The sequence below is a fragment of the Strongylocentrotus purpuratus genome, unplaced genomic scaffold (genome assembly GCF_000002235.5).
Source record: "Strongylocentrotus purpuratus isolate Spur 01 unplaced genomic scaffold, Spur_5.0 spur5_contig_869, whole genome shotgun sequence".
Taxonomy (NCBI): domain Eukaryota; kingdom Metazoa; phylum Echinodermata; class Echinoidea; order Camarodonta; family Strongylocentrotidae; genus Strongylocentrotus; species Strongylocentrotus purpuratus.
The window spans coordinates 288572-432750 of record NW_022145578.1 but is presented as its reverse complement, the minus strand read 5'-3'; the positions used below and the strand labels follow the sequence as shown (position 1 = coordinate 432750).

Genomic DNA, 144179 nt, shown 5'->3' with positions numbered 1-144179 from the left:
AACCTAAGCTCTGGTAATGGCATCGTCTGTCGAGATTGGATTGTTTATTCTGCATTAGAGTGGTTGTTTTTACCAGTGAAATAAAAACAACCCCACAAAAACTTGCTATAAATTATCTTCAATAAAAAACCACAACTCTCATTATTTTGTACGTGGATACCTGTATTAAAACATGGCGTCGCGGTCTACTTACCTTGATTTCCTCATCTTTCTATGCTAATTTACTCACCCCCTATACATCATTGTTTGACACATGTAATTTATTTGTAATCTTGAACATTCAGTGTAAGGTTTGTTGGATTCTGTGAGAAAATATTTTCTATCATTACCAGAACTCAAGCTTATCTTTAAGGTTTCGCTGTAAATGATTGAAAGAGGCATCGTAGTCGAATGGTTTAAGCACTTGACTTGAAATGCATAGGTCGTGGCAAAGGTTCGATTCCCGTCACGGCACTTATGTCCTTTGGATTAATCTACATTTGCCACTCCCTACCAAGGATAGAACTGTGGATCGACCTGGTAGGGTGACCAAAGCCTTTGTGATAGACATTGCCATAATTATTCCCTCACTGTATGGCCCTCATGGTAGAAATACTCCTCATTGGAATTCAAATTGGGGCACACTGAATTCGATGACCGGGGTAATAGTAATATCTGTAAAGCGTTTAGCGACAGTAGTTCGTATCGAAGCTATATAAATGTATAAGACAACAAAATATAAAACACGGTTACTGTTACAGTATATGGACCGGGCTCGTGTAGTGACAAAATCTTTGATAATGTTAACATACTGGAAGTATCTTCTATACGATTCCTAGGCCTTATTATTGACAATAAACTTTCTTGGACGATTTATCGAAATATTGGAACAATAAAATGAAATACTATATTCCATCGAACATTCTGAAAATGCTTTACACTTGTACTCCATTATCTAAATTATAGAATTATTTGCAGGGGAAATTCCTCAAAAACTCAGATTGACAGAATTCGTTCATTGCAATAAAAGGCACTGCGAATTTTAAACAACGCTGGATTCCTTGGTCAATTTATGTTTCAACTGGATACAAAAGATTTATTTACCAAAAATATTTAGTACTTTCTTTTCCGAAAATCAACAATATTAAATATAATTATATCCTACAAGACAGTCAAAACCTGTATTCTTTACCGCGTGTTAGAACAGTATCGGCAATCAATACCTTTATGTACAATGGACCCAAATTTTAGAATTCACTTGAACCTACTCTGAAAAATGCTTCTACATTGTATACATTTAGACTTCACTTGAAAAAGGCTTCTTTTAAAGCAATATCAAGTGACTTAATGATGGAAATGCTATTTGTTTATTGCTTTGAGTATTTTTTAATTTTTCACATAATATATTATATTAAGGTTGTACAATGTATAACCCGAAATGGTTCTCATTGATGTATTAGTTTGTGATTCTCTCTCTCTTTCCCTTCTTTACTATCCTTCTCTGTAAGTATCCTCTCCAATATGTTTCTCTGTATCTATCTTTTTTTCAACTACAATCTTAGTTGGACCCCCTTTTTCTAACGCACATCATCCTCCTCTCGCTCCCTTTCTCATTCTTTCCTTCTTTTTCTCTTTCTTTCGTCACGTTTTCTTTTATATTTTGTAAGCTATTTATTTAAGAGAACCTATTACAAGCTTCGCTTCTCGTATGGGTCCTCCACGCTCTCTCTTCAGCTTGAAACAAACAAGAATATTTTGTTTCTTCTCTTTCATCATTTGATGATACAGGCTGTATTATGTAATAGTTATTAAGATGCTATAATCTGTGACATTTATACTTGTGTTTTCAATCGTATGATGTTGTGCACTTATTGTCTTAAAATTGTTTGAGATTTTAATAATCAATAACATTGAAGAAACAATTTTGTAAGAAATAAATAAACCGAGAAGAAGAGGATTGATTTTCGAGTACATTGCTGAGAGATAGGTTGGCCCTATCTTGGCAGGTTACATAATGTATTTATGGGTAACAAATTTCTTTGACGGGAATGTTGAAGACTATTAATTTAAGAAATAATTTGCGAGCTATTTCTGTTTCAGTACCATGTAAAAGCATGTAATAGTGAATATCTCTTGCAATGTATGTTCTGATATATTTTGAATAATAATGATAACAAAAATATGTATATATCAATATTTTAGCCGTATGTGAACCTTTGCTTATAAGCCTTTTGGGGTCATATTTAAATGTAGTCTCAAATGAAATTAAATCTGTACAGTGAAATTTTAATCTGGCAATGTGACATTCATTTTATGTGTGCTATTCATGAGAAAACATTGATTTTCGTTTTTAAATTAATGGTTCTAATACTTTAATGTAACCGATTTAGTTTCCTTTTCTTCAGACTAGCACCTGAGCTTTGTATAAGAAATCTTTTACTTTTACCGTCCTACTATTAAACCATCACCTTAATTCATGAAATTAAGGCTAGTGGGAAGGAACAAATCAAACAGATAGTCCCCCTGTGTTATATTTTCCACATTCAGGCATTAATTGCAAGTTGCAATTAATTTCCAAACTACACTGTATGTTAATCAATGAAAAGACAAAAAAATAATTTCCCCAACACAAACGTTCTTTTATTTGATTGATTTATCGACCTGTAATTATTGAAAAACAAGTCAGAAAAAACGAACGTTCTTGTCATTCACGGATTTCTGAAGCTTATGTCTGTGTATGCATAGATTCAAATCACATTTATTAAGTTATTTATTTTTTGATTTATAGATTGATCTATTGATTTATTATTTATTATTCATTCATGATTTTAACCAGAGTAGCCTATTTAGTTACAGATATACATTTATTAAAGTATAAAACTCATTCCCAATTTAAAGAAATTAAAATAGAAATGCATTAATAACGGTACTGGTCTTCAACAGGGCTCTATACAAATCACAAACACATATTAACATACTCTTATACCATTAAATCGTACACTGTTGAAATGTTCCTACACCTTTTAAAAGAATAGGAGTGTACACAATTATCAAGAAAGTATAAGTAAGAGGGTGGAGAGAGATAATATGTGAAAGCACTGTAGAAGGAGGAAGATCAGATAAGCGAAAATCTAAAAGCAAAAATCAAATTGTCTGATGGTAATTTGACTCGTTGCTATTCATTCCAATACAATAGTGGACACATTTAACATCATTTCAAGTGGTACTGTTCAATCGCAAAGTTTTAAACGTTGTCATTTTATGAAGGGACTTCAGATATCTGCGGAGTTTTTACCAGGGTAACAGCTCCTGGCGCTTCTCCCGGCCCCGCTCCCGGCGCGTATCCTGCTGAATGACGGTGCTGAATGTATTTTTCCGTATAGCGTCTATTAATGCTACATGACTTTTAATTTAGAACGCTTAATTCAGGGGGTAATAGTTGCTGGTCGATGCCTACCACCGGCCTCCCCGCGACGTTCGGCTGAGAGAGTTAACAAATGCTGCTTACCCCCAAGATGAGAGTGTTATTCGGTGAATTTCTATAGACGTTTTTATGCCAATACTGATATAGGAATACTATGCCGCATATTAGTATTCCTATATAACTATTGACATAAAAACGTCCAGGTAGAATCAACAATCTTTTATTTGCAATTTCGGATTATTGGAGGGCGTTGATGGTTGGCTTCTTTGGAGGCCGTTTGGTAAATAGTAATTCATAAATCTTATTTTCACAATCTGATTCCTTAATCTAAAATGATCTAAACAGATAGGTGCTGCTGTAAAGGTGTAATCATTATAAAGTATAAAATAATGTTCTCGAAATTGTCTTTCGCTCAATTTTGAACACTTTCTCAAGATAAAGCCTACATTCCAAGTTATTTATTGTATGTAATGTTTATCTAGCCCTACTCAGTAGTTTAAAAGTAAAACTTCATCTTGCACTATTTGACATGACTGTATGAATCACTTCTCATGCATCTTTCAATTTTTAAAATGATTTGTCGACTATATTTTTCAAAGGTATAATTATTTTATTGATTCAAATTGGGATATGATTATATAATGTTTATTTACTTTTTAAAATATATATATTTACCTAGTTTGTATATTCCTTTTTATTTGCAGGAATAATAATAATAATACCAAAAGAAATCCGATCTATCTGGTTGAAAGAAAAGGTTGAGTTCTATAGTCATGTGATTACATTGCGAAAGAATTACTGTCGAGAAACGATTGGAAAGGTCGAAAAACTGGTGTATACTCTGAGGATTTGGACATATCAAAATGATGAGAAATTGGCTTAATTATTTGCTGCGAACATTTTTGTCCAAACTTGCAGCTATTTCCACATATTTCGAATAACAGGGCATTCGGAGAGAGTTCATTGTCAGGGGACATTTTCCCATGTGATATATCTTTAAAGACTGACATTAAAAGAATATAGGAAAGCTCTCAAATTATTGTTTTTACCTCTACCAGAACTAAACTTTTCTTTAACTTTGAATCGTACACCTGCATTTTCAGAACTGATGGACTACTATTTATAGATCTAAGGCCCTTTCTAGCTCGTAATGCATAATTTTCCTCTTTTTTCTAGATCTACATTAGAATAAAGAGAGTCTGTCAGGTGTGTTTTTGAGGTCGTCAAGTGAAGCGCTGTTCTCGGAAATACAGGAAGTTCTTAGGTCCATTTCAAAGGCGTTGATTGAAATTAGTATTCTGACGGGAACTTGAAATTGAATTGCACACTGTGTGTCTAAATTAGAGTCAACACATCATATTTCATCGTTCAAAGAAAAGACGAGAGGTATATAAAAAAAATTCAAAAATGTCGTTGGTATGAATGTGAAAGTGTAAACAGGTATTCTGTCGGCCTATGGTAATATTATCCTATCATTATAATGTTTGCCATACTTTATGCTTGTAATATTGATAGAGGTAACCTGTGCAATAAATGAATAGATTTAAAAAAAAATATTTCAGCATTATTATGCTATAGAAGCACATTTTGTACATAATAGGCGTACCTGTTTAAATTCTCAGCATCATTTATGTCAGCCGTGAATAATACAGGATTTGATTCAGTATTGACTAGGTTCTTGTTTTCATTGTGATAACTACTACAATCCAAAGAGAGGCATGTACCTGTCGTAGGCGAAGCGTAATGTATGTTTTATATGCGATATGTATTTCATTCTTGAAAGAAGTTCACATGCATGATTGATTATGTCCCATTCTTGTAACCTGTTTTGTCTGCATGTGGGCTCGTCTGGAAATACTATTATTTTGATCCATTCAAAACATTCATATTGGCTCAATGCCAAAAACGTCATAAGCGGACACTTTTTTTTTGGGGGGGGGGGGTCTCGAAATTTGTTCCGTTGGGGGGGGGGGGTAAGGTCACCTTTTTTAGGTCAGCCATTGGTATGATTTTTTAAAATTTTTATTATTATTAAAATAAAAAAAATTAAAAAAAATTAAGGGGGGGGGTTCACAAAAAACATACACAAAACATACACATAAAAAATACTCAAGGGGGGGGGGGGTTATCCCCAACCCCCCCCCCCCCTGCGTACGCGCCTGGGCACAACCAACTATGTTTTTTTTTTTAGAAAGGTATAACTATTTTAGATTTAAAATGACCATTGATTAAAATGATTATAATTATAATATTTTTTCCTCTTTAAAATATTAAATTATTTACCTAGTTTGTATATTACTTCAATGTATATATTATGTTGAAAAATGCAGAAAAACTTTTTTTTTTTTTAAATTTCCTATCTCTTTGGTTGAAAGAATAGGTTTAGTTCTAGTCATGTGATCACATTGCGACATAAACTGTCGGGAAGCGTTTGGAAAGGTCGATCATGTACCACGAAGAATTGGTGTATACTATGAGGGTTTGGAATTATCAAAATGATTAGAAATAGAATTGGCTTCATGCACTGCATACAGAAACAGTCTTAATATGTCGTGCGAAAGTTTTGTCTAAACTTGCAGCTATTTCTCACATATTTCGAATAACAGGGCATTCGAAGAGAGTTCCTTCTCAGGGGACATTTTCCCATTCGATATTTCTTTTAAAGACTACCATTAAAAGAATAGGAAAGCTCTCAAATTATTGTGTGTTTTTTTTTTACCTCTACCAGAACTAAACTTCTCTTTAACTTTGAATGGTACACTTGCATTTTCAGGACTGTTGGACTACTGTTTATAGATCTAAGGCCCCTTTCTGGGTCTCAATGCATAATTTTCCTCTTTTTTCTAGATCTACATTAGAATAAGGAAATATATATCTAAGGTGTCCTTTTGAGGTCGTCAAGTGAAGCGCTGTTCTCGGAAAAACAGGAAGCTATTAGGTCCATTTCAAAGGCGTTGGTTGACAAATGCATTCTGATCATGAAAACTTGAAATTGAATTGGTTCAATGGTTTAAATTTATTTTCGCTTTATCATGTTACACATACATGTATAATAAAACATGAACAAAACAAAGCAGTGTATTACCAGAATCGGTACAATAATAGTGTTGCCATTATTTAATAATGAACATACTTTAGTGAACATATACATTGCATCATCATCAAAGAATTGTAGAAAATATAATCATTCTTAATTACATCATAATTTGGGAAAAAGTGGAGGAACCTATAACAGAAAGCAGAGCTTGTGAAGCAATAGGTCCCCTGTTAGGTCAAAATCAAACTTGTTTTCAAGAATGAAACAAATGGGGGGGGGGGTGGAAGAGTTTAGTGCAAGGACAGAAAGGAAAAAAACAAGAAGGAGAAGGGAAAAGGTGAAACAAAAAAAAGAAGGAGGAGGGAGAAGAGAGAGAGAGAGAAAAGAGAGAGCGAGCTAGAGGGGTAATGGAGAGAATAGGATATACAAGGAAGAAGAAGGAGAAAAAAGTGAAGTAACAGGAAGGAGGAGGGGGTGAGAAAGAAAGAAAGAGGGAGAAAAAGAGAGAGAGAGAGAGAGAAAGAGAGAAGTGCAGCATCCTAAGTTCATAAGAGTTTAACAAAAGGGTAGTACGCAGTTATAACAATGAAGGACCCACTGTCAGGCTTATCGCAAGAACCCTAATGAAATTTTACAAAGGGAGAAACACTGTTGAAGATTTGTGCATGGTTTCTTATTGCACACTCTTTGCACACTCTTTGCCTGCCTAAAAAAGAGTATATAAATTATATATATATTTCATCGCTGAAGAAAAGACGAGGGATATAACAAGAAACGTCATTGACAGGATCCTTCAAAGGAAGTTGACAATTTAAACAGGTATCCCGTACAATGAATGGATAGATATAAAAAAAAAAAAAACTTTATTTCAGCATTATTATGCTAGAAGCACATTTTGTACAGAATAGGCATACCTGTTTAAATTCTCAGCATAACCATCAGCCGTGAATAATATAGGATTTGATTCAATATTGACAGGTTTTTGTTTTCATTGTGATGATTACCACAATCCAAAGAGAGACAAGTGTTCGAAGTGAAGCATTATTTGTATTCATGAAGAGAAAACATCTTTTTAAGAAGTTCACATGCATGGTTATGTCCCATTGTTGTGTAGACATTCATGTCTTGACCTGTCTGGAAATACTACTATTTTGATCTATTCAAAACATTCATTTTGGCTCATCGCCAACATCGTCATTCGTTCGAATTGACTCCACCGAAACAAGTTTAATCACGTGACTGGTATGGCGCGAACTTCTCAGCGCGCATATTCTCAATGGTAGGATCTCATGATACAGTTTTGGTGCAGAATGTGGCTTTCAGTTTTAGGCGTGGTCCTATGATTTCCAGAAGGCAGAGGGAGGGCGAAACATCTTTCATCAACTTGTGGTATAGGCTTAGACGGCTCTGGAGACAACGATTTTCCTACGAGAAGAAAATTAAGAGGTATTTGTTTTGTTTGCATTTTAATTGAAAGCTGTATGCTTGCATAACCGGGTAAGTTGTTTCAACTTTTTCAGTCCTTCGAATAGACTCCTTTGGATGAAACAGTAGGTCCATAATATTATTATGACAAGGTGTATGGGTTAAGGTCTCGTCATCAAATGGCTTATAGATATGCATGAAACCATATTTCTTTGATTTCGGTGATGTTTGAACTCGCTCAACATTGCATGGATGACCGTCATTGATTTCAAATAGTTCAGTAGGCAGGGTTTCTTTCAACCTCGCGCAGTGCAAGACATTGGAAAATGGAGTGTATTATTTGTCTGTAATATTTCGGAATGGGTTTCTTTCCTGCAAAAGGAACAAGATATTAAGCTGTTGATAGTTTGTTTCCTTTGTTTCCCCTCTTTTGTCCTGAAGTTGTTAAATACCAATGAAGTAAAAAGTATTCAATTAGACATCCAAGTTCAAGTTCAAGTTTTATTTCCACATCTGATTTTAAAAACACAAGTACAATTTATATGCATTTATATATACAATAACAAACGTTAAAATGAAACATCTTCAATTTAAATCATAATGTGGTGGGAAAAAACAGAGGCCAATGGCCTATCGAGGTTATTCCCAAAGATAATAAAATTTACATTAAAAGTTTCTTAAACATACTAGAAACAAGATAGAAATACCAATATTAAAATAACACAAAACATCAATATATAGAATTAAACCAGACAAATTCATTACAAAAAACAAAAACAGAAAAGGCATTTATATAAAAAAAAATATAATCCTAGTTATACATATTCATTTACAATATATTTTTTAAGCTTTCTTTTAAAAATTGACACTGTTTGGCATATTTGAAATTCTTGAGGCAATTTGTTCCATAATTTTGGTCCGGCATAAATAATTGTTGTTCTTGAGAAGTCATAAGTAAACATTGGTAGGTGGAAAAGATTTGATTGGTGAGATTCATAATTAAGTCACATTTCTATTACAAATAAAACAATCCTCTATAAACTTTGGAAGTATATTTTTAGAGTAAGAAAACATAAAGATACCAATCTCTTGCTTATGAATATCATAAATTGTTAAAATACTATGTTTTTTAAATACAGGAGCAGTGTGGGAGAAGTTAGATATAATTCGTATAGCACGTTTCTGAAGAATTAAAATTCGATTTAAATGAGTTTTAGCACAATCTCCCCGTACTATATTACAGTAAATACGATAGGGTAGAATAGGTACAATTGGTACTGTGTCATGATTTAAGACCGCTTTTTCGGTTCATTTTCTTTCCTCAACTTATCATTCATCTCTCTACACAAAGGATTTCAAAGAAACGAGGTTTTGTACACCATCTGTGTCAAAATTAGAAGAACATGTTCGCACTCATCATCAGTATTCCGATTTTCACATATGTGTTATAGAATATTTAACATGATATAGTTCAAAATAGAAACGGCAGATATCAAATGAATCTCCTTCCGTTTATATCAATTTATTTTTTATTTCTATTCTCAATATTTAAAAAAATGCCAGTGTCTATACTTGTCTAAATAATGTACACTTTTGGTCATAAAGGTGTAATAATTATTTTTAAAACCATATTTATGGAATGATTTTGACAATGATTTATTTATAATAGATCTAGATAATAGAATACATTCTCGCATTCACGCAAAACAAACACTCGCAAATTATTATTCAATGTTGCCACTGTCATGTTCATGCTTTTGAAAGATATACCTTTACCAGATTCATTTAGGGAATGTTTCACAATGAATTGTCAAATCCACGAATATGGTACTAGACACGTTCTTGATTGTCATTTAACTGTACACCGTACTTCAACCTCTAAAAATTACATATTTTTTCATGGCCCATTAATTTGGAATAGTTTGCCAGATGACATAAAACAGGGCAATACATTGAAACGCTTCAAATATATGTATAATGGTTATTTAAGCGGAACAAAATGAAATTGTCATTTATTATGTGGAATGTAAACTTCAAGCTGTAACTTCTTTTTTCTTATCTTCTATCTCTTCTTACCTTCCTATAACTGTCTTTACCTTATGTTATCTTTATATTTCCTCTGTTTGTTGTGAATGTATGTACTATCTTTTTTTCAAATATAAGTTTGTAACCTGTTTATGCTAAGTATTTATTTGTGGATCATTCTCATCAAGCCAATTTTGGTTTTCGTGATTCCCACTTCTTGTTATCTTATGCTATAGTAATGAACAAACATGACTTATATATTTTATATAAATGTAATGCTTCCTGGGAGAAATTTCAATTATTTAAACATATTTGTGGCTTACACCCTGTAAATAAGATCGATTGATCGATCTGTATTGAAAAACAAGTCAGAAAAAATCTTGGAATCAGCGGGATTTGAACCTGCATCTACTGCTTGCCGGGCAACGACTCTACCACCAGGCTATCACTGGTCCATGGCACAGTCACGATGAACTAGAAACAAATACCCAAGCTCTCCCGATTTATTCTGACTTATTAATATTCATTAGTCCGCCATAGGATAATAACTTATATAAATGTAATGCTTCCTGGGAGAAATTTCAATTTATTTAAACATATTTGTGGCTTAAACCCAGTAAATAAGATCGATTGATCGATCCGCTGGTTCCAATATTTGCTCTGACTTGTTTTTCAATACAGATCGATCAATCTATCTTATTTACTGCATGGGTGTAAGCCAGAAATATGTTTAAATAAGAACGTATATACTTTTGATGTTTTTTTAAAAGAGAGTGAAATAAATAAATGAAATGCAATCTGGGAATGTATACTATTATCTAGATCTGCGCCTAGAAACAATGTATTAGGCGCGTTATAAATGTGATTTATTATTATTATTATTATCTATTAGGAATAAATCATTGTCAAATTCATTCCATAAATTGGGGTAAATAGATTATTCCACCTTTATGACCAACAGCGTATAAAAGATGACTGCGTGAATATCTTATTCACCGTCCGTTAAACAAATGCTATACTTTTATTCAATACGATGGGCTTTCAATATGTTTATAGACGGTCCAACTTTGAATACCTCCTCCTTCATATTCGGGCTATGAACCTATTGAACACCCCCCCCCCCCTCGTAATAATAATGATAATAATAATAATAATCGTCCTTGTATATATAGCGCAGAACGTATTACATAAAGAAAAGAAAAGAAAAGCAGAAAATAGGAATTTATAATTTCGATGACATCATCTATGGGTTAAGTCCTTTTATATGATCAATGACATATGAGTATATTTACATTCCCCATGTGTATTTGATCATATCTAAGGCAAACCTTGTATCAGCTCAGCATCGACTAAAAACATTTTAAAAAAAACCAAAGATTACTCTAAGCCGGCATCATTTATTCTACAAACCATTGTGTATATCTTTTGCAATTATATCAAGCAAAATAACCTCAATTTCAAAAGTTGAATTAGGTTAAGATTGGTTATTCATAATAATTCATCTGTCTATTATGCATTTTCATTAGATGGTACTATGCTCTTTATGTTTGAATAGTGAATGACTATAAACATGCTTGTTCCTTTTATATGGGTGTGATAAGACGATGTGATTGTTTACTTTGCTGTTTATTTGATTCAATAAAATAATTCACAAAATTCAAAATGCTTGTTTGTTTACGCAGAGATTTGTATCCATATTTTTTTCCCATTACACTCTGGCATCCAAAATTGGTAAATACATTTCTCTGAGTGAGAGCACAGCATCAAGAGACAGATACAGATAAAATGATAAAATTCCAGATAAAGTAATATAATATTTATATATCAAAAGTGTGATTATCAGATTATTGAAACACAAAAAAGTCAAATAATCGGCGGACTTATCATGCTAGTAATTATTATTCCGAGTCATCACACAATTCTACTTCCCAACATATATAAAACGTTTGGGTCACTGAACAGTGCTTTTTTTATTACCAAACATCTTTTATGGAGAATGACGTGAAAAACACGTCATATTTTACGTCTATTCTCATTATTTCTACTAAAACCACATATTTTGCCTAGATTGACTATTATAATACGACAGAGGCTTTCGGGTAAAGCGAACAAATTACAATTTCATTATGATTTACAATCGCGCTTTATTTGTTAAAATTTACTGTTCATCAGCTCCGTATCTGTGTAAAATCAACGGGTCGGGAGACAGAGTTTTATTACCATGTCACAATTTGGCATACCCGGCCGCCTTCATCTAATTTTTAGTTTGATAAAGTCATTTTTCTATGTAACTTTATCTTTAAAACCATATAAGACTCGTTTAGATTAATCAATTTTAACCGGGTAACTCTGGGTATTGGTGCTAATGCATTATTTTGTATACAGATTTCCTTATTCCATTGTGTTTTAAATTCTCCCATCTAAATTACGTCTTTCTCTTCTTCTACAGTTTTTCATCTACAATACTTATTTTTCCAGGAACCTATAATATACATGCACTGCTTTGTAATATGTTCCTCACTTTCTACTTCATCTATTACATGTATATGAATTGAGAATCATTTAGACGTGCTCATTTATACTACACGTATTGTATATGTTTTACAAATTTTATATGTATGTAAATATTTTTGGTAAAATGTGGAACAATAACAACTTGAGAAAAAAAAAGAAGAACAAAATGTTATCCCCCGCGTATCCAGGATGTAAGACCACCACATCTTTGCCGAGCGAAAGTTTTTGGTGAAATGATGCAGTTTTTATAATTATACTCTGTCATGGTCCGCTTACAGTGGTGGAGCGTTACTGGCTGCACAGAGATCATCAAGTGATCTGTCAGTTCATACGTGTTCATATGTAATTTGTTGTGTGCTCAGAGCATGACTGATGCATTGTCTTCAATTCCCCTAGGGTCCATTTAGCTCCAAACTTTTAGATATTGTATTCAGCAAAAGTAAGAGCAACGTGGTTGGCCTCTGCCAGCCAGCGCCAGCTAGGTCCCTCCCAGTGCATGTGTCAGCCAGCCAACATGCCACTGCTCAGGGTAGTAGATGGTCCATGGTCTGGGGGGCCCTACCCGCACACCCTCTCTCTCTCAGTCTGCTGAACATATTGTCAGTGTCTCACCACCTGTGCATGTTTGCATTCCAACTTAATATAACATCATCATGCTAGTGATGTTTAAAAACAATTTATTGTGTGTGTATATAATTATGCTTGTATCAAATAGACTTTTCCATTTCCCCTTTTGGAAACCTCTCCCTTGCCCACTCTATAAACTAAATCATTAAACCATTTATATGATCTCAGACGTGACCTCTTTACAAAATGGAAGATCACTTTCAAAATACTGGATCCAATAAAGTAAGTTATTCAGTTTTAAAAATGAGAAAATAATGCTTCAGGTAATTTTATGTACAAAACGAAAATAAACTATTTCTTCCGTATCATATCCCTTTTTTGTCTCATTCCAAATTCTAATCAATATGTTACTCTCTCAATGTCGGCATGTTCAAAGCGATAGGACGGTCATAAACACACACAAACAAATTCGTACTGCATACAGACACAGATACCTTTTATAAATCAGTCGGCTTTATTGAATCGCCGGGCCATGAAATTGAAATATTTCTCTGCGAGTGATAATGATTACATATCCATTTTCCTTCTATTCAGGCCCTGCTCTTTGATTATAAGCCCCGATGAATGAAAAGCCGACCAATATTCTTATTTGATGCCAATTACATTTAAGGCCACATACGTTTACAAGTCAGTCAGAAAGAACTTTGCAGATAATAGCGTTTCTTGCATTGCTTTGGATTATGAAAAGCCACTTTATCTAATTTTGTATACAAATGTGAATAAAAAGTTTTATGTCTGAAGATTTAAATGGAAGAAACCTAAACTCTTATTTATACGGAATTATATTGCGTTCTTTCATTAACATGGCATGACATATGACCACCGACATGACTGCTTTACAAAGAGAAAGGGGGATACTGAATGATTCTTTGGAGTTTTAAAAACTATTTATTATTGTGAAATAGGCCTATTACTCATACATCGTGTGGCATATACCTACGAATGATTACATATTCTGAAATTAACTCACGGCAGTTCGGTAACGATGAATCTTGTAGTATCCTGACTAAAATATACCTTGTCTTTGGGGCGCTTGGTTTAAGTATAGTGGGCAATTTTCAGATTATTCACGACACTGATTAGAATAAAATAAATAAACGTTAGAAATAGAGTTACGATAAATTTGAATTTGAGTTTATCGGTTCGTCGGTATGCTTAATGAAATTCTTCCTCTATTGGGTTACTAAATGTATCATTGAAATGCCATTATTGAAGGGTTTTTTAATATCATGATATTTGGTGATGATAATTCGTGCTAATTTCTTTGGACATTTTTTTAAATCATCGTGTGTCGGAGTTCCCAGTGACGTTAATCAACAGTTTTCGATCATCGAGGGAACTATACGGTCCATCCAAGTGACAGACAACTCGACAGCGTGGAAATGCGCAAAGTAATACAAATTTATGCTCTGTCGGATTTTATGATCGAGGAAGCAGATGTGACATTATTATAAGAAACACCTGCACTCTATCATAGATGCCTGAAAGAGTTTTAAATCTTCAGACGTGAACTTCAAAGCTAAAGCCACGACTACCTGCCCCAGACGAGAATGTCATCACCGCGTTACAATATCAAAGGTCACAGTGTTGCTTGTCATAATCGGAAGTAATGAAGCCATGAATAAATGTATGAATAAAGAGTGGCCTACTTGGGATACTGACTAAACACTGTTTTGTATACAAACATTTCAAGGCTCCGACTCGCAGACCCAGGTTTAAAACCAGCTCGCTGATCTTACATTCACATTCGTATTGTCCGAACCTCACGAGTCTTCTCATTCTATTATATCCCAAGTTGGCCACTCAATTTTATTCAAATTTGCATCTTTTTTTTCTTGATATAACAAATTGAATTCCAACTACCACGTACATCTGTGAATCTTGATGTGCATTCCCTCTTTCTTTCTTTTTCTTCTTTTTTTCTGTCGTTTCCCCCTTTTACCAATATTTTTTTCCCCTCCATATTTGTATTATTATGTATCCTTTGAGGGTAGTCATACTATCAAGCTTTGCTTACTTTTTCAACCCTCCTGTTTGATGTTTTCGATTAGTTACAGCCAGCCTTACTTTCTTCTTCATATATGCTTTTGTCATGTGTAAATTTGCAATGTTTGTTTGTTGTATATTTTTAAAAATGCAAAAGAAAAAGAAAATCAAAAAGAAAGAAATAAATCAAATCAAATAAAATCAAGTATTGCAACAGGTATGACTTATAGATGCCTGAAAGAGTTTTAAATCTTCGGACGTGAACTTCAAAGCTAAAGCCGAGACTATACCTGCCCCAGACGATAATGTCATCACCGCGTTACAATGTCAAAGGTCAATGTTGCTTTTCGACATAATGTCATATTAACGGAAGTAATGCAGCCTTGAAGTATTGAAACAGGTATGACTTATAGAGTTTTAAATCTTCGGACGTGAACTTCAAAGCTAAAGCCGAGACTATACCTGCCCCAGACGATAATGTCATCACCGCGTTACAATGTCAAAGGTCAATGTTGCTTTCCGACATAATGTCATATTAACGGAAGTAATGCAATCTTGAAGTATTGAAACAGGTATGACTTATTTCGTTAGTTGTCACTTTTGGTTGATGGTGTTGTTACTTGATTCATATTTGGATTGAACTATTAATCTGTCATGTTAACCAACCAAATGAAGTAATAGCTTGTGCTTAATAATTTATACTCCACGAGTTGACGTATTCATATTTACACGTTGTTTTATTGCGGTATGACATACAAATTCTGATGATGATCATTGAATTGAATTGTCTTCAGAAAAATGTATTGTTTGTATATTTTCTTTTGTCCTTTTGGCCGTTAGTTTGTAAATCATAACGCATGAAAAAGGCAAAAGATAGGTAGATTATCAAAATAATTACGATAGAACAAACCAGATTGGAAACAAAATATAAAGTGTTGATGACCGATCATTTATTCCTGTTGGTTTATCAATCATTGCGCTAAAGGCATTGTAATCAAGAATGAATTCACTGATGTAATTATAATAGTTTTAATGTAAAAATAAGTTGATATTGAATTAAATTGAATAATAATGATAACAATGATGATGATGAAGATGATGATGATAATGATGATAACGATAATAATAATAGTAATAGTACTAACAATAATATAATGATAATAATAATAATAAACAGTTATTATATATAATGACAATTAACGTGGTCATGGGGTCAGTTCCCCCGACCCATCCATACTCCACATTCTGTCTATGCACTGAGGAAATGAATTCGTAATAATTGTATTTTTTTTTCTCTCAATGCGACAACAAAATCTGCTTGATCAAGAAAGCTGGCTCCGCTGATAGTAAGGTAAGAGTCATTTTTTTCTTTTTTAAAGTCTTCAGCTGGTTTCGAAAGTTCCACGAAGAAAAGGCACACTCGGGGAACGAAAACCCTCATCTTTACTCATATTAACCAGCGGGATTAACTTTAACGTCCTTTCACGGGCAACTACCATTCAATTCAATACAAATTATTTTATTTCCCAAACTCAATCAAAATATGAAAAAAATGCTAACACAAAATTAGTAACAAATGACATTCGCAATATAACGTAGAAAATTAAACTTATTTGTAACTATTCAATATTCAATGTTGATAACTTAGAAACGCATTTTACAAGATACATGTATTTAAGCATAGGCCTACTATTTTCAACGGAATTGAAAAATCCACAAAAAAGCAGTGCTTGTATTTTTGTGGATTACTCAAGAAAGTAAAAAGAAATGAAGAACGAAAGATAAAGAAAAATAAAGAAAAAGATATCATTGTCGAAATAGTACGTTGGGGGCATTTCAAAAATGCCCCCAACGTCATTTAAATACTTTTGTTTTAAAGGCCAACATAAAGGGAAATATCAAAAGGGCTAATGTGTGGGGGCATGTAGATGGAAAGGGTTCTGCATTTTATTGTCTCGGGGGATTCTCACGAACTTTTGTGAAGATTTTGAAATATCTCCCAAGGCCAGACGGCCTATACATCATCAATTAGGTATTGTGGGCGGCTGGGGAACTGTGGTCCTTATTTACGATAAATGTTTTTTTTGTTTTTTTAATTTTGTTTGTTTGTTTTTGTTTTTTTTTGCATTAGAGATCATTTTATATTAAGACTATTTTTCTTTACCGAAAACTACAATAAAGTCGCAAACTGAAATATAAAATCCCTCAAATTGTGCAATACGAGATGTTACATTTATAATAAAGTAAAAAAAAATTTACTGAATGAAAACGGGGTGAAGGATGTGTCCAGCCATAGAGGGGCCCTAATGTCTATACACAGAGTTCGGCCAACTTGGTTTCACTGGGTTACAACATGGCGTATGTTCTTTCGTTTTGTGCTTGCCCAACAAAGCAGTAGTCGCTATACTAGTGTCCAACTTGAACCGGGTTGGCCAAACTCTCCTAATCGATGGCACTGATGGGGATCAGAGCCATCTTTATACAAAGTTTGGCCAACCCGGTTCAAGTTGGACACAATATAGCGACTACTGCTGTGTTGGGCAAGCACAAAACAAAAGAATACACACACACACACACACACACACACACAATTATAGATAGGCCTACTTATTTTTTTATTTTTTAATCATTTATTGATTAATCTTGCTAATTTTCTCATTTATTAATTTATTTGTTAATTTGTTTATTAATTTGTTATTGTTAACTTATTTATTAGTTAATTACTTCATTCGATCACTCATTCATTCATGCATTCATTCAATCATTCATTAATTTTATGTGTTTATCTATTGTTGGTCAACTTCCATACAAGCATGTAGTAAGCGCGTTAACGTTCACACGCCCATCTACTTTAGCTAACTCCTGCCACCTTCTATCTTGGAAGGCAGTTCCTCTATTTCGAATCCCTTTATCCTCGATTGGGAATCTTATTAACAATTCTAAAATAATCACTGTTATCAAAGGATAAGAGATTGCAATGCCTTTAAAGCATCGTGGGATCATACCTACATCTGTATACATAATACTAAATCATGTTCAACGAAGCTGAAATTATTCCTTTATTCTTATCATGTCAGATTTGAAGAGTTACGGTGATTAATCAAATGATCATTGTGTACGAAATGAAAGATAAACTGTCACAATAAATTATCATAAGCCCCCTACTGAGCTTGAGAAGTCTAACTATTAATATTTTATTAAAGGGTCACTCTTACCCAACTAACATAGCCTTTTAAAACATTAATACACCTCTACTTATTAAAATCCCAGCCTCTGATTTTTCAGAAAATCTCTAAATTGACCAAAAAATGATAATAACCATCCATTTTCACAGATCTCACGCTTGCTGGGCTACGCCCCATACGGTCACGTGGCCTGATGACGCATTTGACGTCATTGTGGGAATGTCCTTGCATTTGTCCTACAACATTGCAATTCATTATTAGGAATGACGAAATTGCCATAAACGTACTGGGATTATAATTATCAAGTGCATATTATTTTTTCAAATAAATGTCGATTTTTCCTCCAATTAATATCATAGTTTGCCTTTTAAAAGACCTAAATCACCCTCCGTTTCACCGGAGAGGCTCCTGCAGTGACGTCGTATGCTATTGCGCAATACAGCACCGAAACTGAGCGTTCTGAGTCGTCATTTTTAAAGCTAGATTCCAGAGTTATTGATGATTTCTAAAAAAAATCATTGTCATTTTCGGAATATCCGTCAAAAATTGTTCTACTTATCTTTTTTTCATTTTTATTTAAAGCCCGTTTTGGTTAGAGTGGCCCTTTAAAGTCGCCATGGTTGGAGTATATTCGAAACAAAAATGAAAACAGAAAAGGGAAAGAAACAATATTGTTATATGAAAAGAAAAGTTTAGTGAGTAGAATGGGGCCATGCAAGGGAAATGATATTTGTCAACAATTGACAGAATATGACAGTGCATCGTTCTAAAATGACCACTAGCTGTGTTGTTGGTGTGCTTGGGCTCATGGATTTATTACGGATGGACATTCATCGTTTTCTTAACGAATTCATTGTAATTGTCTCCGTCAATGTCGTCTCAATAACATTCCGTACATGTTTCTTCCCTTTGGTCTCATCATGGTCGCCTGCAAAAAGCCGGGACAGAATCAAGATAGTGATTTTACACATGTTAATCTACATGCGCAGAAGATTATTACTCGCCTAAATCATGGAAAATAGATGTGCAGTTCTGGCTTATAATCGGAAATTGTTGTTCCGTGTACTGTACATGTATTTTTTTTTTTGAAAAACATGTTGATATTACCAGATAGAGGTTATTTTTGGATGTTTTGATTGTGATTTAAAATCCCGTTTCCCCCTATTTCCTCATAATATTCCAGAGTTACAACGCACAGGGCTGATACAGACCATGGCCTTCTAATTGTTTTATAAGGTCATAGGTGTGTGCGAAAATTTGCGAATCAGTAATAATACATTTCATATCACCAAAATCGTCTGCTTTTCAACTTTGCTGCTCCCCATTGAGGATGCTTTTATTTGAGACACACTCTTACAGAGCACACCATCCAAACAAAACCCAAGAGAGGGAAACTGCTCCTTTGTCAATGACCGAAAATGCTTACGCAGTTGTTATTGTTAAAACAGCTGAATGTTCTCATTAAAGATAAACTTTAGTACTGGTAATGCGATTGCATTGTGAAAGAAAAGGTGTGGAAAGGATCAGAAACAGTTGATCATGTAGCATGTAAGTATTGGTGTGCACTGCAAGGTTCTGGAGTCATCAAAATCATAATAAATTTGACCGAGTCTTGGTAAAGTAACAATCACTGTACACAGAAAGCTATATATGGGATAACACACATGGTGTCGGGGCTAGTACTACCTTGATTTCCTTGTCTTTCTATGCTCATTACTCAGCAAGTATACATTTTCTTCCAAAATTGTTTGGCACATGTCATTTATTTTTAATCTTGAACATTCAGTGTAAGTTTCGTTTGATTCTGTGAGAATTAATTTTCTTTTTTTTTTTACCAGAACTGGAGTTTATCTTTAAGATGCACATAATCAGAAGGCGGCGACTATGATTGAATCAAAGGAAGAATCACGTTGAATGTCCATCCGTATTAAGTCCATGGTGAGCTAGACACTCACTACTAGAGTAGTGCTTTATACCACTCCAGCAAAGCATAGAGAGTCAATGCTAATGCGTATTGACCTTTAGCACTGCAATACGTGTTAATAGGCAGCATTTGAATACACGAATAGTCAATACACTTAAAACACACAGATGCACACAATCATACCGATGCAGCTGATCTTTTTAACATCGGAAAATTTAAAAAAAAATTGTATTTTATTGCTAATTAGGTGTCATCAATCGTCACTAAAGTACTGATTTCGAGTGAAATTAGTTGAGTTTGTACAGTAGTGTTTGAAATGTTGAGAATCAATAGCACAACTTTCAATACACAGCCAGGATAGTAATGAGCCTATGTGTAGTTTATACCACAGTGACAGTTCATATTTGTAACCTAATAAAGGAGAAACACTAGGTAGCCTATATTCCATGAAATGTTGCAACATTTCCTCAACCGTTTGATAGAGATTACAAAAATATGACATATGAAGCAAACTTGGCAGAGGTTTATGATTCAAATTTCTAGCTCGGAAAAAATTTAGCTAATACTGCTTTGTTGGGCAAGCACAAAACAAACGAATAAACGCAAGTGAAACCAAGTTGGCCAAACTGTGCCTCGATGGCTCTACTAATGTTTCGACAACACTGCCCTCAACTGTTAGAGATTAGCCATCTCTTGCGAAGATTCATCCATGGTATCTCTATAAATGTAAGAATCTTTCTCAAAACCTTTATTGTTAGAGGGCAGTACACCTAAGATTTGTTGTCTTCATGAAAAGACATCATATCAAATCACTTTGTTATAACAAAGTAACTATGTACAGATGAATTAGATGCTCCAAAACTCCTGATTTTGTTAGGACAGATAAAGTATTTTGAATATATATATATATATTTTTAATTCATGACTTTAAGCAGAAAATGATCCCCCTCCTTCCCCGACAAGTCTAATTTTACTCCCTAAGAAGAACTTGAATGTGCTTTTAATTTACTCCCATCACTTTACCTGAAGAGAATAAATTGAAAGGGCCTGTTAACATTTAAAACTTGGTTTTTGTGTATTCCATGTAGCGTCGTGAATTTAAATTAGATTATATTAACTGTACATCTCGTTCTACCTGATCCTCAGATCATATACAAGATAGTTATATAAATGTAAGATAATAAAGCCTACATAAAAGCTTTGGCAACTCTCGTGGAAATAAATAGGCCTATATAGCAAACCTCAGTTCCTGTCGGTCTTTTTGAATCAATTCCTAAACGCACAAGGGCGTTATGAAAGTGATACTAAAACAGCTCTGTGGTGTTATCATTAATATCAAATGTCATTGTATGATTCGCCTATGAACTTGTCCATTCAAAGAAAGGAAGCAAGTTATGAACACGAGAAGAAATAAATAGCGCCATCTATCTACTACCAGTGTATATGCCACAAACTTCTCCTCTCAGAGCGATTGAGGCGTTCTGTAATTAGGGACTTGTAGATTTGCACGTCGACATAATTATAGTGGACTGCTACGTGTGACGTCCTTATAAGGCACTGGCAGTGTATCAAAAGGACGTCACAGTGCCTTAAAAGGACATCACATGTAGCAGTCGCAGTGCCTTAAAAGGACATCACACGTAGCCAGACGCGTACACAGGGGGGGGGGGGGTTGGGGGGTTAAACCCCCCCCCCCCCCCCCCCCCCCCCTAAATTCCCCCCCCCCCCCCTTTTGGATTTTTTTTTTTTTTTTTTTTTTTTTTTTTTTTTAAAAAAAAAAAAAAAATTCCCGTGGCCGACCTCAAAAAGATGACCTTACCCCCCCCCCCAACGGAGCAAAATGTCAAATTTTCAAATTTCGATACCAAAAAAAAAAAAAAAGTGTCCTCTTACCCCCCCCCCCCCCCCCCCCCCCCCCCCCCCCCCCCCCCCCCACTTAGCGACTTTTCGGCCGGCGCGATTTTCAAATTTTCGGGAGCAAAATATTTTGGGCCAGATTTTAAACCCCCCCCCCCCCTTGAAAAAATCCTGCGTACGCCCCTGCACGTAGCAGTCGCAGTGCCTTAAAAGGACATCACACGTAGCAGTCCACTATGTCGACTCGCAAATCTAAAAATCCCTATGACCACATTGTAACATTGCCAATTCAAGATTGAGAATCGATTCGGTAATATTTTGCGTACCTAGCACGAAGGAGAACAATGTTGCTTGTAAGATATGTAAACAGCAAATTTGCATGTCTGACGGTGATGTCATCACTCGAGCCTCCACCTTCACGATATTTGCATGTTTTTCAGACAATCTCTTTCAATGTCGCCACATATCTCCTAACAATAACATTCCTTCACGCCAGGTTAGCCCGTTTTTATAGAAAGTTTCTTTCAACATGCAGGTTCATGACTAATTTATTTTTTGTCTGCAACCCAATATATGCAATAGGTGAGCGAACATACATGTAGTTCTTATTGTAAGTGATTTATGTACGGAAACTACAGAGGAGCAATGGGCGTTTTAGCATTTGAAGAAGAAAAAAAAATTAAGTGTATTGTGTTAATGTTTTCAAAGCTCTCAAAGAAATAGATTACTCCCATGACTGAGGATAACTTTGTTTGATAAGATTTTTAAAAACCCTGAGAGTTAATCGAAAAGAAGGAAAATTTTAAAGGAGATCCGACCTTTCATCCAGTGGTGATTGCTCATGGCTTTATATCGTTAAATATATATATGGTTATAGTTAGCGATGCGATTGGGTTTTAGAGAATGGTTTAAAGATTGGGGTTAGGTGTAATTATTGCAAGAACTGACTGCACTCACTCACTGCAGAACAATAATATTGTCGCAGGAGCATGGGTCGTATAACAAGTTTTAAGCTGAAATGATATAAAACTGTTTATATCAAGAAGATAATAATCACTCATCTTATCTAAAATGAATTATTGATAAGAAATCATTCGCATTAGATCATTAGATACACAAATTAATGATAACAACACATCAGTAGCAGTGAAAATGCAACATTTTTGACAAATGACATAATTCAGGCATTAATGAAGGTTTATTATGATAAATTTCAGGACATCAGGCATATAGCAATGGGTTGTCATCATATCCCTTCAGTGTAATTTAATTTTTTTTCTCAGGTGTAGTATATCAACACCGGTATTTGACACTTGTTTGACCCCCGAGATTCATTTGAAACGTCACAAACGATTTTTACTCAAACGAATGCCTCAAAAGAAAACGAATCGACTTTTTGAAATGCTCATTGTTACTTTGTGAAGTGACCCGGTGCTTCCTTTTGATCAGGAGTAATAATACAAGTATGAAAGACCAAGCGAATATCTGATCTTCATTCTAAATTCCCGCTCTACATTCTAAATTCCCGATGATTTAAAGGTACTTTGTCCCATTTGTCCCATTTGCAGGCCAAAAAAATGAAAAGGTTAAATTCCAACGGCATTTGAATGATAATACTAATTGAGAACTTTCCTTTAAAAAAAAGGAGGGGGGGGCTGAAAATATATTCAAGTGGGAAAATAAAGACTATTAGTTGTCGAATCGACTTAAGAGCTATAGAGCCAGTACTGTAATAGTCAGATTTTCATTGTACCGAATGGTCGTACGTTTTATGCTGCAGAAAGATTCAATCAGTTTAATTTTGGCCATTACAAGAAGTGGGTTATTGATGTAGACAAATGCTCATGTACCCTTTACAGCTCATTTTATGTATGTTATTACCAAAGAAGAAAAAACAGACAGTCACTCAATAGTGTCTGACAGTGAAGTTTAGCAAGTAAACGGGTTTCCTTGCATAATTTGACTATTAAGGACACTGCTAACGTTTAAATTTCACAGGTAGGACATACATGACATATTCATAATTCCTGCAAAGTTCTACAGAATTTGATGTTGGCTGCAAAAGAGACATAGTATCTTTAAGAAAGCGTTCACTTTCTGACAGTTTTACATAACATTGATCATCATGACTTTAAGGTATTTCACCCCTAACTCCAACCTGACATTTACCTACAAATTATTTCAGATGAACTCATGATGAGACTCATTAATCAATATGCAATACAAATGCAAGAAAGAAACTCCAGCGACTTCCTGCTCCACATTCGAAACGTCTGACAGTTTCAAATTACAATGACCGTGATATCTTTAACGATTATTTATGTATTACATCACCTTTAAAACCTTATGATTGAACACAATCACTCTTTAAAAATCCCTCAAATGCCTTGTGGAAATGACAGCAAATTCACTGTAAATTCAACTTTCTATTTTTTAATTACCATACCCCCGAGCTCGATGTGCCCCAAAACAAGACTAAAGCAAATATGACGCACGCAGATTCTATTTTCTGACTTGGGATGATTACAAAAGACCTTTTGTATAAATTCTGAAGGGTCTACAAAGCATGCAAAGTAAAGACCCAACGTAAACAGATATGACAAAAGACCTGATTATCAAAAGCCCATGTCATCGAAATGGGGGGGGGGGGGTAGAATCGCCCCCAGATTAATGGAGTACGTGCATGCAAGTGAAAGCATTTTCATCTGCTACACGCAAGAAAGTCCGCTCGCTGATTACACCGTTACCAATGAAGTTAGAAAAATATTACCTCTTTTCTTGAAATGATTGTGACAATATGATTTATTCTTGATAGATAATGTTTATATCCATCAAAGAGGACTTAGTTAATAAGGGCCCTGTTGCCTTTTAAAAGTTTTTTTTCCTCTCATTTTCATATTAACTAACATATTTATATAAATGCACTCTGTCATGGGTGTCGATCTGTAATTGATACCTATTGTTCAGGGGGGAATGATCTATTCATTCATCCCCCCTGAACAATAGGTATTACGTAAGGATTGACACCCATGCACTCTGTCACAGTTATTTAGATATCAAATGTACAATTATTCATGATATAATGTCTCTATTTTATGTATTACACTGTATATCTTTTTCTTCTTCTGAAATGGAAATGAGCGGATAAATGAATATATTCTCAGAACTCTGTTGAGCAATCTTGTGGATCAATTTTAATTGATCGGTAAAGTTCTGAGAAGATATAACATTCAACTATCAAGATTACCATTGTCACAATCATTTTCATGACATGAGGTGAGAAACTGGGGGCGTTTCACAAAACTTGTCATCAGTGACAAATGACAGTTTTTGTTATAAGCTACTGAAATCCTTGCTTCTGATTGGTCATCAACAGATTTGTCACTGATTTTTGTCATTTGTCATTGAAAAAGGGCTTTGTGAAATGGGTGAAATGTAATCCAACTTAATAATATCATGGAAAACAGTGCAGTTTGTACCATCACCTAATACACGACTTATCAACTCATCATCATGACGTAACAGTAGCAAATATTTTAAGAACTTGACCTTGTCATTTTGGAGAATATATTCCTAATGACTGTCAAGGAAACGGAATAATTGATATTATAATTCATTAAAGTTAAATTCAGATTATGCATACATTTCGTTTGGTAGCTGCTTACATGCGCGCGCTCTAAAATGATTGCTGACTGACACTTCATCTTTTGCCATTTTTAATTTTAAAAAAGAAGATAATAGAAGTCATCATTTATAATGCGCCATGTCTGTCAAAATCGATACCCCGGTGCATATTTTGTTGGTAGGAGGGGGGGGGGGGGGGGGTGGAGAATTATTGTATGTTCGTGGGAATACATCTATAAAGTAAATTTAGCCATTAAACATAATTAATTGTACAGCCTTCAGAACATAAATTCGCATGATAGATTAGGACATCACTTTCAACATCTAGCAAGGCTACATAAGCTTATCATACAGGTATGAATAGAAACGATTAGTACCACAATAAAAATTGTAATATATAAAAAATGGGGAAGTGCTAGCCATTTAATGATGATGATGATTTAAAGGACCCCTGTCATCCAAATGAAGGTTTATTCCTGTTGGTGTGTATTCCTGCAAACATCTCATATTTTGATATGTAAACTTCTGAATGTGTGTCATCTATTTTTTTTTTCTTCTTCTTCAAACTTGCTAAGCTCCACCCTAAAAATCCTCCAGATCTCATTCTACCTGTGACATCATCTGTCCCTATTTTAACGAATTGGCGGTAGTGAATGAAAATCGCGTACAATTTGCGTGCGGCTTTTCCTCACTACCGTGACTTCGTGAAAATAGGAAGCTAACTTGAGAAAGTGGTATGTAACTTTGCGCATAACTTTTCGGCGGCTTGGACTTGGAGCATGGGGTCAAAGGAGAGCGACTTGATTCAACTCCTTCTCTATCACATCCCTGGTCTACGTATCTTCAAGGAAGGTCCAGTTTGCCTGACTTTAATTATTTTCTCCTGGTGGCATCGAAGATAGTACAATGGGAATGAGCTAGATATGACTGCAGCTCTTTAAACTCCTAGATAGAACAAATATTAAGGCTTGTCCTACCTAAAACCATGAAATGCAATTTGTATGTTGAGTATTGAGATCAATTATTCGTAACAGGTGAATGAAATATTTCAAAACAAGGCAATTGACAAAGACATGTGCATTCAATTTTGTTACATTACGAAAATGGTCTATACAATAGACCGTTTTACAAACATATACAATTGTTATGCATACTTTTTAAACAAAGTCTGTTCTTGACAACCTGAAAGTTTGCCCAAGGCTTGCCCCGCATAGCAACAATTAATGTTAGCAGACTGGATTCCAAGTATTGTACTTCATTAATTGGTAAGAGGTTTATTGAATAACTTGTCACTATACGTCCCAAGGAAAGAAACATCCATATAGGCCTATTGTGATAAGTTAGTAAATCGGTATATTACAGGGTGGAAATTGAAAAGTGTTAATACACAACCGAGGTTAAACAATTATAATCTAGATGAAAACAATTGCAGGACCATCTAACACAATTACATTCAGTCGAGGAGAGTAAAATATGTCTACATAATTACTGTGCCTATACAAGCATGAGAAGAATTATTTGATTTTTGGAACAGCATCATTAAAATAAACTTTTTGATAGAAACAGACAGGTAACATAATACTGATTACACCATTACTCATCTATTACTCTATTATCCATTACTCATCTAAATCAGCATCATATTGATGAATAAGACCTTTTTGTTAACCTGCCAATTCGCAAACAACGAATATTCCTCCCCCTAAAGTCTTTCGCGAATAACAGACAATTTTGCCCGACGTTCAAGTTGAGTAGTCATAATGGGAGAAAATTTGCATATTTTCTGACACGCCGATGCAATTCTTAAAAATACACCTGCTTGTTAAAGCATGGTACATCAATCGTCGAAGAATATCTTGGCGTTAACGACCATGAAAGCTCGGGGACAATGCAAATACCAAACGCATTAATAGTCCGCCATATATCGCTGTGTGTGGCGTAAGGGTGTGTTGCGCTGTATGACCGTATGTGAGTGTGTGTGTGTGTAGACGGCCGCGCCCAATCCCAAAAGAAAGAAGAAAAAACAAAACTTCCACGAACTTATTCGTCAAAGTGTGTATGTGTGTGTGCGGATAGTGATAGAGCGCACAGTTGCAGTTGGTATTTTAAGTCGACTGCTCGTATTGTTTTTGAAGAAACTTCTCCCATCTTTTATCTGCAAATCTGCTGGTGGAACATTGACTGAATATGGGGAAAGCAATCGAAGATGTAAGTTGATATTTCTTTTTTCAAATATTGAAGTGATATTTTGTTGTGTTGTGGAATTCGGATGGAATTCGGATACACCAAAAATGGTCAGGTCGCATCGACCATCGTTGTACGTTTACTTTAAACCGTCCGTCTATACTTCAGGGGAAGTTAGGCACATGAAATTAATCGCTTACAACCCTACAAATAGGATTTCGGACAAGTCGTCTCATGTGCCAAAAATGCAATTCTTGCGAAAGCAACGGGTGAACTTTACGATAAAAGGGCAACATTTTACTTGTGTCTGTCGCAAAGGGTTTGTTACTTTCAATTTCGAGAACGGTTTAAAGCATTTGTGAAATGAATGAAATGTTAGCCATCTAAATGTTTGGCTTCTGAAGTTTCAGTTCCATATTTGGAAAGTAAATGTGTAGAAATTAGGGGTCCTGTATTCATGTTACTTGCACTTTTTGTATAATTTTACAACACGGCGTTCACCGAGTATCAACAATTAATGCGAAAAAGAGACTGGGAGGTGTGTTTCGTTGGTAATTACAATGTTGTACCATGATGATTATTTTCAATAAACCGTTTTGTTCACTTGTATTTGTAATGTATTATTGAACATGATTTAAAGTTTTTTGTTTTATGAAATCATTTTGGATGGCAAACAATCCACCTTTAAGTCGTAAAGGTAGACTCTAGTGAAAAAAGGGGGATCCGTGTAAAGAATATAGCAGTCGGCAATGTATGTGACCAGCCTTTCATAAATCAAATTCGTGTATGTTTTGTCATTTAAAACTTGTTAATACTTTGAAAAAGTAGGAGATTAACGGAGTAATTATATTCAACTTTATCGTGCTCTCCATTACAAAATGTCCACAACAAATTATATCTCTAGTTGGCCTCATTCATAGGAACTCTTTTTTGTGCTTTAAATCGAAGAAACATTGTGCCCCTGAGTGTTTGTGCCCTCTTCGAATTTGCGACCCTCATTACACCTTTCACTGTCAAATATTTCTTCTCAGAGTTGTTCTTTTTGTGTTGCGCCCCTCCCCTTTCACAAAATTTTGGGTCCGGCCCTACTTAACAATGATTTTAGTGAATCACAAGGATGGGTATTGTTGAATTCCGATATAAATCGCAGACTAGCAGGTACCGGTTTCTTTTCTTTAAATATTCTTTTCAAAGAATGAAAAGAAGCGGAATGGGTCAATTTAAAAGCACAATAACCAAAGAACAAGCTGCACTTCTCCACTTACAGGTCGTGGAAGCTTATTTGAAATAATCATTCGCCACGCTGCTGTAACTTCATATTTCTACACCAGACTAAACGATATGTTTCGACGTTTCACAGGGGTTTTATGATATTCAGATATTGCGCTTTATAGGTTTATGTCTATATTCTTGACACGGTCACGTGACTCCTAAACGAAATTGACGAATAGTTCATGGATGAGGACAATAGTGTTGACGAATACATTCTGGCAGCTTTCCAATGAAGACATTCGGTTCTTTTTTCTCGTTTTCTGTTTTTTCTGTTTTTGTCTATAAAATGTTTTTAGCAGACCGTAGGCGAGAACAAAAGACAGCTATATTCAATTGCTTTTCATGTTACTTGGACCATGAAACGGATATCGAATGAGCAATATGATTGATCAGTATGATTGATCTTTCGTGATCTGAATTTTTTTCAACTATCAAGATGTGCATCAATGCACTGCATTTAGTGAACATATAAATTACAATGTACAGTTTTAGGGATAATGTTTATCAACAATAATGCATAGCTTATGAAGAAAGAATTCGAAGTAAATATTGCTGAAGTTCAAACTTCAAGGACCTAAACGTCAAGGAACTGCAAACCATATTTGTCTTAGAATGGAGTCATCGAAATCCGGCAAAGTATGTATTTTAGAGAAGAACAAGAAGAAAACCCATACCCAATTCAGTAACCCCTTGTCTTGTTTAAGATATCCATTTCCGTTTCATGAAGTATTCGAAGAACCTCATAATTTATTCAGTTTATTATCGCCCTGACTGCGGGTATCTACCGCACTCATTTATCCCAATGTGTTAAGATCCAATATCTTTTATGTTTTGGTTCTTTATCTTTGTGTATATATTTGCAGTGCAAATAATACTTCCGTGTTGGCCAATATTTGCACCTTACACAGTCCGGGGGTGGCGAAATAAAATCTCTTTTCAATAAACTTTCTTGGTATTTTTCCATACAGTGTAAATCCATAGATCGCGTTTCGTGGTAACCGCATCAACATTACTACTCTGAAAATGTCGGAAGCCATCAACCAACAACAAGGCGACACTTGTGTTGTATAATCTTTCTTATCTGTCTAGCAAAATCGAATACTTGACATAAGTATCGCAAAACAATGACCCTAAATTACATAGACATAGCGGTTTGTATCTAGTATGTACAGAGCTACGACACCTTAATCATTGCTTTCGGAGAAACGTTAGAATAACCTTAACACAAGTTTAATCCACACCTCTTGAATCCATGTGACAACGTACTTCAATCATCGTAATTCAATCATCACTTCTAACGCCGTTCCAACGTTTAGTTTGGATCTTCCCTCTTGTAAAAGATAGTTTTAACACTTCCATTTATATTCACTTTCGTTGAAAACAAATTCTACTGAATACTATTAATGAATAAGATAACATTTTATATTAGTTTCATTGAAAATCTCCTTTAAAAATTTCGCGCCAGATTAGAGGAATTCTATTTAATTGGTAGACGGTAAGTGTCAAAAGTATAAGTCCTTTAATGATCACAGTCATCACACGCACAAAAAAGATCAACTTTTAGAAAACTGCTTTATAGAGCAAAGTATTGTGTTCGATTTTCCTTAACCTGGGGGGTTGAGTGAGACATTCAACGGAAATTCTTTATACTAGTTCATCATCCTACCAATACTATTATAAAAGCGCTACCATTAAACAAGAAGCAAACAAGATGGATTTTATGAGAGGTAATAAAAGAGGGTAATGTCTATAAACCAAATAAAGATCAGGACTTGGAAAGAAGAAAACGACAAAAACAGGTTGTTATATATTTCAAAGGCATTCATCGCCCTCTCTACCAGAATAAACAATTATTTTTTTGCGATCTCACGACATTATTTACCGAGCTCCTTTTAACTTAAATGAGTTAGATTTCTTAGAGTATAGTAAGGTAAAGAGATCTGTTGTGGAATTTATCAACTTTTTGGTCTGAATTCCGATAATTCAGTTAAACCCGACACTGGTTCTAAAACCATTTTAACCTCCAGACTTACTTTACCATTTTTGGACAATAATCATATTAAACCAAGTGTTGAAATTGTAGTAGAATACGGCCATTGGGGTTAACATTTTAGAAGAATTCCTGCTCGATTGGATCTGGGTCTCCTAACTCAGCATGAGAAGCAAGTTTTCAAGACTTTCGCCAAAGAGACGTCCCCTTTATGTCATTATGGAGATTGTATTTGCCCAAGGCTATGCCATTATGTACTCTATCCTAGCCGTTACGCAATCGTCTTTGTGTCTCCCCCTTTGTTCTGTCGAAATCCAGTGGATGTTAATAAGAGCATGACAGAGGGGTAATATAAGGGGAACTAGGGCGAATCATAAAGACGTAGCATCTGAAAGGATTCTCGTAGAATAGCCTGACCTAGCAAACAATTCCCAAGTCTTGTTTTGTTTTCCACGATGGAACAAATGGGCACCTATTAAATGGCAAATAATAGTGTGCATAATAATCAGACTTCCCGGTCGTTTCCCCTAGTTTATCCCAATCCCACTTGGGTATCTCGAGTGGAATTCGGACCATTGGTCCCGGGGGTGTGGGGAAGCGATGACTGTCCCTCTTTCTTCGACCTCGCCTAGTTTCTTTTGTCATGCAAGCTGGATAATCCATTTGCACTCCGTGGTCATATTGTATTGTATTATTGTATACAACCTTCGTAAAGTTCTTTGAAATTATAATAACCTAACATGGGGATCGCTTGAAGGCGAGAGGGGAAGGGGTCATCCGTGTGGGGGTAACAACATCCGTAGAGATTATTGCATAATAATCATAGGCGGGAAATAGTCACTGTGTTTAAATTAAGTCGCGGCAATCCCCCTCCCCATACTGCATCTCTTCTGTCGGCTAATATAATCTTATGCAGGCAAATGAAATAAAGACGGAACACGTTATAAGAACATTTCTTCTCGCTTATTGGTTAAAATTGACCACGCCACGCCAGTCCACAAATTGGGTCGGACAGCCCCCGTCCCTTGACATGGATCACATTTAGGGTTAATGTCCTAAGCAAGCACGTTTAAATCAACTAAAGATATGAAATTGAACAGAAACCGCACAACAACAACAAAAATCTAACAAAATGTAATCCTTTTCTAAACTCGGATGCACTATATCAATTAATTTCTCACATTGGTTGGATAAAAAGCCAAGCCAATTACCAAGTCACTTTCAGGAGGTATTTAAAGCGTATATGATCGCAAAGTGATCACGTAAACATGTAGTCGACACATATCCTGTGACTGTTATTTTAAAAAATGACACCTTTCTTATTCGATATCATTTATTCATGACAAATGCATTCACCATTAACCAACATACTTATAGCAAAAAATGTGCAATTTTATTTTGGGCAAAGTGTAATCTTGTACAAATTTACATTAAATTTATATACATATGGAACCACGTAGGAATGGCTTATAGCATGTTTGCACCCACATAACATTTAAGAATATTTTTGATTGCATATAATCTGTAATACCAGAATGAATGTAGAGCCTCTGTACTGTCTTTTTTAAATCTAATTTAATTTTTTGAAGAAGAAAAAAATCCACCAAAAATGAGGAATATCTTAATCGCCACGTGAGATTCACAATCGACCTACCATAGTTGAAGCTAGATGTATACAACCAGAGAGGTGAGAAATCCCTGATACAACAATGCTAGTTCTTGCTGTATAATTTCAAAGCCTTTTTTCTATCATAAACGAGAATAGATGATGCTCATAGGAGAAAATAACAATACTCCCTAGTAACCATCCTATATGTGTTACTCATCCCGTCTTAGGGTCTTTAAAAGCCGCTTAAGTTTCCCATTTGTAGGTTATTGTTCGGAACAGTGGGTAGTATTGTCGGGAGAAAAGGAAACTTTAGAACTCCCCCAATCCTCACCATCCTATAAGCTACAATGCAAGTTTAGAAGCCTTATGAAACCCAGGTCATCACAATAATGCATGTTCATGATTCTAACTTGCTGTCCTTACAAGCTAAGATATTTCGGCGCGCCAACATGGGATCTCTCGCCGTGTAGTTGACATACAAGAAATAGGTATAACATAATCGCAAGGAATTTCGAAAAAATAAACTTAAGGCAATTTCAGTAGCCTTATGAGCCCATTGAAATGTGCGAACATCATAAGACGTGTTAGGTAATCTGAGCACAATTTAAACTGTTCTAACGTATAGGCGCAAATTAGAACCCAAACTTTAAGTCAACAGTGAACAAAAAAGACAAAAATTAAATGATTACGGCTGGCACAAGGTATTTTTGTCACATGCTCGAATGTTCATTAAGCTCAATTTTGGTTTTATTCACGATAGAAAACATGGCAAATATCCAAATACTTTTGTCACATTTAAACAAAAAAGCGATATAGGCCTATGTAATAATGAGTAAACGAGCATTTATTTATAAGCATACAGTAATAATTCAATAATAAATACATTTTAAAAATACGGATCGTTGATCAAATTGGTTGGTATAGCAACGTATTCGATTAAGCATGGAATTGCATAATCTAAAGATTTATTGAATTTGATGAAGTACTGTGGATTTTTTTAAATCTGATACAATGAAACCTGTCTATAAAGACCACTCAATGGAGAAAAGAAAAGTGGTCTTTATAGGCAGGTGGTGTTTAAGTACAGGTGCATTTAGGACTTGTTTCAATGTGAAACCATTTTCAAGGGAAACAACAAATTTGGTCTTTGTAGACAGGTGGTCACTAAAGCAGGTTTGACTGTACATGCAAATGCAAACGTGACGCTCGGGCAATCGAGGAATGAATCCTGCCAGGTTTACCGAAAATGTTTTTTTAATATTTTTAATTAACCATATCTCTCATTTTGTAATGTCTTAGGGAGCTGTTGAGGTGCTGGAGGAGAATGAAGGAGATGAGAATGTCGAGAGGGGTAACTGGGGTAGCAAGTTGGACTTCATCCTCTCCTGCGTGGGGTACGCTGTGGGTCTCGGGAATGTCTGGAGGTTCCCCTACCTGGCCTACGAGAACGGAGGAGGTGAGTTTATATCCGGGTTTCTTCCTCCCCCTCTCTCTGTCTCTCTGTCTGGGTCTGTCTCTCTCCGTCTGTATCTGTTTTACTATCTCCCTCTGTCTCCCTCTCTTCCCCTCTCCCTTCCCCTTTATTTCTCTCCGTTTCATTGTCCCTGTCTCCCTCTGCCCCTCTCTATCTCTCTCTCTCTCTATTTATGTCTTTATTTATATTTGTCTATATCTTTGTGTCTATCTCGCTAACTGTATCTGTACCTGTCTCTGTCTGCCCGACTCTCTCTCTCTCTCTCTCTCTCTCTCTTTCTTTCTTTCTTTCTCTCTCTCTCTCTCTCTCTCTCTCTCTCTCTCTCTCTCTCTCTCTCTCTCTCTCTCTCTGTCCGTCTATCTATGTCCCTTTCACCATTTCAGATCGTGATGTTTAAATTATATACATTTATATCAATATTCTGTTATATATTGACAAAGGAATCAACCTTTAAATTGCAATACTTGCACATTTTCTATCGTTAAAGATACACAGAAACTTTTCCAAACCACTTATCCTGACACAAGTTCATGCTTATATATATATATATATATATATATATATATATATATATATATCATATCATATATTTAAATTTGTCGATCAAGGTTGAGGTTCTATTTGTGTCGACCTTAATATAATTATGTAGACTAAATACACTACAGAACTCTGTTAACCAACGGCCTTTGAACAGATTTCATATATATAAAATGCCCATATCACTCAATCGTAAAGCTCGTAAACGTTTTGTATTTAGGAATATGAAGGAAAGAATTAGAAGATGTAAAACACGAAATAATACAAACGTTTAATCTCTGCTAGATAGCACAAAAGCAAAGTCATAAAAATGTTCTGTTATCTTTGTAAATAAATTTTTGGAATGACATACATGCCTAATCATGTTTTTATGATTATTAGTTTGATAGACCATTTCGTTTGGAGGACGACTCTGAATAAGAAAACAATTTGCGTAATATATGTCGTAGTCTATTTGTTAACATGAGACATTAAAAGGATTTTGACCTAATTTTATGTATGATATTTATCTAAGGTGGGCAAACTGTGTTTGTATTGTCAACTTTCTACTTCACTGTATTCATTTTCATACAGACATTGTAAGGTGGGTGTAATATGCCTGCCTCCCAAAACCTATTAGTTATCAGACTATGACAGAAATATATCTAGAGTGCAACCATAAAGCTGGTATTTGAAACAGTATGGATTTAAGTGCCTAGAAAATGAGAGAGACAGGGAGAGATAGAAACAGATAATGAGAGACAGAGACAGAAAAAGAAAAAGGGGAAAGGGGGGGTTGGCAATTATAAATACACATGTTTTTAAAGTTTAAAGTTGGTTCATCATCATAAAACACTCAAGTAACCTCTCGATAACTCGTTTGTAAAACTTAATTGCTTTTATTCACTTTTTTGTATTCACTTTTGTTTAAATTCAATATGAATAACATCAGGGAAATTACAGAAAATGTCTTAATACAGTAAAGAGGATACATGCACTAACCCGTCAAATAATTACGTAAGCATCAGATATACAATAGTGCAAGGTACAATACTGTAGGGAATCGAAATTAAAGACGATATATCATTTCTCAACACAGTGTGAATAGAACAAACGGGGATTCGTCACATCTAAGAATAGACCTACTACGAATACATGATCTAAGAAAGGGAAATGACGTTATCTTTCTTTTCATTAAAAACAAATTCTAGAAGAAATATGGATATGGATAAAATGAGCAAAAGAAAAACTGCTTTTGCACCCCTGTTGATTCTCATCATCTCGTACCTGTTCATTTCGATATAATTATGATTGTTCTTTTTCATGTTTGTATTTTTTTTATTACTTATGTTTTGTTTATAAGGTAGCTGGATTTAATTTGTGCAGAAGTGGGCATTTGATTCCAGGTGGATTTGGCGCCTTACAAATCACATATATTATTTTTATTAATATTATTATTATCGTTATTATTACTGTTATCATTATCATTACTATCATCATTATCATTACTATTATCATTAATATTATCATTACTATTATTGTTATCATTATCATTATCCAATCCTGGAATTTATAAAGCGCCAATATCTAGTTGCCTAATCAAAGGCGCTGATGAGACTGATAAAAGCTAACATTATAATTATTGTTATTATTATCATTTTTATTATTGTTCTGTGTCATATTATTATTTGTAATATAATTATCGCCATTTTTTTATGTTCAAGGTGCTTTCCTGGTCCCGTACATCGTGATGTTGGTGTTTGCTGGATTACCCCTCTTCTTCATGGAGGTGTCGTTCGGACAGTACTGCAGTCAGGGACCCATCACATGCTGGAGGGCCATCCCCATGTTCAGAGGTAAGATATGCTAATAAGAAGAAGGTATTGGGCCGAGGAGGGGAAGGGCCGAGTTCTGGAAAAGATGAAAAATAGTTCGTGGACTTTCCCATTCTTGGTATATGCCAGTTTGAAAGTTTCCGTACAATGCCTTACTGAACTAGGGCAGTTTAAACGCACCAACTTTTAATCGATCCTATATTCATTTTCTATGTCATTACAAAAATACAACATCGCTCTATCACCCGAGTCATGTAACGCCATTTCAGAGACATTCTTGCAGCACAATCTACAGATGTAATACATAACCACATTCTCAATAAAACCATTATCAATTCAATTAGATTCAATTCAATTCAGCAAACGAACGCTGTGGTTAAGGACAAAAATAGTTTAATGATAGATATAAACTCGAAAGTAAAAGTAAACTGAGCACGGTAACAATAAAAATAGATATGATGGTCTCATTTCAAATTAATACCAGCACCATCTTTCATAAAAGCTAGACATTGGTTTAATTGCTTCGTGAGGTCTATATGCAGTTAAACACACTAACAGATAGTCATACAGATGGGCTGGCAAAATTAATAAACATTTCGTGCAGTACCTTTTTATTTAATTACTTGACCCTCCGCCCTAAAAAACAACAACTTTGGGGTAGGTAAAAGACAAGGAGGGTAAACGGTTCACAGCACATTTTGTAAGGCGCCAAAGATGCTGTACAATAAGACAAAAATGCCGTAACCACATCTCTTTTTGCAAATCCATAGATCATATTGAAAAAGAGCCACAAACTTAATCAAAAGAGCGACAAACGTGATAAAAAAGAATCCTATTGTGTGGTAGAAGATCGGTCTGCAAATGGTGTTTACTCGTTTCTTTTCTATTGTGACGCGCTCGGTTGGAGGTCACAGCGCTTTGTTCAGCCATGGACCTATAGCTAGTAGGTCCGTGGTTCAGCTATATAGACGTACTTTGCATCTGTAGAACTCTCTGTATTGTCTCCAAACAATGCGTGGATTGCATCGCATGACTGGCTTTCACTGCTTCTGTACCTTCCCGTACCTCCAAACGAAAAAAACAAAAACGGAAGGACGAATACATGGAGGACAAGCAAATCCGAAACCATCCTGCTGCAAAAAGCAACGATAAGGAAAAACCAAAGAGATATCCTTGGAGAAAACACACCCAACGCCAACGTATGACTTATCAAGTTATCATTACGTACAGTCACCATTGCCCTTTGAGATGTAAATGTAAAACTATTGAAGAAAAGAATGAGAGGGAGGGGGCAAACGAGAATGAAGTTGAGCATTTGTAACAAGGGGAAAATAGGGTTTGGCTTTTACAAAGCACAAATGGGCTTTAATAATCATAAAGTTCTTTTTATAACTGTCATTATTGCCCTCATATTCCTCTTGAGTTTAATAAGGAGCGAGTGGGAGGGGCAAAGCGTGACTTAAAAGTCAAAGCCGTGTATTGGTAGAATGGAGGGGGAAAAAGGTAACGTACAATACACTAATCAAAGTATTGTTACAATACATTCACAATAAGTACAAAAGTTCAAACATCAATCAAAATATTTGACAAAAGTTCACATTTCGCACACTGTCGTTTTCATAATTTCTTGACATCAGCTGATGTTGGAATACTGTGCATACCTAAACTCACAAAAGAAACATGTCCCCCGTGAAGTTATCGGTCCCAGGATTGATGGACCTTCATGATTAATGAAGGAACGCATTTGCATATTAACAGTACGATTATTCAAGGAGTTGGTGACCTGACCGCGTTTTGTGTGAACTACTTGGCGGGCTATTACGTGATCAAAATTGGTTTCTAAAGATATTGATCCCACAAAGGCCACAACACAAATCGTCCATTGTACACATTCGCATATTGGCAGACAGTGCGACGCCTGTCAAAACATAGGATAGTTTCTTCAAGATTGTTGTATATATACTGCAGTGCGCTATCACTTAACATGGGCTTTCAAATAGTTTGCGGTATAGTTTTCAAACCATGTTTGTTGATGACATCTCACGCATTAGTGAGTCGTTTAGGACTACGCCTACTTAATAATATCCCGAGAGTACAATACACTTCATACATGTGTTATCGCATATTTTGTATCATTTAATCGGGAATTTATTTTGGAATGTATAGCGTCGGAGTACTGCATGATAAACAGAGAGAGGGGAAGAGGGGTTGGTTCCTTAGCTAATTGTTTGGTACCAGACAAGTAAATCAATGTAGAATAAGCTCAACAAACAATTTGCATTCGTACTGTAAAGACAGAATGACATCTTTTTAACCGTCAAATTTAATTGAATTATGATATAATTATGAGTTAATGAATAGTTCATGAGCCCTTTGTGGAAAGATATTTAGTGCAGCGTATGGATGGAATCAATCTTGTATGCTAGTTTATCAGACTTGCCTCTAGCAAACTTCCGGTTGCCATCACAACGTTTTTTGCAGGGATGATGCATAAACTTTGATTTATTAGTAAACTCTTATTAGAAAAAAAAACATCGTTCAACCGCGTTCGTTAGATGGTGCTTTGTCGGGTTCGCCTCTGGAAACTTTCAATTTGCAACAACAAATTTTGTCCCTAGAGTTATGTACAACATTTGAATAGATCAGTAAATTACATACGATTCAACCATGATCGAGGACCCCCCCCCCCCCCCCCCCCCCCCGTGTTTGTTACGCAGGGTCACATTCTGTTCGACTTTTATTTCATTTTTCTGAGAGCTATTGTGCGGTTTGGGCGTGTATTCATACCCTTTCCGTTCTCTGGAGTGAGTTACCCTTTGTCATACATAGCTGCTAACAAGTAATGCGACCAATGCAGTATTCGTTGTTTCGATACCGAGTGGGTGGATGTAGATGCAACAGTCATGGGTTCGAGCCCTGACACCGAACTTTTGCAACAAGGCACGACAATAACAATTAATTTGACATGTTCTCTTGACCCTCGTGTATGAAAATGGATATAAACCGTAGAACCTGATTGAACATTATAAACTATCTAACTGACTCCTAGATCCTCATCATTTAGGAACAGAGTTGAAAATACGTATTGTTAACATTAATTTCGATGAATGACAGAGTCTTTTCATATTTTCACATTGGTTTAAAGGAGAGCACGATCTGTATTCATGCTGAAAAAGTTTTTTTTGTTAAAAACGTTTTTCAACTTGGTTCCTATCCTTCCCAATCATACGATGTTGGTATCACTATAATGCGATATTTATCTACTTCGCACATCATTATAAACAAGACATTTTATAAACTGAATTATACCAACTTGTTGGAACAGTACTAAATAGTCTATCCATATCCCTGTGAATTTTGGTGATGCTAACATACAAGAAAGTTATCATTTCGTAATTTAGATATGACCTTATCTTCATCTTTTGCAAATATCTTATAATAACACTACCAGTGATTGCAAGCACTTTGATTCACCTCTATTTTCATATTCAACTAGATTTCAACACCCTATGTGTCATCTCGCGTCATCAATGAAATATTATTCTGTATGTACAGTGTTTTTCCAGTGTCTTAATGAACGTACAGAAGACAACTTTTAACTACATTCGCTTTACGTTGGTTTTATATTCATTGTATGTTCTTGTACATGGGTTATGATGTTCCAAAGTCCAAATCAATCCAAGAATTTACAACCAGAGGTCATAATAGTAGACCCTATATTTTTTACGGAAGAATAGCAGAAATTTGAATAACCTAATATAGTAGGCGTCCTCTCTTCTCGCATTTGGTATTCATGACTTACCATGATACTTTAACAAAATATAGATCAAGTTAATCTCATACAACAAACAAAACAAGGCCTATGTGTTAATCAGTTTTGTAGTTAAAAAACTGAATAACAAGCGTAGTCATAATGTTTAGCAAAATATTTGACAATTCGTTACATCAATAGCTTTTGGCTAGTTTGTTAATGTACATGCAGTGTGGATTGGTGGTAGTACTCGCATTAAACATATTTATACGTGTTATACGTGCAATAGTCCATGTGACCCATTTTAATGTTCTTCTATACGGTTGAATCAGATCGAGCTATACGTATACAAGACTAAATGAAGAGGATTTCTGATTTTGAAAAAAATGCTAAATGGAAGCTGCATTTTTATATGTGCCTGGATAAATATTTCCGTTTTGTTTTCTACCCCATAAGATTTAAGCCCCGATCCCAATTACCAGTTAGCTTCAACTATACGTGTAATTAAACTCACTGCTCGTGTTTTTGGCTGTTTAAGACTTATCCATCCAAAATGTTTTCGAAAGAGGTTGACCAATGAAAACGAAAATGTCAAGTCGTATTTTTAATCAAGATGTCACTTGTGGGTAATTTTCCAATTTTCTGCAGGTGTGTTACAAAACGCACTACTTGTGCTCAGAAAAAAAAGAAGAAGGAAGTTTTCCATTTTAAGGCAGTAAGCAACAATCATTTGTGATAAATCCTTCCAGGATGTTCATTTAAAGCCTGTCTGCACTAGTTTAGCCTGGAGGGACTATACCACCCTGCAAGGCCACTGACAAGTGGTTATCTCATCAAATCAGCTCTCAATTAACATAAGAAAAAGGGGATCATGGGGGACCAATGGGCACCGCATAGGCATTTGCGCAAGTAGCTACAAATGTGCAGTCCCGCTTTAAGATGTTTAAAAACACCTAATGCTGATTATACCGCAGAAAAATACAGTTTAGTAGGGCATATCCTTCATTAAGAAAATAGTCAAAATTTTCTTTTTGGACTTTGGAGAACCATGGGACCGGCTTTTTTCGTTATAGCCATCCCGATATTAACCGATTGCCTCCTACGCATGAAGAGGCATATTCATTTGATTTCATATTCACTTGATATCATATTCGCTTGATTTCATATTTTGTTTGCAATAAAACAAACATAGTCAGTCAAAGGAACGCCAATTCTATGGATGATAATATAATAGGTATTTATTTGCAGAGGAACGGCCCACTTTTAGGAACGGGGGCAATGGGAATAGAATTGGCACAAAGTTAAGCGCATTTCGTAAACATTCATCTACTCCTCTCAACATCTTCTGTCAGATAAGACAACTGCAGATATATACATTCTCTTTGCTACGAGCGCCGTTTCCCAGCTTTTATGAGAGCAATTACGACAAGGCTTCTATTCCCCAAGTAAAACAAAGTACAAAATAATTACCAGTATAAGTCATGAAATGATCATGGGTTCGAACCATTCACTCCACATTGGCGTTCAACCTAATTCGTTCTAATTTACTTGTCTTTAACCAAAAACTTTGTTGAGAAATACACACTGCATCATATAAAAGCAATTTGGCTTTTATAGCATTCTGCCAGTTAGTAATCGATGATTGGAGCTTGTACATTGCTTGTGTACATCGCCAGTTTAATACAGGATTATGCATCCATTTCTTTTTACATACACATTCCACGCCAGTAATCTTTTGTCAAAGGTTTGGTGTGTTTGTGAAAAATGCACCGGAACGGTATTGTAAACTTATTTTTTTCGGGTGATTGGTAGGCTGTGACTTGGAAAGGAAGGGAGACATGACGGGAAAAGAGTAAAAGAGAGCTAAGAGAGACAGAAGAAAGAGAGAAAGCCGGAGAGAGAGAGAGAGAGAGAGAGAAAGATGGTAAATTTGAGAAAAAAAGCGAGAGAGAAAAAAAAGGAAAGAATGAGGATGGGAAAGAAAGAGAGAGAGAGAGAGAGAGAGTGTGTGTGTAAAAGAGAGATAAGAGAGACAGAAGAAAGAGAAGAAGTCGGAGAGTGAGAGAGAGAGATGGTAAATTTTGAGAAAAAGAGCGAGAGAGAAAAGAAGGAAAGAATGAGGATGGGAAAGAAAGAGAGAGAGAGAGAGAGAGAGAGTGTGTGTGTAAAAGAGAGATAAGAGAGACAGAAGAAAGAGAAGAAGTCGGAGAGTGAGAGAGAGAGAGAGAGATGGTAAATTTTAAGAAAAAGAGCGAGAGCGAGAGAGAGAGAGAGAGAGAGAGAGAGAGAGTGAGAGAGAGTGTGTGTGTGTAAAAGAGAGATAAGAGAGACAGAAGAAAGAGAAAAAGTCGGAGAGTGAGAGAGAGAGAGAGATGGTAAATTTTGAGAAAAAGAGCGAGAGAGAAAAGAAGGAAAGAATGAGGATGGGAAAGAAGAGAGAGAGAGAGAGTGTAAAAGAGAGATAAGAGAGACAGAAGAAAGAGAAGAAGTCGAAGAGTGAGAGAGAGAGAGAGATGGTAAATTTTGAGAAAAAGAGCGAGAGCGAGAGGGAGAGAGAGAGAGAGTAAAAGATTGATAAGAGAGACAAAAGAAAGAGGGGAAGTCGGAGAGAGAGAGAGAGACGGAGAGAGATGGTAAATTTTGAGAAAAAGAGCGAGAGAGGAAGGAAGGACAGAACGATGAAGGGAAAGAAGAGATAGAGAAAGAGAGATATATACTGGCTAAACCATACAGTTCTAACGCGTCTCTACATGTATAGTACATGACTAGTGTGAACTTTAGTGGCGATAACTCTCTGACAAGTTATGAATATAATTTTCCATACAAAATCGAGACACTGAACCTATCCAGAAGTTTGTTACAAGGAAAGTATTTTTAACACATACATGCACCTCCCAATAATTTTACCTCCAATCTATGCATCCATTTTAACCTGTATCTACGTATACGCTGCACAGAAAACAATTTTACACGGTTTTCTCACAAAGCTGCGTTTTTATACAAAATGCTTTCATGGCTATCTTGACAATCAATTTCGTTGCGAAGCGGTCAGCTGCAACGACTTATACAGAAATTGAATAAAAATCTAATCTGGTAAACCACCATCTGATGAATAGTTCAGAACCAGAGTACATTTCTTTCAAAATCGACCAACCAAATCTTTGTACCCGTGCAGGTTATGCACAAATATTGTACCTGTGAATAGGCAAAGTTCAGAACATGGAATAATATCTTCGCCCTGTCACGCCCACTTATTCAATAATGATACATTCCAAAGTATTGTGATGACATAATGGGATAATGCAACGTTTTTGTATTCGGCGCTATCAATGAGAAAGACATATTTTACATAACATTTTTGCTTGTGGGAATTAAATTCTATTATCAACTTCAGATGTAAAAGAATCGTGGATATTAGTGCAAAATAGCTTGCCTTTTCTAGAACAAAATTGGTAATGCTCAACTTTTTCTAATTATAACCTCTCTCTCTCTCTCTCTCTCTCTCTTTCTCTCTTTCACTCTCCCCCCTCTCTCTCTCTCTCTATCTCTCTCTCTCTCTATATATATATATATATATATATCTCTCTCCCTCTCTCTCTCTCTCTCTTCCTCGCTTTGGTCTTTACTACAGGTGTTGGATATGGCATGGTGATCGCCTCCGCCTACGTGGGTATCTACTACAATGTTATCATCATGTACACTATCTACTACTTGTTCGCCTCCTTCACGAGTGATCTCCCGTGGACCCACTGTGACAGGTCGTGGAATACGATCTACTGTAGTAGCCTTTACGAGGCCTGTGTCGGAGAAAATACTACATTATCTGACATGGTTAGTTATATGGTCAATTCTATGCGTTACGAAATGAAATTTCATAGGATTAATTTTCAAAAAGGGCATATTGATGAAAGTGTACCCATTTTGGTAGCTCCTAATTAAGAATTCATAATGAGTATGACTTTAAAATCTATTTCATAATGAAGAGTAACTTATTTCCTGTCCAATGATATCATATTCAATATTTTTCTCACAGGTGACCGAGCACCAGGGTCCTTGAAAAGTGTTGTCGAAATAGCTTTGTACCAAGTTTGGGCTGATTATCGAATGTGGGTCAGGCCATAATTTTATGCATGCATGTGCTTCTTTGGTCTAAAATGCTTTTAAAAGTTAATTTTCGCTTCGTGCTTCAATGCTTTATTGTTTAAAATGATGCAATGTATCTAGGGTTTCACAGAACCGTGTTTCAATCAGAAGGATAACTTTTAATTATTTCGAAAAGCCTCCGTTCTTCTTGACTCATGATATCTCTCCGCTCATTGTCCACTGCACCAGTTAACTCGTGTATTGAGCATAATTTAATCATCTCGGATAGTAAGTTTATCTCGTAAATGCAAGAAAGAACACATATGGGTTATTTTTAAAGTGACAGTAGACTTTCATTATAAAAACATAACATCCCAAATAACGAAGGGTTACCCTAAACAAGGGATTCGAATAAAGTCAAGATTGTAATCATAACAGAGAGAGAAAGAAAAGGAAAAATTGCTTGCGATAAAAATTTCCTTGAGTTTGAGTGATATTAACACCTTTTCTTTTCGACTGCCTAATATTAAACGTGAACAATCATTTTTGGAATGAGATACCACAAATATAATGGCGTGTAACCCACATTCATTGCTCAAGCCCAAACTTGGTATACAAGAGGATTTTGTCAATACTTTTGAAAAGCATGCTGCTCAGTCATCCATGGCAGCACAATGATGGATACGATATTATTAGACAGGCTATTAGATACCATTTACCATGATATATAATTCAAGGTCACATAGGTTATAATATTTTAATTAGAAGCTACCAAAGCTGGGTACACTTTCTTTCAATACGCACTGTATAAACTGATAAGTTATGAGGTATTTTCTTGACAGTTGTAAAAGTTTAACAAGTCAAGTCAACCATTCATCAAATTTATGAAATATTTAGCTTTGCTCCAAATTGACCAAAAAATTACCTTTCCGTAACATACCTACAGCTGTCCCAGAGAATAATTACCTGTAAAATACTCACCCAACCCTCTCCCAGAGGGGTTAGTATTAACTTTAATTTCTAATTTTGCTGAAGAGTGATTGTCTGGGTCAATCTTGGGAAACTTGGAGTGACTGTGCAGTATATATTTTTTGTTTCAGGAGGTCAAATTTATGTTGGGGTATATAGAGTTAGGCTGGGTCGTCTTGGAGATACGGTATTTTAACATTTTTCTACCATGAAGTTCCATGGAAACATAAAATGATTAAACACATGTAAATATATTTCTCTTCTCACCTTTACCTTCAGATCATCATCAGCAACGGCTCATGCACCAATATCAGCGATCTGTCTGCTAGTGAGAAAACGGATTACGGTATCTCAGGATCTGGTCCCATGTATGATATCTCTGGATACACCGATCCTCTCTTGGCAGATCGAACCCGACCCAGTGAAGAGTATTGGGAGTAAGTAGCACAATCTGTGATGCCCGGCCGTTGCACAGGAGGCGTCATTCGCCTGACGTAAGATTGCGTCAATAGCTTGATGTAATACTGCGTCATTCGCCTGACGTAACACTGCGTCATTCGTCTGACGTAAGACTACGTCAAAGACTGACGCCGCTTTTCACCTCACTGCGTGGTCAGAGTGAAAGGACAATGAACAGTGCAACCAATGTTTTGAAACAACGGAATATGTACTAAGTACTGCTTTCACAGGCTTGTTAAATGTATGTAATGACGCAATCGGAATGACGTATCATGTATGCATCGGGCCGACAATCATTAGTTAATTGGTTGGAGGAGAGACAAATAATTGGGCATTAATCAAATATATAGTTGTAATCAAATGTAACATTCGGAGGTAGCGTCGACCTTTGCAAAGGGCTTCTCGTTTCAAATACCCCCTTCAAAATAATGGTTTGTTATCTCGATTAATCAGTAATCTTTTCTGTATTTCCAGGAACCCGTCTTACAAAGAGTTGATATCAATCGTAACTTATTTGCGACGCAATTAATCGCAACTATATGCATACGTGATAGGAGACTGCAAACTTGCAATTGATTGGAGGATTTGCGATTGATTTAGATCAATCATAACTCTTTGTAAGACAGGGCCATGTCCTAAATAACCAATTTGCATGTATGTATTGTACTTGGATCATGCATGATCCCAGACAGGCAAGTTACCTTACTTTGCAAGGGGGGGGGATCACCTTGTAACCACTCATTGGTCCAAACCTATGGTGGACTGCATGTGTCGGAACACTTACTGCTCAACTAGTGTAAAAGAAACACCAATCAACGTAATCAGGATTTAATTTACATCTGCTAGATAACCTGATCCAGGCACTCTTTCTACTACACTCTGCAATAAATTTTTAGTTTCCAAGATGAAAATTAAGAATTTAAGCTACGGTCACAAAGGTTCGTACGAACGATGTGTTCTGGTTCGTACGAATCTCCCAGTTTTTCCATGGTCTTCCGGAATTTCCATGGTCTGAAAATCGTTCGTACTGCGTTCGTAGCAGTTCGTAATGGCATTTGTGACCGAGGGTTTAGATAACTGTACCCCTACCCACGTTTATTGTTACCCTTACCCACGTTTATTGTTTGTTCATTGTACACAATAATAATGATTTCTCTTCTTTTGATGTGACTTTTAGGGAGAATGTGCTTCGTCAATCTCAGTCCATGAATGACACTGGAACAGTGAGCTGGCAGCTTGCTCTCTGTCTCCTCCTCGCCTGGATCATCGTCTATTTCTGCCTCGTCAAGGGAATTAAGTCATCTGGAAAGGTATGATCAATGTTCGAACCACCTCCTCTGGAGAGTGAACATGTAGTAAAAATAGAGTGAACATTCACTCTTTCCTTCTTAGAGAGCACTCGAAAATCAATCGATATTCACTCCTAACAAGTGATCCCTGACGTCACTCCCAAGATAGTGAAAATAGAGTGAAAATTCCCTTTTTTTTTTTAGAGAGAGAGAGATCCTAAAGAGTTGATCAGGCTTGGAGAAGAGACAATAGAGAAACGAAACGTCCAAGTTTACAGCGTAGGAAAAACGGACCGAAACGATGCTTGATGATAAGACGACGATGATGATGTATTCCATTAACGAATTATCAACAGAAGTTTATTCGCTCCTTTTTTTTCAGGTGGTGTACTTCACAGCTACCTTCCCTTACGTTGTCCTGGTCATCCTGTTGGTTCGTGGAGTTACTTTACCGGGGTCCTATGATGGTATTTTGTTCTTCATCGTTCCTGACTTTACTACACTCAGCAACCCTCAGGTATGCCCCATCCCCCTTTATCTTAAAAATAGTATCAATTAATCTTTGTTTCCTATGCTGATTATAACTCATAAGCATACGAATGGCATTACGGTAATATTTTAAAAGTTCATAGAAGACACAGATCACGGTCTACATTATTTTGTACTTAATTCGTCTTCCTGTCGGCAAGCCAGGTCGCGTGTTTAAGAAATGCATCTTGACTTCTACGAAATTAGAATATAAATCAAATCAGAAGCTTAGTGGTACAGCAGTGGTCTCTAACCCGGAAGGTTCCGGGTTCGAAACAAGTCATCCTGCTTGTGCCCTTATGTAAGGCATTAATACTCGTTCCCAAGTCTCTTGGGGAGTACCTAAAACCGTGGGTCCCCTGGTCGCTTACTTACAAACATACACATGCTTTCTCTGTAGTCGGGTAAAAAAAAAAATCAAAAAAAAAATCATCAAACCGTATTAAATTCGTGACTCAGCTCACGTTGCTCACACAAAATGGCATTCGATCACACCCTCCTTTGCCAGAAGACGCTATATATATTGACACATGGGTTCACATTATACTTATTCAGTTGCAACACGCCCTGGGCGTAAGATCACGTTTAAGAAAGTAAAGCTTAGACGACGGACTTATATGTACTTCCTTTGTTAAACCCACATTTGAAAAGAAGCAAGTTCAAGTTCAAGTTTTATTTATCTTTCTTTCATAACACACATTACAAATATGACATAAATATAATAAGGCTTGTGGAATTAAAGTTCATCATGAGTAGCTTACGAGTATGTCCTAAATGAACAAACTCGTCAGATAAGAACACTGCATACATTAAACTGAAGTTTAGGTCTGCTTAGAAGAATACGAGCCATAATTGTGATCATTATCTAATAATGCTTTGTCTATTGGCATTTGTTCCTGTAGGTATGGCTTGATGCCGCTGTGCAGATCTTCTTCTCCCTCAGTGCCGCCTGGGGAGGTCTCATCACCCTCTCATCCTACAACAAGTTCCACAACAACTGCTACTTGTAAGTACCCCCTCAAAGGTACCCCAACATTTGTTCCGTCATATTATGACGCGTTTCGATGCGTTTCAGACCAAGGTTCAGACAAACCTTGGTCTGAAACGCGTCAAAACGCGTCATGTGACGCACATACACCTATGTTTGTCGACAAACCTCCTTTGTGAATTCGGGCCATAATGTCAGGTTTAGAGTTACCGTTTGGTCTTAGTTTAGGATAATAGTTAGGTTATTGCTTGATGGAGGGTTGAAGTAGAAGTAGAATCCGGCTAGTGTACAAAATTGTCTACGGAGTAATCGTCACCGGAACATGTATCCTACGAACCCCTCAAAACCTTTCTCCGTTCCCCTTAAAAATGATGTATTTCTCTTTGGACGATACATGAATTCACATCGAGCTTAATACTTTTTCCAACTTTAAAGATTTCACCCCAGAACCTCTGATGACAAAAAAAAAATTCACATAGAGAACATTATTGAAGCTGATGAGGCTTCCCTGGACCGTAATCAACATTATCATCATTAAAATCATCATCATTAAATGAAATGTGTTTGTATGTATCTATCTTTCAGTGATGCTGTGCTTGTAGCAACCCTGAACTGCTTGACTAGTGTCTTCGCTGGTTTTGTGATCTTCTCTATCGTGGGTTTTATGGCCCAAGCTCAGGGCAAAGAAGTCGCTGACGTCATCGACTCAGGTAATTAATAACCCCGGGGCATGTTTCACGAGACCGTCAGAAGTACACGTTCGCCAACAACCCATAAATGAGTGCATAAAACCGTATACATGTTTCAATGGGATGTCGGGTAACTTGTATTTATGACCGTTTTGTGAAACCATGCCCTGAGATCCTGAGATGAATTTCGGTAGGAAATATGGATTTGCATGTTCATTTAGTGGCTCTACTGAACTTTCATAAGTGATCTTTTAGTATCCCAGATTCTTGTTCAACATATTGTGAAGTGCTTTGCAACTTTAAGGAATAGGTGCCATTCAAATTGAAAGCTCGCTATATGGTCATCATAAAACCATTGTTTTTACTCGCCACATTAAAGCCCCTCTGTACTACTTATAGCTACTTGCGCCCTCTATATAGCAATTAATGCCTAATCGGTGACCATTGGTCCCCCATGGTCCTCTTTTTCTTATGTTAATTGAGAACTGATTTGATGAGATAAGTCAGATAACCACCTGTCAGTGACCAGTGCAGGGAGGTTTAATCCCTCATGGCCAAACTAGTGCAGAGGGGCTTTAAAAGATGGGAGGAAAATCCAAAATCTGATCATCACACCATAAATATTGAAATTAAAATTCTCAGATACAGTCAAATATAACTTTGAAATTGATTTGAGAACTTGGCCAATTCATTGCACCCTTCGCAGCTCTTTTTAAGGCGGGGCTCATCTTTATACACTTTAGCATTATTGAATCTGATTTTGATAATTGCTTCTCGGCACTTTTTAATGGTAGAGGAACTCGAGGAAGGAAAAAAGACCCCGTTTTTCAAAATATTACTATGTCCATTATGCCTACCCATCTTGGACCTCAACTACCGCGTAAAAGTCACTCCATTGTGACAAGGGTAGCACAACTCTGCTCAAGAATTGACTATTTCGTGTATCCACTGACCTTAGAAACAGAGTACCCTGCCTCCAAAACTAAATGCTCTGTGAGGCATTTATCATAAACAAATCCCTCCAATATATGGGACTTAAAGGCCATCTGTACTAGTGTATAGGAGGGATTAGACCACCCTACAAGATCACTGGACACTCATCAACTCAGCTCTCAATTAACATAAGAAAAAGAGGATCATGGGGGACCAATGGTCACCGATTAGGCATTGTTTTCTATATAGAGGGAGGAAGTAGCTACAAGTAGTACAATGGGCCTTTAAGAGGAGCAGTTTTTTTTTAATTTTTTGCCTACATAAAGACATTCATGTATTGTTTTATAACAAATCGATAATACTACCATTAGTTTGGTTAGTTCCGAAACGATTAAGTATTCTGTAGGCCAGATTAATTTGTAGAAGCATTGAATCATTTTAAGTATAGAAATGCATGCGGATTAAAGGGGGATAGAGGGTCGCACAACCGGTCTGTGTCCTTATTTCAAATCCAATCTGGTCTACAAAAAATAGGCTCTTTTCCCAAGTTGTTATCGTTGGTTGTTGTATTTTTGGCGTTGAGTCAAATTTGACTATTTGCGCCTACTCTAGTTCTTGCGTCGACGTAGTCGAGTCGTAATGATTCCTAGCTTGGAAACTGTGTTCGCCTGTGCGTCACTAGTCCACTGCTGGGTATGTATTTTTAGTTGTGCTCTCATGCCCCTATTTTAAATTGTACATCCCCAAAACCATCTGAAAAATGTGGAAAAAGGGGGGTTATTGCACGCAGTACATCGTTACTACTTGCAAGATAGTAAGACTAAGAGTAGGTCCTGTACTGTAGAAGCTGTCAACTTATTTTGTCAAAATATCGGAGCTCACTTTGTCGAGGTTCCTAGGAATGGTATACACCTTATGGAATCCTAGGCCGGCCCGCCCCTGCATTTTAGATTTCCATATCTTAATGTGTTCTCCTTATTTGACTCTCCTCAGGATTTGGTCTTGCTTTCATCGCTTACCCCGAGGCCGTCTCCCTCATGCCCGTATCACCGCTCTGGGCCATCCTCTTCTTCTTCATGTTGCTCACCCTCGGTCTCGACTCCCAGTTCACCATCATGGAGACGGTGGTCACAGCCCTCGTCGACGAGTTCCCCGACACCCTCCGCAAGAAGAAGACCTTCGTCATGTTGGTCGGCTGCTGCATCATGTACCTTCTCGGTATCACGTGCATCACAGAGGTAACTAGATCTTAGAAAAAAATCATTCGGTCTATATTCTATTAATGCAGATAAACCAGGCCCTGTATATTTTGTAAGAATGCTTTAAACAAAGGAATTTTTTTTACCCGGTCAACAAAAGCATAATTAGTAGAATACGGCCATCATTTTCAGAATAAATCAGTTCACAAATTTAAGTCTTATTAATTACATTTAATTCATTTTGGTTTTATTCTTGACATTATCCGATTGTGCCGTCGCAACGGCTTGAAATGGAAGGGCACTCAGATCTACAAGATTCCTTATCAAAATACAAGAGAGATGTATAAAGTAACATAATGTACAGTTTCTCAGCACGACATGTGCATTGCCATTTTCTTGATATCGTAAGGTGTACTAAGCGAAGTCCTTTATCAAGTAAACTTATTCAAATTTATGGATTTTCCCACGTGTGTGTGTTGATGAAATATATTATATTGATTGAAGTATAATAAGAACGCACATTGCTTTAACAAGTTGGTGCTCTCCTTGGGTGAACGTTTACAATTTACGTTTAGAATACAACAAACCTCTCAGAATAACTAGTTCTTTTCTTGGGGTTAGGTTTCCTTTGATGAAGAGAAAACTCTACCCGTCTTACTGAGTGATTATTGATGCATAATACTTATTCTCATTTACTCCCTTCACTTATCATTAGGCTGGACCATACTGGGTCAGTTTGATGGACTCTTATGGAGCTGGTTTCTCCCTCATTATGTTCGGCCTTTGCGAGACCATTGGCCTCTCCTGGTTCTATGGAACCAGGCGTTTCACCAATGACATCCGTACTATGATCGGCAACGGCACCGTCGACTTTTTCATGTTCTACTGGTGGCCTCTTATGTGGAGCGCTGTTACCCCTGGACTGTTGCTGGTAAGTTCATCATCATCTAGAGGTTTGATACCCGGAATTGGGATTTGAGGGTCGTGGGTTCGAACCGTGGACGGTATTAATTGCCGCCTCCATGGTGCTTTCACGTTGACATTTACAGCATTGTAGCGAGTGGAGTGCACATTTTTTGTGTGAATGAACATTATGACGGGGAAAATTAATAATAAAAACGGTACTTTTTAAGCGCTTTCCACCGAAGTCTCTTTTAGCGTTTACTGTTTTCTTTCTGAAAATTTACCATGTAAAGCTTTTTCCTTAGATTAATAATATTCTGTATACATATCTTTCTCTTAGTCAGTAAGACTTTTCTTGATCTAAATGTTTACCCCCCCCCCAAAAAAAAAAAAAAAAAAAAAAAAAAAAATGGGTTTGTCCTCCGAAATGATTACTAAAATACATTTGCTCGCTTTCTTTTCTCCATAAATTATGAGTGACATGTTTTTGTTTAGATTAAGACCTGTCGCCTTATTTCAATGAAAATTCCCCTTTGTTTTTAGTATAATACCGTTTCCTGTTTTGTGTTCTCTTCCAGTTTGTGTTGATCTTCAACTGGATGAACTGGTCTGAGCCTGAGTACAATGGTCCTTACCCAACCTGGGGTCGTATCATCGGATGGTTAATGATCACATCCTCCATCATCTGGATCCCCTTCGTTATGATCTTTGAGTTCCTCCGTGCTGAAGGAAACCTTGCTGACGTAAGTAATACAGGGGCGTCGAAAGAAAACTTAATGTGGGGGGGGGGGCTTGATTGTTTGTCTAGAAGGGCTTGAGGGGTCTTGGAAGTTCTTCAGAAGTCCACATGGTCTTCCAAAATTAATTTAACATGCTCTTCGAGTTCCTCCGTGCTGAAGGAAACCTGGCTGACGTAAGTATTGCAGGGGCGTCAAAAGAAAACTTCAATGGGGGGGGGGGGGGGGCTTATTTTTCTGTCCTGGGGAGTGTTTCACAAAGCCTGAGATCGACTGTAAGTTGGACTTAACTATGGCAGGGCCATTCATACCACTGTTTGCTCTCACCATTGGCTGACAATGGTCCCTCAAGGGACGTACAAATCACGGTGACACATCTACAGAATTCAGCTGTATTGATAGTTCATTATTGAAGGAACAAATATCTAAATATCATAATTGAACGACCAATGGTGAGAGCAACCAGTGGCATGAATGGCCTGCCATATTTAAATCCAACCTAAAGTCGATCTTAGTCTTTGTGAAACACTCCCAGAAGGGCTTGAAGGTTCTTACAAGTGTTGACAAGGTTTTCAGAAGTCCACAAGGTCTTCCTAAAATTAATTAAACGTTATCTATGAGTACTTCTGTGCTTTAGGAAACCTTGCTGGCTTAAATCTATAAATCAGTACTGTGTGGGCGTCACTGAAACATTTTTCAATTGGGGGCAACACATGTATCTTAAAAACTGTTTCTGGTCTTTTAATTTGTTGGTAAGCAACAACAAAAGTCTTTATGATTTTCAGTTATATCTTCCTCCTTGTTAAAAGGGGCATCGGTGGCAGATTTTAACAGGGGGCTTATGTATTGGTCCACATTGTTTACAAGGACTTTCAAAAAAGTGAATTTATCATGATCTTTGAGTACTTCTGTGCTGAGGGAAACTTTGTTGACGAAAATCTCTTACTCAGTTTATGGGATTGGGCATCACTAAAATATTTAGGAATAACTTTAGACAATGATAATAATAATATCTTTGAAGCAAGACAGTATTTTGTATCCGCATTGACCTTTCCAGAGTTATTGTATTTTCAATCATTCTGAAATAAGAATTCAAGTACATGTATAATGCATTGTATGGTCAGATGAGCCAGACTATTTGTCTGACCTAGCAAAAAAACTAGTAATGCATTCAATGTGCATTCATAATATATTGAAATACAATTTCTCTGTATTATCTCTGTATGGGTGATTTTGTCTTCCTTCCCATGGTACCTAGTTAAACCCTTTTATATATCTTTTATTTATCTTTTATTTGACAGCGTTGGAGGGCCATGTCTAACCCGCGTGAGACCTGGGGACCCGCTCTCAAGAAACACCGAATCGAGGCCGCTGCAGCCCATCAGAGTCACGGAACCAGTTTCGGAGGAATTCTCAATTTTGGCACGGGACCCGAACCCTCCGTGGCCTACACAGCTCCCGATAACAACGGCTACGACCACCCTTTGTAAGGTCCCAAAGCAATGTTACCTCGGCTGTTTATGAGTACCCTCACATACAATAATATAAATCTTTGCCCTACCGTAGTTTCGCATTTTGTGGCTTAGACGTTGATTTCATCAGTAAAGAGTTGTATCTGTGTATTCAATTAATTCAATGCCTCTAATGTCAAACAAGCGTACTTATTGCTGAAATTTATTAGTCTTTATTGAGGGCTGTATGCGAGGATGCTTGTGTGATATCATGGGGTTTAATACCACATTATGAAGTGTAAAGCAATAGGATCTTTGCTTTGAATCTATATATTTGAGGTAATTTCAAAACTTGGGTCTCTTTGCAGAGTCCAAGCCCGATTAAAAAATGTATTCTAAAATACACTAACACATATCCGATGCTTTCCTTTATCGTGAAATCATTTTTTAAAGCATATATGCGATGCATTTTTAATGAACTTTTTAAATTGTTGTACATTTAATTACATTTTGATACTTTTGATCATAGAATTAAGATGGCAATGTATATAAGCACATTTGCATACAAGATTCGATAAAACATAAGAGAATCGCTATTTTAGCACCAATTAATGTTTCTTAAGACTGACACTTTTATATACATTATTACCCTCTTTCCCTTCAACTCTTTCCAATAATTCTCTTATCAGATGCTGTGTATTCTTTATTCTTAAATATAAATCATTTTCAACTCTGATATCTGTAATGTATTGACAGAGCCAATAAAGTGTGTATGAATTTATAGAAGTTGTAGAAGTTACTTATGTTTATTTTTTTTATTTTGTCCCAACAAAGTTTTTAATCCTTTTTTAGCAAGTAAGATTGAAGTAGGTACAGACAGCATGCTAAGTGCCAAGTCACCAAGATATTCTCACATCACTTATTCTTAATTTTGTGGGACGATTAGTGGAATCTGTCAAATTTCAAATGTTTCTTCGATTTCTCGTAAGGGGAGGATTACTGCGTGCAGTACATCGTAACTGCTTACAAGATAGTAAGACTAATTAAGAGTAGGTCCTGTAGAGGCTGTCAACTTATTTTATCAAAATATCGGAGCTCACTTTGTCGAGATTTGCTACTTTGCTTTTGTTTCTGTATATATTATAAATATCATAGACATGCTTTATCACATGTTCACGTTTGTCAGATGACTCTAAAGGTGTTTATTTGAGTTCTATATAAGTAATTTTCACTACATTCAAGACATTTTGATTTTAAAATACCTTTAAGCTGTCTCATTGTTTATTTTTGCTCATCTTGTTGATCTTGCAACCGCAGATGTATTGTGGCATTGTCTTTTAGATAGCAAGTGAAAACCTATTAACATACACTGTACCCCTGAAAATGAATGATCTTGTATATTTTGATGTTTTGCAGTAATTAGTGATGTCTTCCAGGTGATGTATTCCATCGATTTATCTGTTTTTGTTCTTCTGCTAATGATTCCTGCAATTCACTGGATGGTTTATTGTATGTAATGATAAGCACAATGAATGAATGAAGCGAGAAAAGACCAATAATTAACTGATCATATATATTCATGTTTGCAAGAGTTCTTAAAAGCTGCAATTAAAACAATATATATATATTTTGTCAAAAATTGTCTTTCAAACAAAATGTATGCAGAGAATTATCAGATTTTTTAAAAACCAAATTATATGAACCGAAGAATCAAACTATCTTTTATAAATGAATCTAAAAGAATAAAATAAGAGCAAAATTGTTAAGGTATGCAGGAATTGTATTGTGTATATATAGCAACGTGAATTTTATCTTTTTTACCGATTTGTTTACACTGTATAAAAATCTATTGCAATTTCTACTTACACAATCATGAGCCTAATCCCCCAAACAAAAAAATATACAGTCCTTTGAAAAAATTTCACTTGTGAATCGCTTTATGTAATTTCACTAAAAAACATACAAATTGGCAATTTCTTACTGTAACAATAGATGCAAGATCGTCATGTCAAATATCAGTACTTGGGAAGTTATTGTGTGTGAATATTTTGTGAGAAAAGCAAACAAATATTTGGATGGGTCACTCGAAAATTTCAAAACTATTGTACGTTTTCACAGTAAATCTTCAAAATCTATATATATATACCTAATTCTCACTAAGCAAGAAACAATGTCATCTAGAATAAGTTTAGTTAAATGTTTAAGTGTTGTATTTTTTTTTATGATTGAAGGTGTGTAGAAGTGATTTTTAAATCTTAATGTAATGTCAATTTTTTTTGTTTTTACTATTTTACAATAAATGAGGTTGATTGGGTATAAAAATGTGTATTTTGTTTATTTTATTGTCTTTGACCCTCTAAAACATGGATGGCATCTCAAAGCTCTTTGTTTCCAGTTGAGAAGGCGCTATATAAATTTCCTGTAGATCGTATCTGCACGTGTTGTGGCATGGTTGTCATTGGGTGTATCCTCGGCCTTTCCAAATGGCAATCATAGTGAAAATATTATAGGAGTTTGCCGGGAGGTATTGAAAGAACGAAAGTGAATAGTTATCTACTGGAAGCAAACTAGATAATAATAATACTCGCATTTGTATAATAATGATATTCGTTTCTTGTACAGCGCAAATCAAAATAAATCATCTCGTATCTCTCTACCCATCGCTCTTTCTCTCTCTTCTCTCCCCTTCCCTCGATCTCTGTCCCCCTTCCCCTCTATCTCTCTCTTCTCTCTCTCTCATTCCCTCCCCTTTCCCTTTCCCTCTATCTCTCTACCCCCTCCCCTTCTCTCCCTGCCTCTGCCCCCTCTCTCCCTTTCCCTCTCCCCCTCCCTCTGCCCCCTCTCTCATCCTCCCTCTGCCCCCTCTCTCATCCAGTTTCCTTTTCTTTCCTACCTCTCCCTTTCTGTTTATCTCTCCTTGTCTCCCTGCCCTTCCTTCACATTGCACTCTATGAAAACTGATCATAACTGAAACAAACTTAAAAGAGGTCATCACACAAATGCAGCTTATAAACTTTTATTATGCATTCTTACTTGCCTGCCACTCAAAACTGACAAGTGATAAGGCCATATTATCACTGACAAGTTCATACAATCTTATATAAATTAGAACATCTCTTATCTTAGATGCTTGTCGTTTCATATCATTATTGATCTTATTTTAAATGGTAATAAATAAACACGGTATATATCATGAAAACATGATAGCAGCCTCAATCATTCACAATATATGTTGAACAATCAATAATCTTAAAACTGTCCATAACACTGAAAAGTTTCCCTAGCACTAAAAAATCAGCAAATATTGGAGTCTTTACCCTGCAGTTGTAATGTTTATACATTTATTATATAATGTATGTTTCGTTTTACTTGTTTTGTAAATAGTCTATATGTATTTTGTAATGGAATAATAAAGTCCCTCTGAAGAGGTAAACAGAAGAAAAACATAATGTAGGAAACTAGACTGGGCAACTGAAAAACAAAATGACTTGCATCGGATGTGTTGGGGCGAAAGCTCTCAACACAGCAAAATAAATTTGTCAGGTTCATATTCAATCAAAAGCAATGCCTGGCCATGAAGGACAGAATTGAAGGTCAAGAACCAAAGGACAGTCTATCATCAACCTGTAGGTAGACTCTCCCAATTATGAATTCATGATTAAAGAGCTATTTTTGCATACATGGTGAGCCCTGTGACCTTTGACCTCGTGACCCCAGAACCTAATCAATTCATCGGCTCTGCAAAATACATACATGAACAAAGTTTGGCAGGAATCCATCAATTGGTTCTTCAGATAACGCGATCACGAGAACGGGACGTATGGACGTACAGACAGACAACCCAAAAACTTAATGCCTCCGGCTACTTTGTAGCCGAGGCATAAAAACAGAGAATACACATCCTACCAAACTAGTTATCTCACAAGGCACCTGCCCCTGGTGTGTTCGGCTTCACAGTCCTTGCGGAAGATAAAGAGACATTCAGTGATGCCTGCCCTGTTGAGTTCAAGAGATGGAGAGCCTCCGGAGACAAGAGCGTCTCTACGGAAACCCCTCCGACCAGAGGGATAGCGGATGGGATGCTCTCCTCGCCGCTACCTTGCATCATCCGGGTGCCATCGTCCACCTCTGTCACAACGATATCCCCCATGTTGGCTGGCGATGTTTGCTGGTTGCCACACAGGCTCTCGATGCTGATGGTGGTGGTTGGCCGGGTTGTACCCGAATCTGAAGAATGGCTGGCCAGATGGCCAAGACTCGATAGGTGTTGCTGGATAGTGCCTTGCAGGATGGTGGGAAGCTGTTGCTGCCGTGGTAGGACCAGGTTGCAAGCTTCGCTATCCTGGGTGGACAGAGGCATGACCACTTCTTGGAGTTGAACATTGACCTCCTCCACATTGACTGCATCTCCTCCTGCGATGGGGCCACCAGGGTGATGGAGAGTGATAGGAACCATGACATGAGAACTATCAGCTGCTTTAAGACGAGCCATGGACCCGCTTGCTGAGGTATTGACATAATGTGGCATATTACTGCTACCAGGTATACCGTGCCCATTGCTACTCAGCAACAAATTGGGTTGCAGGCTTGGAATAGTCTGTATGATGATCTGTGTCTGTTGTGAACCATCTTTCTGTGTCTTCTGCTGTTGCTGTGGTTGTTGTGGTGGTGGTTGTTGCGGTGGTGATGTCTGCAGCACCTGGGAGTTATTTGTTGCTGCAACTGCCGTGCTGTAGCTCGGGGGTTGACTGCTTCCACCACTCGGGCCCGGCTGCATCCCAAAGTTTATCAGCTGCTGCTGAATCTGCTGCGTCACCATCTGATTCTGCAGTTCTACAAGGATCTGCTGCAAGTTCTGCTGCAACAGCTTGGCATCGATGCCCTCTAGCCCTGCCACTGTAGCTGTCAGGGGATGTTGCTGTTGAAGTTGCTGCTGTTGTTGCTCTATAGTCATGCCTACAATAGTAGGCACATGCTGATTGGATGGCTGAGACTGTGTTGCCGTAGATTGGGCTTGCTGATTGGTAGATACAGGGGACTGTACATAGATACGGCCTTGCTGATCGGCTGTTAGAGGCTGCATCGTTAGAGTAGACGGATTCGTCCCTCTGTTTGTTGACATGTTCTGTAAATCAAACAAAAAGATTTAAAACCCATTACATACTGTGAATGATTGCAATATGTGTAATATCTTGTAGATTTAATCATACAAAATGCTAAATAGTAATAAAATAATAATAGTGTAAACTTATAGAGTGCACACACCGTCCAGGGACGCTCATAGCGCTAGCTCAGCAACAGTTCTCTTTGATACAAGTACAAGTAAAAAAAAAAATGTTTATTTGATAATAGAGTTAAATGATCCTTCTTATTTTTTTCTTCTGTCCCAACCTCCATATGTGCAAAATCGTGTATATTTTTCATACAATTATAATTTAAATCTAAAAAAATTACTAACATTTCTGAAAAGGATTCAAAGTTACAAAAAATATGAGGGTCGTTTCTCACCTGTGCTGTAGGATGGGCGGTAGCAGTATTGCTTGTACTTGACTTTGAGCTACCAGGCAAGTTTCCAGCTCGTATCTGACGTGTGACCTTCCTCTGCGCTTCAGCCAAGGCAGCCTAGGGAGACAAAAACAAGGCATTAATCTTCATTTGCCACACTCGACCCAGGTGAGGTAAATGGGTACCTGGTAGGAATTAATTCCTTGAAATGCTAGAGCGCTGTAATGGCAGCTAGGTTAAAGCCGGCCTGCCGGGGTAATAATAAACGCGCCTCGGAATAGAATTTTCTAGATAGACGGTGCTATAGAAATGCCTATTATTATTTTTATTACTAACTCAAGGAAATCCAACAAACACAAACAAATAAACAAGTGAAACAGCCTTCAGGTGCATATGGTCATAAAATCATAAAAAAATTCCCTTCAATACAGACTTCATGAACCATTTATATGTAGACTAGGTTTCACGGCATAATTATTGTGTCATGAATACTATACTATGCTTTTCTGTGGAAACAAGGTAAATAGTTATCTTTATCATCATAAATCTTAATTTACATGCTTCATTGCTTCCGCATCATAAATTTCTGTGTAGGCAAGTTGGATTACTTTGACGGTGTCTTAAAATTCTTGAGTTTACAGAATTTTTCAAATGTTCCCTTTTACATGCTTTCTCTTGATATTCTCAATAAATAAAGTATGTGATTTTTGTTTAAAGGCCGTCTGTACTAGTTTGGCCAGAAGGGATTAGACCACACAGAGTGGTCACTGACAGGTGGTTTCTCATCAACTCAGCTCTCAGTTAACATAAGAAAAGGAGGTTCATGAGGGACCAACAGGCACCGATTGGGGAAGTTTTCTATATAGAGGGAGCTAGTAGCTACAAGTAGTACAGTGGGGCTTTATGTCATTGCAACCAACCTGTTGTTTCAGTTGCCTGTTTTGCCTCAGCTGATGTTGTATTAATTGTTGCTCTACAAGTCTCTGCTGTTGTCTGACTTGTTGCTGCTGTTCCTCCAGTTGTTGCTGCAGTCTTTTCAACTGATCCTGTTGCTCTATCAGTTGTGCCTGCAAATTGAGGTATAATCATCGCAATGTATTGAAGGATTAAATACTACAAAGTTATAATGAAATAAATAAGATTGTGAATCATATTCCTGTTATATGTCTGGAAAAAAAAATCTTAAGTAGTCATTCATTCAGTATATAATAGCCATTATCACAACAGATACTTGTGTATGTTTAACTAAATCCACATTCATCTTTTAACTTACCGATGAAATTAGTAAATGTCATCCATTTCAATACACTTTCAATTTCTTAATCTAATAAGTACAGACCAATAGACAGCGCAACATTCAGAGTCACTTCCTTGAACTTATCCTAACTACTCTTGCAAGGACTAACTGAAATATACAAAACTAGACGTTGTGGCGTGCGCCTGTAATCCAGCTAAAAGTGGAAGTTACAAACTGATTCAGCCGAGGACGCAGGTTCGAAACTAAGTCACGTCTTTCGGATGGTGACGTTTAAAGGTTGGTCCCCAGACGTAAATAATCATATCTGATTGATACACGTCTGTAAAAACCCAATACACACACACACACAACGTGCATTGTCCCTCTTCATATCTTCCCTACAATATCTATGTGATACTACTACCAAAGTCATGAGAGAGACCTAAAATTATAGACAAACAAAAAGTTTGTTCTCATTTTTTTCTTTTCTATTCCTACAAGATACCTTTTCACCATCACAAGGGAGACATATATATTTTGTACAAAGTAGAAGATTATTTATAGAATTCACTTTATTTTCCTACAAAATACGAATCCTCAGTCATGAGAGGCCTAAAATGAAATTAATGACTTTACGTACAAACTGACAACATAGATTCTCTGTATTCCTGTTACAGTCAAACCTGTCTATAGCGACAGCCCAAGGAAAACACAAAGAGTGGTCTTTGTTGACAGGTGGTCACTAAAGCAGGTTTGACTGTATTTCCTTTTCTTCTGCTCCTGAGAGATAACTTACCACGGTCATTAGAGATCCCTGTGCTCCTGTCTGCCCAGCTCCAGCTTCCGCCGACCCCGCCCTGGAGCCCTGGAGCACCTCTCCATCCTCCCCGAGCAGACCCAAGGTCTTACTCCTGGGGTGGTTCTTCCAGTACTTCTTGAGGCCGTGCTGGGGCGGCTCCCGGTCCCCGCCCGTCTTGCACATCTGGTCCTTGACCCTGGCGATGGTCGTGATGCTGCTGCCTGTTACCATGGCGATGAAACGGGCGCAGTTGGATCCCTGACCTACAGTATAGAGTATAGAAGTCAGCTCTCATGGGGAATTGGACACCGTTCAGGTGTTTACCCAATAACAGGTGTCAATTACCAGGGTTAGCCTTCAGATTTATGACCATATGTAATGTTTCGCTTTTCCCTCACCCAAAGACTCTCCGAGAGACTAGGGGGTAGTTCTTGATGGGCCTACGGGATTGCTGTGTGTAGATTTGTACTCCAATTAATGGCATTTCCACCAAGTCTGGTGTCAACGAATTATGGCCTTCGGCATATGGAAACTTACGACTCACTCCCTTTAAGGTGAACTAAATTAACAAGTGCTTTGTCCACACACCATTCCAACACTCCTGGTAATTACTCGCCTCACCTACCATCCCAGTATAGCTTCCTGAGTGAGCTGCCAAAGGGATTACCCAACCAGGTACCAAGACTACATGACAAGATATTACAAGCATTTTCTATAAAATGGCTCTCACCACATCACTTAATAGTCACTATTTATAGTAACGATATCAGGCACCAACTACGACGCATTGACGTACTCACGGTGCAATGGAGGAGAAAAATAAAATCATAAAAATGCCCAGAACAACTTATAACATGCAAAGAGATTTGTGGAAAGAAATTTTAGCATATGATTGTTACAGAGTGCATTCAAGAGAGATAATTCCCCATTTATCATGAAATGCATTTTTATACAGGACACACAAAGTCTAAATCATTCTACAAGTGAATAATTTTAACAAGTCTTTCAAGCATTCTTGAAAACAAGAGATACATCAACAATCTGTAATTTCTGTATCAATTTGGCAAAATGCAAGAATTTGGTACAAAATGATCTGTTTCTGATCACAAGGCCTGTTAGAATTGATCAGAGGGCCTGAAAATCACCTAGAATGAGCTATTTTGTACACAAAAAAGGCCTAAACTATGGTCTGAAAATAAGTTGCCAGGGCCTGAAATCTGGCATCCCTGTGATCATGTACAGATATATGCTAAGATTTACTGCCATACCTGAAGGTGTGAGCATCTCAGCAAGAACTTTCCTAGCCTCCGTCTGCCCGGAGATTGCTCTGTCCCTCCACTGGTTCAGAAGCAGACTGTGTGTACGTGCCAACTAGAAAGAGAGAATTATGGAAATTCAAGAGCGGATACAACGGCAGTGTTATAATTGCAGTAGATCAAGCAACATGATTTCATGACATGTCTGACTTTAATACACCAGGTGAGTGTTTCACAAAGACTAAGATCGACTTTAAGTCGGACTTAACTATGGCAGGCCATTCATGCCACTGTTTGCTCTCACCATTTACAGGTATTGGTCTCTCAAGGGACGTACAAATCATGGTCATAAATCTACAAAATTTACATTTTTGATAATTCATTATTGAATGAAAAAAAAGTATCTAAAGATCATAATGGCGAAAGCAAACAGTGGCATAAACGGCCTGCCATAGTTAATTCCAACTTAAAGTTGATCTTAGTCTTTGTGAAACACTCCCCATGGTATCTGAACTTGACAAGGTTTTACCAATTAACCAAGTTTTCAGAGACTGGGGGTTCACCAAAAAGGGCACCAACATCACAGTATCTAAACTTAACATGGTACAAACAGGGGACGCGAAGGTTGTGGATCCTAGCCATATCATGCCACTTATGTCCTTTTAGGAAGACCTCTTTCCAGACGTTAGTAATACAGTGATTACAGTCAATCCTGTCTATATGCTAGGCCACCAAAGGGAACCAGAGAAAGTGGCCACTGTAGACAGATGGCCTTTCAAGACAGGTTCTACAACACTCATTTCCTTCTAGAGGGAGACAAAATGGTGCTCACTATAGAGAGGTGGCCACTAAGACACATTTTACTGCAGTTGGAAAACACATATTTTACTTCTGCTTCTATCCAAAGGGATATAAAACAAAATAGATGTTTGTTTGTATGTCCATACTATGCTTCTTTGAGCTTTAAAGCCCCATTGTACTACTTATAGCTCTTGCGCCCTCTATAGAGCAAACAGTGCCTAATCGGTGACCATTGGTTCCCCATGATCCTCTTTTTCTTATGTTAAATGAGAGCTGATTTGATGAGATAACTAGAGATAACCACCTGTCAGTGACCTTGTAGGGTGGTCTAATCCTTCCTGTAAACTAGTACAGATGGGCTTTAAAGATGCAAGTCTATGATTTGCTTTTTAAAGAAATGAGATCACCTACCAGCACACACTTCTCCAAGCAGCACGTTTGCTCAGATAGCTTCTCCACGTCCACAAGTTTGCCCAGTGCAGCCTGCCCCTTGGTTCGCTGCAGCCTCTGGGTGCGATTCTGGGGGTCCGTTTTCAAGCGCTTGTGCAGGAAGTTGTTGGAGTAGAGAAGGATACGCTGCGTTGCACGCTCGCACATCCGTAAGTCACCGCGAAGGATCTTCCTGTTTGCGAGCACAAAGTCCTCGTACTCCTTGGCTTTGCGATGACCGTTACCTAGACCAACCTTCCTTTGCCTGATTTTTTAAAAAGTCAATGATTTAAAAAAAAAAAATGATTTGGAAATTTAATGTAAGAAAGGAATTGGAATGTTTTCTCTTGGTAGTAGTAGTACGTAAATCCAAACAAAGCAAATGAGAAAAAGAAAAGATTGTTAGTTTGTTTTACCCGACTGCTACGAAAGCATTGCATACTTGTAAGTAACCAACCAGGGGACAGAGGGACTTAGTAACGAGGATTAATGCTATACCAAAGGGCACTAGCACATCCACTTGGTTTTAAACCCTGGACATCCTGGTTACAAGATTACTGCACTACCACTGAGCCATCACAGTTTTCTTTAAGAATTCTTTAACAAGGAGGAATGTACATGCAAACCATCATTGTGGATGTTTCATGGTATAGTGGTTTAGTCACTCGACTCTCAAACCAAGGGTTAAGGATTCAAATCCGAGCTCAGCACTACCATCCTTCGGCAAGATGTAAATCCACATTTGCCAATCTCCACACAGGTGTTACTGGGTACCTGGCAAAAAGATGGGGTAATAATAATTGCAGGGTCCATAGGTAAAACAGCATTGATGCTGATGAGGCTTCCCTGGCTACAAAAAAAATCATAATCATCATTATAGGAATGAACATACCCTTTGCCTTTGCTCAGAACCTCTTCTCGATTGTAGAACTTCTTCTCCCTGAGACGTTTGGCATCTTTAAGAATGCTCAGCAGCTGAATGGCTCGCTTCTTGGATTCTTCTCTGTCACCTGATTAATGAGAGTGTCGAGTTCTGGTTACAGGTGAAAAATCATTTTAGAGCGTCCCCATTTTTGTATACCTATGAGATCTATGGGGAAGAAAATCTCACCATGCTATAGATAGGATATTGTTATTGATCCTCAGAAAGGTGGTGGTTGTTATTTTTATTTTACCTGGCTGCTAAGAAAGCACAAATGCTTGTAAGTAAGCAACCAGACGGCCGACAGCTTTAGGTCCTCTCTGAGGAACCTGGTAATGAGGATTAATGCCTTACCAAAGGGCACTACCGCATTCCCTTGGTTTCGAATCCGGGTCACCGGATTACGTGACCACTGCTCTACCGACAGCTATCGTGCCTCCTCAGTTAGGTATAAAGATCTACTAAGTCATATATTTGAGAAAAAATATATTTTAGTCAATTTGTGTTTAGGAACATCCAAACAAATGGATGAGTTGTCCGACACTACATCAGGGTGACATCAACGATTTGCAAATTTGAAAACTCTCACATGATCACTTATTGCACCTTTTTACAATTCACAACTTTATTATACACTTTTGTTAGTTATTACATACAGTAAATATTGTTGCTTTGAAAGAAATCAACTGCATGATGAATAGTTTTAAATCACAGCGAGCCAGTTTATCTCAAAATGCAATTCAAGGATTCAAGTTCTATTGCCCATACAACATACAAAAATCCAACTCCCATTGGTATTCAAAACAACAGTGAATCACTGCCATAGCTAGCATTCGAAAGATTAATGGAGCTAGATATAATTCCCCCTCCCATTCCCCCAATAGGCATTGTATGAGGAAGGGGACAATTTTGAGCTCCACAAACTAACTTTGAGCACACTAACACATGTGCGGATCACAACTATCTTTACTCTACGAGCTATGATCGCTATCATAGCATATTGATAGAGATAGTTGCGACACACGGTCAAAGGTGAATTCATGGAGCTCAAAGTACTTCCTTCTCACATACAACCTCTAAGGGAGGGAACTATTTTGAATGCCCCATGACTTTGACCTGTGGAAGAGCGGGACTTGATATTGATATATTAAAATCTTTCTCTACTCTACGAGGTACAATCTCTACTGTGCAGCACCCTCATTGTTATCAGAATTCAAGATTGGCGTTAAAGTGACTCGGTAACATTGCCTCAGATTCTGAAACAAAATCCTGGATTTAGCTCATGCTGCAATGATAATTATAAACCTTTAGGTCAAGTCAGGGACCCATGACTTTTACAAACCGATTGCCTGTCTGATTATCAAGATACATGTATTTATGATTTGAAATTGAAACCAAATTTTGCATTTTCTTTTCTTTTTATAACACTACAGTCTATTGGGGAAAACGAGTATGGTAAAACCGGTCACTCAAAGATTTTTACTTTTTTTTTAGGGCTTCAATATTACACCATATCACAGACACTGATAATACGTAGGGCCATGCATCTCAGATCAGATTTAACATTGTTAAATGATGCCTTTAATGTTCATCCTGCAAGTGGATTCTTTCCAGGGCTCAAATTAATTTTTTGTCCACGGGGGCTCTTCCCCCCAAAAAAGAGCCCCCCGTGAGCCTTCTCACGGGGGCTCTTTTAGTACTGACGGGGGCTCTTTTTTATACAAATATCCATTGAATTGGTACCTACGATACTCCTCAATTAATTGCTATTTCATCATCATCAATCAGCATTTTCCCTCTTACAAATTTACAAGCTACATAGCTGTTACTGGCCTGTGTATATAATATATACGCATACAACACTGATCTTTATGATGTCTTTAACGTGACATATCTTCTTCTCCCCTTGTAAACGAGAAAGAAAACAAGGTCATTAAAAGGGATTAAGCGACAAATAATGATTGTGATTCAAATTGATGCGAATATTTGTTTGAATAAGCACTGCTATTCACCCGAATCTTCTTTGCAAAAACAACTTTTACAAATCTCAGCCATGCTTACTGAGTTGAGACGTTCCATTCAATGTAAAATACTCATTAAAGAATACACTTCTCCTAATCTGAAAGAGATCTTACAACACAGTGGCAGATTTGCATGGCTGAGATTTGTAAAAGTCGTTTTTACAAAGAAGATTCTGGCTTATTCAAAAAAATCCTTGCATCAATTTGAATCACAATGAATATTTGTCGCATGATCCTTTTATTAAATAACCTTGTTTTCTTTTTTGTTTGCAGGGGGAAAGGAAGCTATGTCACGTTAAGAAATCCTAAAGATCAGTTGTATTATGCGTATATACATTATGATACCAGAACAAATGTTGATTATCAGAATGTCATTTTGGAATACCTCTATACAAATACCACATTGTCTTTAGCCCGTATCAGTATTAGTATGATCCAATATAAAGCTATTATTCTTTATTAATTAATTCAGTATAATGCTTTTCCTCAAAAATAGTTTTGCTATTTTGTTAGGGTTGAGACGCTAAGAAATGGTTTCAAATGTACATTACACGAACCCTCATCCATGCTTTCTGAGTTGTGACGTTCCATTCAATGTAAAATACTCATTATAGAAGACACTTCTCCTAATCTGAAAGTGATCTTACAACACAGTGGCAGATTTGCATGGCTGAGATTTGTAAAAGTCGTTTTTACAAAGAAGATTCTGGCTTATTCAAAAAAATCCTTGCATCAATTTGAATCACAATGAATATTTGTCGCATGATCCTTTTATTAAATAACCTTGTTTTCTTTTTTGTTTGCAGGGGGAAAAGAAGCTATGTCACGTTAAGGATCGTAAAGATCAGTTGTATGTTGCGTATATACATTATGATACCAGAACAAATGTTGATTATCAGAATGTCATTTTGGAATACCTCTATACAAATACCACATTGTCTTTAGCCCGTATCAGTATTAGTATGATCCAATATAAAGCTATTATTCTTTATTAATTAATTCAGTATAATGCTTTTCCTCAAAAATAGTTTTGCTATTTTGTTAGGGTTGAGACGCTAAGAAATGGTTTCAAATGTACATTACACGAACCCTCATCCATGCTTTCTGAGTTGTGACGTTCCATTCAATGTAAAATACTCATTATAGAAGACACTTCTCCTAATCTGAAAGTGATCTTACAACACAGTGGCAGATTTGCATGGCTGAGATTTGTAAAAGTCGTTTTTACAAAGAAGATTCTGGTGAAAAGCATTGCTTATTCAAAAAAAAATTCCTTGCATCAATTTGAATCACAATGATTATTTGTCACATGATCCTTTTATTAAATAACCTTTTTTCTTTTTTGTTTGCAGGGGGAGAAGAAGCTATGTCACGTTAAGAAATCATAAAGATCAGTTGTATTATGCGTATATACATATGATACCAGAAAAAATGTTGATTATCAGAATGTCATTTTGAAATACCTCTATACAAATACCACATTGTCTTTAGCCCGTATCAGTATTAGTATGATCCAATATAAAGCTATTAATCTTTATTTAATTCAGTATAATGCTTTTCCTTAAAAATAGTTTTGCTATTTTGTTAGGGTTGAGACGCTAAGAAATGGTTTCAAATGTACATTACACGAACCCTGAACCATTGCAAAATGATGGTGGTTCTCTCTCTCTCTCTCACTCTCTCTCTCTCTCTCTCTTTATTTTAAACATGCATTATCAACTACATATAAAGCAGCAACCAAAAACTTAGGGTTATCTGAGATAGGTGAAAGTAAGAGTTAAAAAGAAAGTCATGCTAAAACGGCGCTTCACTTCCCCCCCCAAAAAAATAAAATAGATTAGTAGTCCTCCTCTCCAGCATCTCTCTCCCACCCCCCCCCCCCCCCCGCTTTAATGTCACATTTTCACTTGGCAGTCCAAGGGGGCCGGGAGGAGGGGGTTAAACCCCCTAACCCCCCCCCCCCCTAGATCTGCCCATGTTACCATATCATTCCACGACATCTTGGTCTTCCGCTTCTTCTCAATACGGACTTTTAGATTTGCGTGGACGTGGACGTGTTACGTCCTTTTAAGGCACTGGCAGCCACACGTCACGTCCTTTTAAGCACTGGCACTGCCTTAAAAGGAGGTCACACGTTGCAGTCCACGTTCTCATCGTGCAAATCTAAAAGTCCCTAATATTGATTTACTGGTCGAGTTTCATTATTTGCTGGTCATTTGAAATCACCAGATTTCAGTGGGTTAACGCTTTCACAAGAAAAACTTCTCCATGACCATGTTTCTGCCCTTGCGCGATCGCCTCCAGCTCCAGCAGACATGGCGCGGCAGCGTGCACACGTACCGCTACTAATGGCGCAGTAGGCCTATAACCACTGATGACGGCAGCACTGCACTGCGAGCTGAATCGGAAATAACTAGGCCTACTCATAAAACAAGAAATCTTGCACGCTAATCTAAGTTCCATTTCATTGGTTTAAGGTTTGAAAATTGAAACTCAATATTGTGTTAAAGTTATAACAGAAAAGATAATCTTTATATTATAATTCCACGGGGGCAATTTTTAATTTTGCAATCGCCCCCGTGAGCAACCTGACGGGGGCGATTATGTAGCTCACGGGGGCGAATCGCCCACCGCCCCCATGTATTTTGAGCGCTGATTCTTTCTGCTAGGTACGTACCTTCTCCAATGATGAACTTTTGAATGCAACCACAGGGTTTGGTGTTGTAAACTGGACACGTCAATTTTTCAGCTGCAATCAAATGAAAAGAATCATAATAACAACGACAATAATAAATGGTATCTATAAGACAAACAAGGAGAAAAAATAGAGGTGAAAATAAGAGCGTCATATTCTCAAGTTAAGAATTGCTAAAAAAGATTACATGTATAATGTAGTTCAAGAAGGGCAACATGAATAGGGGTAAATGAATAACATGTAATGGCATTCTAATGACGGAACTACTTTTCTTCAAGAAAAGCAAGTATACATGTATATTCCTAAATGTATGCAGTGTATATCATTTCATAGCAAAAAAACAGACTGAATATATTCTTTTACTTTCACAATGTGCCGCACAGATAAAGCAAAGCAAGGCTAAAGTCAGGAATGCCTTTTTCTTGAAATACAATGTACATGTCATTTTAACATTTTTTTCTCTTCTCACCTATTCATGCCCTTCTCACAGGCATGCAACAATTTTATGTACTGCAAATGCACTGAAAAGTGTGAGACAAGAAAATGTATCGCACTGAATGGGTTAAAGTGACTCGGTAACATCGCCTCAGATTCGGAAACAAAATCCTGGATTTAGCTTATGCTGCAATCAAAATTATAAACCTTTAGATCATCAGGAACCCCATGACTTTTACAATCTGATCGCCTCTCTGATTATCAAGATATTTATGATTGGAAATCGAAATTTCATTTTTTTGTTTTTTATTACACTAGTCTATTGGGGAAAACGAGCATGGTAAAACCGGTCACTCAAAGATGCTTAATTTTTAAGGCACTTCATGATCATGTTGAAGCGCAATTTTTTTAGGGCTTCGATATTACACCATATCACAGACACTGATAAAACGTAGGGGCGTGAATCTCAGATTTAACATTGTTAAACGATGCCTTTAAAGAACATACCGTCTGGCTCCCCAAGCCCTTCGACCAACGAAGCTGCAAAGTGTTGTGCGCTCTCATAGTAACGCTGCTTGTCCTCCACCGACGGGGGCGGGTCACGAGGGGGCGCCCTACTCTTTCTCTCCATTTTAATGCCTAGACAGACAAAAGGGAAAATGTGAGAAGAAAAATAGAGAATAGTTATAAAAAATTATAAGATGAAGACGTGGATCCTAATAAAATGATTGGTTGAAAGCTTACACGTAACCAGGCATTTATTTTTCCCAGCACCTAATTTGGATAATGACCTGTCATTATCAAAAGCATGTTATTAAACATCATTTTATAAAACAAATAAAACATAATCTTATATACCAAATAATACACATAATTTTGTTCGGGCATTAGTAAAATTACTTATGCCCTCACTGATGTGTATTATTTGTATACTGCAAATGGTTCCACAAATTCTAAACGTACTGCATGACTTGTTTATATTTACATGTATTGAACTAGGAATGTTGTACCACTGCTGCTGCTGCTACTACCACTGCCACCAATACTACTACCATCACCAGTACTACTACTACTACTACTACAGTACATGTAATAATAATAATTTTCTATTCATGTATATTACATTATCATATCACATTATGATGCACTTTTATTACCCCAGCTTGAGCTCCAGCAAAACAAGTGCTCATGTTTTATTTTTTTCTTCAGAACATACACGTACTTGAACAAGGTGGTGTACTCTAAATTTCATCATTTACCCTCAAGGTACATTTAGTATTAAAGTTAAAAAACCGACATTACTGTAAATGAAGAAGATGAGGAAGAGAAGGCTGACAAGCAAACAAACTTGAGAGTAATTGATTTTCTTACCACATGCATTGCAGAGAGTCAGGAGTTTCTGGCTCTCCTGATCTACCACATAACGAGGCGTTGCCTTGCCCTTGGAACTCTGACCGGGTTTACGTCGAAGTGGATTCACAACAAATCGAGAACCGCAGCTGTCACAACAAAAGGGTTTACCTAGATGGTATGAAGAACAAAAAACTTTACTTTACAAAGATTTTTAGTCTCACACTAGAATTGCAGCTAAATCAATTCATACTGCAACAATCATTTTGAAGACAAAAAAAGAAGATTCTTCACTAGACGATTGAACCTACTGCAATACGATGTTCAACAATAGACGGCAACCTTCCTCCCGCACTGCGCAAGTCAGCACATGTGCAGATACTGGGCAAGAAGATAAGACAAGCTTTCTTCCGGCTTCCAATCCCTTCCATAGAGAATGCACAGCAGTGTCATTTTCAACTAATTCCTTTTTTTACTAAATTATTATTGGAACTCCCCCAATGATTTGATGAGATCTATGTAGGCACCATCATAATCTTTTACTTATAGTTTGTCGGTTCTGAAACTATTTGTAATTTCTATCGGACTTTCCAGTTCTTGACCCATTGTATTTGTATGGAAACCAAAAGTGCCTTTGCCAAATATACACATGGCCAATGTTGCCCTCAATGGCTAAATACCATAGTTGCGGTACATGAAGCAAGAACTATTACCTTGGTCATGAAACTTCTAAAGTAAGTGCTTGTAATCTCTCTGTGTAAGTCTGCTTCATTTTCTAAAGCCTGAATTATTTTCCTTTAAATCCAAAACTCTGGATTATAACTCAAGTCTTATTCTTAATGTCTCTCTTCCCAATGTTTTTTAAAGCAGGATGAAGGGGGAGAAGACTCTGTGTAATATTACATTTTCAAGCTTCAGATCTCTACATGTGTGTGTAGTCTTATGTATCCTTTTCTATATGCAGTTCTTCAGGGGAGTGTTTCACAAAGACTAAGATCGACTTTAAGATGGACTTAAATATGACAGGCCATTCATGTCACTTGTTGCTCTCATCATTGGTCTCTCAATTATGATCTTTAGATGAAATTTTTTCCTTCAATAAGGAACTATCAAAAAAGCTAAATTCTGTAGATGTGTGACCATGATTTGTACGTCCCTTGAGAGACCATTGCCAGTAAATGGTGAGAGCAAACAGTGACATGAACGTCCTGCTATAGTTAAACCCAACTTAAAGTCAATCTTAGTCTTTTTTTTTTTTTAGTTTCGATTTATGGCGCTATGCCTGGCAATGTCGCATATGTTTTCTATGTTTTCTATAACAAATGGTGTACCACAAGGTTCTATCCTAGGTACTCCATTATTAGAAAGATAGAGGATGCTATTCATATCATGCATGACTATTGATGTTTGGCATAGAACACAGAGCTTCTGCTAGGTGATGTGAAGAGGCTGGTGTGGGACACTTGGTATCATGAAGCCTTAGACTGTTGTTACTATTATTTGTGACAAGTTCACAACTTCTACTGCACCTCGATGTAAAATGAAGGTCCTTCCCCGCGTGGGTTTTCGGCAACAAAACAACAACAACAACAACAAAACAAAAACGAAAAATAGGGGTGCGCCTTATACACAGGTGCGCCTTATACACGGAGATTTACGGTATCTCTCACTCTCTCTCTTTTTCTCCTCTTTACTGAATTTACCTGTTGCGTTTTTCACCTTCTTTGGTTTTGGCTGTGGAGAGGTGTCTGTTTCTCTATCTGCACGAGTGATTTTCTTTCTCTTCCTGGTACCCTTTCTCCCAACCTACGATAAAATTAAAAACGAGAAATTATGAAACATAACCTAGTACATGTGTGAGTGCTTTTACACATTCATACACAGCTAGACCGAAAGCTTCAGCCTCTGATATTGACGGTTGTTCCACTGAGACTACTGTACGTCTGGCTCCACTGAACGCCTCTACATATATATACAGAGACTGAGGTACAGTACATCGTATGGGGTAGTGAGAGGAGGGAATGGGTCGGTTCGGCTGAACAGAGATGAATGAGATGCTACAAGGTTTTTTACCCTTTACGTCTTCATCATATCTACTTTAGCTTATACATGAATATATATTACATTAATTGAAAAAATTAATGATATAAAATTATGTGTATGGGGAAGGTTGACAAAGTTCAGTTTTATTTAAGAATCCCCCCATACCAGACGGTTACAAACATGTACATGTATATCCTCCTACTCCTTAAGCCTATTCCACTTTCTGTTCAGACTGGCTTTTACCAAAGTGGGCTAAAGTTGGCTAACCCTGCAATTGCAGTGCCAAGCAAATGAATGAGAACTGAAACAACAAATAGTCCGGTACTACGCAATGGAGCATATCGCAGCTGGCCAGATGCGAAGTATGTCCAATCATAACAGCGCTCAAAATACACGGGGGCGGTGGGCGATTCGCCCCCGTGAGCTACAAAATCGCCCCCGTCAGGTTGCTCACGTTGGCGATTGCAAAATTAAAAATCGCCCCGGTGGAATTATAAAATAAAGATAATCTTTTCTGTTATAACTTTAACACAATATTGAGTTTCAATTTTCAAACCTTAAACCAATGAAATGGAACTAAGATTAGCGTGCAAGATTTCTCGTTTTATGAGTAGGCCTATTATTACCGATTCAGCTCGCAGTGCAGTGCCGCCGTCAGCAGTGGTTATAGGCCTACTGCGCCGTTAGTAGCGGTGCGTGTGCACGCTGCTGCGCCATGTCTGCTGGAGCTGGAGGCGATCGGGCAAGGGCAGAAACATGGTCATGGCCTGGAGAAGTTTTTCGTTGGCAGCAAATAATGAACCTCGACCAGTAAATCAATATTAGGGACTTTTAGATTTGCACGATGAGAACGTGGACTGCAACGTGTGACCTCCTTTTAAGGCACTGCCAGTGCTTAAAAGGACGTCACATGTGATTGCCAGTGCCTTAAAAGGACGTAACACGTCCACGTCCACGTCCACGCAAATCTAAAAGTCCCTTTTGAGGAGAAGAGGAAGACCAAAATGTCGTGGAATCAGGGGCGGCGGTTTCTGTTAATGACCGGGGGGGACGGAATGCGAGGATTGTTATGCCCCCAAAATCCCCCAAAATGTCATTTTACCTCGTGTATATCCAATTTTAAATTAGGCCTAGGCTATAATACATTGGTTCCACTTACTTACTTGATTGAAATAATCCGTTTAATGGTCCCTTTTAAGGAAATTATGGGTCAAAATCGACATCCATGTTGAAAATCTTGCAAGCCGTGTTAAACTCTCGCTGCCGTCAATCTCATCCCTTCTAGTCTACGCCGAAGGCAAAATGATTATGAAGGAAAAACTGTGCGCCATCTACACGTTCGTAATGGCGTTATCACAGTTTTTCCTTCATAATCATTTTGCCTTCGGTATTATGTATTATAGCCTAGGCCTAATTTAAAATTGGATATAGAGGTAAAACGACATTTTGGTGGATTTTGGGGGCATAACAATACGGCCGTGGCAAGTTTGTCATGTTTGTGGGAGGGGCCTAACGGCTAAAATCTAGCCGTGATATCTTCAACATACGATGGTATAGGCGATCGTTCAGTCTCTATAACCGGAGGTCTAGTGGAGCCAGACGTAGTCTCAGTGGAACAACCGACGATTTATAGAGACTGAAGCTTTCGGTCTAGCCTACTGTCTACTTTCGGGCGATATAATGTCGTATTGCCCTGAAGGCAGTCAATATCACTTAATTATTACCTAGCCCTTAATTTTTTCTTAACGCTAGAAATATTACATGTAAGATCTACTGACAACAGTGAGTGACTTAGACCGAATTTTCCGTCTCTTTCGTTCGTTAGCCTCTTATTGGGGTAGGGTCGGCCGGCTCTCTCTCCGAAGGCAAAATGATTATGAAGGAAAAACTGTGATAACGCCATTACGAACGTGTAGATGGCGCACAGTTTTTCCTTCATAATCATTTTGCCTTCGGCGTAGACTAGAAGGGGTGAGATTGATTTAGATGACTCCGGCAGCGAGAGTTTAACACGGCTTGCAAGATTTTCAACATGGATGTCGATTTTGACCCATAATTTCCTTAAAAGGGACAATTAAACGGATTATTTCAATCAAGTTAGTAAGTGGAACCGATGTATTATAGCCTAGGCCTAATTTACATTTTTTTTTATTATACACGAGGTAAAATGACATTTTGGGGGATTTAGGGGGCAATTGCAAAACGCTACGACCTGAAATGGCCGTGGCGTTATTCAAGTAGGGAGGCCAATGCCCAAATCTAACTTTTTAATTACTAATTTGTTTATACTAAAACTAAGATTAAAAGAAAGCATTTACTTTCACTAAGAAAATCCACCCATCTGCCGACTCCAGAAGTTCCATCAAATAGGAGATATCCAGCTAGTTCCTATGAGGTTCCTTCTACGCCTTTCCGTACGTAAGAGCCTTGAAACAATTATATTTCATGTCGCAAAGTTACGTTCATAATTAGACAGGCCCGAGGGACAAAGTTCACGATGAAGTTTAAAACTTCGCGCGAAAGTGCAATCACTCAACAGCGGCTAGCCTTGAATCGGTCGCACACGTACACACCTTCTTCTTCTTTAGTTGATCCCACCACCGACACAGGCAAGCCCCGATGCAGGCTGAAGTCCAGCCATCAATGTGCGAACGATTACATCTTCTACTACTACGAGCCGAAGACGATGGTTCAAAAATGAAGAATAGAAATATATATAATTCATTGATATTTACCTTAGATGTGCATTCCAATAATTTGATTTCCTCATGAGTATTCCTTATTATCAACGATCGAGAAGTTACGAGGTCCAATTAACATCCATCTTGCAGCAAACACAATCATAGCGCACATCCATGCATGCAACGTACGTGTACTAATATTTCTCTCACTCTCTCTCTCTCTCTCTCTCCCTTTCGCTATACGTAACATACACACTCACTAACCATGTATCATACAACACACACCTTCAAATCATGGCTTTCATTTCAATTCTCAATTGGAGTATAGACTGCTCACGTAGACTTTTTTTTTTTTACTGAAATATCTTTTTTAACACTTCTCATACATTACTGCACGACACTCGTATCTAGTGCTGTGAGAATAAGGTACTAGGGTCTATAAATAAGACTACGCTTTGCGCACGATCTGACCGGAGCTCAGATTATGTCGCAATACCCTTTATTTTTGGCGCGAACAATGACGTCACTGTTCACTGTTTTCCTTCTCATTTTGAGATGGATGTAGCTATAGGGCTCAAACCAACGCACGATTGACAGAAACATCGTACTCTATCTACTTTCGAATGTTCAGTTTGTAAAAATCTGTATTTAAAAAGATATAATCTTTTTTCTTTATATTTTCTAGTTGTAAGAAGTGGCAATTGTGAACATCTGAAATGTTGATCTCTATCAAAAGTTCTTTACTCAAAACGGATCCCATATTTTTAGGGTCTACCTTCTGCCAATGAGAAGGTTTTTAGTGAGCAAACCTCTACGCCCTCTAGGATTTTCTTAGTCGGTGGTGCGAGTGCGTCAAGGTCGTCTGCAACCACAATTATTGGATTAAAAAACGTCAAAATCTGCAAGATTGTCAACAAATGGTGAAAGACTGTTACAGATCCGTGATTATAGGTATGTTGTGAAATGTATAATTGTATTTTCTTTTCTTATTTTCTTCAATTTTTATTTTTACATCATTTTTTTCCCTTAGCTAATTTTTTGAAGTGGGCGACGAGCGCACAAATCGTAAGTGTAGAACTGTCTGATCGCGCACCCAATGTTGTGTGCTAAAACCCTTCCCATAGAGATTGTACGCTTCCCTATGTGGTCTACGTGCATTGCGCGACCATCCAAAATTGGTCAATGATTTTATGAAAAAATTTGAAATTCAAACCTTTATAACAAATGATCCTGAAGGTGAAACTCAATAAATGAGGTGTCATATGAAAGAGCAGGTTTTTCTCCATATTACCCATCGGGGGCCACCCCCAGAATTCTAAAAATATCTTGGTCAAAACAGCGATTGAAATGTTGTTTGCATCCTAGCTCCAAAATTTGCCACTTTCCTGAGCTGCCGCCCCGCGGCTTAAGCAGGGCTAGACGTAAGGATAATATCCAGATGCTTTTTTTTTCGCTAGCCCCAAGGGATCATTTGTTATAACAGTTTGATAATACCCTTCCCACATTTTTGGAATCAGCTAATTAGGGAGGCGTGAGCTCCGCTCAGTCCAAACCATGGTTACATCGCGTAACATGTGCGCTTATAGTGAATGAAAGTAGGGGTGGCCGTTCCCGCCATAGAACCCGGAAGTGAATACACGTTGTAGTCAATGGCAATATCGCGGAGACAGTCTCCGCGATATTGCCATTGACTACAACGTGTATTCACTTCCGGGTTCTATAGCGGGAACGGCCACCCATACTAGTCAATGGCACATATCGCGGAGACAGCGTGGCTCAAGCTTGCAAGTCGCGCATTGGCTGAGCAACTTGCGTACGATATGCATACGCTTGCATATCGCGCGATACAGCTGTTTGGCTAAATTTAGCAAAACAACATAACTCTGCGTGTACGTCTTTTTCGTCGATTCTGAGCAAAATGCTATGAATATTTCAGCATTTTGAAGGGGCTGTATCTTTTGATAGAAACATCGGCGAGACTTGAAATTTGAAATGTATTATTCTGATTACATTTTAATTCAAATATCAAACAAAAATGGTGAAAAACGATCCCAAATTGAAAATTGAAAAATCGTTCAGACACCCTAGACTAGAAGCCTTACGCCAGGGCATTGGCCTCCCTAATTCAAGGGAATGTGTATAGACGGTTTCCGTCTCCAAAGAGAGAGCCGGCCGACCCTACCCCAATAAGAGGCTAACGAACGAAAGAGACGGAAAATTCGGTCTATGAGTGACTAAGCTACATGTAAGTTAGCTGGTTCCCATACTACCATCCCATATCCATCACGACCGTGCCGCACCAAACACGTACCGCCACAACTCAGGCGTTGTGGAGGAGCGACGCGCGGTGGACCAGGCCCTAAACAATATCGAGTGGAAGTAGACGAAATGCAATGACAAATAATAAACATAACGCACGTTAAGAATTGTTAAGTATTTACCATAGATTCTATAGAAGTTGATGAACATCCTCCTGCTTCTTGTAGGGTTTCCATTCCAATAGTTTCCAATAGTTTCTCCATGATCCGAGACTCCGAACGATGGCGATGCACCGACAGTAGTCGGAGAATTAGTATTCTGTCGACAATATAATATCCGAAGTAAACAATTTGTATGTACGGTATCTGATCCAGCCCGGATATATCGGATCTAATATCTCCCCTGAAAATCTCTTTTTTTTCTCTCTTTTGTTGCTGATGACTGATGACAACATAGCCTATTTTTGTAGGGCAAGTGCTCAATGCGTTACATCATTCGTCATTTCGTGCACATTGGCGGATGAAAGGGGAGGCTTAGGGATTGCGGGGCGGTACCCCCTCGCCCCCCCCCACCATACATAAAATAGGCCTAAATTCTTTTTGGCATACGTATGTGCTATGCACATGGCAGAACTTTTTAATACTAGAAGCCCGGCTAGAAGCACTTCTCAGTTGAAGAATTTAGCGAGATTTTCCCGCCTTATTATGTTGAAATTTAATCAAAAAACAGAGAAAGAAGATAGTTCAAGCAGTTCAAGAAGTACAATTAGAGCTGAACCTACACGTACTCGTAGCGGTAGGATAGTGAAACAGCCTACTTTGTTCACTATTTAGCTTGTAAATAGACTGCATTATACTTATCCTTTTATTATTGTCAGTTTGTCACTATCTACATTCATTGTACATGTACCTGTACATATATAATTTGTGTTTACTAGTTGGTTCATTGTTCATGTTTGTACTTTCATACACTATATACCTAATATCGTTTTTATCTTTGTGTCATTATCTATGTATAATATATATGTGAATTGTATTCATAACTCATGCATTGTTATTTATACTTTTATGTTTGTTTGTACTCTCATACCCCGAGAGGGGGTCAAAGAGTCAATAAAATTCTACAAATTCTACAAATTCTACGGTGTGAAGTATGACACGAATCATATGATCACGATACGTTTTTACTTTGTAAACGTAGTAAGCCTCTCCATTTGTACTAAAAGTAGTACTAAGATACATAATAATATATTTCCCTTCCTACTTTTTAAGTTGTATGTAAATAAATCATTACAAACGATGAAGTCTTGACTACGGGGGAAAATGGGTCACCCGCGGGATGAAACGATGAGTGCTATAATAGGGGTGAAGCGCATAAGGGAGAAGCGGGACAAACAGTGCATGCTATACATTAATTATTATGCTCTTGTAATATGTTCAGGTCTTCCCTGATCATCACGATGTCGATGCATGTGCTTATCACGTCAGCTACCCCGTTTTTTCAACACGGTCCAGTGACACCATTACTGCCTTCCCCGATCCCCCCCCCCCCCCCACAGACGCCATTATTATGACCCAATTTTTTTTCTCCATTCTGTTTGAATTTCCCCAAACTGATTCCCACAAATTCACCGACAGTGGTAGCAATATAATGCAACGCCCCAACACCACCACGTCCCCTCCCTGCACACTCCCCTCAACTTCATGTTCTCAAGTAGGAGCTTAATTTGCTTGAGACTATATACATAGAAAGAAAAAAGAGAGAAAGAGGTGGTGGAGAGAGACAGAGAGAGAGAGAGAGAGAGAGAGAGAGGAGAGAGAGACAGAGAGAGAGGGGAGAGAGAGAGACAAATATATATAAGAGAGAGGGGGAGAGAGAGAGAGAAACAAAAGTGGTCTAACAGCAGCCAATCATTTTGTATAAAATGTGTTATTATTTTAATTAACAAATTGAACTCGGACGAAGAAACTCCACCCACATTGTCTAACGTTTTGCTCGACATTATATTTTCGTTCTTCATTTACCATTTATAATATCCGACGTAGCAAGTTGATATAGATCAAACAGCGCCCCCTATATAATAACTATAACAACCAAATAAATAAATGAATGAGTGAATAGAGAACTACCATAGAGATTAGTAGTATATTATCTCTATGAGAACTACAGAGAGAAAAAAGTATTTGATGCGACCGCCGAATTTCTTGGTTCATCATTCCTGTGCTATTTCTGTTTTATGATTTCGAGCTCCCAGCATGATTGTATCACCAACCAGAACGTGAGCAATATTAAAGTGATAATGCGGTCATGGACGTTTCGTCAATTTGTAATTGCATACAAATTATAGGCCTATCTCGCAAAATATTTCGAATTAGAGGTAATATTTTTGTAATCCTCTAGCAAATAAAAAAATCATTTGAGTTCTAAGTTCACCATGCAACCAAATCCGCGACGTGACTGAGCAATATTTGACAAGTGATAATGGCGCGTTCATGGATGTTTAGTCAATTAGTAATTGCATATAGGCCTATCTCGCAAAATATTTCGAGTTAGGGGTATATTTTCGAAGCGCCGAGTAAATAAGACAATCGTTTGAGTTCTAAGTTCACCATGCAAATGCAACCATGCAACCAGGACCGCGATGTGAACAATTTAGAGCTTTTAATACAGCTGTGTTGAGCGATAGAAACACACACTATGCAGGCGCGGATCCAGGGGGGGGGGGGCCAAGCGGGCCTTGGCGCCCCCTTCCCCCCCCCCCCCCCCCGCAAAAAAAAAAGGAGAGAGAGAGAAGGAAAGAAGGGAAAGGGAAAGAGGAGAGAAAGGGAAAACAAGAAGAGGAAGAAGAAAAGAAATGAGGGAAGAAGTAGATCGGGAGGAGGGCAAAAGGACTTGCCTCCCAGACTGTTGCCCCCCCCCCCCCCCCAATCAAAAAATAAAAGAGAAGGAAGGAGGGGGGGCCAAAGGAAGGAAGAGAACGTAGGAAAAAAACTGAATTTAGACAAAGATTAAGAGTCGATAACGACACAACAAATCGTCTTCTTTCTCTAATGATTTAATGAAACGTAAGCTTCCGCTTAGCGCGGGAGGGGGAAAACTAAATTCAGACGAGGATTATTTTTGGGGAACGACACAACAAATCGTCTTCTTTCTCTAATGATTTAATGAAACGTAAGCTTCCGCTTAGCGCGGGAGGGGGAAAACTAAATTCAGACGAGGAATATTTTTTTGGAACGGTAGCCTACAACAAATCGTCTTCTTTCTCTAATAATTTATTGAAATGTCAAAGCTTCCGCGTTTCGCGGAGGAGGGAGGGGAAACTCGCCCCTCCCTGCACCCATCCACCCACAATTACGTCACTGCTGGTCACCATTACGAACCAATATTTGGCTCGCATAATTTCAAATTTTGCCCCCCCCCCCCCCCCCCCCCCTAAGAAATCCTGGATCCGCGCCTGACGTATATACAACGGCAACAGTTTCAATATAAAATGTAAGTTCTTCTTACTTAAATCATTGGTCTGGAAACAATTATTTGCCCATTGTTGTGTATTGTATTACATTTTCACTGACAATGAATTCACATTGTAATGCAATTTTCAAGTTTCCAAGGCTTATTTAGGAGAACAGAAGATTAATATTGTTAAGTTGTACGATAACATCACTCAGTTTGATTTGATTGGAGATATATTAAAAACAGAGTAAAGGCTATACAGTATCAAACAAACATACACCATTAAACTTCAAGCTCACTCACACATGATTTATTGCGACACTTTCAAGGCTACTTATTATTTCAAGTTCATGTACATACAAAGGGCAACAGCTTCAATATTAAACATAATTTAATCATTGGTCTGGAAAATGTTAATGCCCATTGTATTATTATACAACATTTTCCATAACGATGAATATACATTGTATAATGCAATTTTCTGGGAAAACCATACTTGTCATTACTGTTATATTTGTTATGATACTAAAGCAAATCGTTTCGCTTATCGATAAGATAAATCAATGTGAAGTACGTGTCAATAATGAAATCATTACGTGCTATTTTTAACCGGACTAGACATTTGAAATGTATAAAAAAAATGTATACACTATTGACAGCAAACAAGTTTTTTAAACAAAGAATTCAGAAATTGAACAACATTGCACATTTTAGTCTACACGGCATGCTCTACACCCTTAGTTGGACTGTAAACAGTTGTCTTCTTAAGTCTTCCATATAAATATAAATTTAAAGGAGGTCAATAATCATGAAAACACCACTCTCGTTAGGTTGACACATCAATATATATTGTGCACACATGTAACAATGTGATAATATTTTTTCTTTGGGGGGGGGGGCGGGAGGAGGGCAATTCAAAAAGGGACTGATATGTGAACATTAATATTGATAGGTCGCTTCACAAAAGGGGCATACATAGTCCTTTTTTGTGGATAGTTTTTTGAGCAAAACACAAAATAGGTGGAGCCAACGTCCACACAGGTCACATCGCACCCATGGAGGTTTTGGCCCGAATTTACAAAGGAGGTTTGTCGACAAATCTAGGTTTATGTGCTTCATAATGACGCGTTTCGATGCGTTTGTCTGAAACGCTTCATATAATTATAACGCACATAAACATAGGTTTGTCTACAAACCTCCTTTGTGAATTCGGGCCTTTGGGAATTCGGGCCTTTGTGTCTGTGTCCTTCCCTGGCTTTTCACACGACACATTTCCCCCCATGTCTTTTGCGAGATGCCCCACATTCCGAGAATTTATTCTCTTGGACACAACTAGAGCGTTCTGCAATTGAAAGCGAAATGTGCGAGTCAGGGGCGGCGATCCCGGGGGAAGGACGGGGTACACGTCTTCCCTCAATTTTCTGAGGGGGATCGTCCCCCATGGATAATTTGAAAAAAGTGCACACCAACAAAATGTATAGCAAATACTGACTAAAGACTGTAACACGCTTTAAAGGTACTATGTCCCTTTTGCATCCAACCTCAACTTTGCAGGAATTATGAATATGTCATGTACTATGTCCTATTTGTGAAATTTAAACGTTAGCAGTGTCCTCATATTCAAATTATGCAAGGAAAACCGTTTATTTGCTATATAGACTTCACTGTCAGACACTATTAAGTGACTGACTGGCTTTTTTTCTTCTTTGGTAATAACATACATAAAATGAGCTGTAGAGGGCACCTGAGCATTTGTCTAAATCAATAACCTGTAGAGGTGTAGTGGACGAGTGGATATGTCACCGGACTGTGGATCACAAGGTTCGCGGTTCATGTCCCACCGCGGCACTATAATGTCCTTTGGCAAGACATTGATCTACATTTGCCACTCTCCACCCAGGTGTTAAATGGGTACCCGGTAGGATGCGAAAGCTAATGTGGTTAGATTAGCAAGTGTGCGCTTGTAAAAAAAGACGCCTGGCTGGAATGCTCCCCAGGGAGTGGAGAATGTGCATACATTGTGTGCGGGTAAGCCTGAATCCTATGACCGGGGTAATAATATATACATCTGTAAAGCGCTTTGAGAGGGCCTCCGGTCCTGAAAAGCGCTATATAAGAACTAGCTATTATTATTATTATTATAACCTACTTCTTGTAATGGCCAAAATTAAACTGATTGAATCTTTACGCAGCAAAAAACGTTCGACCATTCGGTACAATGGTCTGAAAATCAGACTATTATTTATACTGGCTCTATAGCTCTTAAGTCGATTCGATAACTAATTGTCGTTATTTTCCCACTTAAAGACATTTTCAAGCCCCCCCCCCCCTTTTTTTTTAGGGAAGTTCTAAATTAGTGTTATATTTCAAATGCCGTTGGAATTTAACCTTTTCATTTTTTGGCCTCCAAAGGGGACATATTATAGTACCTTTAAGATTTTCCGAATGATTCCGTATTTTCCTTAGAGGTAATACAAAGTTTTGGTATTGGGTCATGAATTTGGTTCAAATGAACATATTGGAAGCATTATGCGATCCTATATGTTCAATGATCGTTGTCACGGTTGAAATCGAGTCTGTGATGAAATTGTTGAATAATAAACTCTTTATGTTGTAAATTAGCTACCTCTCAAGATTGATATCACTTTAGCTTTAAAATAATGTCTCTTGACTACAATCGACGATTTTCTATTCCCATTTGGAAATTATATATCAGAACTGCATATTCCGAGATTTTCATCGTCGCAGCTACCATTGTATGGCTGTATAGGCGCTATTTGAAATTTACCGGGGGCACTATTAATTTGACATTTTAATTTCTCGAAATCCTTAGCGTTTGAGAGCCCAATTTTGTCAAAGTTGCTTATTCTAACACTAGGTTTCACAATGGTAATGCAATTAAATATCATAATCCAATCCTTTTGAGATATCACCAGAACTTTATATTACATTGGCTTTACAATAATGAAACTGGGAGAATTCTCTCTCGGGCCATCCGGATTGGCATGCCCTGCGGTCTGGACTGGCTTATAGAAAGATATACAAATAAATATTGATGATCATTGCATTTCCAGGAATAACGGATTCGATGCGTTTCGTTTCAAGTATGCTAGTCTACATTTTTTTGTGTGTGTGTGTGGATATTTAAACAGGGTGACTCATTGATACCATAATGGTAGTCTTCCATGAGGCCCTGTTAAACATAATAAGAAACAATAGTTTTAAAAACAATTCATGAACATAAATGAGTAAGAACATTAGGACGTTAGGGATACCAACATTGTTATAAACATATTCACAACAAAAAATATTACAGGATAGTAAATTACTGAAATTTCCCTCCCTTTACATCATCGAGTTACTATGCTTTACAAGTCTAGACTCCTTACATAAAGGAGTATTCGTGCAATATGAGCCACGCCCCCTGTCACTCGTCTTGTTGACTTGTATCATTACGCAACATATAGATACTAAATAAGAAGCTCGTTGAACTGATTCACACGCGGCTGTTTGTTTGGTAATTTTGGGGAATTCGATTACTTGGGATTAATTGCACTGAGTCTCGTCTCGTCGGAGAACGTTTTCACAGCAACGGCAACTTTAGTACCAACTGTTTTCTTGTGAATCACGAACCGCAGATCAAATAAGAGATTTGTTCGACAAAATACAACTTGTTTAGTCTAATTTGTTGATCAATTTAGAAGTCGGTTGCAACACTCCATGCATGGCTGGCATGAGCACAATCATCGCCTAGGCTAGCCGCTGAGCCGAGGAGTTGAGCGCATCGTGCATGTCGGGTGAGGAGGAGGAGGAGCTAGGATCTGCTAGCACAGTGCACAGCTCAGTAGCAGTCCTGAGAGTGAGTTCAGTATACATGTAAGGGCTAGGGGGCCGGCCGGGGCCATGGTCGTTCGTATTTGTAACTGCACTTTTACAGTTTTAATAATGTCTCAAACTGGATGCAAAGTTATTCTTATAGTCTTACATAGATCTAGTGTTAGTAATCAGTAATTCAGCCTGAGCTGTATCAAGCCAGGTGTCTTGACTCTTGTGTTACCGAGGATCGGATTCTAAATTCTTTTAAGTTCTAGATCGATCTAGTTCCATTCGTGATTCAGCAAGCTGGTATGACAAATGCAAAATTAATCATGATGTAATAATATTAAGTAATAATTAAGACGGAAGAAGAATGATGTGAGACCGAGAAAAATCAGTCTACATGTGTATGTCATTCAGGGATATGTTTCGCTCATACTACGTCTGGCTTCACAGATCTCTCTGCATGAGCTGAGAGCGTCGTAAGACAAAAATATGTTTAATAAATCTTCCAGTTACTTGAATTAGTGAACAGATTTTTCTGTCAAGTACTAATGAGTAAGAATGGTGTGAGTGTGCTAGAAAAAAGGAATTGTTTAACAAAGGTAAGGTCATTAGGTCAATCCACTTAGGCCAAGGTTGCTTTGGTGTATCCCAGACTATACCAAAACCCTTTGATACCGGCCTGTAACTTTAAAGGCAGACATTCTAGACTTGAATACCAAAACTTCTGGAAGGAAGCCGACCTTCCAGATCTAACTTCAAGGGGGGGGGGGGCGGGGATGTCTTAGCTTCCGGGTATTGCACCATGGTCATTTTACATACTGTACACTGTAGGTCTGTATCTTGCTTGCTGGGTCATATGAGAATTGTCATACAGACTGTAGTTGGTTTCATTTTGTTTTCTGGGATTTTCATCTCAGTGATCTCACTTATATCATAAACGACTCTTGGATAACCCCGTATGGCACTTAACCTGGTACATGTACTACACAAAGGTACACATGGGTGACTTCTTGTAAAAGGCTTTCTTTTCTTCCTCTTTTTTGGTCGACTTTTGCGAGGTCATCTGGCCATTGTAAATAAATGTTTACTATCCCATTTTCCTAACCCTTGACTTGAGTGTATAGGATTATTAAATGAACAATTCACTCATTTATTTTCATTCTGTCCAATTTTGTTTGTGTTGCTGCTGTAAGTGGGGGAGGGGGAGGGGGGGGTAGGGGTAGGGGGGGGGGGGTCTGTGTCTGTAAAGGGTATTTAGTGTTTATAATTGTTTTGTATCTCCATTGTTATACCTTGAATACCTTGAATACCAAAGCTTCTGGAAGAAAGCCATCTCCAGCTGCCAAGCTTCCAGGTCTAAGTTCAAAGGGGGGGGGGGGGGGTTGTCCCAGCTTCCGGGTCTTGCACCATAGTCCTTTTACATCTGTATCTTGCTTGCTGGGTCATATCAGGATTGTCATAACTGGAGAGTCAACTGGGAGAAGGGTGAATGATATTGCTCCTTCTTCCAGTGTTCGTCAAGTCTGGCTTTAAAGCTTTTTACTGAGGTTGCAGATACCACCAACTCAGGCAGGGAGTTCCAGTCGTTTCAGTGTTGCCTGAGTTTGGTGTTGAACCTATGATATGTTCAGGTGCCTCCTGTTTTACAAGCCTTGTGCTTTTTTTTTCAAGGTATCCTTTTATCTACTTTTGACCTTTTGGTGTATTTATGACTGTTATGTTTTTACATTGTTGGATGATAACTAAATTGACCTAAATTGAAAATTGAATTCAGTCTGGTAGGCCTGCCCTTAAAAATACAGACCAGTTCTGGTCATGCGATTGCATTGTGAAAGAAACGTTGTGGAATCGATTAGAAAAAAGTTCTGATCATGTAGCATGTAAGTATTGGTGTGTACTGCAAGGTTCTGGAGTTATCTAAATCATAAGAAATCTGGCCCAGTCTTGGTAAAGTAACAACTAACAAGTGCTGTACACAGAGAGATGCACATAGGACTACACAAATGGTGTGGGGCTACTAACCTTGATTTCCTTATCGTTCTATGCTCATTACTCAGCCAGTGTACATTTCCTACCAAAATTGTTTGGCAAATTACACTTTTTTGTAATCTTGATTATTCAGTTTAAGTTTCGTTTGATTCTGTGAGAAATCACTTTTTTTTTAAAACCAGAAATCAAGTTTATCTTTAATCTGAATCTGCAAAGCGATATTGCTTCCTGGGTTCGTATCCTACATCCTGTTTGTGGTTTGTGCAAAGTTACGAACATTGTTATTAGCTGAACATGTGATGTGAACTGCATGCACTTCCTGGGCGACTCCGTACCAGGGCACTGAGGGAAATTCCCTAGTGGGCAGTTCCACCATTTAACTTTTAGTTTTTAGGTTCACGTCCATTAACACTTTGATTTAACTTGACTAGAAGTCACCCTGCTTTTCAAAGTATTCTAACTAGTACATTGCATATAATTGTAAATTGGTCAGTGGAAATTGTGAGAGATATAAACATGAAGGTAATGACAACAAAAAAGATGTTAAGATGACAAAATGTTTGTAAATTGTAACCTATACAAAAAGACCCAAATGCAGAGAAAGTATTTTGAGTGACATATTGGTATCTTTTTCTTTAAAAAAAAATGTAACTGGTGTGGAAAAGAACCATTCATATCAACATAATTACTTCTTGACAAAATAAAGAAAATCACGGATAGCCAGATTGTCAAACATTAGACATTTCACTCTGATACTCGCTGATACTTTACACTGGGATGCCCCGCTCTAATGGGCAAAAGAAAATATTTACAAATATACAAGGAATATGATTTTTTTAAAGTTGGAAAAATCCCTGCAAGTTGCCCCACTTTTAGATAGTGGCCTTAAACTTTGGTTACTATTATCTTCAGAATAATACCTCACTAATTTTGTCACCTTATAAAAGGGAAAATCCCAGATGTAAAATCATAGAAATAATTTGTGTTTTTCATCTGAGGTCCTCGCCAAAATGACCCTTAAAGATGGTTAACTGATAACCCCCCCCCAACCTTAGTTCCCCCAACCCTAGTCAGATCAAGTATCTTTTAGATATGATTAGATGATTCAATATATCACAATAAGAAAGAGGCAAATGAAATGTGTTGTTCATTTACAACAGTATATGAATATTAAAGGTAATACAAAGTTTTGGGAAATTTTGAAAATTGGGTGGATAGTGAATCTTACCATTTTGATATATTTAGATATCCCTGTGGATGTATTATAAGCACTAAAAAAATTAGCCCTTAAAACACTTCTGTTTTAGAGAAAAATTGAATATAAAAATTTACCGGTGCTCCCGGTAAATTTGGATAAATTTCAAATAGCGCCTATGGCCGTACAATGGTAGCTGCGACCATGAAAATCTCAGAATATGTAGTTGTGATATATAATTTACAAACGGGAATAGCTAATCGGTCGATTTTAGGGCGCGTTCATCCTTGGGTGGCCTTCAGCTGGATTCGCAAACCTGTGTGCGCATGCTACGTAGACCCACTAGAGGTCAGTGCGTTGACCCCATTTAAACGCGTTTACAAATTGTAAACGCATCTTTTTGTGAGTTTACGATCGACGATCGTGATCGCCGTTTTTCGGTGATTCTACAAAAGTGAGCATGAACGCAATCGTGTTTTAAACTAAACGCGTAACAGATGCCTGATTCTGGCCGTCAAAATCAAGCATGAACGCGCCCTATGTCAAGAAACATTGTTTCAAAGCTAAATTAATAGCTTGACCTTGAGAGGGAGCTATACAACATAAAGAGTTTATTATTTATAATTTCGTAACTTCAGACTCGATTTCAACCGCCACAACGATCAATGAATATTGTAGGAACGTATATGCTCCCAATATTTTAATTTGAACCAAATTCATAACCCCATACCAAAACTTTGTAATACCTTTAAAATGGATAATCTAGAAAAAAACGATATTAATGAAAGAATGCTGGAAAGAGAAGCAGGGAATGGGCAACGCTACACGTATTTGCAAAGCCTGAACAAAGGAGCTACCACAAATGAATCCTCAATACTAACTTTCTAAGAGTAGCGGATAATAGACAGAAATGGATTGGAGGGCTATGACTGTGGATGTCTGTATTAACGTGGCTCTAGATTATGATAAAGGTATGTTTGCATTCAACAATTAAAGTCAAAGTCTAAAAGACATGATTCCCTGCATGAGTGATTCCAAAGAAATGAACAGATAGTCCCGACCAACCCCTTTTTCTCTGGGGCTAACTGTGTATAATGAATGGATTGCGGATTTACACCGATTATGGTTTCTTCTTGTTTTGTTAACATTGTTTCTTCTTAACATGCTACTTCTGCAGGAGAAGTGAGTGACTGTGACATTTTTATCAGGCTGTTCCTTTGTGTTTATGGCTGCAGTTTGATCACCTTTTCCCAGACAATTGTTGAGTGTTGACTGAACAAGATAATGCATTGTCTCATGTAGCATAGCATTTAACTGTACGGCTGTGGAAAAAATGTACAGTAGTAGAGATTAGAGAGCAAAAAAGATCATTTGAATGTATGATACTGTACATACATGTACATTAATAAATCACTCCATAAAAATGACACAGAAGCTCCTCCTTCAAAAAGAACTCCTGTAAAACTAACATTTTAATTCCATGGTCATTTAGGGATGTAGGGCAAACATATAAATTCTTTTCTGTAAAAACATGGTCAGATTACGGAAATGTTGTTTTCAGACATTATCGCTGTTTCCAAAAGTAATGATAAATCCTCAGATGAACTTATTCTCATTGATTGTATAACTTGTTCTCCTACTTCTTTTGTAACGCGAACATACATGTACATAACTTCACTGAAAAGCTTGACACGTTTGTTGTTCTAATAATAATAATAATAGTGGGTTCTTGTATAGCGCTCATGTCAGTCAGATTTGACCCTCCTGGCGCTCCCGATTATTACCCTGGCTTTAGCACGGCTGCCATACGGCGCTCTAGCATTTCAAGGAATAAATTCCTACCAGGTACACCCATTTACTTCACCTGGGTGGAGTGTGGCAAATGTAGATCAATGTCTTGCCAAAGGACATTAGTGCGGCGGCGGGACTCGAACCGCGAACCTTGTGATCGACAGTCCGGCGACGTATCCACTCGACCACAACACCAATACCATAGCCCTTACATATAGATGCATTGGGATTGAAAAAGGACCATTTACCGGTAATAGGCCTACCGTATATAAAATGACCTTGTCCAACACCCTTTTGAGCATAATGGTGTAGCAGATCATGGATTGTGAATGATCACAACTTCAAAAATTCATTTTGGTACTTTATTATTTTTCATTGGATTTTGGTCAAAATTTCACTTATCTGTTTCTCTTGTTTTGTCTGCTTCTAATTAAATCAGGGTGGACTTTCTCTTTAATAGATATATACAAACATCCTTTTGATCATAATGGTTTTGCAGATCATGGATTGTGAATGATCACAACTTTAAAAATTCATTACCTCATTATTTTTTTATTGGATTTTGGTCAAATTTTACTTGTCTGTTTCTCTTGTTTTATCTGCTTCTAATTAAATCAGGGTGGACTTCCCCTTTTATAAATAAATACAGTGTGTACAGTAAAAATGATAAAGTATCTAATAAGTCATATGCAAAATTTATTTCAGAAATCATGTTATTTAGCAGGAGAATATTCAACTGAAGCGAAGGCAAAGGGTATTTGGGGAGAAAATGGCTCAACCAGGCAACCCCCCCCCCCAAAAAAAAAGAAAATGGCAGAGAAACATAAACAAGAGATCTGGAGTTTCTATTCCATAGTAAAGAGGACAAATCACCTCCAAAATAAATCGTTTGTATTGTTTTAAAACAATTATTCATTCTTATTATGCAAGTGTGGAAGAACATCAGTTAAGACATGTTCCCTGAAAAGCATGGCTCTTCAAATGCCTTCATATTCTAAATATGCATGTAACATCGTAAAAATCGAGGGGGGGGGGGCGGCTTTTTACGCCACGTGTTGGTGTAGTCCCATATACATCTTTCTGTGCAAGTGTTTGTAACTTTACCAAGACTTGGCCAAATTTCTTATCATTTTGATGATTCCAGAACCTTGCAATACACACACATTCTTATATGCTAGATGATCAACCTTTTCTGGTTGGTTCCACACCGTTTTTTTCACGATGCAATCGCATGTCCTGAACTCAACTTCATCTTTAAAGAGCTTACAGGGAATATAATTTTGTTATAAAAACCTTCACCATTCACATGTGGTTTTAAATTAGATATCAGGTTTAACTGAATTAGTAGAATACAAACCATGAATTTTGGATCAATAATTTTGTGGTCTTGTGCAACAAGCGAACAAATCCTTTCATAACTTTCATCAGCTGTTATCCTAAGGTTGGGGAATCCCCTTGTGAAAGGCCACATGACTCTTGTTTCACCATTGTTTCACTTTTCTAATGACTAACGACTTGGCAAGATTTTCGATGGAACTTTCCCATTTCCTGGCCAATAATCGAACAACACATCAAACTACTGTACCACGTCACTTCAGTGCATGAAAAACACTTGTATTGTATAGAACTAGCTCAAATCTTGGAAGCGTCACTACCTTTCTTTTTGTCTATTGTTCTGGCGAGTCTGATCACTATTCTGCATGAAGACAACCCTTGAATTGTACATGTACATGCTTACAATGTATATCCAGTTCTCTCTTATTATAATAACATGTAGGGGTTGAATTTGTCACTCTTCTTCCAGTGTACAGGTAAGTGCTGCTTCAAGGTGATGAAGATAAACACACTCTTTAAGGGCTTAATTCTAGAATTGGGAGTATTAAACATCCATTTAAAGAAGATATCGAGATGCATTCATGCGCTAAGAAGTGTATCTAAGTATATTCTTTGTTTCTCTCTTTGCTTTTCAGATTCTTCATGCTCTGCCATGCAGTGACTACATGTATATACAAAATGAACTGAATTAGGTTCCTTTGCACTTAAATCTATTACCCAGATTCATCACAGAGGTTGGATACTCTGAAGGTGGCCATCTTGATTCTTGACCAGCAGAGAGTGGCTGTTCTGCAGTGACTACAGTATATATTCAAACAACGTGAACTGAAGGATTTTTGGCACTTTGATCTGTGATCCCGATTCATCAAGGAGTTTGGATACTCCAAAGGCAGCCATCTTGATTCTCGACCAGCGGTCAGAGGGTATCCAAGATGGAGGACGAGGCCGTCCAACGACCCCGGGCAAAACCCAATCGCCTTGCAAAAGCCAACCCTATCTCAAAACTCTTCTTCCAGTAAGTATGCACTTTCATTCTACAGGAATTTCAGGAAATAATAAAATAGTGTACCATAAAATGGTGACTCGATCCATGCAATTTGTCCTTTCAACATGTAATATCTTTGTGTTTCATTCCTAAATGAAAAATCTCTTGACATGACTGAATTATACCCACCATTATTCAATGGTCACATCAAAAGACTCTTAATGTTTGGATAAAGTATGAGGAAAGGATACATGTCTTGTAGGGCACGTACATGTATTGGCATTGCCCCAAACCAAAAAGTAAATGCATATCCAAAAAGCATTGATCACGATCCTAACGATCAAGATTCATGCTGATATGACACTAAAACCTTTACAATTTGAGAAGACATTGTTAACCATTTGTGAAAGTTTTTGCGTTTTTTTAGGAAAGCCTTTATTTTTAAAACCATCGGGGCATTCGATCAAGTCAAACAAATTGAACCCGTTTCCCGCTGATCTATAGCACTAGCGGGTGGAGGAGGTGTCCCATGCCGGAGCTATCAGATTTTCCAATTCAAAAGAAGTGAATTGTTTCTTCAATAACATTCTTGCTACTGTGATGATCTCAGGACTCCTTGTAGCCGTTCTTTGAACCACTGAATGGCTTGCAAGTGGGCGGGTCCTTTTGTAATGCTCTGGTAGTGGGAGTCATAAAGGCTTAGCTTGTGTAAGTTTTGATTTACCACAACCACTAATTTTTTTGCCCTAGTTTCCCTTTGCTTTATGTGTGAGCTTCCTCTATGATAAAGTCCCATCTGGTCAGAGGTCCATTGAAAGGACTACATGTATTTATCAGTATCAATTGAATGAGATTAAAGGGATCCGGTAACTTTGTCTCACATTCTAAAACTCAATCCTGGATTTGGCTCATGGTGCAATGATAATTATAAACCTTTAGATCAGTCAGGAACCCCATGAATTTTACAAGCCGAGCGCCTGTCTGATTATCAAGATATTTATGATTGGAAATCGAAACCAAATTTTTTGTTTGCCTAACGGTTTACATAACATTACAGTCTATTGGGGGAAACGAGTATGGTAAAACCGGTCACTCAAAGATTTTTACTTTTTTGAGGCACTTCTTGATCATTTTGAAGCTCAATTTTTTTAGGGCTTCAATATTACACCATATTACAGACAATGACAACACATAGGCCGTGTATCTCAGATAACATTTTTAAACAATCCCTTTAAAGGCTTTTGACTTGTTGTGAGGGTAAAAATATACGTCATATTGGCGACTTGGCCTACTTCGAAGTTCGAGCCAGTGAACCGTTTCTCAGAGTCTAACTTTTCAGACCTCCCATTATTATTATAATAATATTACATTCATAAAGTGCCTTTTTTAGAGTTTGATTTGATTTAATTTATTTTCAACTCAAATCAAGAAATACTTGCAAACATACAAAGAGAGATAACATTATCATACAAAGCTTACATTAATTACAGAGAGGAGTATTACAACAAATAAGAAAAGATGTGTTTTCTGATATCTCTTGAAAAATGTGTCCTAGAAATAATATACTCTTTGTATTTTGCAAGATTATGACGTTGTCGAGTTGTCTTTTTTGTTGTTGTTGTGGGGGGGGGGGGGGGGGGGGGGGTTGGTGAGGGAGATGCAATATTTTCTCTGGGCTTCATGTACACAAACAATCATACTATACCAGCAAAATGTAATGCTCATATAAAATTGTAATAGAAGTAACAGTGATTTTTACCATAAGCACACTTTGAAAAGATGCTGGTAATTAGATTGTATCACTATACATGTATATTGTACAGGAGGTTTCCATACACACGCGTGACAGCATGTGTGTGTGTTCTGTTGATTCACATGTTGTCCAGATTGATTTAAAGGGGAAGTCCAAACAAATAAGTAAAAGTTTGAGCAATATCTGATTAAAAGTAGGAAATGTTTATAGTTTGTCATCAGTGTAACACAAATTGGCAACACTGTGACGTACCTTGCAAGGTCCTCTCCAATTTGCTGTACAGAGAATTTTGTAAAGTTGCATTTTCTTAGGTTTTGATGACGGAATACAATGTAGATTGTTTTTATATATAAGGGTTGTAAAAAAATATTTGCAATTATTATATTAAGGGTGCATGAGCGGTAGATAATTAAATTTAATAGGGAAAATTAGAAATTTCTGGTTTTTTTTTTTTTAGTATCTAGAGCAAACGGATGGGAACCTCACAAATACATTTATACCTTGGAAATACCTTGGAAGTAGGCATTTAAAGTTAAAAACTTATTTGCCTCTCGTTGACATTCGGATGAAGAATCCATATTTTGACACATGTTAAGTGGCGCTATACAGCAATTGACGAACATGGACAAGCGAAGGACTCCTCTGGGTCAAATTGATCTTTTCTTGACGACCAAAATTTCAACAAATTGGATTTAAAGCTGTTTAGTGACTTGCTCTCCACAACTACAGAGGAGAGGTTGTTCCATTCATTGATACATCTCTGTGAAAAATGATCCATGTCTAAGCTTCGAGTAGACTTTCTTCCTAACGATCTTGTATCGATGGCCACGGGTTCTATTATCAGTTGGATGGTCAAAGAAGTGTGCTAGATCCAGTTCATCTAGGCCATGCATTATTTTGTATATCTGTATCATTTGTACATCAATGAGTTGCCAATTTGTGTTTTATTGATAGGAACTTCAACCATTCATAACTTTCTTATTGTTAATCAGAGTTTGCTCAAACTTTCATCACTGACCAGTTCCTCTCATTTTTCTGCTTCTATTAAAAACAACTTAATATCTTTTATTAGGGTGGACTTCCCCTTCCATAGAATCATACAGATTGAGTGTTTTCCTAAATGTGGAGAATATTTGCAGATTGAGCAAAAATATTCCACTTCCTTTACATGTAGATATTCTAAGAGGCCATCTTTATATAGTGTAACATACAGTGTTGTATGCCAGATAAAATGGTGGAAATTAAACCTTTACTATTTTATAATGTCATGCCATAAAGCTGGGTTTATACAAGTATATGGCAGTATAACATGAATTAAAAATACCTACTCTTTCACGAGATCTCATGCTTTGACAGTTTTTGTTCCATTTTTACCTACAATGTACAAACATGCAAATGGAAAGTGGAACCATATATCTGTATCCTGTCCGTGAAAGGAAGGATATTGTATTATTATGAAAGTTTTTCAAAGTTCAAGTATTTTTGTTTAGGTTACCGACTGTATTATAACCCTTTGAGGATGTGATTTAACTTTATGGGCTAATAAAAATTGATCACATGCTCTTCTTCAAATTAGCAACAATAACATTTTTCTTTATTGCTACATAAATCAAATAAAATGTATTGTCCCAAGGCGTAAAATCTAGGTGTAGAAACTTAGTTAAAAAGTTTTTAATCAGTTGCCAATTCTGATTGTTGCCGATTTAAGGAACTTAAAGCTTATTTTCCTTTTTAAAATTCCTGGCATCAAACATAACATGGTCATGCTAGAAAAAGGGATGCGGTGTGTTCAGATTTTTCAATCTTTTTACTGATGCATCAGGGGGGTGTTTCACAAAGATCCTAAGTTGAACTTATGGACTTAACAATTATGGAAAGCAGTTAAGGCCCTTTTACACTTTCACGGATCGCATCACGGATCATCCCGGATCGTCGCTCCGGGATCATCCGTGTTATCTCCGGCATTACCGTGTATACACCGGGGAGGCATCCGGTGTGATCCTTGGCGTACCGGCATATCCGGGGAAAAAATTAAGCTTGCTTAATTTTTCATCCTGGAGTTCACGGATGAAACAATCCGTCCTCTTCCCTTTAGGCACCGTGTACCTCCGTTTAGCCGCCGAATACATTCGGGACAGTCCATGTAGACACCGGGAGGTCCGTATTAACACCGGTTTTATCTGGGTTTGAAATTCCGTATATCAAATGAGCGCCTACAAGCTCAAGTCACCCGTCAACATTCCGGAGATATCCCAATAGACAACGTACACCTCCGTGTAAGGCCCGTAAAAGTACCCAGTAGCCTCCGTGCTCTTCCTTGAAATCCACGTTAGCTCCGTATGCGTTTCCGGCGTGGTACGCGTTGCTACCTTGTCTGTCCGTGTAGACACAGTTCGGAACGTATCCACACCGGCATCGAGAAGAAATCGTGGTGTCGCACGCCGGAACACCCCGGATTAAGATCCAGGATGATCCGTGATGCGATCCGTGAAAGTGTAAAAGGGTCTTTAGCATCTTTGAAAATATTCTGTAAAAGTTATTTTAAAAGGCATAAAATATTGATTCTAATCAAGTAATCATTCATATTTTCTTCTTATTCATACAGCTGGGTCAGTCCTGTGTTCTACTCTGCCTTCAAGGACAAGACGGTACAGACCAACGACCTGTATGAGATCATGGAAGAGGATTCCTCCGACTTCCTTGGCAAGAACTTAGAAAAGTATGTGTATCTTCAAATCAGGGCACATCCAAGCTCTTTATGACTCGGTCACACCTTTGCGTTTTTGGCTTGCGTATTGCTGCGTATTTATGGCAAGCGGTTTTAACATTTATTCCTATTTCTTGATATCAAGAAATGATTTTCTGTTGTAAGCAATGGTAATTCTTGATATCAAGAAATAGGAATAAATGTTAAAACGGCTTGCCAATTTGCCATAAATACGCATCAATACGCAAGCCAAATACGCAAAGGTGTGACTGAGGTGTTAGTCCCAGACGATACCAATGACATCCAGGATATTTAAATAATATGGACTGGCCTTGAGGGAGATACCACATAATATTTCCCAAACTAGACTCATATAGCCCCGAGTCAAAGACGAGGGCAATATGGTTCTTGTGAGGGAAATATATGCGGTATCTCCCGAAAGTTAAGCCATTCAATATCGTTATTATTATCTAAATCAGACATCTAGAGCAAATACATACATGACAATCTCATAGAACTGGAAAAACTTTGTCAAACCAGCACTGTGCATCCCAGCTGCTTGACAAAATTGTTGATTCACTGCAAACAGTGTACCCAATTTGGTGTGATTATTATGTCACAATAGAGTACGCGCAAAGTGCGCAGGTTCTCGTATGCATAATAGATGCGCAATGAAAATGACAAAATACGGCGCGGTGAATATGGTCTTATATTTCCCGATTAGCTCTTTTAGGATTACAAACAAGTGTAATAATATGATTTTGTAAAACCACTGCTCAGATGTCTGATACGGGTAATAATATCTTATATATCTCATCATTCAGTAGTCTGCGGTCACAGACTCTGATTTGACAAGTTTACCACAGCTCCCAAAGCCTTGATCAGATCGAGCCTAGAGCTCTGTCAGTCTGTTGCTAGCTGTGTCCAGAGCACCTATAGTAGGCTACAGAGCCTGTTATACTGCCAGTCTAGTACAGGGCCTGTTGCACAAAACTTACCATTGATGGTAACTTTGCCATCAATGGTGATTACCATGGAAACCTTGATTCTGATTGACTGTTGAGCCCTGTTACCATGGTAGTTGCCATTGATGGCAAAGTTACCATCGATGGTAAGTTTTATGCAACTGGCCCTGGTCCTGATTTAGATTTTAGGCGACCATGTGTCCCAGGCACCTGTTAGTGCCAAGCCCTGCATATTTCTTAAAGCCCCACTGTACTACTTGTAGCTAATTGTTCCCTCTATATAGAAAACTACCCTAATCAATGCCTGTTGGTCCCCCATGATCCTTCTTGATTGAGAGCTGATTTGATGAGATAATCACTTGTCAGTGACCTTGCAGGGAGGTCTAATCCCCCTGGTGAAACTAGTGCAGATTGGCTTTAAAGGGTTATTTTGTACCAGTGGATTCTAGTTTATTTCTCAGTTCTTCTTCCTCTAGACTGTCACACCTCTGGGTCTATATATATTTTTTTCTTTCTCCCCTTTCTGTTTCGCCTCTCTCCTTTCTGTTTTGCCTCTCCCTTTCTCAGTCTGTTTCGGTCCTTCATATCATTGTATGACTATGAAATATGTATAGATTTGGAAGATATTTTTTTTTGTGATTTTACTTTGTAAACTCCATACATCTGATCTGTGATTAGAATGAGAAGAGACGTAACTCCCCGACTCGTTCTCAACTGATGTATTTGTCAGAAATCGTGAACTACTGGAGTGATTTCGAATAATCCCAAGCACTGGCCCCATCTAAATTATCCTGCTGCCAGTAACCATGCATTCAAAATCATTTTTAAACATGTATTTTAAAAAGGCTTGACACACCATGAATTCTTGTTTTGATATCCTTGACAGGAACTGGGACAAAGAGGTCACAAATTTGAAAGAAAAGGGGAAAAGGCCAAGTCTTGTCCGGGCAGTTATAAAGACCTATGGATGGATCTATGCCCTTTATGGTATTCTCTTTATTTGTGAGGTAAGACAGGTTTTGCTATGGTTTGAAGTTTATTAACAACAACAAAAAGTATGTACATCATAAAACAAAGTATGCAAGTCAAAACAATGAAATACGAACTGTACATAATGTACAAAACAATGAATTACTGCAAAAGTTTAATTAATGCTTACATAAAACACATATATACAAAAGTTTAAGTTGTTGCTAAAAGAAAACAAAAAGTTAGCGCAAGTGCTAGTCGAGATCGGTTTTCTCTGTTCACTATATATATCGACAGTGTATCTTTTCATTACTATTTTATAGCATTATACTAGTTCTTACAATTATATTGTATACATTCAAAATACAAAACATTACTAACTGCTAACATAACAGATAATTTATTTGTTCATCAAATAAATTGTGAGGGTATTACAAAATGAATATCTTGTTTGTAGATGATACTTTTGCAGCTAATACAACGCAAAGATGTCCAAACCATTGCTTTGTCTAGCCAGATGTGTTGTATAGCGACCGCCCAAGGGAAACACAAAAAGTGGCCTTTGTAGACAGGTGGTCTTTGTAGACAGGTTCCTTTAGTACATGATTCAATGAGAAACTATTTTCAAGGGAAACAACAAATGTGGCCTTTGTAGACAGGTGGTCTTTGTAGACAGGTTCCTTTAGTACATGATTCAATGAGAAACTATTTTCAAGGGAAACAACAAATGTGGCCTTTGTAGACAGGTGGTCTTTGTAGACAGGTGGTCACTAAAGCAGGTTTGACTGTACTTGTATAATACAGTCAAACTTGTAATAGTGGCCATCTCTCTGTAAAGGTTACCTGTCCTTAGTGGTCACTGGTCATGACATCCATATTCTCTCCGTCTAGAAGGAAATGTGTGTTGAAAACCTGTCTCGAAAGGACACCTTTTTACACTGGCCACTTTTTATGTTTCCCGTTGGTTGCCCCACTAGCCTGGGCCCTGTCTGACATAGAGTTCAGATTGATCCAAATCAATCCCAAGTCCTCGAATCAATCGCAAGATTGCAGTCTCCTATCTCTTATGTATACACTGTAGTTGCGATTGATATCAACTCTTTGTAAGACAGGGCCCAGGATTGACTGTATGACTTGTACTCTCACTCCTCCTTGGCCTATCTTTAATAATAATAATAATAAAAATGTTGCTTATAAAGCGCTTACCACCGAAGTCTCTAAGCGCTATGCTTTCCATCTCTCCATGCTTGTTGTAGGAAGCCCTGCGTCTTGTGCAACCCATCTTCCTTATGAATCTCACCTCCTACTTCTCGCCAAAGAATGACAATGGCGGTCTCATGTCAAAAGAGGAGGCCTACTACTGGGCCATGGCTCTGGCCCTGTCCCAGTTTCTTCTGGCCCTGGTCCACGGACCAAACTTCTTTGGGATCCAGCGGCTCGGGATGCAGGTCCGAGTTGCACTCTGTACCATGGTCTACAAGAAGGTAGGGAACATGATGTATCGTAAGAATCTACATTTACTTGAAGTAGTATTTTCCCTTTACATAATCTATATATGTATACATGTATATGTGTGTATGTTTGTACGTACATGTATTTACATAGAGTAGTGAAGTGTGACGTCATCAAAAATCTATTTTTAGAATTTCTCAATTTTTTCTTCATATTCCGAAAGAACATCAAAAATAATGTCCAAATGTCGAAAAACCAATTGAATATGCTAAGTATTGGCTGAGATATGACCATCTGAATGAATATATGTCCTATGGGAACTCAGTGTTATATGCTCTGGATTCTAACCACTAGGAGCCAGAGCATATAACACTGAGTTCCTATGGGGAGTCTATTTATTCAGATGGTCATATCTCAGCCAATACTTAACATATTCAATTGGTTTTCGACATTTGGACATTATTTTTGATGTTCTTTCAGAATATGAAGGAAAAATTGAGAAATTCTAAAAATAGATTTTTATGACGTCACAGCTTAGGTACTCTATACAGAGTAGTTGTAGTAGATGTGGTAGTTGTAGTGGTAGACTGGTAGTGGTATGGTAGTGGTAATACTAGAAGTAGCAATAGTTGTAGTGGTAGGGAAAGTGGTAGTGGTAGTATTACTTAGTACTCCCTAAATTTGAATTGACAACTAATGGTCATTAATTTCCCACAAAAAGGCATTTACAAGCCCTGTTGTTTTTTAGGGAAATTCCAAATTAGTATTATCTTTCAAATGCCGTAGGAATTTAACGTGTTCATTTTTTCTGGCTGCAAATGGGACATTGAACCTTTGAGTAATTCAATGTCTCAGTGTGGGTCAATTTTACTGACAATCTGATCCTGAAACTAGTCTGTACTTCCTAGCCTTTTCCTGTTCATACATGTATCACCTCCTTCTAATCACCTGCTAATCACCAGCTATTTTTATCTTTCCATGGCAGACGTTAAAGCTGAATAACAATTCCCTTCGAGTGACCACTGCTGGACAGGTCAATAATCTGATGACCAACGATGTGAACAGATTTGATCAGGTAAAATCTTCAACCCTTGGATCTATTCTGTCCTTGATATCTCTCTCAGTTTTTACTTTGCCTTTCTATATATATCTCTCTAAAGTTTCATCTCTCTTCTATTCTTATCCCTTTTTTGCTTTTCATGTTCACTTTTTGGAGCCAGAATGGCATTAAGTCAATGCAAAAAATGATTTTAGTTAAAGATAAACTCCAGTACTGGTAAAAAAAAAAAAAATAATTCTCACAGAATCAAACGAAACTTACACTGAATGTTCAACATTACAAATAAATGACATGTGCCAAACAATTTTGGAAGAAAATGTATACTGGCTGAGATATGAGCATAGAAAGACAAGGAAATCAAGGTAGTACTAGCCCCGACACCATGTGTGTTGTCCCATATATAGCTTTCTATGTGAATGCTTGTTACTTTACCAAGACTCGGTCAAATTTATTATGATTTTGACGACTCCAGAACCTTGCAGCGCACACCAATACTTACATGCTACATGATCAACTGTTTCTGATCCTTTCCACACCTTTTCTTTCACAATGCAATCGCATTACCAGTACTAAAGTTTATCTTTAATTCCCTTATGGCCTCGTTTCATAAAACTTGCTATCAATATAAACATTTCTATGACCTAATTTGCGCTCAAGCAATCAATTGATACGATTTCAGCAGCTTATAGCAGTTACTGTAACTTGTTATTGATAACAAGCTTTATGAAACAGGGCCAAACAGTTGATAACCTCGTTAAAAATGTACCTCTTTTCACTGTACACATGCATGCATTACAGCTTACAAATCATGTACAAAATTAAAGTAAAGCAAAATTCTCACATTTAAGTATACATACATTTGCCAAATAGGATGTATAGGTTGTCTGAAATGAACAACCATTTCTCATTCTTTATGAATAATTGGTTGCCTGACGATGTAGTTTAGTGACCCTGGGCCACTCATAGTATTAAGTCCTGGTTTCAGGTTGCTAGGCTCTGAACCAGGATGGTGATCTTTCACAAATCCAAATCAATTGTAAAGATCGTGAACATTTTGAGTTGTTGTTCCATTCATGAAATTCATCAATGCTTGATGCATGCAATAGTTTCTTGGTTTGAACAGCATTTAAAGGTATAGACCAGTTTTGGAAATGCCCCCCTCTCAAAAAATGAAATGGAAGCTCTTATTACCAAACATGTGAAAGAATATGTTTTGACTAATATGTGATGATACAAATTTTGCCAGGAAACCGCCTACTAATTGATATATTTGGTAAATTATCATATCTATACAATAGATATCGTGTAGTCTCATGTACATCTTTCTGTGTACAGTGAAATCAAGGTAGTACTAGCCCCCGACACCATTTGTGTTGTCCCATATACATCTTTCTTTGATTGTTAGTTTGACAGTGATTGTTACTTTACCAAGACTGGGCCAAATTTCTTATTATTTTGATAATACCAGAACCTTGTAGTACACACCAATACTTATATGCTAGATGATGAACCTTTTCTGAACAATTCCACAACGTTTCTTTCACAATGCAAATGCATGACCAGAACTGGTCTATACCTTTAACCTTTCCTTGTTTCTGTCCATACAATGCACAGCTGTTTGTCTTCCTGCATTACATCTGGCTCGGTCCTCTTCAAGGAATCGCCGTCTTCCTGCTCTTGGTCTTCTACCTTGACCTTGGCTATGCGGCCGCTCCTGGATTCGGCATCATGATCTTTCTCATCCCAATCAATATGTGTTTGGGAAGACTGTTCTCCGTTCTGAGGTATGTCGGTGGCCACCCCTTCTTTCCTAAACCCTTAAAGATAAACTTGAGTACTGGTAATGCGATTGCATTGTGAAAGAAAAGGTGTGGAATGGATCAGAAAAGTTGATCATATAGCATGAAAGTAATGGTGTGTAATGCAAGGTTCTGGAGTCATCAAAATCATCATAAATTTGGCAGAGTCTTGGTAAAGTAACAATCACTTACACAGAAAGATGTATATGGGACAACACACATGGTGTCGGGGCTAGTACTACCCTGATTTCCTTATCTTTCTATGCTCATTACTCAGCCAGTATACATTTTCTTCCAAAATTGTTTGGCACATGACATTTATATGTAATCTTGAACATTCAGTGTAAGTTTCGTTAGATTCTGTGAGAATTCATTTTCTTTTTTTACCAGAACTCAAGTTTATCTTTAACCCATAGTCTACTAAACTCTTGAATTCTCACCCTGATATAAAGTTCAGTGAAACCTTCTACAAGTAAATAAATTGCAATGGGAGGGGGTGAAAAGAAGTAGCTGCGTGCATCGATGGCCCCAAAGCGTACTTATATAATATTGGATGGCTTTGAGTGTGATACAAGAATATATTGCTCGAGCTATGACAATATATTCTTATTTTTGTATGACACAAAAACAGAGCAATACAATATGATTATTATAATCTACATCAGGCTGACTAGCGAAATAACAAAATTCGATAATCAAGCAATATTGTATCGACAGTTGAAGTTCATGAATGACAGAGCAATACAAAAATAGAAATGATCTGTCATCCGGGTACTGCGCTAAAGATAATAAATACATTGATTTATTGTCCCATTTGGAAGCTGTATATAGATAATAATCACTTATATTCATGTTTTAAGATGCAGGAATGTGAAGTGCAGTAGACGTAAATAATTTTAATTTGCCCCAGTGGTTATTTGAGATGGTTCCCCACGTCCATGAACAAAGTTTTAGTTCTAAGGGATTGTGTATGCATAGTTTTTTGACACTCCTCTCTTTCCTCGGCAGGAGAAAGACGGCACAGTTCACCGACCAGCGGGTCGCCGTCATGACGGAGGTCATCACTGCTATGAGGGTCATTAAGATGTACGCCTGGGAGAACCCGTTCGCTATGGTGGTCAAGAAACTCAGATCGTAAGTTAATGTCAGAAATCACAAAAACACAATCTGGGCTGTGTCTCACGAAGCCGTCATAAGTAAAAGTTTGGCGACATCCCATTGAAACCTGTGTTAAACTTAATACACGCATTTCAATGGGATGTCGGTGAACTTGTACTATTGACGGTTTCGTGAGACGCAGCCCAGATAAACAAAGAAATCATTATATGAAGTATTCTTTACAGGGTAGCATAGGTGTAGAAGTAACCTGATATTAAAAGATTTCATATGTTTTAAAGGATATCCCAGTATCCTTGTTTCTCTACATTTCTTACATAATGAACATTGATTTAAATATACTCATGAACCCATAGCAAATTCTTTGCCAACTTGTTTTCAACATATTATTTCAAATGTTTGTTTTAACATTATGTTCTTGCAAAAACTTGGTTTTCCAATTTCATTTAGCAACATGGGCAGCCTCTCACAAGACTGTCATAAGTACAATGGGATATCAGTGAACTTGTACTTATGACGGTTTCATGAAAGGCTGCCCAGGGGTTTATATACTGTATGTTGATCTCCGTCATTTTCATTCTCTCTGTGCCCCAAAATCAGACTCGAAATAAGGAAGATTGTGACGGCTTCGTATCCTCTGGCCGTCAATGTGACCCTGGCGCTGTTTGGTAATCGTCTTCTGGATGTCGGGATGATCATCGTCTACACCCTGACGACGGACACTATAGAGACAGCCACCATCTTTGCCATAATCGCCTTTTGTAACGCACTACGCACATCGTTTCTCCGTATGTTCCCACGTGCTATACAGTTTCGCTCCGAGTGCACTGTTTCTCTCAATCGTATCGAGGTATGGATGCATATTAGAAGCTTTAATCTACCGGTATAAGTTTTTTCCCCCATGTTTTGTTTCTAAACAGAATTCAATGAGAAGGGTTCTTCAACATTTTTATTAGTCTTTTGGACAATCACTGTAACTAGTTCAATGATTCAATTGATCAATTTTCTTTATCATCAAATAACACAATGACAATGATATATATATATATATATATATATATATATATATAAAGTGTAAGATATACAGAGTCTGTACAAATATGTGATTAAGAAAAATGGAAACTAAAAAGTTTGCTAAAATCTTGTAAGGCATAGTTCCCAAAGTATACTCAATACAAATTATTAATTTATTTTTATTGCAATTGTATGTTTTGTTCATACAGGTTTCTATTGCATAATATTTGTTTTATAGGACTTAGATATTTGTTCAAAATTTCTCATGTCTGCACCATGGATCAGAAATGGCCTTCTGGGCCCCATTTCACAAAACCTGTCATCAGTGACAAATGACATTTTTTGTTATAAGCTAGTGAAATCCTTGCTTCTGATTGGTTATCAGCCGATCTGTTACTGATTTTTTTTCTTCATTTGTCATTGAAAACAGGCTTTGTGAAACGGGTCCCTATTCTAATCATTACCCAGATAGCAGTAGATGTTTCACGAACATACTTCTCCTCGTTGGAATAATTTTTCCTGACTATTCTGTTATGCAGATCTTGCAGTGAACACTTGGAGTTCCAGAATAGTTCTTTTCTTTAAAAAAAGAAGCAATTCATGCTAATTTTCTGATGCAGACTTATAGGGATATTTGGAAGATTATGGTTTGCTATGGGTCAACATCAATTCGAGGGGTCAGTGACACAAAGACGTAACTCCATTTTGGCCATTTTGAGAAAAAGTGGTTTATGTGTCATTGACTTCGATGGGATGTTGGGTGGAGTTAAGTCTTTGTGTTTCCTGGAAAGCCCACATTTTTCTGAACATTTTGATATTAAATACTCATTTTGGCAAGATATGGAGTTACGTCTTTGTGTCACTGAACCCTCGATTTGGAAAGTTATGGTTTGCTATGGCATAACATTATGGTTCTTATTTGTATCAACAGAAATACCTACTGCTTGAGGAGAAGGAGAGAGTCGAGGGAGGAAACGATACTCAAGGGATGGAGAGAGATGATGGGATAGTTGCAGATAATCTTACTTGTTCGTGGGAAGAGGTAAGTGTAATTTAGCAAGTTAAATAATAATAATAATAATAGCCTAATAGTCCACTCCAAATTTTATTAAACCGAAACGGAAATTTTTTTGCCCAATTGATCGTGAGCCCGGCAGCCACTGAGCAGCGCCAGATCGAAGTTGCTCTATCCCTTATTGTTGAACGCCAAACAAGGTAGCAACAACTCCCATCTTTTAACGTCTTTTGGTATGACGCGGCCGGGGTTCGAACCCATGACCTCCCGGTCGTGAGGCAGATGCTCTACTGACTGAGCCAACACTCCGGTATATGTCCTAATGGCTCTAATGGATACAGTTTAAGTGATGAACTATTCTATCAAAGAGTCAATACAACATCACTTGTTCTTTTTAAGCCCCACTGCACTACTTATAGCTACTTGCTCCCTCGATATAACAAACTATGCATAATCGGTGACCTTTGGTCCCCCATGAACCTCTTTTTCTCATGTTAATTGAGAGCTGATTTGATGAGATAACCACCTGTCCAGTGACCTTGCAGGGTGGTCTAATCTCTCCTGTACAGTAGTACAGATGGGCTTTAAAAGAAGATGTCATTCTTTTGCTTGTAGAGAGCCAGAGGGACATTATCTCTGTATTTATAAAGTATGTGAGTTAAAGACCGTCAATATTACTGGGCCAGAAGGGATAAGACCACCCAGCCAGGTCACTGATAGGTGGCTATCTCATCAACTCAGTTCTCAACTAACATAAGAAAAATAGGATCATGGGGGACCAACAGGCACCGATTGGGGAAGTTTTCTATATAGAGGGAACAGGTAGCTACAAGAAGGACAGTGGGGCTTTAAGGGATGGAGAGAGATGATGGGATCTTTGCAGATAATCTCCCTTGTTCATGGGAATAGGTAATCCTAAGAGAGTTAATGCCTTTATAGCTTTCAGAGGGCAATTTCATAATGGATACATTTTGAGTGATGAACTAAACTATCAAAGAGTCAATACAACATCTCCCTTGTTCTTTAGAAGAAGTAGAGCTACTTTCTTGACCAGAATTGTGTTTCAAAGTTTGAAACCCACTTTTGGTCAAGAAAGGTGAAATAATCCATCTGGATAAAAAGGATTAATCTCTTGCTGAATAGACACTCTGGCTATTCATTGTCACCTATCTTTGCTCCAGTGATCTTGAGGCAGCAGACAGCAATAAACTGTGAATAATCACTATGCTGGAGAAAGACCAATGCGCCCTAAAAACGATTTTCAACGTTAATTTAAACGCTGCTATTTTTGTGTGTTTAATTTTTCGCGCTGAGCGACCCCAAAACATATTGGCTGGTTCTTAAATACGCGTCACACCAAATTCAGCTCATTCAGAACACGCATAAGAAGTCATGTTTATATTTTTGCAGGTTCTAAAATTTGCGGACACCGACTTTAGTGCGAAATCAGTGAAAATTAATGTACCACAAATATTTCTGAGTTTACAGTAACTGATGACTTAAGGAAGTATGCTGAGCATATCTCACTCTTCTTATTATTCTTCTACTTTTTCTTTCCTTCTCTCCATCACAGTGCATAGGGACGTGTTTGTAATGTGCTATTATAACTATGGTAAATTATTGTTATTATTACTATATTTACATTTTCTTGTGTTTGTGTTTTTGTTTTTGTGTAGGAAGAGGACACAAGTCAGCTGAAAGACATCACTTTCAGAGTCAAGAAAGGAAAGTTATTGGCCGTCATCGGTCCAGTTGGAGCTGGGAAGGTAGGAAAACGAAATACTGCAAATACAAAGCTTTTTTCTTGGGGGGGGGGGGGGCGGGGGTTTAATCATAAAGTCAGTAGGATCGACTTGTAAATGTATTATGAATGACAGGTACATCTAATTGCAGATCTGTTTGTAATGATTATTTGAATAATTATTATCAAACTGCCTTAGATTGTTTATTAGTAACCTAGTAGTGGGATTCTCTGACGTGTTTGATTCGTCACAGCACAAAGCACACACACTGTCCACTTTACTGGGGAGCATTCTCGCCAGTCACTGTTTTACTGGCACACAGATGCTTATCAAACCACAATGATGTTTGCAGACTCCCAGGTTGCAATCTAGGTATTGAGTTGCAATGTAAATAAAATGCCTTCCTCAAGGACAATGTAAATGCCATGCCTGGGCTTGAACCCAGGACCGCCTTTACATGTCGCCATCATCATCATCTTCTTCGTCATCATCATCACCATCATCATCTTTTCATTATCCTCATCATTCTCATCATCATCGTCAACATTACCATCATCTTCTTCTTCATTATCCTCATTATCGCTCTCATCATCATCATTATAATAATCCTTTTCATCATCATTGTCATCATCATCATCCACATCATCATCATCATCATCATCAGCATCATCATTATCCTTATTGTTAGTATTAACTATTTTACTTCATAATTCTCGTTCGAGAATATACGACAATTATTAAAAAAATAACGATCAAAGTTCGAACTTAAGTTCTTGTTTAATCTTTCTATTATACCAATGACCTCCATTTCACAATTCCCTCTCTCTCTCTCTCTCTCTTTGATCCTGTAGTCGTCTCTACTGATGGCTGTCTTGAAGGAGCTTCCCGCCCTCAGAGGATCGATACAGACCAAGGGGCGCATCGCCTATGCTTCTCAGCAGCCTTGGGTGTTCGGTGGGACGATACGAGAGAACATCACGTTTGGAAAACGCTTCTCCGATACCAAGTATCGTAGCATCGTTAGAGTCTGCGCACTCACCAAGGTATGCGTATATAATTTTGAATGCATGTGTGTGTGTGTGTTCGGTTTTTACAGATGTGTATTAATTAGATATGATTATTTACGCCTGGGGACCGACGTTTAAACGTCACTATCCGAAAGGCGTGACTGAGTTTCGAACCTGCGTCCTCGGCTGAATCAGTTTGTAACTTCCATTGTTAGCTGGATTACAGGCGCGTGCCACAACGCTTAGTTATTTAACTGTTAGCATTTAAATGTTAGCTATTTATACTATTCATGACTCGACAGTTCAAAACCACCTATATATTGCAAACCTGACAACCAGAGTAAATGGGGATAAAAATGTGATTCCTTAATTTGAATAAATGTTGTTGATTATTCTTAGTACAATATGTTAAGTTGTTTTGAATGGTCTTGACAAGTATTATACTTGAACATCATCAAAATATGTGACATCTCTAATCTTGGAAAATATACAAAACAAGATATTGATTCTACCATTTTCTTGTGGATTTGGAGCTGGTGTGATTGTAAAAGTGGGAAGCTCTGCACACTGAAAAAGTGAAATCAAGTAGGCTTGTGATTTCTTTTTTCAAGATTGTTAAATCCTCTGTGTGTTATGGTAATCAGGATCTATATATGGAATTACCCATATAGAGCCTAGGCTGACATGATACTCAACCCCCTCTCCCTCACCTAAAAAAAGAAAAAGCGATAATAAAAGGATGATATGAAATATGCAAAGAGAGCAAATTGATAATCCAAACTCTTTAATGTTTCATGAAGAAAGAAATAAGATAGCTAGGAAGGTACCTCTTTTGAATGCTCCATCAATATTCACATAATGTGTATGTATGCATACGTATGGGTGTGTTATTTTTTTAGTTAATGGTAATGGATAGTATTCTCGAAAGCAGACTAACTTAAGTCCAAGGTTTTATCCACCGACTAAGTATGGAATGCCAAGTGTCCATATGAATATATTTTTGAATAATTTAATTTGTCACTAAATTAAAATAAAATGTAATAAAATAATTATTAAACAACAATATAAATATGATATAATTATGTTATCTTTTTAATTTGGGGACATATCAAATTATTCAAAAATATATCCTTATGGACACTTGGCATTTCATACTTAGTGGATTAAAACATGGACTAAAGTTAGTATGCTTTCGAGAATACCACCCAATGATAATTTTCTAAGGATGTTTGTGGATGATAAAACATATCAATATTATATATGCCTCCCTCTTCAGGACATAGAGCAGCTTCCTGACGGAGACATGACGATGGTAGGAGAGAGGGGCGTGACCCTGAGCGGAGGGCAGAAGGCAAGGATCAACCTGGCGAGGGCGCTATATGATGACGCAGACATTTATCTTCTGGATGACCCTCTCAGTGCCGTGGACAGCGAGGTCAGCAGACACATCTTCAACAAGTGAGTGGTCAAGTGGAAATTTCTATTAAAAGATTTTTTTTTTTAAAGATGTTTATACATGTAATTTTATAAATGGGTTATCTTGTCTGTCTGTCCCCCTCTGTAGCTGTCGTTATATTGAAAAAAACATTATTACTTTTATAATATACTTAATGTAATTTATGTAAATTATAGCGTTGATTTTTCCCCCTTTTTCATTAGTCCACCTCTCCCTCTCCTTTCTCTTCTCTGCTCTCTGTCTGTCTCTGTATGTCTGTCTCTCTCTCTGTATCTCTCTCCCTTCTCTCCCTTCTCTCCCTTCTCTCTCTCTTCCTTTTCTCTCTCTCTCTCTCTCTCCCTGCTTTCTCTCTTTAGCCCCCCTTCTTCCTCCCTCCCCCTCTCTCTCTCCCTCTCTCTCTCTCCCTCTCTTCAATTTCTCTTTGCTTTGTTCTCATCTTGTTAATTGCTCCTTTTTTCACCCTTCCTTTCTGCATTATTTTCTGTATTTTTCTATCCATGCTCTCTCTGCATGTACTTCAATTTATGGATATGTCCTGAAAATTCTGGAATTCGTCAGAGCATTGGCAATATTTTAAGTCTTTGTAGTCTGCTATTTCTATGATACCACTTATTCTTTGATGCTAATATAGAGTACCGAAGCTGTGACATCATCAACATCTATTTTTTAGAATTTCTCAATTTTTTCTTCATTTTCCAAAACATAACATTAGGAACCAGAGCACTATAACACTCAATCCCATAGGACATATATTTATTCAGATGGTCATATCTCAGCCAATACTTAATATATTCAATTGGTTTTCGACATTCTGACATTATTTTTGATGCTCTTTCGGAAAATGAAGAAATTTTTTGAGAAATTCTAAAAATAGATTTTTGATAACGTCACACGTCACACCACCTTATAAATGTTCATGATAAAGATTAAATCGTTGATCAACGTTTTGATACAGTGTATGAATTTTTTTTCCCTTCTCAATCAGGTGTGTTATGGAATACTTGGCTGATAAACCACGCATCCTGGTAACCCACCAACTTCAGTTCCTGGGCCAAGCTGATCAGATCTTGGTCCTTAAGAAAGGGGTAGGTTTTAGCGAACCTCATTTTACATACCGTAATTAACGTTGTATTAACCGCACCCCTCTTTTTCGCTTTAAAAAAAAAAAAAAAAAAAAACACTTTCATTTAACTGCGAAGTGCAGTTGAATGTGTAAGATCATTAATGTAAATTAAAAAACAGGACCTAGGATAGAACCTTGTGGTACGCCGTGTGTAGGAATTATTATTATAGACTACATATTGAGATCTATCAGAAAGATTACTTTCAAACCAAGATGACAGACAAATTTGAGTGTTGTTCTAGTTTCTGAATGGTGAGTCAACACACTGATTACTTTTTTTTTTTTTTTTTTGTTGTTGTACCTGTTTATAAATTGAATTTGAATTTTTTTGGCGGCAAAAAAGTGTGGTTAATACACCATTAATTATGGTAATAATAATAATAATACATTGAAACCTGTATATAAAGACCGCTCAAGGGAAACATGAAATGGGTATAGGCAGGTGGTCTTTATGAAGGAACTTCAGTACAGATTTCAATGAAAAACCATGTTCAAAGGAAATCACACAAAAAAGTTCTCTTAATAGACAGGTGGTCTTTCTATACAGGTGGTCGCCAAAACATATATTTGGAGTGTAAGAAGAACACAAGCTATATTTACGATCTTGTTTTAAAGCCTGTCCGCACTAGTTTGGCCAGGGGGATTTATAGACCTCCCTGCAAGGTCACTGACAAGTAGTTATCTCATCAAATCAGCTCTCAATTAACATGAGAAAAAGAGGATCATGAGGGATCAACAGGCACCGATTAGGCATTATTTGCTATTTAGAGGGCGCATATAGCTAAAGTAGTGCAGTTGGGCTTTAAAAGTAGATATGACCATTACTCTTTTGTTCTTTGGATCAGGGTCAAATGGAGGCTGTGGGAACCTTGTCTGAGCTTCACGAGAAAGGCATCGAGTTCTCCAAGTTGATGGAGAAACCTGAGGAGGAGGAGGAGGAGGAGGAGAGCATCGATGATGTCGATACAGATGCAGTTTCTCTTGTCAGACTGGCGTCAGGGTCATTCAAGAGGAGTGGATCAGGACGAAAGAGTTCTACCAAAGTAACGGTGGGTATTGCACCTTTTTTTTCCCTCACGAGGATGAGTTTAAATTAGATAAATCATTAATATAGTTTTTAAAAATATGAGATTTGAATATTACAGGCCTGATAATTACCTGATATAAATCGTTTTCCTGATTTATTTATTTTCCCGATTCCTGATTTTTTTTTTCTTCCCAATTTTACCCCTTTTTTCGCTATTTTTCCCTATTTTTCCCTATTTTGTCCCAATTTGTCCCAATTTTCTACTCGAAAGGGGGGGGGGGGGGGGGAGGGAATGTTGTACAGTGCCATTTTTCTTCCCTGAATCCTTTTTTTTTTTTTTTTTTTTTTTTACTCAAGGGGGGGGGGGGGAGAGGGAGTGGGGTGGTTAAGGTGCTCACTATCACTCCTGATATGATATAAGTAGAAGATTAGAACACCCAGAAAATAATATGAGTGTTATTAAACTGAAAATATGACAAGAGAAAGAGAAGGAGAAAAACATGTAAGCTAGAATATTTCTTGTCCTAGACTATGTCAAGCTACATGTACATGAATTTGTGATTGATTGATGTTTTTTTTAAAGATGTGTAGAAATCGATTTGTGGAGGCAAGATAGCTCAGTCGGTTGAGCAGTGGTCTCATAATCCGGTGACCCGGGTTCAAAACCAAGTCGATGCGCTAGTGCCCTTTGGTACGGCATTAATCCTCATTACCAGGTCTCTCGGAGAGGACCTAAAGTCGTCAGCCGTCTGGTTGCTTACTATCAAGCATTTATTCTTTCTTAACAGTCGGGTAAAATAACCACCACAACTAAAACTGGTAAGCTTTTCAAGAAGGAGACCACTCAAACAGGAAGCATCACCTATAATACATACATCAGGTATTTCCGAGCCGGTGGAAATCCTTTCGTTCTATTCTGGATGATCCTGTTTCTTCTAGGAGCACAGGTATGTGGAAATATTAACAAATTACCAGTTTAACGTTGTATTAACTTATTGACTACTGAATTATCGTATTTTGATGGCAAAACTTCAACATAAATTCGCAAAAAAGCAGAAATATTTGCCAAAATGTTCAATGTTGAAGTGCATTCCCGGTATCTATCCAGGCCGGATCGATATGATCATTTACCAAATATATCAATTAGTAGGTGGTTTCCCAGCAAATTTGTTATCATCACATATTAGTCAAAACATATTCTTTCACATAATTGGTAATCAGAGCTTCCATTTAATTTTTTGAGGGGCGTTTCCAAGTCTATACCAGAGCATGCTGAATTAATTGTTTTAATATGTAAGTCAATTTTATTCAATATATCTTATCCACAAATGAATAAAAATGATGATAAGAACATAACAACTATAACGTAGCAATGCAGTAAATTTAAAAAAAATGGAACATCAATAAAAGGTGTAGAACAAAACTACAATAGATATTGTTAATCACGATACCCTTTTGTTTATTTTCCTTTGAAGGTTATGTATCTGTTGGCAGACTTCTGGGTCGGTTATTGGGCAGACTTCGAAGAAGCTAATCATGAGCCGGTGAGTTGAGATCTTTCATTCATTCCAACACTTCTGTTTCAAGCGATAAAATGGTATTTATTTAAAATCAAATCTTCAGTCCACGGCACCTGTATGACTGTTTCAAAGCTTATTACTATTTTACTCATTTCATTTTTATTTATTATCCTTTTTTTTCTTTTTCTTTTTCTTTTGCTTTGTATAAATCACATAGCTTTGGTTTGTCTTTTCGTTTCATTGTAAAGTTTTCATTATCTTTACCTTGTATTTTTTTCTGTTTTCTAATTAATTTTGTAATATTTTTTTCATAGCAGGGAGCCCTTTTGAATCAGGCCCTCTGTGGCATTGAATGGTTCTACCCTGCTTTTGAAAGAAAACATAAATAAATAAATAAACAACATACGATGTTTATGAAAAAGCAATAGAATCGTAGAATATAAATTAAAGTTATTTCTGCAATCTGTCATTTCTGTATTTCTTTTTAGAGCTAAAAACAACTCCTAATAGTACATAATATATAATTACTATGTATGAGATATATGTACTTCTCCAAAAAGTACTCTCATTGCAGAAACATTTGAAGTTAATTCTATGCCCTGTTTTTCCTTTTTTGTTTTGAAGCTGGACAACTTCTACTACGCCATCTTCTCCAATTTGAACCTGACTGTAGAGCAATCTGCCGGTGTCTACGGTGGTTTGGTGGGCGGCACCATGCTGTTTGGAATCATTCGAGCTTTCGTCACATTCCAGGTCATGATCAACGCGGCAAGGACCCTCCACAATCGCATGTTCGGTTGTGTGACAAGAGCCCCCATTCTCTTCTTCGACACCACCCCTACAGGTATGTTAATCAGACTATTACTTAAGTGATTACAATCACTTAAGGTCGATTCAACAACTAATGGTCGTTATTTTCCCTCTTGAAGCCATTTTCAAGCCCTTTCGTTCTGAGGGAAGTTCTAAATTAGTATTGTCTTTCAAATGCTGTTGGAATTTAACCTTAAAAAAAATTTTGGCCTGCAAAAGTTTATCTTTACGTATCCCTCATTTTCTTTGTGTTCTATAGGAAGAATCCAGAATCGCTTCACCAAAGACATAGGGATCATGGATGACCAGCTGCCGCTTACATTCTTTGACTTCATACAGGTAAAATAGTCGTTAATGGAATGAAACTAATTTCCTCTTCATGGCTTCAGGCTTTTGATATATCCTCGTGTCAACAGAATTTTCTTCCATAAGCAGGTATCATTGGCGAAAGAATATGTCAACAGCCTTTTCAGTAAGGCTACTACATGGTTTTACCAAAAGCCTTCAATCATGAATAGTCGCTCACCGTGGGAAAATACCCAGAGAATATCTTCTTTCCAGTTGTTCTTTTATTTCTTCCATTATTCTTTCAGATTCTTTCCTAGAATTCTGTCAAAGTTATAGGTTTATTCAATTAAATTAAATTCAAGGTTTATCAAAAACATGTGTCGCAGCCCAATGGCTGGATTGGTCATGTGTACAATTAAAAGGCTCATTGCATATTTCATACATAAAACACAGTTAAAATTGATTTATCAATATTGGAATATATATAGTTAATATGGTATGGTTTAGGGTTAGAGTAAGGGTTGTACGTTGACTTCATTTTAGATTCAGGGTTAGGTATAGTGTCTATTCCAGGGTTGAAGTTAGGACTTTGGTTTGATAGTGCAGGATATTGAACTCGGAGCAATTGTCCCTTGAGCACATGTACATGCAGTACAACTGTACATGGAGTACCTGCATGAATGTGGAATATTTGTGAATGTTTATGAAATATAGCCAGTAGGTATGTATTCACAATGTGTTGAAATAAAATCAATATGTAGGCCTATGCCATGTACGAGTGTCTTGACCAAGTGGTATGAAGTGCTTGACTGGAGATACAAAGGTCGAGGGTTCGAATCCTGACACGGCACTAATATCCTTTGGTAAGATATTAACCTGCGTTTGCTACTCTCCACTCAGGTGTTAAATGGGTACCCGGAAGGATGCGACCGTCATTGTTGGTCAAACAGTTTTTGAGCATCAAGTAACGCCTGGCTGTAGGATTGTGCACACAGTGTGTGTGGGCAAGTATTGAATCCAATGACCAGGGTAATGATCTATTTGTAAAGCACTCGGAGACATCATAGAAGTATTAAGCGCTATATAAAAGCAGAAAATTATTATTATGCACGATGAAAATCATATTATTATCTGTGGCATCCTCTTTTTTCCCCTTGCAGATATCTCTTCAGATTCTGGGTACTGTGCTGATCACCCTAGTGATGGCCTGGTTCACCGTCTTTGCAGCGCTGCCTCTCTTCATCATCCTCATGCTACTCACCAAATATTCCCTACGAGCTACGACTGCTGTCAAGAGACTCGATGGAACAAGTGAGAATTCTTTCTCTCTGTCTTTTGATCTATCTATCAATCTGCCTGTGCCAATAGCCATTCTATTTGCAAGGGGGGGGGGGGGGGCTTGGTGGTCACCCCACCCCCTATTATTCTTGATTATAAGTGAATTTAAGCAAGGCACATTTAAAGCTTATCTGCCGTAGTTTACAGGAGGGATTAGACTGCTCTGCAAGGTCGCTGGACAGGTGGTTATCTCATCAACTCAGCTCTCAGTTAACATAAGAAAAAGAGGATCATGGGGGACCAATGGTCACCGATTAGGCATTGTTTGTTATATAGAGGGTGCAAGTAGCTACCAGTAGTGCAGTGGGCCTTTAAAAAAAAAGTTTTTCTTGTTGAGCTGAGCCTGATATGTTGATTGATCCATTTATCTTTTTTTTCCTTGATCAAAATGTGTGGATATGTTTGTGTTTTAAATCATATATTACTACAAGTAATATCTTTATTACTTGATCAATCTATTGATTTATATATTGATATATCTATCTATATATCTATCTATATATCTATCTCTCCATTCGCAGATCTATTTGACTATCTATCAACTTTCTGTATATTTAGCTGTCAATTAATCTATTTATTGATCTATCTATCGATCTTTTTTTGTGAGTGATCTATTTATCTATCCATTATCTACTTGGTTTCGTCACCTCTTCTTTATATACCTCTATCTGTATATCTAGCTTTCAATTGATCTATTTATTGCTCCATCTATTGATCTATCTTATCTATCTATTTATTTATTTGGTTTGGTCTCCTCTTCTTTTCAGCTCGGAGTCCAGTCTTCTCCCACACGACTGGCTCCCTCCAGGGTCTCTGGACCATCAGGGCCTACAAGAAAGAGGGGGAGTTTGTGCATCAGTTCCACACATATCAGGACCATCATTCCGAGGCCTGGTTCATGTACATCGCCACCAATAGATGGTTCGGCCTTCGTTTGGATCTCCTCGTTGCGGTCTTTATTTCATCCGTCGCTTTCATCTGCGTTGGTTTGCAGGAATGTAAGTTACTGCCCAGAAATCATTTGCAGACATAAAATTACCAGCCCCCCTTGGCTCAGTCGATAAAGCGTCTGCCTGTCGAACCAAAGATCTTGGGTTCGAATCCCAACCAGTCAGATGACTGAAGCCTGCGTTGTGTGTAAACGTGCCCCTCCCCTTGTTTCATAGTTGCAGGCTATGTTAAGTGGAAAACACTCTGTCCCTCAGATAGGACGTTAAATGGAGGCCCCTTGTAGAGAAGAGTCACTACCTTTGCACGTTAAGAACCCACTGCACTATTTGTATATGAGTAGGGGAAACCCCAGTGTAGTGGTCCACCTGCACACCCCAGTTATAGTACGACAATACTCTGTAAAGAGGGATGTACTCAAATGGACGAAGAAGACTCAAATGGAAGAAGAACGGGTTTAACAACGTTCACACACACACTTTTGATATGCTCTTTTCAGATCTGAATTTGGACGGTGGTCAAGTGGGTCTCATCCTGACCAACTGTGTTGCCCTAGGAGGTGTCTTCCAGTTCTGTGTTAGACAGAGTGCTCTTGTAGAGAATCAGGTAATTCAACAAGAATAATCCAGAGAGAGAGTCGGTGCAAGACTACTAAGAGGCTATATTTGAGACTTTTGTTACAAAATAAGTGAAATTTCTTTCGTGCAGTTCTTATGTCTTTTCATATCTTTATCCATGCTCCTTAGTATTTAGGATGAATGAACAGAAGAGGCTGTGCAAAAAAGGGAATTTTCTTGTTGTTCACAGAAGCTTTTTTTAAAGGCTTGTGTAAACAAGAAGGGGGGGGGGGATTAATTCTTCACTTAATTTTTCTTTTAAAGAGAGATAGAGAGCTCCTTTGCAACTTTCCAAAGTCTTTGCTATGTTTATAGTTGAATAACCTGTCGTATATCTTCAGCAATATAATGGTTAAATAAGAAATAAATACACTTTTTAAGGTAGCTCACCGATTGAAATGGCACGAAAAGACATATTGGTAGACAAATACATGTAATGCATAATCATAGAATCAAATTCAAATTTCATGGCATAGAGATAAAAACATATCACTGTGATATAGACCGAACGAAATCCATCTGCAACCTTGATTATCGTAATACTATCAAAGCTGTCATTCTGATGTGTCATGTTAATACAACTTATTATAATTCACTGCTATCGCCAGCAATTACCGGTATGCCTTTCGCTGACCAGATGCATCTTTTGTGCCACTATATTTTGTAATTACCTGGGACCCGTTTCGCAATGCCTTTTTTCAATGACAAATAACAAAAATCAGTGACAAATCTGCTGATAACCAATCAGAAGCAAGCATTTCAGTAGCTTATAACACAAATTGTCATTTGTCACCGATGACAAGTTTTGTGAAATGCACCCCTGATGATTGAATGTGTATTATTATCATTCAGATGACGTCTGTGGAGCGCGTGGTCGAGTACACCCAGCTGGATCCTGAGGGACCGCTGGAGAAGCCTGACGCTAAGCCTCCTCTCGGCTGGCCATCCAAGGGAGCGATCTCGTTCGATGATATGTCTCTGGCCTACTCCAAAGAAACCCCCAAGGTGCTCAAGGGGTTCTCGTGTGAAGTCCATCCGAAAGAGAAGGTTAGTAGACATTTCGATTCGTATGATGGTTACAATGATGATGATGATAATGATACAGTCAAACCTGTGTATAGCGACCGCCCAAGGGAAACACAAAAAGTGGTCTTTGTAGACAGTTGGTCTTTGTAAACAGGTTCCTTTAGTACATGTTTCAATGAGAAACCACTTTCAATGGAAACAGAAAATGTGGTTTTTGTAGACTGGTGGTCACTAAAGCAGGATTGACTCTACTACTACTACTAATAATAATAATTAATAATATTAATGATGATAATGATAATACAACAACAACAATATTAATAATAATAATGAAGAAGAAAGAAAAGAAGGAGAAGAAGGAGATGAAGAAGAATTTGGTTTACCCATGGAAGCCTCTTAGCATATATTCGAACTACAGTTGGAGCCTTGGTCAATAAAATAACTACAAATGATATTTGCTCGCCGCTACTGAAATTGATTAATTTCCAAAGCTTAAATCATTTTTGATTGATTGATATTTGTAAATACAACAACAAATTGTATTTTAAAGGCCCTCTTTCTCGCATACAGTTTTCTATTTATCCATTAAGTGATCCAGAATTTTGTAGCGTGCGAGTTACAGCTGTTATGTACCATTTTACATAAAATTCACATAAAGTACCTTCGCTCTCTAAGTTTGGATATAAATTTGTTTCTTACGATACTGATGCTACACTGTATTTAAAGCTAGTTTGACCAGGGGGATTAGACCTCCCTGCATGGTCACTGACAGGTGGTTATCTCATCAAATTAGCTCAATTAAGATAATAAAAAGGGGATTATGGGAGACCAATTACACACACCGATTAGGCATTGTTTGCTATAAAGAGGGTGGAAGTAGCTATAAGTAGTGCAGTGGGGCTTTAAACCATCAACATGTCTTAATGAGTTTACTTTCTTTTGTTTTCTCCTCTTTTATTTTAATCTTTAGATTGGAATAGTAGGCAGGACTGGTGCAGGTAAAAGTTCTCTGATCACAGCGCTGTTTAGGCTCGCAGAGCCCATGGGTAGTCTCCGAATCGACGACATAAGAGTCACTGATCTAGGCCTGCATGAGGTCAGGAAGAACATCTCAATTATTCCTCAGGTATCTATAAACTTTGACCTTCCTTTACTCTGCCAATGTTTAATTCTCTCCTTCTATGACTTTTCTTCTCCTTCTTAAAAGCCCTTTACTATAAAGAGTTGTGATTGATTATAAACCAACTGCAACTTTAAATCAATCACAACTGTGTACTTAAGGAATAGAAGTTGCAATTTATTTCAAGTCCTGATTGATTTGAATCAATCGCAACTCTTTATAAGAAGGGGCCCAGTTTTTAAAACAAAAATTACATCAACTTTTTTTTCTAGGAAATCCCACACTTACTACCGTGAATCCAAAAAGAGTTTGTCTATATCCTGTGAAGATTATTACAACGAGAAGTCTCTACATTATTTAATATTCAACCTCCGGCACCTCACAACACACAACCATCAAACAGCAAAAGTCTTTGATATTAAAAAACACACAAAGCTTTACCCATGACTGTGTTGGTTTATTGAACCTCCCATTCACCAACTGATGGATACGCATACATTTACATAATCATGAATATGTATGTAATTAACAATAGCTAAGGGTTGTAAAACAAGATATAAAGGAGTGTGTCCTTTCTTCATTTCTTGACACAACTACCTGGATCACATATTTATTTATTCATTCTTCACCAGGATCCTATCATCTTCACTGGATCTCTCAGAAGAAACCTGGATCCTTTTGGAGACCAGTCAGATGCCATGCTATGGAGTGTCCTGGAAGAGGTAAGCCTTAAAGGTACTATGTCCCTTTTGCAGCCAACCTCAAATTCTGTAGAACTTTGCAGGAATTATGAAAATGTCATGTATGTCCTATCTGTGAAATTTAAACGTTAGCAGTGTCCTCATATTCAAATTATGCAAGGAAACCCGTTTACTTATTAGACTTCACTGTCAGACACTATTGAGTGACTGACTGGCTTTTTTTCTTCTTTGGTAATAACATACATGAAAAGAGTTGTAAAGGGTACATGAGCATTTGTCTACATCAATAACCCACTTCTTGTGATGGCCAAGATTAAACCGACTGAATCTTTGCGCAGCATAAAACGTATGACCATTCAGTACAATTGTCTGAAAATCAAGACTATTACTTTTGGGCTCTATAGCCCTAAAGTCGATTTGACAACTAATAGTCGTTATTTTACCACTTAAAGACATTTTCAAGCCCCACCTTTTTTAGGGAAGTTCTAAATTAGTATTATCTTTCAAATGCAGTTGGAATTTAACTTTTTCATTTTTTTGGCCTGCAAATGGGACATAGTCCCTTTAACACCTTCACGGCAATCATTCTACATTTTGTGATTTGGTTCAATAACTTTTGATTCAGACCCCTAGAAAATATATCACATGGGGGGTGTTTCACAAAAATCCTAAGTAGAACTTAACACTAAATTTGACTTAAAAATTATGGACAGCCATTGGAGCCTTAAAATGAAATATACTCAAAAGCAGAAATTCAAGTATTTTAGACATTTTATAAATTCCACAACAAGAATATGAAATCTCCTTAATGATAGAAAATATGAATGATTTGAATAAACATTTTATGCCTTTCAAAAATATTTTTACCAAATATTTTCAAAGATGCTAATGGCTTTCCATAATTTTTAAGTCCAACTTAGAGTTAAGTTCTACTTAGGATCTTTGTGAAACACCCCCTGGTAAAGTAGACAGGAAATAAAGGTTCTGCACACACAGCGTCTATCTTTGTTGAATGGACATATTGCTTTTGATGCTCGGAATTTTGTTAATGAAAATAAGCATTAAAATCCTTACATTGGCAACATGTTAAGAGGTTCAAAACAATCATCAAAATTTGCCATTTTCAACTTTTCAAATAATTTCCTTCTCATGCATTTGTTTTTAAGTGAAGAACAACATGTGATCAATTTAGCTCTTAAGCAGGACTGCACTACTTGCGCCCTCTATATAGTAAACAATGCCTAAGTGTTACCCGTTGGTCCTCCTTGTTCCCCCTTTTCTTTAATATGTTGATTTAGAGCTGATTTGATGAAATAACCATCTGTCAATTACTACGCAGGGAGGTCTAATCCCTCCTGGCCAAACTAGTGCAGATAGGCTTTAAAATGAACCCTGTTTTGAAAGGGTTAAACATCAAGCTCATAATGTCCATCATTATGTAACATAGTTTCGCTGGTACCAAGATATTGATTCTTTATGCAACTCCTCTGCAATCAAGGTTCAGTTAGAGCGTGCGGTGAAGGAGAACCCCGCCAAGCTAGAGATGGAAGTAGGAGAGGGTGGGTCAAACTTCAGCGTGGGGCAACGTCAGCTGATCTGTCTGGCCAGAGCCATTCTCAAGAAGAACCGTATTCTCATACTGGATGAAGCCACTGCCAATGTAGACCCAAGGTCAGTTTTCAAGTTTACCACAGCACTGTTTGTTTGTTGCTGTTTTTTTTTTTTGGGGGGGGGGGCGGGGGGGAGTGGGATTTACATCGTCACCGTGACAGCTAGTATTCTGAATATAAAGGGATTATGTAACTTTGTCTCAGATTCTGAAACAAAATCCTGGATTTAGCCCATGTTGCAATCATAATTATAAACCTTTAGATCAGTCAGGAACCCCACGACTTTTACAAGCCTGTCGCCTGTCTGATTATCAAGATATTTATGATTGGAAATCGAAATCAAATTTTGCGTTTTCCTAACCGTTTTCATAACACTACAGTCTTTTGCGGAAAACGGGTATGGTAAAATTGGTCACTCAAAGAATTTTACTTTTTTGAAGCACTTCTTGATCATTTTAAAGCGCAATTTTTTTAGGGCTTCAATATTACACCATATCACAGGCACTGATAACACGTAGGACCGTGCATCTCAGATTTAACAAGTTGTTAAACGATGCCTTTAAGTTTACCACAGCATTTTATTTGGTGGGGTGGGGGGGGGGGGGGGGGTTACCTTATCACAGCTAGTATTCTGAATATCACTTCAGCATTAAATGTTAAAGTATTTGTTCCTTTATTTCGTCTTTATCATTGTAAACTAGAACTGATGCTTTGATTCAAGAGACCATTAGGACAAAGTTCAAGAACTGCACCGTCCTAACCATCGCTCATCGTCTCCATACCATCATGGATTCAGATAAAATCATGGTAAGTCTTCACCCTAATACCTTTGCCTTGAGCACCAAAGAAATTAAATAATGGGCTGTTAATTCTTTGAGTGATTAATAGGCCTATATCTGGAATTGGGAAATACGATAGGCGGTGTCACACAGAGGCCAAAAATCCGGATTTTAGTTATCCTCTTAATTGCTGTCTGTCATCAGTTATCTCTTCAAAAATCCTCTAACGAAGCAAGAAAATTCTCCCTTGAAAGGATTTTTCAAGGGATTTTTCAAGGGATTTTTCAAGGGATGTTTTTGTGTTACACTGCCTGTTGAATGAAATTTATTCGTTCAAAATACATTGAATGCCGATTGTAGTGATGAAAGAATTGGCTGAGACTAAGAAGAATATGACATTCCAAATCATTATCAATGTTTGTAAATTGAGTTGGAGAGAAGGGAGAAAGATAGAGGGGTGGATCAAAATAAGTTTAACAGAGGGCTTGAGAGATAGAGAGAATACAAAAGAGGGAGACAGAAGTTAAGAGAGATGGGGGAGAAACAAAGAGAGAGGGAGAGAGAGAGAAATAAAGATTAATAACGTAATGTACAAAATGTGTAATGGAGGGACCTGTCTGGAAGATGGCAGTGAAAAAAGTCTACATATTTAAAGCGTTTTGTTTTCCAGGCCTATGTAATGTGCTTTTGTCAGTTTCAGCTATAAGAAATGAACTTTGATTTAACAGATTCAAATTTGTGTAAGATAACTCAAAAGCTCAAAATTCTTGTGAAGAAATACTCAACTTTTGAATACATGAGGAGAGAGTATGTTGGCAAACATTTGTGTTCAGTTTTGTCTAAAATTAAAGGTAAAGACCAGTTCTGGTCATGCGATTGCATTGTGAAAGAAATGTTGTGGAATCAATCAGAAAAGGTTGATCATCTAGCTTATAAGTATTGGTGTGTACTGCAAGGTTCCGGCATCATAAAAATGATAACAAATTTGGCACAGTCTTGGTAAAGTTACAAGCACTGTACACGGCAAGATGTATATGGGACTACACGATATCTATCCAGTCCGCATAGATATGATAATTTAATACCAAATATATCAATTAGTATGTGGTTTCCCGGCAAAATTTGTATCATCACATATTAGTCAAAACATATTCTATCACATGATTGGTAATAAGAGTTTCCATTTCATTTTTTGAGAGGGGGGCGTTTCCAAAACTGGTCTTTACCTTTAATGATGATTTTTCTTTTTTCTTCTTCGAGCACAGGTCCTTGATGCTGGTGAACTGGTAGAGTTTGATCAACCGTATGTGCTACTTCAGAATCCCAACAGTACTTTCAGTAAGCTTGTAGATCAGACAGGGAAGGCGGAAGCTGCAAAGTTAGCCAGGATCGCTCTGGAGCACTACAACGCAATGTAAGACCATGCAGCTGTGACCCTTGATACCCAATTCAGTTGAGCTTCAGGGGGGCATGATTTCTTGGTGTTGGGTGGGGTTGGGTGGGATGGGGGTTGGGTGGGGAAGGGTGGGGTGTGGTGAGGGTGGGTGGGGTGGGGAGAGGAGACAGTATGTTTCTGTAAGTTTTTGGATCAGACAGGGAAGACCAAAGCTGCAAAGCTAGCCAGGATTGCTCTTGAGGAGTACAACACAGTGAAAGCCTATACACATGTTCCCTTTAAATCTGATCAGAATGGTCCATTTGAGAGCAAGCTTTCTTCAGAATTCCAGCTATCCTGGAAATCTGGGAAAACAATGAATGAATCTCTTTTTCCAATCATGGAAAAGTCAGGGAATTCAAGAAATATCACCTAAATGAGGAAAATATACAGGAATTTCATTGGCTCAAAGAAATAAATCGGTCTTAAAAAAGGTGATCGTGTCCAAACAGCGTATCCAATGGGTCTATACACATGTAGCTATGATGGCTTATTACAAGTCATTGAGGACATTCAAACTAGAAATAACAAGAGAAAAAAAAGGAGGAGAGGGGGGAAAAGGAAGCATGAAACCTGGTAATATGGTCCTCTTCCACACCCTTCCTGGCAGGAATTAATTCCTTGAAATGCTAGAGCACCGTAATGGCAGCACAGCTCAAGCCAAGTAATAATCTCCAAGTTTGGAAGTGCTTAGTGATTAATAAGGGCTATATAAAAACTGATTATTATTATTATTATTATTATTCCTTGAATTAGTCAGCTTAAATATTGGTATTTCATCCAGCAAGTAAGTCCACTGTCCCCTCATTTTCTGGACCCAATTTTGGTGCCATGTGAATCGTGTAATCCTTGATTGTTGCCTGGTATAATGTGTATGTTTTGAGATGTAATTCTAGTTTTTGTTCTACTATTTTCCTCTTCACAGTGTAGCTGAGAACACCTCAAAAGTTGAACCCAAGGTAAGATATATTGTCTGGTGATATGCTTCTTATCTTTTTCATAATTTGCACTTCAGGTGCAAACAGGACAATTTTGGTTGAAAGAAGCAGCTTCAGTACAAGAGTTGTAAATAGGCTGTTTAGGCTTAAGTTCCTAACTCTGTACATGTAGACTGTCAGTGTGAAAAAAGTCCAGTGTGGCAAACCACAGCTTTGTTCCATGAGTTAACCAAAGCAGAGAAAGAGTTCAATTTAAAACCAGAAAAATTATTGGGATATGTTGTCAAAGCAAATGTCTGGAAGAACCAGGCAAATCTTCAGAGATGCCAACCAGTACGATTAAATTGTATTTAGTACGATAATAATTTTTAAAACCCATAAAAACAGCGGAATCGCCTAGAAACATGTACAAGTAAACCACTGCAACCCCAACAACAACTTTGCTTTATAATTTTCTCATTAAATTTTAGTAAAAGAGCAAACATTTTTTTGTAATTTTACTGGCCCGGGGCCGACGGGCTAGTGGTAAGTGTCGAGTTTTCGTGAAAATCTGATTTTTTTTAGGATACTCAGTCTGTTTTTTTGTGTCGAGAGGTTGGAATATCTGAATCTTAAGTACTAGTGAGGCCCCACCAAAAAGATCATTAACGTCATGTACCATTATATCATGTGGGAAATTTGTATTGGTTTCAGAAAGGATATTTTATTTTATAGGATCTGATAACTATCCAGACATATTATCAAAAGCTTCCAGAATGCTGAAAACATATATTGATAATAAATTTACTATCATTATCGTAATTATTATTGTTTTGATGTTTTGGTTTTTTTTGGTGTTTTTTGTTGTTGTTGTTATTGTCATTTTCTTGTTATTAATAGTAGAATTAGTAGTTGCTGTTGTAGAGGTAGATATAAAATTGTTACATAATGACTTGCTGTTTAAAATAGCAGACGCAAAAACTGCCAGCTGTAAATAGTTGAGTTTCCTTAATATGTTCTTGTTTTTGTTTGTTTTCAGGATGCTGTATGTGACTATCTGGTTATCGTGCTGAAGAAATCAGAGGAGGGTTTTGGTTTCTCACTGAAGGGAGAGTACGGCCCTGTCCAAACACCTATCACCGTGTCAGAGGTCATGGAAGGGGCACCTGCTGGGCAAGATGGAGGACTTAAGGTAAGAGAGAGGGTGTGGGGAGGGAGGGAAGAGGGAGGGAGGGGGAAGGGTTATCAATGAAAGTGGAGTATGGTCAAGACACTTATCACTGTGTCGGAGGTCATGGAAGGAGCACCTGCTGGGCAAGATGGAGGACTCAAGGTGAGAGAGAGGATGGGAGGGGAAAGGAGAAGGAGGGAGGGGGAAGGGCTCTCAATAAAAGTGGAGTATGGTCCAGGCACCTATCACTGTGTCAGAGGTCATGAAAGGGGCACCTGCTGGGCAAGATGGAGGACTTAAGGTAAGAGAGAGGGTGGGAGGGAAGGGGGAGAGAGGGAGGTGGGAGGGCTCTCAATAAAAGTGGAATATGGTCAAGACACTTATCACTGTGTCAGAGTTCATGGAAGGGGCACCTGCTGGGCAAGATGGAGGACTCAAGGTGAGAGAGAGGATGGGAGGGGGAAGGAGAAGGAGGGAGGGGGAAGGGCTCTCAATAAAAGTGGAGTATGGTCCAAACACCTATCACCGTGTCAGAGGTCATGGAAGGGGCACCTGCTGGGCAAGATGGAGGACTTAAGGTAAGAGAGAGGGTGTGGGGAGGGAGGGAGAGAGGGAGGGAGGGGGAAGGGTTCTCAATGAAAGTGGAGTATGGTCAAGACACTTATCACTGTGTCAGAGTTCATGGAAGGGGCACCTGCTGGGCAAGATGGAGGACTCAAGGTGAGAGAGAGGATGGGAGGGGGAGGGCTCTCAATAAAAGTGGAATATGGTCAAGACATCACTGTGTCAGAGTTCATGGAAGGGGCACCTGCTGGGCAAGATGGAGGACTGAAGGTGAGAGAGAGGATGGGAGAGGGAGTGAGGGAGAGAGGGGGAGGGGGGAGGGAGGGGGGAGGGTTCTCAATGAAAGTGGAGTATGGTCCAAACACCTATCACCGTGTCAGAGGTCATGGAAGGGGCACCTGCTGGGCAAGATGGAGGACTTAAGGTAAGAGAGAGGGTGTGGGGAGGGAGGGAAGAGGGAGGGAGGGGAAGGGATGGAGGGAGGGGGAAGGTTTCTCAATGAAAGTGGTGTATGGTCCAGACACTTATCACTGTGTCAGAGTTCATGGAAGGGGCACCTGCTGGGTAAGATGGAGGACTCAAGGTGAGAGAGAGGATGGGAGGGGGAAGGAGAAGGAGGGAGGGGGAAGGGCTCTCAATAAAAGGGGAGTATGGTCAAGACACTTATTACAGTGTCAGAGTTCATAGAATGGGCACCTGCTGGGCAAGATGGAGGACTCAAGGTGAGAGAGAGGGTGGGAAGGGAAGGGAGGGAGGATGGGTGGGGGGATGAGATAGAGGGAGGGAGGGAGGGAGTGAGGGAGGATGAGACGGAGAGAGAGAGGGAGGGTGAGACACAGAGTGGGAGAGAGGGAGGGAGGGTGAGACAACAGAGAGGGAGAGAGGGAGGGAGGGTGAGACACAGAGAGGGAGAGAGAGAGGGAGGGTGAGACACAGAGAGGGAGAGAGGGAGGGAGGGTGAGACGGAGAAAGGGAGGGAGGGAGAAAAGAGAAGAAGGGAGATAGAGGGGGTTCTCATTGTAAGTGGAGTATGGTCCAGACACCTACCACTATCAGAGTTCATGGAAGGTGCACCTGCTTCACAAGTTGGAGGACTAAAGGTGAGAGACAGAGAGAGAAAGGGGAGAGAAGAAGAAGAATATATTCACGTTGAATGCCGTGGGAAAGCAATACCCCCAAAATAAGCTGTCATCACGAGTCCAATGATGACTCTGGCCTCGGAAAATAATCTTCCACTCCTTCCTTCTTCATACGTTCCAGATTGGTGACGAGGTGCTCTCTCTGAACGGGACGAGCAGACGAGACTTGACACCAGAAAACATCACGGATGCCTTCGGAGCAGACACCGCCCAAATGGTGCTCATTGTTAGAAGGATGCCCTTGCAGCCTCCAGTCTCTCCCAATGCTATAACGTTGAGCGACGATGATGGTGACTCCAAAAGGCCCTCCAATGGTGCACCTGGGGTGAGTTTCTCTTTTTACCTTCCTCTCTCTTTACTTGTTTATCCTCATTCACACTAAACAGCCCCTTTTCAGGGGGGTGTTTCACAAAGATCCTAAGTTGAACTTATCTCTAAGTTGGACTTAAAAATTATGGAGAGCCATTTGTAGCCTTATAATGAAATACATTCAAATGCAAAAATTCAAGTATTTTAGACTTTTCATAAATTCCACATCAAGAACATGAAATCTCCTCTGATAATAGAAAATATGATTGATTTGAATCAACATTTTATGCCTTCTAAAATAACTTTTACAAAATATTTCAAAGATGTTAACAGCTTTCCATAATTGTTAAGTCCAACTTAGAGATAAAATCTTTGTGAAACTCCCCCCAGGGCTCCCCTCCTTCCACCCATAAACCTCATGAATTTTTAATACATCACAATTGAGACCTTGACTTTCAAGGATCACCCCTGTTTCAAATCACTTGTGATGGCTGTTCGTATGCTAATTGCCACAGTGAGAATTATCCTTCAGGCCTGAAAATTACCTGATTTAAATCTGATTTAAATTTTTTTGGATTTTTTTTTTTTGTGGATTTTTTTGGAATTTTTTTAATAAATATTTTTTCTTCCCGATTTTTCCATATTTTTCCCTAGGGGGAGGTGGTTGAGGAAACATTTTTTTTTTTTTTTAGTACTCACTATCACCCTTGATCCTTGTCTTTGCAATGTATTTGATTCTACCTCATGAGCAGCCTTTCCTTCCCTTCAAAGGAAAAACTGTGGGCCAGATTACATGTTAATACCTTGCCATTTGATCCAAGGCTCTGACGATTAAAGATGTAACTACTCACTGAATATTTCACCGTATTATGAATTCATGTTCACCTCATTGTGCAAAGAACATGAAAACAAACCATAAGTCTCTATATCTGTTCCTCTCTTTGTATTTATGTTTATATCTAATTCATATCTGCTGTTCCAACTTATAGATTACCTTTAATGTCGGGTTTGCTGGGTACAGACACGTTTCTTCTGCCGAGAGTTTGCCAAAATGTCGAAATAAACTCGAGACATAGCACGTTTCTAGAAGGGGAATGCATATCATTTGTAATCACATTCTTCCCACGTTTCAAATTTTTACATTTATTGTGTGATCATTTCCTTGTCTATTCCCATCCCCCTTGTTTTGTAGTAGAAGTCGAATGGAGCCTACATATAAAGAGCCATGAGAAATAGCGCTCTAATTTGGTTTAAAATTACATGTAGAACTCTTACATCCTTTATCCTTTAACTGTCATTTCATGTTCCAAAGTTCATGCCAAGAATGATCCTAAGACCACTCTCAAGAAACACAAGAAAAGTAGCCTTTCAAGACAGGTGATCAAAAGTCCCTCAGTGAGGACTTAAGCCATCAGTCCCCTGTTTGCTAACTTACAAGCACATATAGTACATGCTTTCTTAGCAACTAGGTAAAGCAATCCTCATTATACTTGTTTATAAGGCTCCCTGTATTTAATAAAACATGTTTTCAAAAATGAAACAGTACTCAATGGAACGATGTAGTCTATAATCCAGTGGCTGTTAAATTCCTGGATTTAGCTCTTGCTGCAATCATAATTATAAACCTTTAGGTCAGTCAGGTATCCCATGACTTTTACAAGCCAATCGTATTTGATTATCAAGATATTTATGATTGGAATTTGAATTTCAAAAAACGTTTTTCCCAACATTTGCTGGGATAAATGAGTATGGTAAAATTCGTCCCTCAAAGATGTTTACTTTTTTGAAGCACTTCATGATCATTTTGAAGCGCAATTTGTTTAGGGCTTCAATATTACACCATATCACAAACACCGATAACACATAGGGCCATGCATCTCAGATTTGTAAAACTGGAAACATCTTTAAACGATGCCTTTAAAGTAGGTTTGACAACACATGTTTTATCGTTATATACATGTATGTTGAGTGTTTTGTTCTTGTGATCTTTCTATTTTCCTAGACATCATATGACATGAGATCAGACTTCTTTCATGATGATGAAGATTATAATGATTATGATGATGATGATGATCCAGGTAAAAGATTCTTCAAAAAATCTGCTGACAAGTCCACCGCTACGTTCTCCTTAAAAATAATGCATGCCTTTTTCATGATGATGATGATTATTCACAGTATTTGTGTTGAACCACAAGTCTGTTTAACACATTTAAAGGAATAAAGCATGGCACGGCATAGTATTCTGACACATTTATCGAGGGTGACGATAATGTCACGGTTCGTTACAACTCAACAAAAATATGAGACTGTAGTCTGCTCAAAGGTTGAATGGCATTAACTCATTATCATATATTAGGTTAACCCTTTCTAGCTCTCAAACAAAATGATTAATTCGTCGGCTGTCCGTAAGAAGGCTCTTACTGCCATTGGCAATGGGCAATTCCACGGTAACGGAAGGACACTCAGACAAGATTTTTGAACTTCAGGTTCATACTAAAAGAACTGTTTTATTAGTATAAGATGTGAAACAGTACAGATATAATACCTATATAAGTGCCTTTAATTCTCCCCCAAAAAATTGTCATTATAGTTAAGTAGTTAAAGAATGTGCATATTAATTATCTCGGTAACGGAAGGACATAAAAATGGACATGGTTTTTCCAGTTAATTAGTGTTTATCCAAACTTTGTGAAGTTGATGAAGCTTTCCACTTGACTGAAACACATTTTGTTCCCCATAGTTTAATACATACTAATAAAACATTTCTTTTAGTATGAACCTGAAGTTCAAAAATCTTGTCTGAGTGTCCTTCCGTTACCGTGGAATTGCCCCAATACATAGCTCTTATGGGTACCTGGTAGGATGCGACCGTCATTGTTAGGCAAACAGTTTTTGAGCATCAAGTAACGCCTGGCTGGAATGCTCCCCAGGGAGTGGAGACAAGTATGGAATCCAATGACCGGGGTAATAGTATATCTCTAAAGCGCTTAGAGACATCATAGATGTATTAAGCACTTTATAAAAGTGAAATATTATTATTATTATGGGCCTTCATGCGGACAGCTGACGATTTATCCTTCTACTCCTACCTTGGTTCTTGGTAGATCTTGCCAAGTATTTGAACATCACATTCGATGTATCAATTTTTCATATTAAATAAGAACTTTGAAACTTGAAAAACTATAAAAAAATGAAATAATAGTATGGATGTGTCAGTGATATTATGCTTGTTGCCTTCGCTAAAAGAATGCTGAGAAGAACAAAAAATTTATGGCATGGAGGTAGCAGGTTGGACTTGTCGGTCGATTCTTGACAGGCACTTGCATGTTTGCTGGCAAAGCACTTCATTACGCAGACGTTACGCAATACGTGCACTATGGATCCAAGGCTCTCAAACAGAAACATGTATTAATCCATTGACTCTTGGATCCTCTCAATCCCATAGTCTTATTACAGGGACCGCCCAGTGTCAGTAGGCAAGGGGTTAAGAGCATGATGCCTAAAGAGTACCGAAGCTGTGACGTCATAAAAATCTATTTTTAGAATTTCTCAATTTTTTTCTTCATTTTCAACTTCCAAAAGAGCATCAAAAATAATGTCCGAATGTCGAAAACCAATTGAATAAGTTAAGTATTGGCTGCGATATGACCATCTGAATAAACAGATGTCCTATAGGAACTCAGTGTTATATTCCTCTGGCTCGTAATGTTATGAACCAAAGCAATATAACACTGAGTTCCTATAGGACATTTTTTTTTATTCAATTGGTCATATCTCAGCCAATACTTCATATTCAATTGGTTTTCGACATTTGGACATTATTTTTGATGCGCTTTCGGAAAAATGGAGAAAAAATGGAGAAATTCCTGAAATACATTTTTGATGACGTCGCACTTCACCACTCTATTATGCTATATCCATGATATCATCTGCTGAGAGCCAGAAGGGCATTAGTAAACTCTGTGTTAAAGAATATGAACTAATGCCCTTCAGGCTCCAACCGGTCGATATCATACGTTGAAATGTTTCATTGTTCCATTTTGCTGTCACACGAGCTTGCTTTGACCATCCTTTTATTTCGCTTCCAGATTTAAAAGATTTAAACATACAATATTATTCCAAATGATGTTGAGCTTGGATTCGTATTGGTAACTTTGTTATTTTACATGTAAGTCATTATTTCAGGGTTAGCTAATGCCCATCAAGCTCCAAATGGATGATGTCATACGTTGAAATGTTTCCTTTTTTATTTTGCTGTCACACGAACTTGCTTTGATCATCCTTTTATTTCGCTTCCAGATTTAAACATACAATACAATACTTTTGTTTAATGCTGTTGATCTTGGCCTCGTATTTGTAACTTTGTTATTTTACATGTAAGTCTTTCTTTCAGGGTATCATATAGTTATAAACAGACCTATATTATTAAAAACATGTTGATTGATATCCTGCTGATGAATGTGTTGACTAGAATGTGATTGAAAAATGAGAGTCAAGTCAATTTCATAAATATTCAAGTTTCAACAAAACACCCATGTTTCAAGTTTTGCCTTCATTGAGGGTGCAACTAGATTTAGGTTTGCCAGATTGGCAGCTGCAGTTTGTATATAACTTGTCCTTTGAATGCCATTTTTATTTGCTTTTTTACTTGCCTTACGAAACACATGCAATTTTTAATATTTCATTCATTATTAAGATTTTAGGTTGCTCTTGATTGCTTACATTACACCCAGCCTATTTTGTTATTATACATGTACATGTGGTATTTTCTGATTATATTTGCATAAAATATTAAGTGTATAGAATTGTATTCATATGTTTTTTAAATTGTCTTTTTTAATTGAGTGAAGCTATGGTCACAAATCAGAGCAGCGACCGACCGATCAGTAGCCTGCTCGGTCACTGCTGGAATTAGGCATCGCCCAGCGATTAGGTCGGTGCCCGGGCGGCGACCGCCCAGGCACCGAGCGTATTTTGGGCGGCGAGTGAAAAGTGAGCAGGCGCCACCCAAATTTTAACTCTGCGCTAAAACTTCAGCGGCGACCGAGCGATGCCCTAAAAACGAGCGGTGCCTGGGCGGCCGCCGCTCGGTGCCCGGGCAGCCCTCGAGCAGAATTGGTTAAAAACTCGCCGCTCGGTCGCCGAGCAGGCTACTTTTGGGTATGTGACCATAGCATAAATGTAGTTTCTGCTTATCTGAAAAAATAATAGTCGTCACACTGTTATGATTTAATGCAATTTCACAAGTTTTGTTTTTTTATTTATATTTGATTTCATTAGTTTTGTTTGCAAATCTGACTCTCGTATTATCAACAGGTTGAAAGTTAACGTTAAATTTCAGTCCATGACACAAGATCCGCTCTAGATTTAGCATGCAACAAAATAAAGAAAAGGAATACTTGAGTGATATTATAGCATTCAAGCACCTTGTAACAGATTCGGGCGCCATTTAGACTTTTTATTATTTTCACTTGAAAATGTTGAATACAGTTAACAGTGCCTCATTCTATGCATGTACACTATTAATGTCAACTTTGCTTTCATCATTTGAGTTCATGAGTTATTTTGTTTTGCTTTGATTTGATTTTTGTTCATATATGATGTGCAATCTTACCTGTTACGAACACCATCGCTTCAGCACTCGAGAGTCAACTAATTTTGGCAATTTATTCCGTCAGATCTTGCTGACTTGCTGTTGTATATTATTAATTTATCATTCATCTGCCCTTTTCATGTAATATGTATTTTACTTAAAGAAGCAGCAGCAGCAGTCCTCCCATGGATGAGATATGATTTTGGAATACTCTTATTTTAAATGTAGCATCATAATCATATTGATTAAGATTTTGCTATATTTTATTGAAAAGTAGAGGTGGTATGTATCATTCATTTTAGAACATGGTATTGTTAAAGGAATAAAAAAAAATTAAAAAACTGTTTACTGTTTGCTTTTTTACAACCTCTTTTTTTCTCAGATTTCCATTATTTGTTTTACCGGTATCTCACATCTATTTCATTTTTATCTTTATTCCTCCCTATTTTCTCTTTATTCTGTTCTTTTTCTCTTTCTCTCTCGATTCTCACTTTTCTCTCTTATATTCACATAGAGCAATTTATATATTATACATTGCCTTTCTCTCTCCCCCTATCTCTCCCCATCCATCTCTCTCTCTCTCTCTCTCCCTCCCTCTCTCCATCTCTCTCTCTCTCTCTCTCTTTCTTTTTATTTAAGACACTTTATGCTAGTATGCTTGGAAATGCTTATTTATTCTCAATACATGCATTATGCAATTTATTAAAAAGAATATTGTGTATGTTTCTGTAATATAATTTACGTTACTTCATGTGTTGTACGAGGACAGATCTTAAGCTCACACTGTACATATTACTTTGCAATTTTAAAAACTATATATCAGAATGCTAGCCAGCCCAGCTACAGAACACTGTTAAATGCCTTTGATTTGGAAACCCATTAGCTTGATCAGAACGTGCTTGAATTATATAAATTACAAGGCTTCAAAAATTGCAAATAGCTAGATATTTTTTTTCATTCATTTTCTTGATATTTGTCAAAACATTTGTATATATGTTATGAATATTGATTTGTAAAGGTTTCGTTCCATCAAATTTATACCAGACAATGCCCGTGCCTCCTGTAAATGTACATGAAATACCTATAGCAATTATCAACTGTGCAATATATTTAATTGATGACAAGTGATATTGATAATGAGCTTCTTTTCATATAAATATCTGTATGCCTTATAAAAGACATTTATATTTTCAATGTACGATCAAAGAAACATAAGTTTCCTTTATAAAAAGAAAAATGTACTTTATGTAAAGTTTAGGAAGCTTTAAAATACATGATTAACAATCTTGCTTAAAGGTAATGCAAAGTTTTGGGAAAATTTCAAAAATTGGATGGATAGTAATTCTTTAAAATGTTGATATATTTGGATGCCCCTTTGGATGTATTACAAGCACTAGAACATTTGGCCTCTAAAATACTTCTGCTTTTGTGAAATTGAATAATCAGAATTTACTGGTGTTCCTGGTAAATTTCAAATATTTCAAATAGCGCCTAAGGCCATTCCATGGGAGCTGCGACCATGAAAATCTCAGAATATGCAGTTCTGATATATAATTTCTAAACGGGAATAGCAAATCGGTCGATTGTAGTAAAAAATTGTTTCAAAGCTAAAGTAACATCAGTCTCAAGAGGGAGCTATACAACATGAAGAGTTTATTATTTACAATTTTATCACTTTAGACTCGATTCCAACCGCCACAACGATCATAGAATAATGTAAGATTGCATATGCTTCCAACATGTTCATTTGAGCCATATTCATGACCCTATACTTAAACTGTGTATTACCTTTCATTTGATTTTTAATTTATTGATGACTTGTAAAACAAGATATGATGTTTAGTCTCCTTTTCCTTTCAACTGTTATTGTGATAACAGCACGGAGCCTACTAGGTACCGCTGTATCCAAAGCCATCCGTCTGTCGTCATCTCCAAACAAGACTACCGCCAGTAGAGGGCCGAGAGATTTCTTGAAACGGGCGTTGCATCGTCCTTCTAAACGCCACCGTTCGGCTGGTGGCCTTTCGAAGGAGGAAACTGATTCGTTACTATCCGGGTGATGATTGCGGGACTCCTCCTTTTTAAGGAAAAACAGAGTTTTCAATATTAATGTTACAAAAGCAAAATAAGATAAAGTTTACGGTATGATAGTATTTGTATGTTTGTATTTTTGTAGATGGGGATATATATCAATAATTGTATTGTAAGTGTACATGTAATTGTTTGATGTTGTTTGTATCACAGCAATACTGGAATAGTATAATTTGTAGATTTATACACAATCCTGTAATAAGGTACATGTGGTCACACTAGTATCACAAGTTCTCAAACAATACCAGCTGATATATCAACAACTATCATGGTATATGTTTCAATGTTAGCCATGCCACACTATTTTATGTACTTAGGAAGAAAGCTGGTGATATTTGATGCCATTGTAAGCATGTGCACCTATTTTACAGAAAGGTTTCTAAATTTCCTAATTCTCAGGTAACTTACCAATGAACTATGCCTATGACTGTTTATTCATAAATGTATTGTGTGCCTGGCAGTAGGTGGCAGTAGGATCCACAAAGCTTGGTGGGTTTCCAATTCTAAATTCTTAATAAAAGAAGAGAAAGAAGCTCCAACAGATTGGGCCTATCGTGGTTAATGATAGAGATGGATACACCAAAGGAAGTTAGTTTTGAAGATTAGTAAAAACAAAAAATTAAAAGAAAGGTCCAAACTTTTTATCTGTACAGGCTTTGGTTTAACTAAACATTGGACAGCCACGGTCGACTTTTGGTACACCTACAATTATGTATGCATCACGTTCTGTGGCCATCCAGGGTTCTGCCTCATGGCTAGTAAAAAGTTAAAGGGAATATTTCTGGGAAGGGTACATCTAGCCTAGGGCCATGCATCCATTCACAAACTTTTGTTAAGCACACAGTGATCTGGATACTACAGTTTAGAAGGTAATGTTGTAGTTCATTGATGTATAAGTCACACCACTTTCATAATGCTAATACCTAAATCACACCAAAGGACTGATACCAATCCGACGCTAGACTGAACACAATAACACACAACCCTCGTCAGGCCAAGATTCGGTCGGGAGTTTGTGTAGGTTTGGTTTGGTGGTGTGACTGAGAATGAGCCACCACTATTGTTAAGCTGATAATCATTCCTTTCATATTTGATGCGGTTATTGGAAATTTTGGCTATGGCCTTTATCTGGGCCTCTGCATAAAGTGTTCATGTTCTTCCAATTAGAGCTCTCGCCTAATGTTCAAGTTTGTCTCGTTTCTTATTACAGCAATTGACATCTCAGAGTCAGCCAGACTCCTCGAATAACAACCAAGAGATCTTCACGATATCAGATGAAGGAATAGGACTTACGGCAAGCCTGAAAGTAGGAGATACAGACACCGATGGCATTGAATTACGCCCCCTAGGACAGTAAGACGACAGATCTGCCTGCAGGACAGACTGCAGGACTACCTTCAGGAGAGATGACAGAGCTACCACTATGCGAAGCATGCAAAACCCTCCATTTGCAACTCTCCCCAAAATGTGGAGAAGGTGCACATGTTGCTCAGTGACAAAGGTAACGAGCACTAGGAGGTATTTTTTTTGTTTACACATAAATGAATGGCAAGCGCATGCAACAAAGGACTTGCATGTATTCACTGAGCGCTGTTTAATAAGATACAGAATTTCGAAGCGTAGTACATTTTACATCATCACAGAAAAAAACGCCACGGTTTTGCTACATCATATCTGAACGATCCTTTATATAAAGTGTTATATATATATATCCAGAATATTTTTGTTATCATTAAGTGTGTTTTTATTTTTTATATTGTGGTTCATATTGTTGATGTGAATATTATTCATGTGCACGTGCATGTAAATTTTATTTAAAATGTTTATATTGTACATAAATCATACTCTGTTAAATGTATTGCATAGGCTTTTGTCTTGTTGCTTCAAAGCAATGTCCTTAAGCAATGCATTTTATCTACATTGCTCCCTTCCACTCGGTAAGATGCGAATCTCTTTGTGGTTGGATTAGCATGTGCGCGCCTTAAGAAGGTGACCATCAGGGAATGCTCCCTGGGGAGTGGAGAGTGTGCACTGTAATGTGCAGAATAGCAATTTAATCCAGTGACCGGGGTAATAATAATCATGCAAGTGTGTTGGTCAATGAATGATAAAGTACTATATAAGAAACCGGTATTATTATTACAGTTATTATTAACTAAGCAATAATGAAGGCTACTGATATTACTCAATTTATTGAAAAGTATTTAAAAATTGTTTCGTACTTACTTTCAGAATTCAATGTTTTCCACCTTAAAGTGATATTGTTATGTTAATTAATCACTTTAACCAAAGAATTACATATTGGATTGTTTTTGTATTAAAATGTTTTGATCATACATGTATAAATACGTATTTGTCATTTTGAAGACACATATTTTAAATTTTTATTGCAGAAATGATAATGGTACTTTGTTGTTCATGTAAACGGCCCTTCAATTTTAAGGTACATCACATGTTCATATAAATGTTCAGAATCTTATGAGAAAGTTTCTTCTAAGGGCAATCCGTCTTGAAAACAAATTGTTTTGACCTAAAGCAGTAGGTCAGATTGGTGACAATTTGAAGAAGAAAAAAAAAAAATAAAGAATTTATGTGTTAATGTTGAAATCACTATTTTGTATGAAAATCTCAAATTTTTTAATCGGTCTTTTAATTCAGACAGCTCTCCCATTTGTTTATACTTGTACTCCTAATAACATGTTTGTATATTTACATCAATCTCCGGTTATCTCTTGACTGATATATCCCTTGAATGCTACTCACAATAGCATGTTCCTATACATACTCCGAGAAGAAGGAAACCCTGCTCAGTCCGTCACAAATAAAAATGTACTTTTTGTTTACAGTGGCCCATTTTTTTCTTCAAACTTCCACCAATCTACTTCTCCTATCTCTCTGCTTTTGTTCATTTGAAGCAAGTTGTTAATAGAGATGGATTGCCCTTTTACATTGTAAATAAATGAATGTGAACTTTATATGAACAAAAACCTCACGAGCAAATTTTTTACAAAGATTTCAGACGTGCATTATAGCAAATTTTCTTTTCAATGTAAAAAAAAATGTATAATTTACACTGCACGATATTTGTGTGCTTAAGAATGACAGAGGTGTTAACTAATGTCTACTGATAATTATTTTGATTTTTTTTTTTAAAATAATGGTGCTAAAATTACTTGGATATATTTCTTAAGAGTCGCAATGAATATTTTTACATTCCTCGCCTTTGTGTACAATTCAAATGTAGTGCTCATTCTTCATTTTTGACAGGAACAATACAGACGTTTTTCACATTATACATTTTTACTTTTTGCATCGTTCCAAAGACTTAAAAATGGTGCTTGATAAAAGGTACGTCATTGCTATGCTTAATGGACAGAGAGAGAGAGAGAAAACAGTTATTGTACATATTACTTAATTTTGTAAATGGTAAATGTTATTGAGCTTCCCAGGTCACAGATTTGAATTTTAAAAGCTGATGGGCGATGCTTTTTTTCTTTCAAGATATGGAGTAGAGAAAGTGTAAATAGAAAAAAAGAAGACTTTGAATGTGACGCTTCCTGGGGAAATTGATTTGTTGAAATTGATTTGTTGTAGAGAATTCTTTGGCTGGTACCTAGTAGATAAGGACTGCATGCTCGATCTTGTAATTGAAAACAAGTCAGACAAAAATCAGTAGACGCCAGGTTTAAATCCAGCCGGTTCCAAGATTTTTTCCAATTTCTTCTGGTGTTAATTACAAGATTGAGCACGCGATCTTTATCTTCTTAGTGCATGCCAAAAATTTCTGTAAAAAAAGAAAAAAAGAATTGTAAATTATTATCAAATGAAAGATTTATCAAAAGGAATGTAAAGTTTTCAAGAAATGGTGAGTTGTAGTACTTAATTGTGTTAATCTAATGAAACGTACCTACCTAATCATATAAATAACAAGCTGTCTACCATTACATGGCATCAGGCACGTAGCCAGAATTTGATGTTGGGGGGGGGGGGGCACATACATGTAATCGATTGAAGTAAAAAAAAAAAAAAAAGGGGTCTAAAAAAGTTCAACCGATCTTGAAAATTTAGGGGGGGGGGGGGCACGTGCCTGAATGGCATAGATGTAAAATTCCATCAAAACTAGATGAAATATATGAGATTGAAGGGTTGAAGAGCATAAAGGGAAAAGAGTTATATCAACAGCCACTCAACTGTTGTGCAAAGGCTAGTTATTCTGTTTTCTCTCACCATTTACTGGCTTTGGTCTCTCAAGGGACGTACAAATCATGGTCACACATCTACAGAATTTACATTTGTTTGATAGTTCATTATTGAAGGGGAAAATATTATCGAAAGATCATAATGGTGAGAGCAAACAGTGGCATGATTGGCCCGCCATAGTTAAGTCCAACTTAAAGTCGATCTTAGTCTTTGTGAAACACTCCCCGGGACTTAAATTAGCTGACGGACCCAATGTGCATGACCTTGCCTTAATGATATGTGTGTGTTTTTTTATAACTTAGTAGACGTCTTTCAGTTCAAAGAATTTCATTACTACAAAACTGTTTGGAATATATTGCTAACCACAAGAAGAACATTTTTGTCAACAATCAATTCTTTGCAAGTTCTTTGAATGCTTTTGCTGTTTTATTTCCTTGATGTTATTGGTCTTGAAGAAAATGTATGCGAGATATTTCTACCTAATACGAGGTCACACACTTCTATACAGATATTTATATATTTCATATATTCAATAACAGTGTATGGGAAAGTATGCCTTGGAATTTGATGTGTGTATTAATTATATATATAGCTTCAATGGAAAACTGTTGACTACTTGATTCTTACATTCCCATAGGCTTAATACGGGAACCACCCGGTTCTAGTATGGAATGGGTTAAGTAGAAATGTAATCAAGAATGTAATTGAAGAGGAAGGAAATGACTGGTGAACTAACTGGGTATGTTTTGTAAATTGCAAGAATAAATCCTATACTTTGCTGATTTATATACATGTATTACATATACTGCAATATAAGAAGACTTTGCTAGGCAAAACTTCTTAAAACTTGTCAAGATATACCAAATAGACCCTATTTATAAGCGATAGAATTGAATTATTCTACGTCATATGAAAACATCAAATTTGGATTCTCTCCATGAAGATGGCATAGTTAGCAAAAGGCAGAAAGTACTTAATTAAACTATGAAAATTAAAGAGTTGATCTATGCAAATAACAGCCACACAGTGTTTTTAATCTTAATTATTGCAATAATTCCATTATATTTTACCATGTAAATGTAAATGTAATGGTAATTTACCATGTGCCTATAATGTATTGTGATAATTGACCATGTAAATGGTATTTTTATGCCTCCGCCACCGAAGGTGGTGCCGGAGGCATCATGTTTTCGGGTTGTCCGTCCGTACGTCCGTCCGTCCGTCCGTCCGTACGTCCGTCCGTCCGTCCGTACGTCCGTCCGTACGTCCGTCCCGTTTGACCGTTATCACAATATCTCAAGAACCATTTAAGATTTAAACTTAAGACTCGGGAATAGTATTTATCACCATAGGAAGACGATCTGATTAGATTTTGGAGTACGTAGGTCAAAGGTCACAGGTCACAGAGGTCAACTTATGAAATTCCTTGTATTGAGTTGTTAGCGCGATATCTCAAGAACCATTTGAGATTTAAACTTCAAACTTAAGGATAGTATGTATCAACATAGGAAGACGATCTGAGTAGATTTGGAGCACGTATGTCAAAGGTCAAGGGTCACAGAGGTCAACTTATGAAATTCCATACATTGAGATTGTTATCATGATATCTCAAGAACCACTGGAGATTTAAACTTCAAACTTAGTGATAGTGTGTATCACTATAGGAAAACAATCTGATTAGATTTTGGAGCACGTATGTCAAAGGTCAAGGGTCACAGAGGTCAACTTATGAAATTCCATACATTGAGATTGTTATGATATCTCAAGAACCACTGGAGATTTAAACTTCAAACTTAGTGATAGTGTGTATCACTATAGGAAAACAATCTGATTAGATTTTGGAGCACGTAGGTCAAAGGTCAAGGGTCACAGAGGTCAACTTATGAAATTCCATACATTGAGATTGTTATCATGATATCTCAAGAACCACTGGAGATGTAAACTTCAAACTTAGTGATAGTGTGTATCACTATAGGAAAACAATCTGATTAGATTTTGGAGCACGTATGTCAAAGGTCAAGGGTCACAGAGGTCAACTTATGAAATTCCATACATTGAGATTGTTATCATGATATCTCAAGAACCACTGGAGATTTAAACTTCAAACTTAGTGATAGTGTGTATCACTATAGGAAAACAATCTGATTAGATTTTGGAGCACGTAGGTCAAAGGTCAAGGGTCACAGAGGTCAACTTATGAAATTCCATACATTGAGATTGTTATCATGATATCTCAAGAACCACTGGAGATGTAAAAACTTCAAACTTAACGATAGTGTGTATCACCATAGGAAGACAATCTGATTAGATTTTGGAGCACGTAGGTCAA

General features: G+C 37.4%; 3 protein-coding genes across 7 annotated transcripts; 2 read left to right on the top strand and 1 right to left on the bottom strand.

Moving 5' to 3' along the window:
- The first annotated feature begins 27637 nt into the window (after window positions 1-27637).
- LOC115918386 (sodium- and chloride-dependent neutral and basic amino acid transporter B(0+)-like) lies at window positions 27638-56788 on the top strand. The gene is made up of 13 exons (XM_030976099.1): window positions 27638-27815; window positions 33962-34118; window positions 36377-36508; window positions 43870-44069; window positions 45570-45727; window positions 46927-47059; window positions 47421-47555; window positions 48469-48572; window positions 49140-49264; window positions 51170-51414; window positions 52091-52306; window positions 52857-53021; window positions 54317-56788. The coding sequence occupies exons 1-13, from the start codon at window positions 27795-27797 to the stop codon at window positions 54503-54505; spliced, it is 1980 nt and encodes a 659-aa protein (XP_030831959.1). The 5' UTR covers window positions 27638-27794; the 3' UTR covers window positions 54506-56788.
- Window positions 56789-58208: 1420 nt separating this feature from the next.
- LOC594540 lies at window positions 58209-79229 on the bottom strand. The gene is made up of 12 exons (XM_030976093.1): window positions 79082-79229; window positions 73620-73722; window positions 71938-72087; window positions 71074-71205; window positions 70114-70185; window positions 65386-65503; window positions 64476-64758; window positions 63276-63378; window positions 62005-62270; window positions 60892-61038; window positions 59975-60088; window positions 58209-59591 (listed from the first exon to the last, which is right to left on the bottom strand). The coding sequence occupies exons 1-12, from the start codon at window positions 79160-79162 to the stop codon at window positions 58386-58388; spliced, it is 2775 nt and encodes a 924-aa protein (XP_030831953.1). The 5' UTR covers window positions 79163-79229; the 3' UTR covers window positions 58209-58385.
- Window positions 79230-85853: 6624 nt separating this feature from the next.
- Window positions 85854-139627, top strand: LOC752233 (multidrug resistance-associated protein 4). 5 transcript variants are annotated; one of them, XM_030976078.1, is made up of 34 exons: window positions 85854-86211; window positions 93206-93499; window positions 97828-97941; window positions 99781-99901; window positions 101120-101347; window positions 102301-102390; window positions 103990-104159; window positions 105183-105308; window positions 105891-106140; window positions 107236-107346; window positions 108996-109085; window positions 109913-110104; window positions 111345-111526; window positions 112510-112609; window positions 113493-113696; window positions 114463-114621; window positions 115150-115218; window positions 115819-116038; window positions 116264-116343; window positions 117453-117603; window positions 118398-118628; window positions 119078-119184; window positions 120048-120242; window positions 121192-121347; window positions 121974-122063; window positions 123541-123713; window positions 124354-124459; window positions 125697-125845; window positions 126792-126825; window positions 127823-127975; window positions 129779-129982; window positions 131969-132044; window positions 137438-137615; window positions 138861-138943. In XM_030976078.1, the coding sequence occupies exons 2-34, from the start codon at window positions 93417-93419 to the stop codon at window positions 138865-138867; spliced, it is 4599 nt and encodes a 1532-aa protein (XP_030831938.1). In that variant the 5' UTR covers window positions 85854-86211; window positions 93206-93416; the 3' UTR covers window positions 138868-138943. The 5 variants fall into 5 exon arrangements, with proteins under 5 accessions (XP_030831938.1, XP_030831926.1, XP_030831930.1 ...); XM_030976066.1 differs by having other exon boundaries at window positions 93120-93499; XM_030976070.1 differs by having other exon boundaries at window positions 85854-86228; window positions 93120-93499.
- The last annotated feature ends 4552 nt before the right edge of the window (window positions 139628-144179 follow it).

Coding starts and splice junctions, on each gene's coding strand:
- LOC115918386 (XM_030976099.1), top strand. CDS start 27,795: ATGGGGAAAGCAATCGAAGAT. Junction 48,573..49,139: donor TTCCACAACAACTGCTACTT/GTAAGTACCCCC, acceptor TCTATCTTTCAG/TGATGCTGTGCTTGTAGCAA. Junction 49,265..51,169: donor CGCTGACGTCATCGACTCAG/GTAATTAATAAC, acceptor GACTCTCCTCAG/GATTTGGTCTTGCTTTCATC.
- LOC752233 (XM_030976078.1), top strand. CDS start 93,417: ATGGAGGACGAGGCCGTCCAACGACCCCGGGCAAAACCCAATCGCCTT. Junction 112,610..113,492: donor TCTTGGTCCTTAAGAAAGGG/GTAGGTTTTAGC, acceptor TCTTTGGATCAG/GGTCAAATGGAGGCTGTGGG. Junction 124,460..125,696: donor TGGATTCAGATAAAATCATG/GTAAGTCTTCAC, acceptor CTTCGAGCACAG/GTCCTTGATGCTGGTGAACT.
- LOC594540 (XM_030976093.1), bottom strand. CDS start 79,162: ATGGAGAAACTATTGGAAACTATTGGAATGGAAACCCTACAAGAAGCA. Junction 72,088..73,619: donor GAAGGTGAAAAACGCAACAG/GTAAATTCAGTA, acceptor CATACCATCTAG/GTAAACCCTTTTGTTGTGAC. Junction 71,206..71,937: donor GACTCTCTGCAATGCATGTG/GTAAGAAAATCA, acceptor TTGTCTGTCTAG/GCATTAAAATGGAGAGAAAG.